Source organism: Dermacentor variabilis, chromosome 8, assembly GCF_050947875.1.
Source record: "Dermacentor variabilis isolate Ectoservices chromosome 8, ASM5094787v1, whole genome shotgun sequence".
NCBI lineage: Eukaryota > Metazoa > Arthropoda > Arachnida > Ixodida > Ixodidae > Dermacentor > Dermacentor variabilis.
This window is the reverse complement of record NC_134575.1, coordinates 93,108,303-93,252,481: the sequence shown is the minus strand read 5'-3', so window position 1 is coordinate 93,252,481 and position 144,179 is coordinate 93,108,303. Positions and strand designations below refer to the sequence as shown.

At 46.2% G+C, this 144,179-nt stretch overlaps 3 protein-coding genes across 3 annotated transcripts; 2 read left to right on the top strand and 1 right to left on the bottom strand.

The window, feature by feature from the left end:
• The first annotated feature begins 43,888 nt into the window (after window positions 1–43,888).
• Window positions 43,889–64,601, top strand: LOC142591184 (uncharacterized). Its single transcript, XM_075703552.1, has 10 exons — window positions 43,889–44,004; window positions 47,032–47,078; window positions 49,814–49,852; window positions 51,949–51,984; window positions 53,121–53,214; window positions 56,192–56,346; window positions 57,223–57,270; window positions 58,178–58,213; window positions 61,664–61,796; window positions 64,411–64,601. The coding sequence occupies exons 1-10, from the start codon at window positions 43,941–43,943 to the stop codon at window positions 64,416–64,418; spliced, it is 660 nt and encodes a 219-aa protein (XP_075559667.1). The 5' UTR covers window positions 43,889–43,940; the 3' UTR covers window positions 64,419–64,601.
• Window positions 64,602–87,863: 23,262 nt separating this feature from the next.
• LOC142591485 (uncharacterized) lies at window positions 87,864–90,091 on the bottom strand. Its single transcript, XM_075703814.1, has 2 exons — window positions 89,365–90,091; window positions 87,864–87,880 (listed from the first exon to the last, which is right to left on the bottom strand). Exons 1-2 carry the CDS (start codon window positions 90,089–90,091, stop codon window positions 87,864–87,866), a joined length of 744 nt encoding a protein of 247 aa, XP_075559929.1.
• A 17,952-nt stretch (window positions 90,092–108,043) lies between these two features.
• Window positions 108,044–135,245, top strand: LOC142591183 (uncharacterized). Its single transcript, XM_075703551.1, has 10 exons — window positions 108,044–108,547; window positions 108,648–108,694; window positions 115,438–115,476; window positions 117,548–117,583; window positions 118,974–119,067; window positions 122,447–122,601; window positions 123,464–123,511; window positions 124,513–124,548; window positions 128,228–128,360; window positions 135,084–135,245. The coding sequence occupies exons 5-10, from the start codon at window positions 119,004–119,006 to the stop codon at window positions 135,086–135,088; spliced, it is 441 nt and encodes a 146-aa protein (XP_075559666.1). The 5' UTR covers window positions 108,044–108,547; window positions 108,648–108,694; window positions 115,438–115,476; window positions 117,548–117,583; window positions 118,974–119,003; the 3' UTR covers window positions 135,089–135,245.
• Window positions 135,246–144,179: the final 8,934 nt, after the last annotated feature.

The following is a 144,179-nucleotide window of genomic DNA, read 5'->3' as shown; positions in this document are numbered from 1 at the left end:
GAACTCAAATAGGCTTTATACAAACATCAATCCTTGCAACCAGCCAACCTCATAACTGTCTTCACTCACTCTGTCAGTGCTATAACATGCGCCTGCTCTGAATCGTCATGCGACTTCAGTAGGAATGTCTCAAGCGAAAATACGTGTATCTTCGTAGCGATGTATTATTGCATGAGAAAGCTCAATGCTGCAACTCGAAATAAAGACCACTGTCGTGTTCAGGGCAATTCCTCTTTTCAGCTGGAGCGCGGACACAAATATATTGGTAGAAAGTGTGCCACTGGCTGTCTTACAGAAGATGACAGCACAAGAAGACGATTTGTATGAAAAAATAGGAACTTCAGTCTGTACTTGCCTTAGCGGCCAACTGCAACGAAATTTTCGGCCTCGTAAAATGCCCAGTTTCTGACAATTTAGACATTCAGTTGCCTCTGGGCAAAATCCTTACACGAAACCCAGGTAAATCCATCACAAGGAACTTGTGATGTTATTGATAACTTCTGAAAGTTAATAAGTATTACGTTATTAAGTTATTCACAAGTTATTAATAACTTGTGAACTCGTGAAAGTTATTAGTACGGAAGCTGGAAACAATGCCGCCATATCGCCCGGCGAAAGTGACGTGCAGCGAAGAATGGGGAGAGCCCCACCGTCTGTGCTCTCCGCTTTCCTTGCCTGTATTCCGTTCGCGTGCATCAGCGAACAGGTCCCGCACGTCTGCTGGCCACAGAGTTAAGTGTACTTTGTTAGCAGCATTGTGTACCGTGATAAGGTTGTCGTGCACCCACGATGTTCTTTTAATGCAAACTCTTCTCCGAGTCCAGCCGGTTTTCTCTGTCTGTTTGGCTACGTTCAACAGCAGGGCCTCGATGCGTTCTGTCTCCACTCATAGAAGAGCGCATTGGGGTGGCCAAACTAAAGGTGTAGTATAGTCCGGCTTAACGCGCACGCGATCCACGTGGGGCGCAGTTACGCTAAATAGGCTAAAATTGGATGCTTAACAGTCTAGTGTGGCTGGCGCGGGAATAGAACGTGTCCTATCACATGCCGAAGCCGCTGGAACAGGATGTATCGCGCGCTAGCTCGCTGACCAGCAGCATGCTGTTCGGTTCACTGAACTGAGCTTGTTGCTATGGCCCTTCAGCAAAAAAGATCTCGCTGGCCGCGCACTTGTCCGCTAGCGCTGCAGCACCAACTGATTGCTGCGCTGTTGCGGATCACGTTAAAATCGCAGAGTAAAATTTTCGCTAGCCGAGTGTCCCCAGCATAACGTATCCGACTTCATCGGCCTCTGGCTGGCACGCTGGGAGCGCCGGACTCATCGACCGATCAGACGACTGCCGCCGTCTGTAGTAAAGGATAACTACCTGAAGCTTGGCATGGTCGGGGCAGAGGGGCTCGGTGCCAAGTGTGCGTAAAGTCGCGGCCAAACAGGCCGTACCGCAGCCGGGGGTAGCACACTCTGGAGTTTAACGAATGGTCACAGAGGGCGAAAAGATCGAGCGCGTGGCGCTTCTAAGAAAGCAAGCGTAGTACAGACATTTGAAGGCTGCCTGCGTGAGCACAATATTTCCCGCTAGAGGCGCCGCAATAAGCGCAATTTTTAACTACAATCTTTCTCCCAAACTTACATTTTTATTGCATAACAAAGAGTGCAAAATTATATTTCCTTTGTTTTTAGCTTTGTTTAGCTTAGGTTTTTTTTTTTTGCCATTGCAAACACAAATAGTGTTTAGCATCATCGGTCTTCCACGTGACTTCTGGCCTGGATTTATAATTTTTACCTGTATGCTTGCGTTCACTGCAGGCACGGATTCATTGGTGCCTACACTTGAGGTGGCTGCTTATATTGTGCTAAAACCTGTTTATTGCGTTTCAATACCTGGCGTTATTTCACTTGGGGTGAAGAGGCGTGTTGCAAGTGGAGATGTAAGCCCAAAAGCTAGGTTTCAGTCGTGAGCCATGTGGAACAGGTCTGCATCGAAACTGGAGCCGGACTTTCCTGCGACAGACAACGGCAATCACGGTGAGTCGTTAACATGGCTGCTTCAATCATTATGTAATATTCATCTCGTAAACTTATAAGCGGAGACAAGTTAACGAACCAAATCCTGTGTTACATATGGGCAGGGAGGACCCTCCGTTGCTTTTTCCTAATTATGAGGCCGTCGTTATAAACGCACAATCACGAAAGAAAGAGAAAGGGATATCGGAACGCGCGTTCCACTTTTCATCCTATTGTAGCCGTAGCCATAGGCGACCGAGTAGTCATAGGCGATCCAGTCCTCCGGGAACTTCTTTCGTCCGCAAAACCAAATGACTTTTTGGTAAATCGAAGTGAAACTACAGAATTTAATGTATTACAGAGTTGCACGCATGATAATTAATCCAGATTTTGTACACGTTGGTTCCAAATGTTCTTGCTTTTCAGTTTGGTTGACCTTAGGGAATTAATTTTTACAGTAGGGAAGCGGCTCACCACGTTCGAGCAGAAAAAGAATCCATCAGTTCTAATAGGTTTATATCTTTCACGCATTTACTTGTGGAACCAACAGTGTGATCTCTTCTAGTGTACAAATTAGAGCACAAATGTTCCCATTTGTGATCTTAATAATACTTAAGCTGTTGACATGTGGTATACGTAAGCAGACATCTATTTTATGGACGGTAGCAATATTTATTTGAAACGCTGCTTAAGCACCCTAGCACAAACAGTGTACATTCGCATGTGTTCTGTAGTTACAAACCATTACAACATATATGTCACACCTTCTGGCATTTCATAATGCAAAATTGTTCTCTTTCAATTTTTGATGCATTTAAACTTTCTGTTCCAGACACCCTGTAATGAATAAGGCACCAGTATAAAGCAACACACTCCACGCACTAAAAAGAAACTACTGTGTGCTACGACAAGGTCCTTGTTTTTCCCTAAAGGTCATTTTAAAATATGTTACATCTAAATTTAGTTGATTATAAAACTCTGGAAGCTTCACATTCTTACTGATGTTTTCACTAACAGTTGCCCGTAAAACCTCGAAACAATATATGCGATTATCAGCTACAAATACAGCTCTAGTAAAGCTAATTAATTCTTTGTCTGCTTTGTGCCTCCTACTTCGCGTGTAGATTTTTTCCGCTCGCAAGATCCTTTCTCCGCGATATTGCTCTACTCAGCAATAGTCTACTCAGCCCATACCAATGGACATTAAAGTTCCGTCTCTCTCACTCTCGCAAGTTTTGTTGACAAACTTCAGCCATGAGTATCAGCACGCCCCTCAAGGTACAGCTGTGGCATTGCTGAATGACATTGCTGACTTGTTCGACATCGGCACGCTACAAGTGACTTCACCGGATGCAACAACTCACGCCAGCCTGAATACCCGCGTCCACATTAATGCTGACTTAGCAGATGTACAGAAGGATCAGCTGCTGGGCCTACTGACAGAATTCTCCGGCTGTTTTTCCATGGAAACGAAAGTCCAGCGCACTTCCGTTACGCAACACCGGATCGTTACAGAGGAGTCGGCGCGGCCTGTTCGTCAGCATCCGAATGGCGTGTCACCTATGGAGCGGGAGGCGATTAAGCGTCCAGTTCAAGAAATGCTAAATGATGACGTCATCCAGCCGTCGACAAGTCCATGGGCATCGCCTGTCGTACTAGTAAAAAAGAAAGACAACACACTCTGCTTCTGCGTTGACTACAGACGGCTTAACCGAGTCACCAAACGCGAAGTTTATTCCCTTCCACGGATCGATGACGCTTTGGACCATCTGCGTCATGCTCAGTTCTTTACTTCCTTAGACCTAAAATCAGGCTACTGGCCAATCGAAGTGGACGAGCGTGACCGTCAAAAGACCGCCTTCGTGACTCCCGATGGGCTGTACGAATTTAATGTGCTGCCTTTCGGTCCCTGTTCCGCTCCTGCTACGTTCGAAAGAATGATGAACACTGTACTCGTTGGACTAAAGTGGCAGACGTGTCTAGTGTACCTAGACGACGTTGTTGTGTTTCCCAGCACATTCGATGAACATCTCGCCCGGCTACGAAGTGTCCTTACCGTAATACGCAAGGCAAACCTCACCATCAAGCCTGAAAAATGTTACTTTGGCTTCCAGGAACTCAAGTTTCTAGGCCACGTGGTCAGCTCCCAAGGAGTACGACCAGACCCAGAAAAACTCGCTGCCGTTGCCGAGTTTCCTCGTCCTAAAGACAAAAAGGCTGTTCAGCGGTTCCTGGGCCTCTGCGCTTACTACCGTCGTTTCGTTAAGGGCTTCTCAAGGATTGCTGGACCGCTCACGACATTGACGCGACAAGATGTGCCCTTTGCGTGGACGGAAGACCAAGAGCAGGCCTTCACCAAATTGCGTAAACGCCTTCAATCCGCTCCAGTGCTGGCGCATTTTGATGACACCGCGGCAACTGAAATACATACCGACGCCAGCAACGTAGGACCCGGGGTCATTCTGGTCCAATGGCAAGATGGCGCAGTACGTGTAATTGCGTACGCTAGTCGTAGTCTGACAAAAGCAGAAGCTAATTATTCAACGACCGAAAAAGAATGCTTAGTAGTCGTGTGGGCCATCAGCAAGTTCCAACCCTACTTATACGGCCGGCCATTTCGAGCGATCAGCGATCACCACTCGCTCTGCTGGCTTGCCAATCTACGAGACCCGTCAGGTCGCCTCGCTCGTTGGAGCCTCCGCCTCCAGGAATACGACATAACTGTTGTCTACAGATCCGGCCATAAGCATAGCGACGCTGACTGCTTCTCACGTTCTCCTATTCCCTTGACATCCTCCGACTTGGAGCTAGATTTGCCGTTTCTGGGTGTCGTCGACGTGGTGCGTATGGCTGACTATCAACGTGCAGACTCTGACCTACTTCCAGTCATCAGATATCTCCAGGTAGTTGACGTTGTTTTCCCACGCCCACTTTCACGAGGATTGACGTTGTACTGCCTGCGAAACGATGTCCTGTACAAGAAAAATTTCCAAAACAGCGAAGAAACGTTGCTTCTCGTCGTTCTGACGGCACTGCGCGAGGAATTTTTAAAGGCGTGTCACGACGATCCCTGTGCCGGCCACTTAGGCTTCGCGAGGACATTAGCGCGCATACGGCAAAAATACTATTGGCCACACCTATTTTCGTCGGTTCAGTGCTATGTGCGAATGTGCCGTGACTGTCAGAGGCGTAAAGTTCTACCCGTCAAGCCTGCCGGCCTCCTTCAGCCTTTGGATCCGCCTCCGGCGCCGTTCCAGCAAGTGAAAATGGACCTTATTGGGCCGTTCCCCACGTCATCCTTGCAAAATAAGTGTATAATCGCGGCAAATGACTATTTAACTCGCTATGCGGAGACTAAAGCTGTGCCGCGGGGAAGTGCTGCTGAAGTCACCAGCTTCTTCGTCCACAACATGGTGCTTCTCCACGGTGCACCCGCTGTACTCATTACTGACCGCGGTGCAGCGTTTACAGCGGAGTTATTGCAACAAGTCGTCACACTGACGCACACCGACCACCAAAAGACCACAGCCTATCATCCCCAAACTCACGGCTAAACAGAACGCCTAAACAGAACATTAGCAGACATACCGAGTTTATACCATTCGAGCTTGTTTACGGACGTCGCATTACAACCCCCTTAGACGCCATGCTCCCGGTAGACCACGGAACCACAAGGAATAACACCACTGAAGATTTCGTTGAGAAAGCCGAGGAAGCTCGCCAGCTTGCTCGGAATCACATTCGCACCCAGCAGAATACCGACGCCTACCGTTACAACCGGACCCGACGGAATGTCCAGTACTTACTAGGCGACCGCGCCTGGTGTGGACACCTATGCGACACCGTGGGCTCTCAGAGAAAGCTCCGATCCTGGTTCGAACCAACGCCGTCCAGGTGCTGAAGTCGTCCACGTAGTACGGATGAAGCCGTACAACGCACGCGAAGGATAAGCGACCCTCACAAACCGCTTCAGCATTGTGTACATTCCTGTATGTTCTTTTTTTTCTTTTCATGTTGGCACTCTTGCCCATAGTGCGCGCCCGCTGCCCTTGAAGTGACCGGGCCGGTCGCTTTTGAGAGGGGAGCAAGACGCGAAATGAGTTTGCATGTGATGACACGGCACCCTTAGGCGAGAACGACGAAGTTCGTGGTTGCGCGCGCTCTACGAGGACCAGCCATCGCTAAAGGCAGACGTTTTTTGCCAATTTTTTGCCAAGTTTCTGTCTCTACGGGAGACAGAAACTTCTACATTATAGTTGTGATGCAACCTGGATGAAGTGTAGGTGGGTGGAGAAAAGGTAACTTTTTTAAAGAACAGGGCTGTAACGGTAAACCTTAAGGAAGACGCAAAGATGGGAACAGTTACGACATACTGAAAGATCTGCAAGGTTTCAACTATCTTCATCGACGTGACGCTGGCGTGATGGGAATAACCGGAAAAAAGTGAAACGATCGGCTCTTTTATTGAGGTCCCTCAGGACCTCAATAAAAGTTCATTGTCTCTCTGTTTCTCTGTCTCTCTATACTCAGATACGTTTGAAATGGAGTAATTAGTAAAATCAGTGGCAACATGATTCCTTGGCAGTCGGCAGCTCAGTTACTTTGTCTAAGTTGTGCGTCTCCTTGAATCCTCAGCAAAGAATTTCTTGATTTTACCTGCAACATTTCAAGTTGTGGGATATTGGGGCAATAGTGCAATTAACTTTTGTTCCCTTTAGTAGCGTGCAATGATGATATTTTTGTAGAATGGTATGTGCCGTAAGCACAACAAACACAATTTCCGCTTACCTTGAAAGAAGAGCCCAGGGCAAATGCTTCCGGCGCTCCTCTGAAAACAACCCTTTCGCAACCGGAGTATGAGTGCTGCACGTGTGTCATTAGAAATCGTCGAGGACGTGCAACTATAGCGTCTGATTTACGGCCTACGCGAGCGTCATGCAGTCTCGGCTGATTTATATATTTTGCTGGGGGGAAGTGCTCATGCTTACCGTCAGAACGAAGCCGTGTTCAGTCAGAACAGTATTCTGCATGCCTCAGAAAACGGTTCTAGAAACAAGCTATACTATTTTCGATAATGCTTTTGCCTGGTAGTTCTGCGTACCACTCTGCCGCGCGTTTCTCGGCGAGCCTTTATCCTAAAATTTAAGACAATAAACTGTATGTTAAGGCGTAGTTGCAAATACGAGTTAGCATTATAAAGATAACAATTATTGGTGAAATAGACTGAAACTTTTGCCGTAGCTTTCACCAAAAGTATATCGTCCCTCTGCAGAGACAAATGAAGCACATCTCAAAATTTGTAGTAGAATATATGTACCGAGTCTATTCACTGACTCTCGTAATTATTCATTTATTTATTTTAAATACTCTCAAGGCCACATGGCATTACAGAGAGGAGTGGGAGAAAAAAAAGTACATATGCAATTGGTTTACGAAAAGCACTATAAACAGCAGATTTGAATTTGCCAGAGTCTGAGATGAGAGCTTTGGTGACAGGAAGGTAGTTCCAGTCGGAGCTTGTCCTAGGGATGAGAGAATTGCTAAACACATTCGTACCGGAGTCAGAAACTTCTACATTATACTTGTGATCCAACCTAGATGAAGTGTAGGTGGGTGGAGAAAAGATAACTTTTTTTAAAAAAACAGGGCTATAATGGTAAACCCTGTGGAAGACGCAAAGACGGGAACACTTACGACGCACTGAAAGATCTGCCAGGTTTAAACTATCTTCACCGACGTGACGCTGGCATGACTGGAATAACCGGAAAAAAGTGAAACGAGCGGCTCTATTATGGATAAATTCGAGTGTGTTAATAAGGTTGAGCTGACAGGGGTCCCAAACAGCAGAGGCGCATTCCAGTTTCGGTCTAACAAGTGTTCTATAAAGACACAGGTTTTAAGAGTAGCTGGTGCAGAGTGAAAAGTGCGACGCAGATAACCAAGCATGCGGTTAGCGTTCTTAGAAATGTGGTCTACGTGGACTCGTCATAATAGATTGTTAAGGATTTGAACTCCGAGGTACTTGTAGCATGTGACGTGTTGACAAGGGATAACCAATAAGAATATAGTTTCGCGCAAGCATTGCTTTAGAAAAGCGAGTCACATGCATGACTTTACATTTTTTCCGTATTTAATTTCATGCACCATTCAGAACACCTCTGTGACACATCATTAAGATAGTGTTACCTATGAGTACTGATACCTACGAGTACAAGACACGAAATATCACTGCCCGAGAGCGTCATTTTCACTTCCGTATTTAACAGCGCAAGCATGTGTGATGCAGAAGCGGGATGCATAGTTCCATAAAGGTAGCCCTTCTTACAACCTGTGTGCTCAGAATCTGGAGGAGGGATGTTTCACTTGCAAGAATATCAGCACCCGCTATGACAAGTGCACATGCGGCTACACTTGTATAAAATGGGAAATGAACATCTGTAGGCAGCACTGTCGTGAGCATACAATTTGCAAGATATGTACTCACGAGATCCAGTACGTATGACAGATTAGCTACCATCGGAATTACGGGCAGTGCATGATTTTCCGTAACCTTTGTTTTTCTGGATTTCGGAGAATCCTGTGGCATTATTTGTTATGCTTCATCTAGCTACATTTCCAAGCAATCGTAGTTTTGCGAACGGATCATTTCAATACTTCTCCGTACACGCGTCACTACCACCAGTTGTTGTATTTTCATTACGCTGTATTTTCTTGGAAACGCATCGTCTTTCCACCAAAATTAAGTGACAGTAATTTCACATCAAAAGGACGAAGTTCGGAAGAGAGCTTGTACTGTCAAATATTCCATGAATTTATTCATAATAAATATAATGCGGAGGCGGTTAACATGATCAAACCATACCTGGACACCGGCGGGCTCCACTGTGCCCCGGACAAATCTGAGCTGCTAGGGCTCGGGGCAGGCACCTGGGCAGACCCCCCAAGCCACGACGCACCATACCTACAAGCCCTTTTACAGGGAGTCCTAATACCGAAGGTAGAATATCTCCGAGTCCTTGGACTTATACACCAGAACACAGAAAAAAAATTGAGTGCCGCCATATTCTAAGCGCGGCGGCGGTACCTGCTGCTCCAACGGCTCCGAGCTGCCAAGCGAGGGGACCGCAGGTAGACGCAGTGCTTGCGCTGCTTGCGCTTTGACATTTCTTTAATGTTCTCACGAAGGACGGGATGGTGAATTTTAGCTAATTTTTATGTGAACTTCAGCTTCTCGGCAAGGTGCTGCTGCAAATCCGAATGGCTGTGGCAAGCGCAATGTCCGCAGAGGGAGCTGATCGTTCGGGACGTCCGTGTTACCTTTGCAAGCGGAAACATTGGTTCTGCTGGCTATTCCACTTTGATTTGTGCAAAGTGGAATGTTGTGCAACTTGTGAAAAGATGGCTGATGCGGATACCGGCATTCAAGCCTCTACCGCTTTCCTTTCTGAAAAGTATGATTCTATGCTCTCCACTGTGACTACTTATCAAACCGAAGTGTCTCAGCTACGGGCTCAAGTGGAGTCACTTTCCGGTACAGTCGCCCATCAGGCTGAAATTATAGACCAAACAACGATGCAATTAAATGAACTTGATCAGTATGGCAGACGTTGCAATTTTGAAATCCATGGCCTCCCTTTGAAACCTGGTGAAAACTTGAAGTCCTTCATGTGCGACTTAGCTGGACAACTGCGCCTAAGTAACTTCCAGGAAGATGAAAGTTGCAGGATACACCGTTTACCGACCGGGAACAAATTTAGCTCTAGCCCTCCTATCCTTGTGCAAGTACAGAACGCTTCAGTGAAAGAAAAGTGGTTTTGTGCTCGGAAGTGTCTCTCGGATCTTGCTCAGCTGGATAAGTTTCCTCCTCTGTTCTTCAACGAAAACTTGACGCGGTTGAACCGGAAGCTCTTCCGGTTGGCCCGCTCCAGAGGAAAGGAAAATGGATATAAGTTCGTGTGGACGACAAACGCAAATGTTCTGGCGAGAAAATTATAGGGAGCACCTCTCATTCGAGTTGAAAAAGTCTCGCATTTGGATAGGATTGCCTAGACATGGCTGGCATAGAGAGTATGAAATGCACTGACTTTGCGGATGTAAATAGTTTTTTCTGATGCCTGCACCAGCAGTTTCAAAGTTGCGCATTTGAACAATCGCAGCCTTCCGAAACATTGGAATCAGTTTTATGCCATCATTTCATCATCTCGCCTAACGTTTCATGCTTTTTTACTTACTGAAATTAATATTCCTTCCGAGCGCATTCCACAGTATTCATTGCCGGGTTTCCGAGCCTTCTCGTACACGCGTCCAAGCAGAAAAGGAGGAGGCATCGCAGTTTCTATAAGTAACAGATAGGCAGCTTCACAGTTAACTTTTTCCTTTTCCCAAACTGAAGTGATATCGCTGCGCTTGAGCACACCTGTTTTTTCGGTGATTATGTTATCGGTGTACCGACCTCCTAGTTTTAATGCGCGACTTTTCTTAACTGAACTCGATTCCACATTGTCAACCTTATCGCTCGAAGAGCACGTGTGTATCATAGGTGATATCAATATTGACCTTTTGCGCCCTACTGTAGGCTTGGTCGCAGATTACCTCGATAGCCTTTCCAAATGAGCCTTGGAATGCGTCATTTATCAAACGACTCGTGAGGAATTTTTGGCTGGTAAGCTCGCTGTGTCCTGCATTGATCACGTTATCGTTCGCGCTCAAAATCTAGCCATAAAATCCGCTATTGTAGAAATTAAACTTGCTAACCATTATTTCTTTTGCGCCTCAACGAGCTATCCAGATACTGCGACAGCACCCACAGATTCCAAAAAACTAATTTCAGTGCTTGATCCGAAAATATTTGATAATCTGGTGGATCAAAATGACTGGAAATCTTTTTTAGCAGTAGAGTCTCCTGCTGCCATATATGATAAACTCGTAGAAGTGTTCAAACACTTAAAAGAAAGTGCTACCCGAACAGTACATATCAAACAACGTAACGTGGATAACAAGTGGATGTCGTCTGACATACTCGCTGCAATAAAAGAAGAAGACTTACTGTGGGCCCAATGCAAGCGTGCCCCGAATTGTGCAGACCTACGGGCCCAACTTAAGGAGCTCAGAAATAAAGTTACTGCCGTGATCCGCTCCGCAAAGCGAATACATTTTCGAGACAAATTTAAAGCCGCTAGTTACAGTAGTAAGAAAACATGGTCGCTAATTAACAGCTTTAGAGGCACTAATACGCGAGCTGATATAATGAATTATTTTCCTTCCAGTTTATCCAGCGCCAGACAGGATATTTCTGACGAGTTCAATAATCACTTCTCTCGTGTAATGAAAAACGCAAACTTACAGGTAGATTTGTGCACTTTGCATCACAGCATTAGTGAATCGGCATATCTACCTTCAATTTCTCAGGAAGAGCTAAGATCGATTATATGCAATTTAAAATGTAATAAATCTCCTGGAATTGACGGCTTTTCCATTAATGAGTTGCGCAGAACATATGAATACATCCAAGAAGTTTTGCTAGCACTACTTAATCGCATAATTTCAAGTGGTAAAATTCCTGTAAAACTGAAAACAGCAAAAATTATACCTCTTTATAAAGGGGGTGCGCGTAATAAATTTGAAAATTATCGCCCTATATCAATTCTGCCTTCTATCGCTCAAATACTTGAAAAAGACTTACTGTTAACAATGACAAGCTTTCTGGACGTCCACAGCATTTTGTCGCCTAGTCAGTATGCTTTCCAACCCGGCGAAAGCACACGACACTTCTGGAAGATTTATCCGATCAGTTGAATATAGGTTTCGATAATAATAAAGTTGCTTGTGCGCTCCTTCTTGATTGTAGCAAGGCTTTTGACAGTGTTCATCATGGTCTGCTGTTAAATAAGCTTTTCTTGTTAGGATTTCGGGGTGCTTTCTGGTCGTTGTTAGCAAATTCCCTTCGGGGTAGGCGTCAGGTCGTCTCAGTTGGGCAAGTTCATAGTGCATTCTCCATTATTAATGCTGGAGTTCCGCAGAGATCTATACTCAGCCCGTTATTATTTAATATTTTTGTAAATGACCTCTCTAGCGTGATACCCTTTTCTTTTTATCAATACGCCGATTATACGATGATGGTAACTTCTGCTCACAGCTACTATGATGCGATTGCTTCTTTACAGTCTGCTGCCACAAAAGCTATGGATTGGTTTCGAAACAACCTAATTACTGTAAACGTGTCTAAGACGCAATTAATCAGCTTCCCTAATCCTTTAAGGAAAGTAGCCCTTGACTATCCTCTTGTTTTGCATTCTTCAGATTGTTGAGCTTGTTCTTGTAGACCATTACAGTACTCATCTGTTGTAAAATATCTTGGTTTATATCTTGAGAGCTACCTTTCTTGGAACAGCCACCTTGCTTACGTTTGTAAAAAAACTTCGCGCCGTATCCTGTCTACTCTACAATATAAGATACTACATGCCCTTATCAGCAAGGAAAACTATAACACATGCTTTAGGCTACAGTCCACTCCGGTATAGAATAACAATTTACGGGCACTGTGCTGTCCGCTGGCACAATAGAATATATGCGATACTGCATTCCCTCTAAAAAACATATCTTATGATCTGAGCCTGAATGCTGGCACAGACCGTTTCAAAGTACTTTCGATGGCGAATTTCAAAGATCTTTTAAAGCAAACCGTTGTTTTAAAACACTTCTGGTCCAGTCAATTCCTAGTTCCGTACACAGCTTCCCGATGCTTAAGGCCCAGGGACCCCTTTTGGAGGCCACGTTGTTCCACAAGGTACTGCACTAGAGCTCGGGCCCATTATGTGCCCACCTGCTTCAATAAATTACCGCACAGCACCTTCTGTGCAAAAACGAAATATAAGTTAAAGAGACTGCTAAGGCGTATCGGTTCGCGAAGGCGTACTTGTTCCGTTTATTTACCGTTATTACTGGTGTTCGTGCATGTGATGGTGCAGTTCCTTTGCACCATGACAGTCAGTCTGGTATAAGGGTGTGCATTATCTCATGGTAATTTTTGTTCACACGCATTGCTGTACTTATGTGTTTCATTATGCTCAATGAAATTTCTTTTCGTAGACCCTGTATAAATTCTAATAAGCTTTTTTGGTGTTCTATACTTGAGTTCGCTGCTAATAACTGGTCTATTAATGTACCGTGTATGGTTTTGCTGCCTGCCAGGCGCTGCCGCTCAAGCCTTCAAAGGCTTTGGCAGGTCTGTATGAATGTACTGATTTGATTATTGGCAATAAAGGTACTATTATTATTATTATTATTATTATTATTATTATTATTATTATTATTATTATTATTATTATTATTATTATTATTATTATTATTATTATTTGCACGTCTGACAGTACACGTCATGAACTAGTAGAAGCCTTGCAGTACGCGATATACTTTACCTCCGCGTTATAGTGCCTGGAAAGATCTCGCGGCCCACACCTTGAAAACAGGCGGCATGCCCTAGGTTAAAGTGAGCGTAGCGCACGTGTGCGGATGCACAGATGTGTCCGTTTTTTGTTTCGGGACAGCGGAAGAATGAATTAACATTAGTTCAACTGTGTCGGATGTACTGTGCAATGCATATGCATATTTGTTCAACAAACATCGCCGCTCTTTCCCTCTGGCCAGCACTTACGATAAGCAACACAAACCAGCTTTCACACGTAAAGGTTTCGAATAGTTGCTGAAAGTATTGAGAAATTTTGTGGCCACTAACTCCAGTGCACGGAATTAAACCTGTTACGCATGAGTTCGATTGTCATCAGCGTCAGAACTTTGTAGCGGTGCAAACATTTTCGTGGCATTTAGTTGTGAATTTGGTGCGGAGTTCTATGGTGGGAGCCACTGTATGAAGCCCACCTCAGGCCTTTCTGTAATCGAGGCCCATAGACAGACCCACACACATAGAGAAACAAGCACAGACATACACATACAGCGAACAGGCACGGCTGAATGCGCCACAGCGGCACAGCTCTCGACGTACATCGTGTTCGTCGCAAACGGTGCTGTGCAATCTGCTTCGTTTCGCTGGTTATTTGCACATCCATATATGACGCAGTGACGCCCCGATGTTCGGTACTCGGATGTTGCGGGCACAGACATATTTACAGATTGAACACCCCGTAACAGACACACGCTACATGCACGCGAACGCATTTTGGCAGCTCACGGAAGACGGCGGCCGGTCGCTGTGTCCCGGAGCATGCGCTCAGCCCATCCGGTTAGAGACTATCGTGTTCTGGTCTAAACACAAGGACTATTTCGGCTCCACGAGACTCGCCAGGTTACAGAAAACCATGACACAGCTTACGAATCTCATACAACGGGCAGACAATCGCCGCGGTGACCTCGAAGAGCACGACTCCTTGAGAATGGTACAAGCCCTGCTTTACAACCACAATACATACGGAACTCCTTACCTCAACTTCAAGATAGCGGAAAAACACAAGCTAAACCTCCTAATACGAAAAGCCACGAAACTGGCCCTAGCACTGCCATCAACCGCCTCCACTGACCGATTGCTTCGCATGGGAGTTCGCAATTCCAGTCAACAACTCGCGGAAGCACACCTCATCAACCAGATTGAGAGAGTAAAGCTCACAACCTCAGCCGGGGATGTTCTCCGACGCAGAGGCTATGCAACCAACCTAGAACTAGATGGCGGATGTAAGGGCAAGATCTCGTCGAAGCTGCGAGAATGTCTACAAGTTCACCGGATCCCTCGGAACATAAATCCTGAACACCGCCGAGGCAGATGGCTCGGCAAGGCAAACACCGTCAGGCACAAGTACCCTAAAGACCCGCACGCGCGCTGCGTTGGCGCAGCCAAGTATCCGGGCCAAAACGCCTTCGCCGTCAGCGTTACAGTTTACAAGGGAAGAACTGTGGTTCTGGGGACTCTCAGAGAGCGGCACGCAAGTACATGAAGGGCGGGCAGGTTATCCATCGAAGTGGTCAACATACTGAAGCACGGCGACGCTAGTCCCCCTTGCACCTGCATCATGTTTGTTCCCGGACACGAGGGACTCGAGGAGAATAAAGCGGCACACACCACGGCCTACGCAAGCGTCAACCGGGCCTTCACACAGAAGATTCTAGACACGTCCCATCCACCCGCATCAACGGAGGAAACAGAAACCACAGCGCTGACTTACCAAGCACCATTGCAGCACCATCGGCTTGGACGCAGGGTATACCGTCCACCACATCCAAATCTAACAAGAAACGGAGGCACCGACTACAGGCCACATCAAAGCAATACTTTCACCCATGGTACCGTATTGCATCATTTTCTATAGACGCTATACAGCTACATCTGTCCACATTACAACGTGCCAGGCATCCTGCCACACCTTCTTCTGCAATACAAAAATACCGGAGCGAGCACCGCAGTGAAATCAAGCAGCAGCAAACGAAGACGCAAACCTCCTCACTGAAACGTGGGAGGCTGCGATCTCCAAGCCGGGCCTGGTCGACGAGCGCGAATTCGTCGCTCGGGCCCAGAGGGCGATTCAAGCCAGAGGGTTCCTGGAATAAGGGACCCTCCCTCCTAGAAGGACAAGTTACTGATTGAAATGAAACTTTATTCATTCATTCATTAAGAGTGCAAGTGTGCGTCAGACATTAACAGGTCACAAAGTTGCGCACAGGTAACGCTTCCGACAGCTTGCGCGCGCGGAATGGAAACATCTTCGGAGCGACATATGTCGCCTGCAAGTATACCAGCTCTAGAAAGAAGTACAGATACGGCCACACTATCCACTGTGGTGCACCAGCCACTCTTTACGTGCGCCAGTGACATCCGACAGTGGCTGCTCGCTTTGAGATTTGTCCATGCTGGCATCATTCGCAGGCTGCCTGAACCTCTATCTTTTTAGGTTTCGTGTAGGCAATAGCACATGAGTTCCGCAATTGTTTCGTTTACCGACAATTCGCAGATTTTAGGAGTTGCCTATGTTCCTTCCGAAACAGAAGCTCATTTTTAGCTCCCAAACATATGAAAAACCGTAAAGCGTCCAAATGCCTTTTAAACTATGACAAAATGGTATATGCCCGTCAACAATGCCATGTATCATTACTAATCATTGTATATAGGCAATGAAAAGTTCTCCTTATCGACCCTGCATTGCACTGAGTGCTATTTATCCACGCACTATGGAGCCGTATCCATAACAGCTGCAGCTGCAGCGAGTATCATTTCAACGTCTGTGTATTCTGGGAGCATTAGGTGCATGCACAGCGCGCTCGTTTCGCGTGTGCAGGACGCATCCGGGAGAAAGTAGAACACAATAAAGTAAGGTACTTGCTGGGCTTGGCTTACCAAATAAGACATCACATCATTATTTTTGTCATCCTTTCCGTGCCCGTGAATACATGGCCTCGTATATACTTGCCTATCATTGTGTGGATTTGCAGAGAGCCGTACATGCTTGCATGGCGCCGTAGGTAACTGCAGGTGTCAAGCGCAGAGTAGATATTTTTCATTGTTCTCCCACGACTGATGTGAATAACAAGGTACTTGTCAAATGAATAAAAGCAGCGCGGGATAGAAACAAGCCCTTCATCTCTCAGATTGTCAAGAAGCTAACACTGTTCATGCGCTTATTAACAAGAAAAGGGACTAAAATTCAGCATGCATGTTAACTCGACTAAAACAGTCCAATATGTTTTGTAACACTGGTACAAAATATGGTATCTACATCATGTTGATCACGCTGTTACTTGTTGAATGAAGGTGCACTACTTAATTTGATAATAGGATAAATTTTAAGCATATCAAAAATCAAACAGATCAAATAGCACGGACGAGAATAACCAGTAGTGGTGCATCAGAAAGCTTTATTTTTCATCATCATATTAAATTTTATGTGGATGAGAAAATTAGATGCAGGCTGCACTTGATTTTCGTGAAGTGGATCATCACGAGAAGCGTGTCGTCCTTTTAAATAATTATCCTTCGGAGCGATGAACTCTCTTTTTAGCCACCTGCAGCTATATCCTAATAACCTCAAACTGTGGGGAAGCTAATAAACTTTACGCTTCCATTGTTAACTCCCCAGTACGGTCTAGAACTTTCCAGCCATGTCATGTTAACCGCGTGAAAGACACATAATGCTATTGTGACAATGAACGAATACGAAAGAGATGAATTTTATCGAGGCAAAATTAGAGAGGTCGAAGGCCGAATAAAATTATTTAGATCAAAGGAAACAAAGAAGCTTTATACCATTCTTATTCCTCATCACTTGGCTGAAATTTACTTTTGTAGGAAACAAATCTTTCGTTATTTCAGTGTAAGAAGGAACTTCTTAAGAGCCTATGTTGACCTATGAGAAAAACATGACAAAGAGTATTTCGGCGCTGCGAAGTTCAACAACATATCGCATGTTATGCGAAGTTAGGTCTTCGAAATCTTGTCGAGAAAACCGCATTGTAAAGTCACACAGTTACAGTCAATAAAACATTCATCAGAAGTTTCAGGTATTCGTCAGAGCCCTTGTATGAAACGAAAAAATCTATCTTTTTAAACAGCACCTGCGTTGGCAAGTTTTCCTTATTTTTTATGTGTAAAATAAATCTCTCGTTGAGAGACAAACATGTATTTGACAAGCCCTAGCAGGTGCACTGTGTTCTCGCTGTCAGAAATGAACCTAAATATAAAATGCGTGCCAAGCTGCAGATGTAGTGAATTGTTTCAAGCGTACATATAACGCGACATAGGATAAACGGGTACATGAAAAATCAGCCCAGCTATCGCTCATGAGTCAGCCTGGTTCTGACAAGAATTCTGGAGACAGTATTCAACCTGATAACGACGTCATGAAAGGGAAGCGTCAGGATAAAGTGCATCGTAAAGTTTACTCAGGAACGAAACAATGCCCATCAAGGCGTCAACACTGATGAGTAGAGTATGAGCGTGAACGATGTAGAGAAAATTTTCTCTTCTCTTTCACACTACCGCTGTTGAGTTTTCTACGAATGAAGTAATTTCAGTGATGTATGAGTAGCTCTCTTTACCTGCAATAAGCAGGTCCCCCCCGTCGCACCATATAATAACTAAACTGTGATATCTACTCAGAATTTGATCCCCAGTGCATCAGTTGCACAACTCCCGCCCTAAGACATTTGCCATGTCTAGATTACTATGGAACTGGGTATATATCAAAACTAAAGTTTGAAATTTTATTCAATACGCGACCGCGATTTCTCTCTACATAGCGCCATTTGATTTCCATTTATTGCTCCTTGCGGGTGTTGAACGTACACCGTTATGGTGAAATACACACTTTACTGCAGGTTCTTGAAGTCCAAGCCATATTGGACAAATAAGATGGAGTTTTTTTTTATTGACCGCATGCAACAAAGAGGCTATAAACCATTCAAATGTCCTCAATATTTTCTCTTGCAATGAATAAATGGTTTTTACTCTAATTTTTAAATGATAGGCAGCTGCTACCATAGCAAAGCAGACTATCATTCGTTCAGTTCTCGTTTACACGAATCTCACGTATCTTGCTACGCCACCGTTACTGTAAAGGATGCCGGTAGTGATACTCTTTGGCGTATTGGACGGGACGAGTGATTCCAAGACACGGTTTCTTTAAAGCCGGTAAGCGAGCTCCTAACCCTGGCGATGAAGGGACATGAAAATGCGTAATAAATATTTTGTGTAATAAGAGCAGGATCTTGTTGTCGGCCGCTTTGTCATTATTGCCTTCATTCCTCGAAGAAAGAAATACTAAATAATGGTTTCGTGCCACCGGCAGGGCACGTGCCCACGCGCTATTCAGGTAGTATGAGCGATCAATTCCCAATACCAATTTGTTTTACAGAAGCATGCTCGCAGCAAGGCGTTGTAAAGAAGAAGTCATTTTGATCAAGGAGATGCCGACCAAGCGTGAGAGTGCGTTGATTTGCTGACGTTTTGGTCGTCTAATGGGTGCGAAGCACATAATTTCCTTCTAGACTGCGAGGAGGCCTACTAACTATTGACATACTGCCAGGAAACATATGACAAGCGCATAACTTCTACAAAACACAACAGAAATACTTGCATAAAATTTTCAATTTAAAGACGTACTGCTGCAAAGCAGAGTGTGAACGCGGGTATGCAACGACCTATCTAAACTAGCACTTGTTCGCATTAGATACTTCATGGATGTGGTTTTCGCGAGACATACAGGTATTAGACGTACACTTAGTCTGCCTGCCACTGCAAATTTACGCGTGAAGTAGCACAGATATATAGAAATAATTACTAAATCTTACCACAGAGTTAGCCACAATGCCTTCCAAAGGGCCACCATCAGAAATACGCAAACCTAGAAACATCCTCCAAAATAGTACAATATATATATATATATATATATATATATATATATATATATATATATATATATATATTGTCACGACCTTTGTCATGAACCACGGCTGCCGCGCAGACAACCAGAGAGTAGAAAGAGGAGAACGTCGTTAGCTAAGCTGCCGCGTTACCGCTCTCCAAGCCACGCCTATCAACCAGATTCATCTGGTTCTGCATTAAACACCTCGTGTGTAACTTTTGGTGGAGCTGTGCGGGGTAACTCCCACGACCTACAACGGAGCCATCAGCACAAGAACTACGCCGAAGCCGTCGCTTCGCCGGACTTTTGCCGTCGCGCTCGATGATGGCCACAGAGCAAAATACCCTCACCAGCAGTACCTTGGCAAGCTCAGTCCCTATCCAGCCCTACCGAGAGCCACGCACGTTCTCGGCGAAATCAGAGGAAGATGTGGATGAGAGGCTAACCCGAAAGAATAAGCCTATACAATAACTGGAACACTGCCAGTAAGCCCAGGGACGTTGTTTTCTTCTTGGCTGGCACGGCGTTGGTATGGCATGACAACCACGCGGACATGCTAACTACATGGACACACTTCGTTGATGAGATCAAGAAGTGTTTCGGTGACTCGGCCGCAAAGAGGAAACGTGCGGAATTCAGATTAGCTCAGAGAGCTCAGGTACCTGGTGAGACTTGCACTACCTATATTGAAGAAATATTGAAGCTGTGCCGAACCGTCAACCCTCAAATTACAGAGGAAGGTAAAGTGGGGCACGTCATAAAACGAATAGCGGAAGACGTGTGCAACTTTCTCATTGGTAAAGAGAACTTGAACAGTGTATCTGAACTGATACGGGACTGCCGAGGCGCTGTTCGAGGCGCTGAAGACTCGCCGAATTACACCAAAGTTTGGACGGCTGGCCAATATAATCACTGTAGCAAGTGTTGACACGAGTCCTCTGCTCCCAGACCTTTCGTCCGCCATCCGCCAGATAGTCCTCGAGGAGCTCCAGCGACATGACGAACAGGCACGTTATGCGGCGCCACGTTGCAGCTCCTCCGTTTTCCGAGACACTCTTTGGGAACCCCCTTCGGTTACTTGGAACCACTCGGTGAACGTCGCGGATCTTAACGGCTCCAGAGACGAACCGCATTACATTATGACTGAACCACCAGGCAATGATTCGCCCCCTCAACGTTTTGATCCAAGCCCACGCAACTTTCGTCCGCGAAGACTCGCCGCTACCTACGACTTTCAAGGGGAAGAGCCTCGTTACCCTCAACCGATGTCTTCGGCAGAATACTTCAATCCGCATTCTGAAGTTCGCCCTTTGCCAGTGTGTTACTGCTGCGGCATGCCTGGCCATATACCTAGGTACTGCAGCCGACGCCGAGCATCGAACTACGGATCGTCAGCGCCGACTATGCGGTCTAGCGGTCGTACACTGCGCACTCAGTGGCCAGGAAACTCCACTTCAGGAAGCCACTTCCGAGAGGACCGATGCACCGCCCAGGAGACCTACTTTGGAGATGAAAGAACCCGCACCCGCTATCGCTCCCCTGCCTCTGACCGTACTCTGACGCCACCACGAACCTTCCGAGCCTCACGATCACCATACCCTCGGCCGCGATTCACGTCACCATCGCGTCGGCGCCGTCTCGTGTCGCCCCGGCCGGGAAACTAGACAGCGCGGCCGATGGAGGTGAGGTCGCTGGAAAATCTGTGCTGCCGACTAAACTGCCGCCAACTATTTTCGTGCTGAAGAATAAGGTTAATGTACTGATTGATGGGGTCTCTACAATGGCTTTAGTTGACACGGGAGCAACTGTCTCGGTCATGTGTGTGGGGTTTAAGGGCCTTCTGGGACGCAAGGTTATGTTTCGTTGGGACCAGTGCACAAGTTTCCACGGAGTCAGCGATGAATCATTATACCCTGTTGGCGTGCTTAACGTGGATGTGTGTTAGGCTGGTAAAGTTTTTAATGCAGAGTTTACTGTTCTTCCTCGCTCCTCGCATGACGCGATTCTGGGGATTGACTTTTTGCAATTGTGTGGTGCCGATGTTGACTGCCGGACGGGAGAACTCAGTGTCGACACCAGTGTTTCACCTGTGCTCTTTGAAGGTGCAGCTTGCTCAGAGAGTGCGTTGTGCGTGTCTCATGATACAGTTGTGGCCGCCTTATCCGCAATGCTTGTTGCCGTTGCCTGTTCATCTCCGACTCCTATCTCGTTCGATGCTGCAGTGGAAGCTGTATATCGGAACTGCCTCAAGAAAAACGTGTTAGTTCCGCACTGCGTGGTCTCAGTGACCAATGGATGGGCGGGGCTGTGGGCGCTAAACTGTTCCACTGAAGCGGCAGTGCTACCTCAAGGCCTAAAGATTGCCACTTTTCAGGAAGACTCGCCCGTATCGGTGGCAGTACTTACAGAGCTACCCGATCAAGGAGCAACCAGTGTCTTGAGCCCCGGGAGCTCGAACATACTTTCCATGATTGATAAATCGCTCAGTGATCCCGAGCGTCGACTGTTGGTCGACCTGCTTACGAAACATACCTCGGTATCCGACTTTGCGCAGCGCGATGGCCCGCCATCAATTCCTGCGTCCGGAAGTCGTCACCGCATCAACACAGGAGCCGCCCAGCCAATCCGACAAAAACTCTATCGTGTGTCCCCATTAGAACGCAAGATAATCAGCGATCAGGTCCAAGAAATGCTATGCAAAGGCGTCATTCGAGAATCATCTATTCCTTGGGCAGCCCCCGTTATATTGGTGAAGAAGAAAGACGGTACGTGGCGGTTCTGTGTTGATTATCGTCGCCTAAACGCGGTTACCAAGACAGATGTATATGCGCTCCCACAAATTTACGACGCCATCGACTGTCTCTTTGCGGCATTTTACTTTTCCTCAATTGATTCACGGTCCGATTACTGGTAAATTCCTATACACAAGGACGACAGAGAAAAGACAACATTTGTAACACTCGACGGACTATTTGAGTTTAACGTGATGCCTTTCGGGTTGTGCAACGCGCTCGCAACGTTCGAAAGGTTCATGGACCCAATATTACGCGGCTTAAAATGGGAAGCTTGCATGTGCTACTTAGACGACGTTGTCATCTTCGCGCGAACGTTTAGTGAGCACTACAAACGTTTGGACTTCGTCTTGAACTGCTTGAAGAAAGCAGGTCTTGTGCTGAATTCAAAAAAATGCCGTTTCGGAGAACGACAAACTGTTGTGCTAGGACACCTTGTCGCCAAAGAAGGCATCCGACCCGATCCGAAAAAGACTGCGGCTGTAGAAGCATTTAAGGTACCCAACTCTGTCAAGCAGTTAAGACGTTTCCTGGGCTTGTGCTCCTATTTTCACCGATTGATTCCCCGGTTCACTGACATAGCTCATCCCCTTACACGCCTTCTCCAAAAAGGCGTCCCCTTTGAGTGGACTGCAGATTGGGACTCATCGTTTCTCCAGCTCAAGTTCCCGTTGACGTCCCAACCAATGCTTCGCCACTTTGATCCTTCATTACCAACTGAGATTCACACCGATGCCAGTGGCTTAGGCATCGGTGCTGTGCTAGTTCAGCGTGTCGGCGACAGTGAGCACGTGATCTCGTACGCTAGGCGGTCTTTGAGCCGCTCCGAGCGCAACTACACAGTCACCGAACAAGAGTGTCTGGCGGTCATCTTCGCAGTGCAGCAGTTTCGTTCGTATCTCTACGGGCACCCCTTCACTGTGATAACAGATCATCATTTGCTATGCTGGCTTTTGAATCTGCGGGATCCCTCAGGACAACTAGCGTGCTGGGCCCTCCGTCTATAGGAATACGATTTCGTTATTTGCTACAAAAGTGGCCAGCGACATGCTGACGCTGATTGTCTTTCTCGGATGCCACTTCAAACAACTGAATGTGATGTGGACAACTTTGATGAATATATCGCTTTTGTGTCCCCGGAACTTCCGGATATGGGTGCCGTCATATCCGAGCATCACAAGGACGAGAGCTTACAACTACTCTTCGCGACAGCACAGGAGTCACCTGCAGGCAGTCGCTTTCGCCTACATGATGGTGGCGCGCTGTATAAGAAGATCTACTCGACCACCGGTGCACGCTACCTTTTAGTTGTCCCCAAGAACCTTCGCCACCAAGTATTATACGCCATGCACAACGACCCAACTTCCGGTCATCTTGGTTTCACACGTACGCTCTACCGGGCTCAAGAACGTTTTTACTGGCCTAAGATGAGGAAGGATATCGAACAGTACGTCACCAGCTGCTCCCAATGCCAGCGCTACAAGCGTCCGTCGCAAGCGCCACACGGCCTGCTTCAACCAGTTCTCCTTTCTAGCGTCCCCTTTGAGCAAGTTGGTAGAGATGGTCTGGGCGCTTTTCCGCGATCCTCCAAGGGCAATTGTTGGGTTATAGTTCGCGTCGATCATCTTACCCGCTATCGTGAGACCGCCGCATTGCCATCGGCCACAGCTACAGAAGTTTCTGTCATCTTACTGGCTCACGTTGTACTCCAACATGGACCTCCTCGCATAGTAATCAGCGATTGTGGGCTACAGTTTACCGCGGACGTGGTTGAAGAAACCCTTCCTCTGTGTTCATGTAGCTTCCGCCATTGTACGCCCTACCATCCACAAACTAATGGTCTGGTCGAGTGCACAAACAGAACGCTTGCCAACATGCTGTCCATGTACGTCGATTCAGCAGACAAGAACTGGGACAGTATCTTGCCTTTCATTAACTATGCCTTCAATACCGCGAGACATGAGGCCACTGGTTACTCACTGTTTTTCCTTCCTTATGCTCGTCCGCCACGCTACATCCTCGACACCATATTTCCCTACTTCGCTGATGACTACGAATGAGTTGATGAGATGCTCTGTCGAGCAGAGGAAGCGCGACGCCTCGCTAGGCTACGCACCCTGGCATCGCAGGACCGGTCAAAGATACGCTATGACGGGCGTCACCGCCACGTTTACTTCGATCCTGGTGACGTTGTCTGGCTCTGGACGCCGTTGCGGAAGCGTGGCTTGTGCCAGAAGTTACTAGCCCACTACGTCGGCCCCTACGTTATTCTGAAGCGGCTCAGTGAAGTGGACTATCGTATTGCGCGTCTCACGAGCAGTGGACGACGCTCGGCCAAGACTGAAGACACACGTCGCGCGTCTGAGGCGTTACAACTCACGAGATGCCTGATTCGCCTGGCGGGCTTCGTTTGCCAGCGGTGAAATGTCACGAAATTTGTCATAAACCACGGTTGCCGCGCAGGCAACCAGAGGGAAGAAAGAGAAGAACGACGTTAGCCAAGCTGCCGCGGGACCGCTCTCGAAACCGCGCCTATCAACCAGACTCACCTGGTCCAGCATTAAACACCTCGTGTGTAACAATATATATATAGTTCAATCTTCGCATTGTACACTTGTGGTCCCCGGTAGTTTTGAAAATACGGCAGCGTGTCGGCTGAGGCGTGTGTAAACTATTGAAAGCTTATGTAATAACTTTTTATCAAACAGGCACGATCATGCTTTGAATGAGCAGAAACGTTGAAAAAGCTATCTCATCCGAGTACCGTTCTCAGGCGTTCTTTATTATGCATCCATCGCGATGACGGAGTGGCTATGGCATTCTGCCATTGAGCGCGTGGTCGTAGGTTCGATTGTCAGCCACGGCGGCTGCACAACTATGGAGTGATATGAAAAAGCGCTCGCGTATTTATATTTATGTGCAACTTAGAGAAACCCACGTGGTCAAAGTTAATCTGGAGCCCTCCACTGCAGTGCCGCTCACAGCCAATTTTAGGCATTATTATTATGCAACTATTGCATTTGGAAACGAAAATCACTATGGTTCTGAAGCAGGCATTATTTTTAGGCCATATATGATGACGATAATAATAAAAGCATGTGCATGCGTTTTCCCATGGCGCAATGAACAGTGAAACTATGGCTTCCGTAAGCGGAGACAATCACGGGTAAAGTGTTGGTAGTTCGCATGAAAGGTTATCACATTTTTTTCTAGCACATGGACTTCGTGCGGAACGTCGACCTGTACACAGAAGCAAATCTGCCGCAATATGTCGCAAGCACCGACATTTGTTTGTCCATGACATAGTTGTTAAGGACAGCATGGCGTTACAACGTCATAATGCTAGCTATGAAAGCATAATACAAGTGCTCTTTTATCTATATTATTCTGTGTTCATCAGTTTTTTCTTAATGTAGAAGTTATTATTATTTCAGAAAATCCCTTTTATTGTCTGTAGCGCAGAGTCGACAAGGACTCAAGATTGTGAAACGACTAGTCAAACAAATTGTGTAAGGAAACTACATTTCAAAAATACCTTCTCTAAAAGCTTTCTGCATGTTATCAACAATTCTGTTGACTATCACATAAAATACTCTTTTGATTTCTGCGTATTATGTGCTGCTTAGAAAATATAAACCACAGAACGTCAAACTGTGAGGAGCGTAGGGGTGGAGCCCTTGCAGTAACGAAGGCTGCAGACAGATTTCAATAATAATAATATTTGGGGTTTTACGTGCCAAAACCACTTTCTGATTATGAGGCACGCCGTAGTGGAGGACTCCGGAAATTTCGACCACCTGGGGTTCTTTAACGTGCACCTAAATCTAAGCACACGGGTGTGTTCGCATTTCGCCCCCATCGAAATGCGGCCGCCGTGGCCGGGATTCGATCCCGCGACCTCGTGCTCAGCAGCCCAACACCATAGCCACTGAGCAACCACGGCGGGTACAGATTTCAAGGACATAGTGGGTAGCTGTATGCAAAAAAAAAAAGAGCTATGAAGAAGTGGACAACACATGGCAATTTTAGTGGAATTCTTCTTTCTCTTCAAGGGGCTCGCACATTTCTAGAGTTTCGCCAAAATGTTTAATAAGTGGCGCATCAAACACAAAGTCCGTGAAATTTGAAGGCAAAACTGCACAGCTAGTTTTCAAGTCCTTGCGAATATATTCTGTCATTCGTTTATTCCAAGCAATAGCCGCGATTACTCATGACATTGCATTGTTTGCGTATTCTATACACGCAGAAGATTACTTCATTAATTTGGTAGCTGCCAATACACATATGAACTTAATGTGTACCATGTTAAAGTACTACACAGTAGTTTAAATAGAGAAAGCTTACCAGAATGAGGTAGTGTCAGGACACTACCAGAAGACTTTCGTGTACCAGAATAATATTTTAAGAAAAAAAGTCCGTGAGTAACTGAATTCATAAACAGACACGCAATACATTCAGCACGCAAACCTGCAGTAGTTCGGGTCAGAACTATGGCATTCTCGTGAAGGCGTTGCCTTATTCTTTGCATTTCTAGGAACACAATGCTCAAGAGTTAAATTCACGGCACAGAGGGGCTCGGCTGGAGCGCGCTCAATATCCAAAAAACAGTTCGTCGCGTAGCAAGATTTTGTTGGTTTATCTCGCCACGTGCGGCATAACGTATGTGATGCTAGATAGCCAGTCGCCTGCAAAGTGCTTCACATAATGCCGATTCCAAGAGTGTGTGGCATCAAAATAGCCATCTTTTGTCGTTATCATTGATATCAGTTATCATTGATAGTCTAGTGCAGCGTTCTCAGCAAGTGCTGAAACTAAAATCTGGCGGTTTGCTTATTAAAAAGAAAGACCGCGGAGGTACTTAATATCACTACATTTGATTTTGTTTTCTTTTGTATTTGCTACACGCTCGTCAGTCAGCATCACTTGGCGCTACAGTAAGTTTATGGACTAGAAGGCGCTTGATGAGCTGCTGATAAAAACGAACAACTTTCCCTGCTTTGAGCAGCGGAGCATCAGTGCAGATGTCGTTTCACACCACAACCAACTAATAAAAATTACCCCGCGCATTTTATTAAATGTGCGGTACATATACATAAATGCTTTAGAATGGTCGCAATAACAGCGTCTGATCGGAGGCCACACATGGGGCGTAAGAAAATTCAAGATTTATTGACACATTAGCCTTATGAAGCAATAAAAAGCATTCCTGCATAGAGAGGCGTCGATTAGGCCACAAATTCTCTAAAGACGACAAATCCTTGCAGCACTCCTATTGAAAAGAGATTCAATGACTACTGCATTTGGAAGCTTCAGCCTCCTTGTCGCCCTCACCAGTTGCGACTTTACACAGATGGCAACGCAGAACAGCTTCTGCGGCCATACTAACCGAAAGTACATTATAGTTGTTATTGTCGAGACTGCAGCTCATATGCTTTACCACACCATTGTCTCCTTCAGGAGATATCTTGTTTAGTTACTTCATCCAGTTTGAATGAACGTCTGCCGATCTTGAAGAATAAAAACCGCGAGGAGAGCGAACTTGGGCTAGTAGGCATCTGGGGGCCGTTGGTTTGCCGAGCAGACATAGGCCACTGGGTATGTGAGCGAACAGACAGTTTAGGCACTGCGTATGTCATATTTGTACCTGTTTATTCTTGGGCAATCGACTAGGAAAGCTAGCCAATTGATTGGTCGGCGCGCCCCGAAGGCGAGCATCCCATCAGCGACAGACACCGCCGCGTTGAGTGGGGTGTTGCGTTTCGCCTGCGACACGTGGTTTTGCCGGCGCGACTGCGGCGGGGCGGCAGACATTTTGGCCCGATCGTCGTCGCCGCAACACTCATCGCCAGGTGTTTCCAGGCGCGTCTGCGGCGATGCGACCGCCTAGGGATCCTCCTCGCATTCCAGTCATTGTGCCCGAAACAGGCGATGCCAAAGCAGGGATCTCATTCCAGTTATTGGGCCCGAAACAGGCGATGCCAAAGCAGGGATCTCGTTCCAGTCATTGTGCCCGAAACAGGCGATGCCAAAGCAGGGATCTCATTCCAGTTATTGGGCCCGAAACAGGCGATGCCAAAGCAGGGATCTCGTTCCAGTCATTGTGTCCGACCGGCAGCGCCACGACAGGGTGCTACGAGATCGTGCGCAGCGCCACGACCAGGTGCTACGAGATCGTGCGCAGCGCCACGACCAGGTGCTACGAGATCGTGCGCAGCGCCACGACCGGGTGCTACGAGATCGTGCGCCGCGCCACGACAGGGTGCTACGAGATCGTGCGCAGCGCTACGACAGTGTGCGTCACCATTGGCCCATTGTACATTCACGTGCTCGTCTTTTGAGGGGTTCCTTCTTGCCCTCAACTGCGAGAGTATAAAAACAGCTGCCCCCGGACGCCAAAAGGAGGGCTCCGATTTCTTCTGTTGAGTGAAGTGCTCTCCCGTCTCTCTACTTCGGTCAACCTGACCACCAACTCTTTGCGATGTTAAAATAAACAAGTTGTTTCGTTGTTACCAGTCGACTCATGCTTTGCCGGGACCTTCGGATGCTTCCAGTTGTACCCCAGGCCGCCAGGCCAACGCTACCCTTGGGGCTTGCGACCCAGGTACAACCACGGGCGTCAGCGCCGAGTTCCCAACAGATCGTACCAGCAGTCAGATCCAAACATCTGGTGGCAGCGGTGGGATCGCCTACGACTTCAAACAACGGTCTGCCAGCGGCGAGATCGCGACAACGGAGGCCAGCAGCAAAGAGATGCAGTTGACAGTATGCTGAGCAGCTCAACGACGATCCGGGAGCAGTGCAACGAGCCCTGTGTGACGACTGGTTGCCTGCAGCGGAACGACTGCGCGGAATTCCTGCCTGCGAGGTTTGGTGAGTGCGGGACTTTCTTCTTCTGAGCTTTGCCAGGCTTTTGTTAGTGTCAGAAACAGAGCTGGTAATTGTGGTTGTCGTTGCTGCCGGGTTAGTTTGCGGCAAGACAATAGTAAGCAGTAGAGAAAGCAGCATTCAGAGCAGCCATGGATTTGAAGTCGTTGCGCAAACCGAAATTGTTGGAGCTTGCAAGAGAGTTGGGTCTGGATGTCTCAGACAAACTAAGAAAACCTGAACTGCTAAAGGCTATTCTTGAGTTAGAGGCTGAGGATGACGAGCTGTCGGAATGCCTTGAGACTATTGAGGAGAGGTCAAAAAGACAGGAGCGCGAACTTAAAGAGCAAAAAGAGAAACAAGAGCGCGAACTTAAAGAGCAAAAAGAGAAATATGAGCGCGAACTTAAAGAGCAAAAAGAGAAACAGGAGCGCGAACTTAAAGAACAGAAAGAGCGAGAGCAACAAGAGCGTGACCGTCAACACGCTTTGGAAATGAAGCGTCTTGAGGTAGAAATGGAACGCGCTCGTAATGGAAGTCAGGCACACGGTGCAGGAGAACGCGTATTGTTCAAAATGACTGACCTGATGCGGCCGTTTAAGCTTGGAGAGGACATTGGTTTGTTCCTGGTTAACTTTGAGCGAACGTGCGAGAAGCAGGGGTTCTCTCGGGAAACGTGGCCACAGCGCTTGCTCACTTTGTTACCCGGCGAGGCGGCCGACGTAGTCGCTCGCTTGGATAGAGAGGAGGCAGAGGATTTCGACAAAGTAAAATCGAGTCTGCTAAAAAAGTACCGGCTGTCTGCGGAGGCGTTCCGTCGGAAGTTTCGGGAAAATGAGAAAGGCAGAAGTGAGTCATATACAGAGTTTGCGTATAGGCTTATGTCGAACATGCAGGAGTGGCTCAAAGAAGAGAAAGCGTTTGGTGACCACGATAAAGTTCTGCAGTGCTTCGGGCTAGAACAGTTTTATAATCGGTTACCGGAGAACGTGCGATACTGGGTCTTGGATAGGCCAGACGTGAGTACGGTGGCTAGAGCCGCTGAGCTAGCCGAGGAGTTTGTGACGCGTCGAGCTCGCGGAGCTAAGGACGGTCAAAAGGGTGAATTTGGCTCCAAGTCTGAGAGGCCAAGGTTCACGCCCATGAGATTTAAGGGGGACACGCGTAGTGAGGATGCGAGTGAAAGCAATCCGACCAAACGTAAAGAGACGGCAGCCGAAGCCGAACGCAGAAAGCGGTTCGAGATGAGGCGAGCGGGCGTTTGTTATACGTGCCAGAAGCCGGGTCACTTTTCGGCGCAGTGTCCGGAAACGACACCAAAAGTTGTGTTTTTTTCAATAGGCAGCACTGACGAGAACATGAAGCTTCTCGAGCCTTACATGCGAGACCTCCTCGTGAACGGGAAAGAGTGCCGAGTGCTTCGCGATTCCGCAGCTACGATGGATGTAGTTCACCCGTCTTACGTAGAACCCCATATGTTCACGGGCGAGTGCGCATGGATCAAGCAAGCCGTGGAAGCTCATAGCGTGTGTCTGCCAGTAGCAAAGGTGCTTATTGAAGGACCTTTCGGAGCGCTTGAGACAGAGGCGGCAGTGTCATCTATGCTGCCACCCCAGTACCCGTACCTATTTTCAAACAGGTCCGATCACCTCCTGCGCGAGAAGGGGCTTTTGTTTGGTGAAGCTAGTGTTCAGGCCTTAACCAGATCGAAGGTTCGGGAGCTCGCTGCAAAGGCGGTAGTTGCGGGGCCGACGTTATCAAACAACGAAAAAGGGTCAGAGGCGCAGCAAGCTGATATTCAGAGCACGCCCGAACTGAATAGACTTGAGTCTGTAACGTTAAAGGCGCCAGATACTGGAGAGGAAATGCCCGACACGGGAAAGTTAGAAGAGCTATCTACTGATTTGCTCATCGCGCCTACGTCAGACGGACTTGATAGGTTGCTAAAAGTCAGCCGGTCGGCTTTGATAGCCGAGCAAAAAAAGGATGGCAGCCTGGAAAACGTGCGCTGCAATGTCAAAGAAGGTATCGCCAGGAAAACTGCTCGTTTTGTGGAAAGGGGTGGAGTCCTGTACCGGAAGTATCTAGACCGCAGAGGAGTGGAGTTCGATCAGCTGGTCGTGCCTCAATGCTATCGTCAGGATCTGTTGCGCTTGTCACATGGGGGTTCGTGGTCCGGACACCTAGGAGTTAAGAAAACTAAGGACCGTCTCTTGCAAGAGTACTATTGGCCAGGGTGTTTTCGGGACGCAGACCATTTCGTGAGGACATGTGACACTTGTCAGCGGGTGGGCAAACCAGGGGACAAATCAAGGGCGCCGTTGAAATTGGTACCTATCATAACGGAGCCTTTTAGACGGCTCGTTATTGATACAGTGGGACCTCTGCCGGTAACAGCCACGGGGTACAGACACATTTTGACTGTGATCTGCCCAGCGACAAAGTTCCCTGAAGCAGTGCCGCTTAAAGAACTCAGCTCAGTTGAGATAGTTAATGCACTACTGTCCATATTTGCGCGAGTTGGTTTTCCTGCAGAAATTCAATCAGATCAGGGCACAGTGTTTACTAGCGCTTTGACGACAACTTTTCTCGAAAGGTGTGGGGTCAAGCTGTTACACAGCTCAGTGTACCACCCACAGTCGAATTCCGTTGAGAAGCTCCACTCCGTCATGAAGCGCGTGTTGAGAGCGTTGTGTTTTGAACATCGAACTGACTGGGAGCTGTGTCTGCCTGGGGTGATGTTTGCTTTAAGGACCGCGCCGCATGCGGCTACGGGGTTTTCGCCAGCTGAACTGGTGTACGGTCGCTCGCTTCGATCTCCGCTTCGCATGCTTCGAGAATCATGGGAAGGTAGGGGCGACGACCCAGTCGTGGTGGAGTACGTACTTAAGCTCCTCGAACGCTTAAGAAGGGCACAGGAGTTGTCAGGTGAAGCAATGACAAAGGCCCAGCAGAGGGCCAAGGTTTATTATGATCGGACAGCCAGGGCCCGTCGTTTTGAGGTTGGCGATGAGGTCATGATATTGCGCACATCGCTAAACAACAAACTAGACGTGCAGTGGGAGGGCCCAGCACGAATTGTTCAGAAACTGTCGGACGTTAACTACGTGGTAAGTCTGCCAGGAAAGCGGAAAGCACAGCAAGTTTACCACTGTAATCTGCTCAAACCTTATAGACAAAGGGAAGCAGTGGTGTGCATGATGGTAAACGTTCCTGAAGAGCTTCCGGTCGAGCTTCCGGGACTAGGCTCAGTGACGAACAGGGAAGACACCGGTCAAGTCATTAGTGACCTTATCAGTAAAGCACCGCTGTCGCCCGAGCAGAAAACCGAACTACACCAGCTATTACAAGAGTTTCAAGGTCTGTTCTCTGAGAGGCCTGGTAGGACTTCTGTACTTACTCATGATATAGAACTTACCTCCACAGAGCCAGTACGATCCAAGGCGTATCGGGTGTCACCCCGCCAGAGCGATATTATGGAGGCTCAGGTAAAGAAAATGCTACAGCTCGGTGTTATTGAGGCAGGTGAGAGTGATTATACCTCCCCTTTGATTTTAGTTGAGGTACCGGGCAAGGAACCTCGTCCTTGCGTCGACTACCGCAGGCTTAATTCCATCACTAAGGATCAAATTTATCCGATCCCTAACATCGAGGAGCGCCTTGAGAAAGTTAGTAGCGCTCAGTTTATTTCCACCCTAGATCTTGTCAGGGGTTATTGGCAGGTTCCACTTACAGAAGAGGCTAGTAGGTATGCGGCGTTCATTTCACCAATGGGAACATTCCGTCCTAAAGTGTTGAGTTTTGGTTTGAAGAACGCGCCATACTGTTTTTCAAGCCTCATGGATAAAGTGTTGCGGGGACAGCAAGAATTCGCTTTACCGTATCTAGACGACGTAGCGATATTCTCCGCATCCTGGTCTGAGCATATGACACACTTGCGGGCAGTGCTAACCCGCCTGCGCGAAGCGGGCTTGACAGTCAAGGCTCCTAAGTGCCAGTTAGCACAGGCCGAGGTTGTCTACCTCGGTCACATGATTGGTCAGGGTCGTCGCCGCCCCTCTGAAATAAAAGTGGCCGCTGTGCGAGACTTTCCGCAACCGCGCACAAAGACCGATATTCGGTCGTTCTTGGGTGTCGCCGGCTACTATCAGAGGTACATCCCTAGGTACTCTGATATCGCGGCTCCCCTGACGGATGCTCTAAGAAAAACAGAGCCTCAAACAGTCGTCTGGGACGAGACCAAGGAAAGAGCTTTTAGCGCCCTAAAGAGTGCCCTAACAAGCCAGCCTGTGCTACGATCGCCAGACTATACAAAAGGGTTCATTGTTCAGTGCGATGCTAGTGAGCGAGGCATGGGCGTTGTACTGTGCCAACGGGAAAATGGAGAAGTAGAACACCCCGTCCTGTATGCTAGTCGTAAGCTGACCAGTCGTGAGCAGGCGTATAGCGCCACCGAGAAAGAGTGTGCGTGTCTCGTGTGGGCCGTTCAGAAATTGTCATGCTATCTAGCCGGCTCGAGGTTTATCATTGAGACGGATCACTGCCCTCTCCAATGGCTGCAGACCATCTCTCCCAAAAATGGCCGCCTCCTGCGCTGGAGCCTCGCTTTACAACAATATTCCTTTGAGGTGCGTTACAAAAAGGGGAGTCTCAACGGTAACGCCGATGGCTTAAGTCGAAGCCCCTAACGTAGGAATCAGCCTCAAAATTGTTTGTTACTGATGTTTTTCTTCCTGAGGCAGGATTTTTTTTAACATATTGCTTTTGTTTAGTGTTTCAAAGTGATGATATGCTTTCTAGTGCAATTTTTCAATTTGTGGACGCGTTCTGAGTGATGCTAGACTACTGTAAGGAACTAGGCAGTGGTCTAAAAAGGGGAAAGAGCCTGGCAGGGCTTAGTGAGGGTTGTGCCGTGCTTGCTGACTGAGCGGTTGAGTTTTCAGCGTAGTTCTAACGCTTGCCGGGAACGAGAACAAAAATGTGAACTCTCCCGAAGTCACTTTGCAGTGTCCCGTGCGAACCTGAACGAGAGAACGAGGCCTTCTCTGTGCGCTGCGCTCAAGAAACGTCAAGGGACGCCCGACTTCGGTTATGAGCATCATCGAGCGACATCCCTCCGGACAGCGGATGCAGTCCCCTGTCCATCGGGATCTCCTTCCCCCGGCGGGGCGGTCTGTTGCGTTTCGCCTGCGACACGTGGTTTTGCCGGCGCGACTGCGGCGGGGCGGCAGACATTTTGGCCCGATCGTCGTCGCCGCAACACTCATCGCCAGGTGTTTCCAGGCGCGTCTGCGGCGATGCGACCGCCTAGGGATCCTCCTCGCATTCCAGTCATTGTGCCCGAAACAGGCGATGCCAAAGCAGGGATCTCATTCCAGTTATTGGGCCCGAAACAGGCGATGCCAAAGCAGGGATCTCGTTCCAGTCATTGTGCCCGAAACAGGCGATGCCAAAGCAGGGATCTCATTCCAGTTATTGGGCCCGAAACAGGCGATGCCAAAGCAGGGATCTCGTTCCAGTCATTGTGTCCGACCGGCAGCGCCACGACAGGGTGCTACGAGATCGTGCGCAGCGCCACGACCAGGTGCTACGAGATCGTGCGCAGCGCCAGGACCAGGTGCTACGAGATCGTGCGCAGCGCCACGACCGGGTGCTACGAGATCGTGCGCCGCGCCACGACAGGGTGCTACGAGATCGTGCGCAGCGCTACGACAGTGTGCGTCACCATTGGCCCATTGTACATTCACGTGCTCGTCTTTTGAGGGGTTCCTTCTTGCCCTCAACTGCGAGAGTATAAAAACAGCTGCCCCCGGACGCCAAAAGGAGGGCTCCGATTTCTTCTGTTGAGTGAAGTGCTCTCCCGTCTCTCTACTTCGGTCAACCTGACCACCAACTCTTTGCGATGTTAAAATAAACAAGTTGTTTCGTTGTTACCAGTCGACTCATGCTTTGCCGGGACCTTCGGATGCTTCCAGTTGTACCCCAGGCCGCCAGGCCAACGCTACCCTTGGGGCTTGCGACCCAGGTACAACCACGGGCGTCAGCGCCGAGTTCCCAACAGATCGTACCAGCAGTCAGATCCAAACAGGGGCAACGAAGTTGCAACCAGCATATTAGATATAGTTGGGGTTAGTACGTGGTTTCAACTTCGGTGCAGCGATTTCTGGATTTAATGTTTTGTCGTATCGTTTGGCATTGTGGTTGGTAGCGAGCTTCTTACTTTGTGTACCTGCCGATGTAACCATAGGGTTTTGTGATGCCGGGATGGCATGAAGATATGCATCAGGTTACTAGAAGAAGGTGTCGCTTACTTTGAGCACCATCTTGGAAGGGCTTCGTCATATTTTTTTTCATTATGAGCAGCACTTAATTTTAGCTAATGGTCATCAACTAACTATCCATTATCCAGGGTGCTTTATAGAAATGTGCGCATGCGCAACACGTGGCAGTGTTCAGTTAGCTTCTGATAAGCGACTATGCTGTTAATAACTAGGGGTACAAGTTGTAATAGGCGAATTTAGGCCGGTTAGTGGGGAAGCCGTTTATTTTTTGGATATTCTGAAACATGCATTAGGTTGAAGGTAACCATCCCGTAACATCACTGCAACACACATTGCCAGTTCGCTAAGCTCTGGCCTGCTGTAAGAGAAACGCGCTTTACACGAAAGTATTACGCAAAAAGTGAATACAGTTTATAGCCCAATTTCGGACGAATAGATGAGATGCCTGTATAATTCGCGGATATATTATAATTGGGTATGTACTCAGTTGTGGCTGCCTTTAATTCTGCAACTGATACCGCAATGGAGAACTATATAGTAAATTTTTTCTTGTAGTTTTATCCCCAATTTATTTGTAATCGATGGCCGCTCGTCATGAAACAGTGGACAACGTAAGATTTCTTGATGACAACCATGTATTACAAATATAGGGTATAGCGTAAAAAAAACCAAGCCTAATTAAAGAGCGCAGTTTTACATTTCTGCTTTAGCGCAACCCTGTTATGTTTCCATGATGCAGCTAACTTCCGTGTATAAAACATGCCGGACTGATCGGCAGTATGGAGCTCCTTTGTGCAGCTCTCTCCCATAGGAGGAAGCCTACGTTCATGATGAACATACTTTCCCACCTGTCGCAGCAACGTTTCCGCAGGACGCTCTACTTCGGCCCCAATTAGCAACGGCACGTGTATAGCCGGAAATAGCCAGATTTTCTGACACGTTCCAGGGAATCGCATACCTGGCGTCCCTGAGTAGCATCGAACATGACTGCTGTGTCGTAACGATTTATGTATTTTTTAACTAAACAGCAGATTTTACTAGTTCTCGCATAACATGCTTCGGAGCAATACACTTTGAGTTCGGTAACAGTCGCATCATGGAATGTATAAAGTAATATTTGTCATCAGCGTCTGCGAAGTTTTCAGAAACTTACTTGCGACATTTAGCGTCTGGAAACTCCACAAACGCCAATGAGGAACGCCGTGCTGCAGTTGTGTTTTTATTCCCAATGACTATGGTGTGAGCTCATACAGTTATGCAGTGATATCTTCAGAGTCTATTGCATAAATGCTAGAGAGCAATATAGCAAGTTGGTCGAGTTGGATGGGATTCATCGTATTTTTGCTTACAGCGCAAAAGCAAACAAGGACTTTGCTTTTGCACTGTTTTACCTAAATCACGACGAGTCCAGTGCAGAGCTGAGACGCCAAGATTCATTGCTTTGTGCATTGCTATATACCGTCCAAACAATAAGTTGGCAACGGTGGTTGCTCGCAGGCCCCTAGGCAGTAATAATATGAAGCCTTAACGAACTAACGCTAACGAACTAACAAATCGGAGACACGGACTCGTCCACCTAAATATATATATATATATATATATATATATATATATATATATATATATATATATATATATATATATACCATCGTGTGGGCCCAAACAACCCCGCGGAAATGTATACAGTAAAAGGACGGAACCATACCGAATGCTTTTATTAAGTGAGGCCGCAAATAGCACTAGCCAAGAAGAACGTTTGCGCTGATGATCATTACATACAGATGAAAACGATGAGGTGCTCTAAAACTGCTCACACTCTTCGCCGCCTCACTGGAGAAGCCATCCTGGCCGCAAGTCAATGTACCAGTGAGCGACGAGTAAGTTGCTTGAGGCAGGACCCGTGAACAATCTCAGTGTAGCGAAGACAATGGTCGTGAACGAAATGGGCCGGAGCAATGCGCTAAATTACAGCAGACGGCTATTCCACGACGACGTACGGGCCGACGCAGTGATGCAGAAATTTCTTACAGAGGCCACGGGTTCCGATGGGGGTCTATGGAAGAACTGCGTTGCCTCAAGGGAACTATACCACACGTCGTTTACCTTCACCGCGAAGTTTTCTATTTCCCAGGGCGCCGTACGTGTTGGCGCGGTGGTGACACGATGGCAGTAATTGACTTGTGACACGAACTCTTCCCTAAGAGACGCCTGCCTAAATACGGCCGCAGAAAGGAAGTTAAGGTCGAACAACCAAGTAGGATTTCGCCCATGGTCGAGAAAGAACGAATTAATGAATTATGGGTTCTTATGAGCCCATATCATGATTTTATTATGAGGCACACCGTAGTGGGGAACTCTGGATCAATTTTGACCACCAAGCGATATTCAACGTGGCCCTAATGCACGGGACACCGGCGTTTTTGCATTTTGCCCCCGTCCAAATGCGGCCGCCGTGACCTCGTCCTTAGTAGGACAATACCATAGGCGCTAAGCCACCGCGGCGGGTGACGAGAAAGAATGGTCTCTATGTAGTTATTCGTTGAACGGCTGAGCTGTAGGCAAACATGAAAAGAGAGAGAAATGGTCTCCCAGTTAGTGTGATCTGGGCGTATATACATAAAAATCATGCCGGATAAAGTTCGTTGAAAGTGTTTGGCAAGACCATCGGCCTGAGGGTGGTACATAGACTTTGTTTTGTGTATGGTGCTGGATGCGCGAGGCACTTCATCAAGAATGCGGGAATGAAACGCCTTGACACGATCGCTCAACAGCACACGAGCCACGTGCTGTAAAACGGTAGAAAATAAAAGGGCGGTGATTTCAGAGGCAGCGTTGGATTGGACAGAAGAAGGCCCGACGTAGCGTGTCATATGGTTGATAGCATTGAAAAGGCAGCTGTTGCCAGTGGGTATTTTGCTGAGTGGACCATACAAGTCGATGACGACGAATTCAGACGTAGTGGAAGGGCACGCAAGACGCTGTAGTGGCCCCTCGGCAGTGGTGATTGCACGGTTGCGGTGCTGGCAGGGCTCACAATAAGAGACGTATTTAGCGACGCTGGTAGAAACCGCAAGCCAGAAACAGCGCAACTTGATACCGTAGTAAGTTTGCGAAAGTACAAGTCAGATTCAGATTGATTGGTTCCAGAAAAGTTGTTACAACATACAAATACACAGACGAGCGTCCCAAAGTGAAAGAACTGGAGTGAGACCCTCGGTTAATAATAAAACATTAATAGCAATAGCAATCAAATCGTTATGAAATGCGCCTGAGAAGGTGAGATGAAGTCAACGTGGAAAATGAAAAAAATTGAGAGCCATTTTAGCATACGCTGAAGAGGATAAAGTGAAAAGCCTGCCTGCTCAAGAGACATTCGTTATGTTACTTGAAATTATCATTGTGTTGTCACTTATTATTACTCGCGTGATTACGTGCTTTAATAACGCTACGGTAATTAACGGTGCCTTAGAATCTTCGCCCTAATCCACGTCAAAGGTCACGGGAACGACTCCCACCAAAATGTCTTGGGTTCGACTCTCAACATTCCCAATGTCAATTTCAGTCCAGTTGGTAGTTACGGCTGGTTTGATCATATTTCCAAGTTGATTCAACCTAATTACCCCAGCTTAATTAACTATGCCTTACTTAACTTTGTCTTAACCAACACCACAGGTTGCGCTGGTGTTTCCTTCTTCGCCTCGGATTCACGCATTCTTATAAAGAAATTGATGGCCTAATTCACTCTAATTAACACCAAAGACCGTGAATCTGAATCTCAACAAAGGAACAGGGTGCGACTTTCACCAAATGTCTTTGGCCTTCATAAATTTCGCCTTAATCAGCACCACAGGTAGTATGTTTAGTGCGTTAATTTTAGGGCTTTAAATTTTGGTGCCATAACGCCGGACCGCGCAATGCCGCACGTCGGATTTTTCGTGCCATTCGTAAAAGGCTTTCGCCCAAATAACGAACGCCCTATGATTACCAGATTGGTGATCAGTGTACCGGTATAATTAGGGGTCGATTGTGAAGCCTGAATCAAGGAAGTTGGTGTCACAATCGACTGCTTTGTGGACGTTGAGTCACTGAGCTACTCGATAAAAGTGACTGACTTGAGCATACGCCAAAGAGGATGAAGGCGAAAGCATATGCGCTCTCGAGACATTCATAACATTATTTGACATTTTCATTCTAATGCGTTGTTATTTCCTATTTTTTCTCCCGAAAGCTTGTGGGTTCGACTCGAGACTTTCACGACCTCAGTTAGAATCCAACATGCAGACATGGATGGTTCGCCCATATCTCCTTGTGAGGTCGTGGGTTCGTGAGCCTTATTCAGCTTCCCCTTAATTAACTACAAAGGTCCTCGGTTGGACTCTCGACCTTCACGATGTCAACTGGACTCCAACTTGGAGATATCGCCGGTTCACCTATATCTCCAAGTGGTTTCCACTCCCACCAAAGGTCAAGCATTTTACTCCCACCAAAGTCATGGGCTCGACTGCTTTAATCAACTCTACATTAATTAATTGTGCTTTAATTAACTTCGCCTGCAGTAACACCAACAACAGTGGGATCGACTCTCGACCTGCATGATGTCCCTTGGAATGCAACTTCGAGAAATAGCCAGCTGTCCCATATCTCCAAGTCGGTTCTACTCCCACCAAGCATCGTGGGTACCGTGTCCTTGATTATCTGTACTTTCAATATATTGGCCTTATTAGCACCAAATGCCATAGGTTCAGCCAGTAATGGTGGCACCATCAATTTTGGTGGCCTTCAATTTTGGTCCTGCCAAAGCTCGAGGGTTCGACTCCCACCGAAGGTCGGGCGTTCGAGTGCACTAATTAGCTTTGGCCTTAATTAACACCACGACTCGTGAGTTCGAGTGCCTTTACTAAAACCAAAGGTCAGGTGTTCGACTCCCACCGATGGTCGTGGGTTGGACCATCAATTGTGGTACCATCAATTTTGGTGACATTGAATTTTGGCGCCACTAAAGGTCGGAGGTTCCACTCTCACTTAATGTCGTGGCTTTGAGTATATCAATTAATTTTGCCCTAATTAAAACCAAAGTTCGTGGGTTCGACTAACAATGGTTGCACGATCAAGGTTGCTGCCATTGAATTTTGATGCCACCAAAAGTTGTGAGTTCGAGTGCCTTAATGAATTGTACCCTAACTTCGTCATAGTTAAAAACCAATGACAGTGGGTTCGACTCCCACAAAAGTTCGCGGGTTCGAGTGATTCTTTCTTAATTAAATTCATCCTAATTGACACCAAAGGCCCTGCCTTCGACCCCCAATGGTGGCTCCATCAATTCTGGTGTATTTGAATTTTGGTCCCTTCCCTGATCGAGGGTTCCACACCCACCAAATTTCAAGGGTCTTATTGAAATTCGCCCTAATTAACACCGCATGTAGTGTGTTCGACTCCCAACTCCCACTAAATATCGAGGATTCGACTCCCTATGAATTTTGGTGCCACAGTGCTGAAGGTCAGATTTTCCGTCCCATAAGCTTTGAGTGGCAATATGTGTTCTTGCGTTCATGCCTTAATAATATCTGCCTCATTCCAATTAGCACTGCCCTTAGCTCTCCTAATTGTCAGCCAGCGAAATGCTGTTTTGAGACTCATTATCATTACCAATGAGTTTTCGGCTGGGAATACCGTTTAGGCACTTGAACAAGGGATCTCTAAACATGGCAGAGTTGCACTTGTGGCAGATTTCTTTGAACCGATCGAAGCCCAACCCCTTGAGAGCCAGAGAGAAATGAACTTGGCTCATTTATTACGAAATAACATGAATTGCTATGCATTCATCGTTTGGGAAGCACTGCTCTGTGGGTATGTACTTGTGTGTGTGTAAGCTGCTTTATTCTGTAAATTGTTTCTCTTTCATTCACCGACAAATGAAGTTTTATCTCTTGTATTGCTGCTTACAGCTTGTTTCTTGCACAAAATTCGCCCATGACATTGCTCAAAATGAGCTATCCAATATAGTAGAACCGTAGCTGTTTGTAGGTTATCAAAGTGTATTGTGTATAAATTGTGTTCTAAATATATTTACGGCTTACTCATTATACGCTGTACATGCCCAGCGTATCGTATGCGCTATGCTTACTTTGATGCTGCAAAATATTCTTTTATGCGTGGCATACTTAACACAAATACAAAATCGGTACCTGTTGGTAGTTCAACAAATTAATAACTAAATTATAATTGATATAGAAAATAACTTAAAGAAAGTTTAGTAGATCTGTTGCTTGTGCAAACGTTCTGTCTAACATCAGAAATAAAATAAACAATCTGTTTCCGTTTTCTTTGATGTGAAACTGGTGTTTCGGCATTTAAAAGTTCTATCCAATTCATTCCGCGAACACTTTGTTCTGACAGCTTGTGCAATCCATAAACACCAATAGAACAAAACAGCTGAATAACACTTGAATTTAGAACTCTGTGTATTACAGTCTCTAATACTGGGGTGACGAAGCTCTGAAGAAGTTGCTTTAATAGAACTTCTGCTTCTCTCATTTAGCATTTGCGGCTAAATGTGCCTGCATCTGAGAGTATCATCTGGAGCATCTTGACGTAATACACTAGTAAAACGCAGTACTTAACTTATTCAATTAAACAATGTTTTCTCCACAACTCGAGCGTGTACATCAACAGAGCATCAATAGAGACAGTACACCAATGAAGAAACAACAATGACAGGACAAGGTGCTTCATGTCCTGTCATTGCTTTTTCTTCGTTAGTGTGCTGTCTCTTTTGGCGCTCCATCTTTTGAAAGCTATGAACGGACTAGCCCCACAACGTATTCTAGTGCAGTAAATTTTTTCACGAAGTAGCATAATTTTCTCTGTTGTTACAAGCGAGAAGAGTAGCTTGCGTTTTTGGTAGAGGAAAAGTACGTGAGAGTACTTAGAGAGGTGTACCACGAAGGCGACAGACGCAGTGCGCATGGCACTCAAGAGTTTACCTGAAAAACTAGATTTATAATCTGACTTAACTAAGCAAGACGAGTTTTGACGTTGGTGACACAGAGAGTGCAAGACATACATACATTAAGATAATAAAAGAATGGACACGGGCCAAGCGCATGTCCCTGTTTCCTTCATTTCTTTCGTGCTGTGCCTAGTTTCTTGCGCTCATAATGTCTGTCAAGTATGCATCAGCTAGGCCCTCAGCAATTCCTGTGAAATTCTACGTGGGTCGATTTTCTTGCAGCTATTACCCAGCCCGTTGGTATAAGTTCCACTTCTATAATTTCCCGAGCTACATGACTTGCAAATTTTGATGCAGCAACTGTTTTGCGAAGCCTTCGGTGACATCCGCCTGTCGTGCAATTTGCAACAAAAGCGCCTTTTGTTTTTGGCACGTTGTTGCTATCGTTCCTATAGCTTTCAATTTTCTATATTTAAAACCTCTTCATCTAGCTGTCTCACTTGACTAATTGTGCTTGACTCGCATGCCCCACGCAGTAAAACTTTTTGGTGTTTTTTTTTTCTTCCATAGCAACTATTCTTGCATGTTCCTATATGAAGGGCACTGAGCAACATACATCATGAGATCTATGAGATAGCTTCGCATGCGTTTTTCGCATGTACATCCTTCAAACTAAAGACAAGATCTCCATGCGAAAATGGCCGCTCTTTATAATAATATTTCCGTTTTGGTGGCGCCAACAAAAATGCGAGAAGGCAACGTAGCCAGCTCATGTGTTCCTTCTCGGTGTGCTAAGTAACCCACTTTCATTGCTTATAATACTCTTTACTTGCGTGTGACGATAACATCGGGCCCACTTAGTTCTATCCTCGTGACACAAGTGCAAACGAATGAAAACTTATTAATAACCGTCCACTGTGCCAACTTCATGGTTGCTTTGGCCGTACACCGCTTCACTCAGGGACACGTTCGCAGCACAATTGCTTCTTATTGTTTTTCTACCAAAGGCTCGGCTACAAATGAGAAGCACGCACCGGCTGTTCATACAAGATGAATGACGAGAGGAGACTCACATTATTTTTAAATTGTCGACCTCACCCTTCCGGTGCGTTTAGGCACTTTGGAAGTTATTGAAAACAAAGGCACAACGAGGTCAGTTTATGTCTTTTCGACATTTTGCTGCTGCCAAGATATGCCACGTGTGACATTCGAACAAGGCTGTGCAAAATGTGGAATTTGTTTTCTTTTTCTTTCTTGCGGAAGTACCAACAGGATCCGCACATCCGGGTCAGAAGAAGCTCCCCGCTGATAAAAAAAGGGGTTAGCGTAAAAGAACAAAAAAAAAACTAAACAAAATACAAGCGCACTTACTTGCGCATGTCGCAAATGACGATAATGAAGGCCGCCACCTTGTTCGACCATGTGCGACAGTGTTCCGGGAAAGTGAAATAGGCGAGCAATAATTTTTCATACAACGTCGAGTACAACTTCAGATGCGCTATGTTTATGCCGACACGGATATGGTGTCTTGTTTTTGGTTTTTTTTAACGCCCTCGTTCGGTTTTAAGACACGTGCAATGCACTTTACCTATATATGCCGTCGGACGACACAGGGTATCCCCAGAAGATAACGGTAGCCTAACGCAGCACCTATACAACGTCCGAGTTGAATCATCCATACCTGCAGACATGGCACCAGTCCTTCTTGTCCTGGCGCTCTTTGTCCCAGTGGCCTTCGCATCCACTACGACTGGTGAGACACTTTGCAGTTGTAACGTGTTTCCTTTCAAGTTAATGCTTGTCATGACACTTTACACACGTGTGCCGCATAGTCCATTCCTTTAGAGAACACCTAGTCAGTTTTGAGGCGCGTGTAATTTGAAATTATCAACTTCATTTGAAAGAAAAACATTGAGACGGGGTATGTATACATATATTGGCGAAGAATATGTTGTGCTGGCCCTCATGTGGAAACCGCGCCTTAATCAGTCCTGGGATATTAATTTGATGTTTCCTTTACGAATTAAATGCATTTTACAAAATATTGTAAATGCGGAAGTTATGCGTTCCAAAACCGCGATCTTATTATCAGCGAAGTCGGAGTGCGGGATGTCGAATTATTTTGGCTACCGGGGGTTCATTAACAAGCAGCTAAATCTAATTGCACGATCGTGTCTGCATTTCCACCTCGTAGAAGTGCAGCCGCCGACGCCAGGACGCAACCCACCACCTCAAGCTTAGTAGCGCAGCGACATATCCTATGGGTTACCGCAGAACGAAACACTGAATTACTCTAAGAAACAATCATCGTGCATAGTCACGCTAGCATGGCACTAACAGTAAAGGTTTCCGAGCAGGTTACCTCCAACCCAAGAACGCCTGAAAATTTCCGCATTATTTATAGTCAGCTGCCTACTGCTTGAAACATAGTGGTCAGAATCTGGGCTGCCTTTCCTACGGCCCTTTATGCTTCTTCACTCTAAGCATTTTTGTTCAGACCGCAGTGTACACTTTTTCAGATCATTTCAGTAGAACCACCGCAGCCCGGCACAATTTTCGACTGCAAACAGCGAGTGGCGGTTAGGATGGCAACTAAAGTTGCTCAGGCCGAAATAACTCACCTACAAAACGCAGGAAGACCGTATACATAAAGTTTAGTTGCTGCAATGAAAGGTCATACATTGTATCTACCTTTCTTCCGAGTTTCTTGTAGTTGGGCATATCATTTATTCCCGCTCCTCAGATGTTTCGAAATTACGACAGCGTTAGACACCTTTTCAAGTAGCTGACATCCGCTCAGGTGATATAGGCACTTTCTATATTGCGATCACAAAGACCACGCTCCTGACCCAGAAATGCATATACTTTTAACATTCGCGATGTTTTTTCGGTGAATGTCTTTTTCTTTTGTGTACTCCCCATTTGTGTGTTCCTTGGTATCGCTCATAATAAAGTGGCAGGTTGCGGGCTCACTCACAATCCCCTGCGCACACACCGCCACTTACACTTGAGGTGATCGCAGCATGGAAAAATCATTTGTCCCAATAATCCTTCAGTTGTTTTCAATCGAAGCTTTCCTGCGAACATGTCAGCCAATAGACGTAGTGGCGACGTGGCCGCCATCAGTGGATGTCTCTGCTCGGAAAAGCTATCGCTACTGGCGGAACGTGACGCCGAGCTCGGCTCCCTATTACATTAACAGACGGTGTTACCTTGTATCCTTGTATACAGCATGGACGTGCGAGCACGCACGCACAGCGTGAGCGCCACGAGCTATGAAAGAGGGAGCACGCGCCACGAGAAAAGGGACAACACGCGCAGCACTGGGAACCGATTGCACCTCTCCCACTCCTGACTTAACTCTACCCTCCCTTCTTCCTCTCCCCGTTCGTATTGTGGTTAAGCGCGTGCTAGAAAAAAAATATTGGAGGACGCTTAAGCTTCGCCTTTAAGAGTGGAACGCGATTGCGTTCGAAGATCCCTGACTGCTCCTCACGCTTCCCGGCAGCTGCAGCGTATGTAACCGTGATGTCTACTGGGAAAGGCTCGCGGCAAACGCTATGTAGGAAGGCGGGCTTTCTTGTCGAAACGCGTGATCTTGCAGGGGCCGCGATGTGGCGGAGGCGATCGCCATCTGAAAGTCTTTTCAAGGAAGCGGGCGCCCCGTTCAGTGAACTCTGACATATTTATGCGTCGCCATGCACAAATGGAGAAAGCAGTCACCGGTCTGTGCATTGTAGAAGCGCTGGAAAAGGGGTTTCGTTGAGTTTTTCGCGTAACAGAATTATGTTTTTCTCGCACATTGAAATTGCAATCCGAGAGCTATCGTTTCTGTAGGCTGTGTGTAAGTGGTAGTTTACGATTTTTCCACGTATTTCAGCTTGAGAAAATCATTTTCAGTAAATCTTTGCGTCACATAAACGGCCCGGGTATGTGTGATTCAAAAATCTTGCCTTTGCGGCGTCTCCCGCCACACGCGGGACGCCAGATTTTCTGCGACATGAGCTCTTTAACGTTATCGCGTTGAAAGGGGAGAGGTCGCAGGCGGAAGAGCGGGTAAAGCGAGCGCCAGGAGGTAGGTGCAGGAATGCAAGTAAACGTGCGTCAGCTCTAGCCCAGCCGTGGCTGCTCATGGTGCGGGCGATTTGCGGTGGCTTCGTGCTCACTAAAAAAGCTGCTTCCCATGCCCTCGCATCAGTGGAGGCGCGGGCGTTCGCCGCCGTGTCGGGTTTGTGCTCGTGACAGACGCACCATGTACTTCTAGCTTACAGCGTTTCTCTTTGTATGCGAAAAGTGCTTTCATTCGTTGTCGTCGATGCGTTATATGTAGAGAGACTAGAAATCTGTCGATGATGATGTCTCACCAGAAGTCGTCACTCGAGGATATTATCCCTAAATACAATATACCTTGCTATCGTGACTGACAAGCGTCACCGGGCGCTTCGGTTGCCAAAAGAACTCTGCGCGTTCTTTACTGTGGGGCACCGTTTTGCCTGGCACTCTCATAAAAGCTTCGTTCATCGATTTCCACAGTCCGTGGGATGCGCCAGTTATTTTGTCACTACCACTCTATATCGAAGCAATGCTCGTATTGAGTAGTTCGGGCACTGCTTAAAATGTCTGGAGAAGACTGAGGCGTTTCGTCAAGCTTCCCAACCGACTTTTTACGAATGCGAAAATTGTAACTGCACTCTCGTGGGGGTTTATCTAAGCTACTTTTGGTGGTTACGATTGGCTTTTCAATTTCACAGTTCTTACGCTTTTGTTTTGACGTTCCTAGGAGGATGCCTCAATGTAACCCTACCAGGCATCCTGAACCTTGGAACGGTATGTTATGTTTTTTATCTACCTAAGCATTGTTTAAAAAGTGAATGTCAATTCTACTGCCTGCCTTCTAGTTGCATCTTCCAGTCGCGCATAAACAGATGCGCTTTCTCAATTGCTGAAAAAAAATTTGCCGAAAATTACGATGCTTCCTAATGCGAAGTTTGAGCTCAGTTATATAAGTTTATAAATTTCACCAAATATTGGCTGGCGCGTACAACCTCTCTCGTGCGGCACGTCGCAAACGGAGCGAAGTTTGGGGCGACTGTCTCGCTAATCTGGAAACCTCGACAGGCAGCGCGTGGGCGCAGTTCACAGCAGCCGCCGTAGAAAGACCTCCCAGAGGATGCGCGCTACTCTGGCGCCATCTCGCACACATCATCGCCGCACTACGCTTTTCCTTTCACGCTTTCGTCATACTCTCTAAAAATGGCTGCCCATTTAACTCTGGCTGAGCAGGTACTGTTATGCGCTGGCACCGTTAAACCTACCTTTGCATAGTTTGCCTTGGCTTATCACATATTTGCATGGTTTGCTTGGTTCACGGTTGAGACCTCATAGCTTGAACATTGGGGTCTGCAAAGCGTTGTCACTGTTCGGGAGTTTCGTTAGCCCGCGTGTTTCTCGTGGCCTCGGCCTCTGCGCCGAGACGGCGTTTCCCTCGGTGCAGGAGTTTCATATGCACGTTCACGTGTTCTCAACATGTCAGTTTCTAACTTTTATCGTTTAGCTACAATGTCGGTATCAGTCGATGCACGCTCACGCTGTCGTTTCAGCTCTAGTTGCGCGTTCTGTCGAGCCTAGGGCTACGCGCCGAAGAAGGAAGTTAGAAAAGAAAGAAAACTCAGTGCCCGTTCACTCTGTGAAGAAGGATGACCAGCGAAGCTGTGTATGTGGGCCCCATGACGCCTGCTTCATCTCCGCCGTGGGTCGGCCCGGCATTGAACTATCTTCGGGATCGGCCCACGTATGGGGAGTGCTTAACGCTTGCTTCACCTCCTTCGCGGGTCTTTCCGCCATTGCACTATCTCGGGTATCGGCTCACGTATGGGGAGTTTCTTGCTTACCACGCCAACGACATCAAAATTTCCTTGGACGGTAGAAGTATGCTGCGATGATGTTGGCTCTGCCGTAATCGGGAGTAGATGTAAGCATGAAACGGCCGCTGGCAATGCAGATTGATCGGAGATGATACTAGTCACAATCTTACAATAGGTATAGCGCATGTTCGCAACGGCACACACAACCACATAACGCCTCACCACGCCATACTGTGCACTGGCCATTTTGATGTAGTGGTTTCCTGATAGAGGCAGAACTTCATTACAGGTATCGTCTCTGCAAAACGGGAGCTTGTGGTGCTCCGGACGCGCCGAGGAACTCCCGGATCGCTGGCGTTGAAAAGAGTACTCAGGTCCAAAAGTTGACAATCAAGTATATAGTACCGTGTATCTGCCTTTTGAAAGTCGCTACTGGAAATGACAAATAAAACTTCAGCGCACTAGAAGTTACAGCTTGAGTGATATTGTGAGCAAACTTTAGAAAGAACTCAAGAGTAATTGCTTTTGTAACTTCTTTGCTATATAACCAGCGTATGTAATGCGGTCTTCACTAGTTACGCGGATGATTTCGTTTTGTTCTCGCAACTTGCCCGGATCTTGACAAGCATTGTTGTGAAACTCGCTACACCATCAAGCCGAGAGGGCATAAATCTCTTAGCGCACTCCATCGCTGTCGAGGTTTACGACACCGTTATACTGGTGGCCTCGATCCTCGTCTTCGACTTGCTGTAGACCGACTTGCTGTAAACCACGTGCCTCCGCTCGAACTGGATTATTCGTTCCGTTGTTGAGGTGCACATCTTTTGGAAGAGTTGTTCCACGCTCATGTATCTGAGAAAACAAGAAACTAGTACAGTGGCGTCCAAGTGAAGACCAATCTGGAGCATTACGCGTGCAAAACATTCTTTCCCTTGCATGACTTGAGTTGCACAGCGAGGCGAAGGGGTATATTGCATAGGAGCTGCTTGGAGTAGTCATTGCCTCGGGGCTACTGAGGCTGTCTTTTTTCTCTTTACAAACAGAAATTCGCGCAACCACATTTTAACGACCAGAAATTGAAGGCCCGATCATTTTATACGTTCTCAGTGAACAAAAGCCATGAATAATGTTTATTAGTCATTGAAATCGCTACTAGTGACGTCCCAATCGATCGGTTTGTTTAGACGATTCTTCTGAGAAACAATGCTAATTGTCCTGCTTTGTTTACTTATTGAAGCCAATCTTAGCCATGGTTGCCGCATTCCACACATCGCTACTAAAGCGGGCTCACGTAAGTCCCTTACAGAGGCTCACTAGATTTTTTTCTTTTTGATATTGCTAGCTGCATTCTTATTTATGTCGGTCTACGAGCTCCTAACCAGACTGTGCGAACAAGGGAAGCCTCAGGCTTGTGTCAAAGCTTCTACAAGGGGACCCGTCTTCTTCGTTTGGGCAGCCCCCCTTGTGTAGACGTCGCTTTCAGCCGGAGGCTTCGTTTGTTAGCCCATTATTGATTACTTCAAGCACCCATATTCCCATAAATCCTTTCGCTCACTAACAAATTACAAATACAATGCCAACTCACTTAGAACACACCATGCTGACTTCTAATTCGTCTGCTGTACTTGCCACCCTTGTATATATTATCCATTATTTTTGCGGTGCTTACCTTCAATGATTGCTTTACTCTAAATGCAGTGCTTTGGAACATCGCTAAACCTGTGTTCGACATCTGCGGTAAGTTCTACTTTTAATTCTCTTTGAAAACACTGACTTTGTTTGGAATCATTTCTTTGAACACCACTGCAGCTGCTTAATTTCTCGGCGCCTAATAACTGTAACACATCGAAGTGAACATCCTAGTAAAGCTAGGGCACAAGCGCCCATCGTAATAATTGTGCGTATCCAGCCGGTTTTTGTAAATAACTAATTTTAGGTCCCCTACCTGAGAGCCAAGGTAATGGTTAATGCTAACTCGATTGGAGCCTTGAGCGCGTTTATAGAAGCGGAAATTGTTCGTGTGAACTACGGGGTAATTGAGAGTGCACGAAATTTAAAGAAACGCCCACGTCTTCTAATATTGACGCAGCGACGGCTCGCCTAGCCACATATTTCTTATTTGCGGACATATTCCATAAAAAACAAACATGAATAAATCCAGCAGCCAAGATTCACACACGGAATAATTTTACCGCGAATATAAATGTTGTGATTCAAGCAACGATATCATTGCCGATGAAGCCGGTGTTAGCATGTGTCGTAGCTAATTAACAAAGGGACTCCTACGAGCAAGGGTCAGTGCCCCCAGCTAAACGAAACGTGACAGCCGTCGCGCACACGGCTGCAAACGAATGACGTAGGTCATTGCGAAGGTGCCGTATGTCGTAACTGGGAAAGATGAATAACCTCCCATGTGTACGTTCAACGCTTCCCTTAAGGCATACGGAATGGCAGGTGAATAATCAAAGCTGCTGCACTTAACTTTAGCGCGAAATACAGCCAACGGTCAGCATGGCGTCGCAGCGACTGCGTTAGAGGGGAAGTAGGTGTGCTTACGTCGCATCGCGTGTTGCGAACATATTATTTATACCTTACGGGTGGAAAGGTATACGTCCACGCAGTGCTTGAATACCGGCACAGCGCATAGGCGGGCTTGTTGGATTTTAGTGAGGGAGCGCTACAGAAACAGTGCACTACACTCGAACGCGGGGTAGCAGGCGACCGGCTACTGGAACCTCCCCCTGTCTACGCTAAAGGAATGGCAGCCGGAAGATGGCGTGACCTGGCTGCAGAAAACAGTTGTGGGCTTTACGCATGTTATCTGAAGACCGTACTTTAGCTATCTATCTCTGGAGAAGCGAGTAGACATGAAGTCGAAGCCTAGATATCCGAAATAAAAAAAGTATCCATCAAGGATGTAAGCGACTTAAACTATCAGCCAAAGCTAACACCAATAACCGGTACGCATAGTGATGAACGGTTTCATGCGGGAGGCTGCATGTAGTGCAACCAATATGTATATATATATATATATATATATATATATATATATATATGTGTGTGTGTGTGTGTGTGTGTGTGTGTGTGTGTGTGTGTGTGTGTGTGTGTGTGTGTGTGTGTGTGTGTGTGTGTGTGTGTCACCAGCAACCTGATGTCTACTACAGCAACGCTCATGCAAGCAGTACATTGGCCAAAGAATGAAGCGGACTTCCAAGCTGCTCAAGTCAATCAATAGTGGCATGTTACACTAAAGAGAAAATGATCTCCCAAGAAATACACACGGTTTCAAGCCCAAACGCATGAGTGATGCACAGACTTCTCCAAAAAAACCGGCCTACTGTTGTCAGTTACGCAATCTCATTCACTAAGCTTATTGGTAAGTTTTATGCCAAGCAGCCAAATTCACCCTTCGCTACGCCCTTTGTATACTCATAAAATGAATGTGCACTTGATCCTTCTGCTACAGAAATTTCCGGGTAATCTTGGATTGTGATGTCAACGTTCAATGGGTATTCATTGTTCACAGCAAAAATCTTAGTGCAAAGGACCACGTGCAGCCGCATAGAAAACGCGCAGCTTCCACATGTTCAGACAGATGCGTGGAACGTTGTAAGTTGTAGAGCCGAAGGGTTTCAGAAACTGAAATCGGGGAAGTGAGATTTATAGAAGGCTTCATCGAACCTCCCCTTTGACATCCATAATTTAGGGACTACTAAGAAGTCGTGAGATCATTTTACATGCGTTTTCATCGCGAATATTTTTTTTCTCGAATTCCTCTGACAGCGTCAGCGTTAACAGCTTCCCTCCCTCTTTCTCTTTTCGGGACGACACAGAATGGAATCGCGACGGCTCTGACGAAGCTGCTGACGGTAAGGCAACACGTTGTAACTTTGGTAGTGAAATGCATTTGTAAAAAACTGGCAGTACTCTATCAGTTGTGTTCTGCCCGCTGCTCACAAATACACGTCGTAGTGGCTTAGGGGCTGCCGTGCCACGATGCTAAGCATGACGTCATGGCATGAAATGCCAGCCATAGCGGACGCATTTCTTGATGGGGGCAAAAACGCCCGCCTACCATCCATTGGGTGCACGATACAGAAGCCCAGGTGGTCGAAATTGTTCGGAAATGGCACAAGGTTATGTGCCTGATAACCGAATGGTGATTTTGCCTCATAAAGCCTGAGGATATAATTTTAATATAACTGTAAAGAAATCAGCGCACTAAAATTTCTTTATGGCATTAGCAAAAAGATCTTGTGTATGAGGTTTCAAAATTAAATCACAAGTATTCGAATAATGTAACAGTTACCTTGTCAAGCTTAGGACCAGACAACGACATGCTCCCTCTTGTAGCCCTAAACGGGGATTAACTATATCTTTTTTTTTTTAAGAAACATCTGGGTCAGATAGAAACTGCTTCCCACAATCACAACCTGCTGCATGATTTTAGTCACGACATTGTGCTTTGAGCGACTCTGCACTCCCTGTTCTTTATTGGTTTTTGCTCCCGTGCTTCCGTGAACAAATTAAACGCACCCGATGTAATTCAAAATGCAGCAAAAGCAAGCACAATCGAAAACGTTTGCTTTACGTAAGCAACCTAAGCACAGGATGGAACCGTTGCTGGGCATTCGCCATATTGAAGTCAATTTACAAACGAAGTTCTTTTTTACAAAGTCACGAATGCGCCAAAACGAGGCAACACTGGGGCCTTGTAAGTGTCATTTACCACCGATATTACTCAGATTTATGTGACTCATCGCGCCGAACGGCCACACTAAGCAATATCGGCTGCGCAGATTTGCGCGAGTCAATAATCAAAATCAGTAAGAACACGAAATGACAGCCATATTTCGGAAATACGAGCATTATACAGCAAAATTAGATAAAATTCATCATAATAGTGCTACTACTATTGCAACCGACGACGCTTCGACCTTTTCGCAATGCCAGAGAATATAATAGTCATTCTTGGTTCTTCTCGAACCTCCATCCTTCGATGCAGTGCCTGTTCACACCGTTGGCTTCGACCAGTGGCTCTGGTGCCGTCACCGCGTTTTTGAACGTCATTACGCTGTTCCTGAGAACCATAGGCTTGGGTAAGCCATTCCAAAACGTCAAAAATTTTGCAGCTAATTGCAATGAGCCGCTCTTAGATGGTTGTTGTCAGCACGCTTCCGTCTACCCTGAATAATTATTCACAAAATGTTGAGCCAAATTGTTGTGATTCGAGAAGCTACACACAAAACTACCCGTTTTGTTTCTTATTTGGTAAACTGCAGCGCAGTGGTAGAACAAGAAACGCAACGTACCCATATTCCACTATATAACATACCAACGTACCAACGTACGATATTTGAAAGGCATTGGCGCAGCGTACTTATCTAGCAACAAAAAAAAAGAAGAAAACATACTAGATTGTGATGACGATGTCGTCACGCATTACGTATCTGTGTGCATACCCGAAAATCTCCTCCACGAGATATTCCGTGTCACTCAATCACCGCACCTTATCACATTTATTTTTTTGGAACCATATTTTTCATCTGAAGGAGCTGTATATTTTCCAAAGTATCGTGTACAAAATAAAGAGCCTTCAGGGCTAAGGAAAAGGCTGCAGCTTTTCGTGATGTCCTAAGTAAAATACCCTTGCAGGTATTATCAATATACCAGGTGCTTCTTATTTGGCGCGGATTACTTTATTTTCAAGGAAACTGTCATATCTAAGATCCTGACGTTCTTGAAGATAGGTCACGTGGAAAGCCGGACACTACCGGGGACAAAATTTATGACTAATTTAGCTAGAAACCTCAATATTGCTAATTAGTTGTTTGTTACTAACGTCTAGGCACATGCTCCAACTGCGAACTTGAAGTAATGGGATAAAGAAGTATTCTCTGTATAGCGGAAATCCTAAGACTTACAGCGCTTTTGAGAGAAATGACCTTAAAATGTGTTACGAATACATTGACATGCGGTTTCGCAAAGGCTTGTCTCCAACAGTTTGCGACGGTGTAACTTGAGAGTCGAGACACTTTAAGCAGATTTTGGGGAGAAATATCTTATTGCTTCCACTGAACAGGCGTGGCTTCGCCCCTCCGGTTGAATTTTACGAATACAACACGCACCTAAAGCGACCAATTATTACGTTACTTAGCTCATTTTTTGTAAATAGATGAATGATCGCTACATCTAGTGAGATAGACAATAGGTTTTATTTAATACAAACGGTCGCCCTCCACTATGACTGGTTAGCGCTGCCTTGTTACTATGAAGCGGGACAACGCAATAAAGTGTCATAAAGACGCCTAAAAATGATAAGCAATTGGGAGGGGTACGGTGCACATGTGAAAATTTATCGCACTATGCAGATGGTCACTCGGTTTACTATTGATGACTAGCCGTAGGAGCGTCGTAAAGGTTTGGACCATTGGCGATACCAAAATGTGGTCTTTATGTGGCAACACCTGTTGTAGCAATAGATGATTCCACGAGTAGAAGGCTAACGTAGGCTAGGGCTCACGGGGAATTTCAACAATTCCTTCAAAAGTAAATGTGATGGTCCCACAAGCGTCGAAAAACCTGATACTGATGAATAGCCTATTCATGTCATGTATGTACACTGGCACACGCCAGGACAACCCTCAAAACTGGAATCATTTGTAAAGGCGACGATGCTTAAAAATGGATCCGTGCGTCCTTAATATGCTTCTCATTGGACGTATGCTCCAATGCTCAATTATATGCCCCAAGCACATGCTCATAAGCGTGAGAAGAGTAGAAGCATAGGCTCTTCGAATTTTGTTCGTCGCTCAATTTGTGTTCACGTAATCGATTGCATCGAGGAAATTCATTGAGAGGCTGGTTATTTTCTAGGAACACTGCGCACAAATAATTCCGTTGATGTATGAAAATAAATTTTGAGAGCACAGGCGCAGAGTACACAACTCTCCTCAAAATTCCTTTTTTAATGTCATTCGTTGCTAGTTTTTATTCAGCAGTGATGGAAGTACAAAACATTAACGCAAATATAAATTTTCAATAGACCCAAATAAATAGCGTACAAAGGCATCGTCATTAGTGAAAATAAGGCATAGGCGCTATGACACCTCGCTGCCGTTAGGCAGCAAGCAGTGCTTGAAGACGCAAAAAAAAGGAAAAACCATGCTACGTTGTACTTAGTGGTGTTAACTGGCTTCCGAGGTGCAGACAAGACCAGCAAGAGCAAGATACCAGAAGAGCGCGTGTGGTGCATCCATTCCTTAGCTATTCCTACCTTGTTGCGCTGTATCGTACCTCTGAAGCCGTACGAAAGTAACGAACGAGCCCAAGGCAGTATTTGCCTTTTCTGCTGAATTACGCAGTTGCAATGGGACGTGAATAGCAAAAGTGCTTTCAGGCGATGCCAAACTTTTCAACCTGATCAGCAGCGAGGATGAAAACAGTCACGCAATTACAGCGCGCCCGTTCGCGTACACACTTTTGCTAATCGGGTTTTAATTAACGCTTATATTGTGAAAGAATTCTGCATACCAAGGCTTACCCATAGGAGACGTGCTTCACAAACGTGCTATCACAGGTAATCCGATCGATAAGATAAGTTTATAATTGATTGCCATTGCCTTCGCGAATAACGCAGTTTATAGACCAGCAAAAAAACGAGAAAGCGATTAGCGTTTGTGGTGTTGATTCCAAATTCTCCTCGAAGCAGACCTGCTTAAACGTATATACATATATATATATATATATACATACATATATATATATATATATATATATATATATATATATATATATATATATATATAAAGATATATATATATATATATATATATATATATATATATATATATATATATATATATATATATATATATATATTAGTATTCACGTATTTTCGCAAGGGAAGTAGTGCAGACGCCGACGGGCTGAAAGACCGCGTCCTAGAACGCGGATAGCATTGTAACAGTCATCGAAGAATCCTCTTTGCTTAAAAGCAGTTCTTGCAAGCCTTCTTTTTTTCTAATCTTTGAGGCAAGCTGTTCACGGTGTATAAAGTGAGACATCTACCCGCAGGTTCCGTCCTGAGTACCGTACAAGGAGCCCTGACCCCGCTCTGCGCGTTGGGCGGCACGACCGTGATTCCGGGATGCACTACGCTGCTGTCCGCAAACCAAACATGCTCGGCGCCCATCTCGATCACGCTTCCCGATACATTTAATGCCTCCAGGGTATGCAGCCCATTTTGTTTAAAATTCTGTTGAAAACCTGTAATTTTGTTTTCAAGTCCTCACAGGCTCTGGGGAAGAGTACTGCAGGAAGAGGGTTAGAAAAAATAAATTGAAAGGGAAATAAAACAACTTCTTGCATAAAATTAAGCGATATCAACTATTACGTTACAGAAAAGTAAGCGGTAAGTGTCGCAAGTTGCTTATACATTGATAGGCTGTGGTATTGTGATAATCTGAGATGCTTCTTTTGTTTAGTTTTGTTTCCAAATTTTATTAATTTACTGGCGCAAGGATACCTAACACTTCACAGCGAGGCCAGTGCTTCTGATCATTTATCGCAATGATATTTTTAGAGGCACAGTATATTTTATAAAGAATTGTGCTTCGCTTCGTGCCGTTTAGTTCAGTGGCGATTCTGCAGCCATACGTCACTCAGGCCACAATAGACCTTGCGCTGAAGTGCCCCGTTAACGCTTAGCTTAACAATTTCTGCAGAAAAATAAGAGTTTGCTTGCTGCCCTCAAACATTTCAAAATTCACTCCTACTGGCTGGTTAATTAATCGTTTCGTTTCATTTGCGCATGTTGCAACATGTAAATGGAAACGGGCGCCGGTTTAATACGTTTCGGTGATGGCCTTAAGTTATACCAAGCCTAGGTTGATTTCCTTATATGTCTGTGTAAGTCCGGATCAGTGTCGTGTGGTCTAGACTTACTGTGTATGTTATACAAATACAGTAACACTGGTGCACACAAGTTTTAACGTAAGTGCATGTTAAACTGTATTTACAGTGTGTAAGCTTGGGTGAATCCCGTGTATATTTTCCGACGTGGCTTTACCCTACCAACTGTGTATTTCCTTGGTGTTTCCTTGCAGTGCTTAAATCAGACCCTTCTGCTCTGCCAGAATGGGACACCGGCTACAGTAAGTATGCCTGGCTATTGGTTCGCATGCTTTATCTTTGTTTACAAGCACTGATCGCCTTCCCGCCAGAATGTCTGTTAATCCGCGATTGAGGTTAAAATATGTGCTGCGCATAACACACGTCGTATGAACACCGAAAGCGAAGTTACCTCTTTGAATTGACAACGAATGAGACAAACAACTGAAGGGTCGAAGAAGCAATGAGAATAAAATATGCCGCGCGCAAAACTATCGCAAAAGTTTGCATCATTTTGTTGAGTATGAGATAGCGCGCTCGCACTTTTCTCGGCCGATATAATAAACTTTCCCTTTGCCTGTTTGAGGTTCAGCATAAAAAAATAAATGCCTCAATTGACGTACATCGTCACAAAAATTTCCTACAACCAGTAATCAGTTGTGTTTCAGACGCAAGCTTGCGTCGACGGAGCGAGGCGTTGTTCCTTAGCAGCTCAAAGCCGCATAAGGTCACGGGAGTTTCCAGTATGGCAGTCTGGGTCGGAGTCACTGTTGACGCTCAAAGCGGCAGTCACAATTGTCAGACTAGTGTCGTACTCGCACATAAAATGCAAAGTATTTCTGTTTTCTCTCGCTGCATACCTTTACGAACTCACTATGAGCCTACTCGTGAGCGTATACAATGTGGAATCAGTGATTTCGCCTTTTTCTGATTTCAGTATTTCTTCCTAAGTGTTAGCTAAATGGCTGTATGACGCGCAAAGTTACAGCAGCGCTATTGCATGCAGTAGGACATTCCTAGTCTACAGCCGCCTTTCGAAAATTTTGCAGGAAATATTAAGTGATAAAGCATTTAGGCTGGTAGAAATTTGACAGAGGTAATGTATCAAAGAGAAAAATTTTGTTTTTTACCGCCTACGACCGCTTACTCGAGGTTTTCCTTCTTTTCCAGGATCAATTGGTGCTCAATGTCATCAACACTGTAACCGTAAGTTTCCCCAACACAATGTTGTCATGACGATTAGCAGAAATATGTTTCGTGAGTACTGAACTATTAGTGCTCACTTTCTGCTGCGCCTGCATCCTGGCATTTCTTTTACATATTCAGTCACTCACTTATTTGATACAAACTTACATCACCCAAGTAAGCAGTGTATGGGAGTAGAAACAAGAAATTTGCCATGTTATATATAACTTCAATACCAAGCTCAAGCATACATTTTGCAAGTATCGAAAAAGTAACCATACTGCAAGGATCAAACGAAACAGGATACTTGCGTTCAAACTATTCCACTCGCGAATCATAACCCAGAACAGATGAGTATAGAATTAAGCAACTACGACAATGTAATTCACAGAACTTGCTGCTGTAATTACTTCAGTGAAATGTATACTACGGGGCAATCATGGAGGAACATATGTCGGCACCTGTTTCATCGTTAGCAGACAAAGTGAAATATTCGAATCCCATGAATGTTCTTGTGGCTGAAGGCATATTCATGTTATTTCTTCTTTTAGCTTTGTGACATCAGCACGACTCTTGTAATTGCTATAGACAAAGCAAGCAAACCAGTTTTGGATGCATACTTTGCGTAAATATAATACTAATCATTGAGGATTTCAAATTGAACAGGTATTAAAGGTAATATTTGTTATTACACAGCTTTATTCATGCCAGTAAAGAATGACAGCGTTCCGAATGTATTGAAACACTGGACACCGAAATAGTTTCAGAATATCGACGCATCGACACCGACGCTTCTTCACTGTAACATAATACTAGGAGGGCAAATTCTTTTTGAAAAAAATAACGTCACTCTTGAAAGCGACAACTGCAGAAGTTTTATTTCCTCTTGAACATTTTGGAGGGAAAAATTTATCAAAAATTATTTAGGATGTACAGAGTGACTCGCAAATGTTCGAGCTGCACCTCTCATGCATAGCTCTGAAATTTTGCAACCAGTGGTTATTTGATGCACAGATAAATCTAAGTGCCACAATGCTCTTACATTTTCCGGCTTCGAAATACTGCCGATATATAGCTGATAACCTCATCGCAAATTTTTGTCTGCTCTATAGCGATATATATATATATATATATATATATGACTTTCATGGATTATGAAGAGGCACTTGATTCAGTAGAGCTATAAGTAGTCGTGAGGGCGTTGCATAATCAAGGACTAAAGCAGGCATGCGGAAGTATCCTGCAAAATATCGATATGGATAGAGTTACCTTTGTTCTGTGTTTGTGTAAAAAAACTCCCTATCAAGAAAGGGGAATACTATTCACTGCATGTTTAGAAGAAGTATTCAAGCTTTAGTCTGGGAGGGCTTAGGAGGGAGGATCAACAGCGAATATCTCGATAACCTTCGGTTTGCAGATGACGTTGTCGTGTTCAGCTGCACTGGAGATGGACTGCAACAAATTATTGAGGACCTTAACAGAGCACATATAACAAAAGGGTTAAAGAATACTGTGCAGAAGAAAAAAGTACTGTTGAATAGCCTGGCAAGGTAACAAGAATTAATGATCGCCAGTCAGCCTCTACAGTTTGTGCAGAAGCTCGTTTATCTAGGTCATTTACTTACCGGGGACCCTGATCATCAGAAGCAGATTTACAGAAGAAAGATGGGTTGGAGTGCATACAACGGCCATTACCAAATTATGAATGGAAGCTTACCACTGTCGTTTAAAAGAAGTGTACAATCAATGCATTCTACCAGTGTTAACGTAAGTGGGCAGAAACTTGTAGGTTAGCAGAGAAGCTTGAGAACACCTTAAAGATCGCTCAGAGTGCGATGGAACGAGAAATGATTGGTGTAACGTGCCGAGACAAGAGTAGAGCATTGTGAATAAGAGAGCAAGAGGGAATATGCGATGTATTTATTAACATTATGAGAAAAATAAAGGCTGGGCTGGCCATGTCATTCGTAGGGCACATAACCGATGGACTATTACAGTAGCGGAATTGGCTCCAAAAACGTAGTCGAGGACGGCTGAAAATTAGGTGGGATCACGAAATTAGAAAATTTGCAGGCGAAAGTTGGAATCCTTAAGCGTAAGACAAAATTACGATCGCTGGGCGAGGCCTTCGTCCTGCAGTGGACATAAAATGTAAGCTGATGATGATGACATCGAAAAAGAAAGGGTACCGCTTCAATAAACTTGTTAGTCATATACTAATTACAGCTCAATTGGAAGTACGCTCGATTGCTTGGAACTTAGTAGCTGAATAAACAAATTTTTAACAATAAGTTTCACAATTCCACCGTCGCTGTAAAAGATTCGGGTAGTGGATGTTGTTATCGGTCTCATAGGCAATTATTCTACAATGCACGAGTGTTTTCAATGAGAAACATGCTTAGTTCTCGAAATATAATGGAAAGAAGAAGGTGAGCGTGAAAACAATTCCGCGATAGGAGAGCGCCAGAGCAGGCGCAAACCATAAAGTCCCTATAAAGAACATTGAAAGGACAATTCCATTGTCCTAAGTCTTGACTTGAACCAAAGTATAACGGCAGATCTGAGTCGACTACTGTCATCAGGTCACCGGCAGGGTCACAGTGCATTGACTCTGAATGTGTTGGAGTCGGTTCATTTAATTTAAGATGAAGCATGTGCGACGGCGGAAAGCAGTACCTTTAAAGTAGACTGCATAGTTTGATTAGCTGCATAACGTATGCCCTTAAGCAATGATACGTCACAAGATTTATGTCTCATCCTTGATTACGCCTCATGCGGCACACCTACGCAATCGCAGAATAATTCGTGCTACCAGTATGGCATGATTCCCTATACGTATTCAGCAAATCAAAACCGTGAGAGCAAATTATTGTCCGATTTCCCGTCACCAGCGATATGAGCCTCAGGCGATTTCTGGTTGTGCAACAATGCCACGGAGAACGTGATGTGGTATAATAGACCGTACAAAAATATGTGTTTAATTGACTCCGTGATCGTTGCTACTAAATGTTCAACCGTAGTGTCACCCTAGATTAGTATTATATGAGAATATCTGCGCTTAAGCGATTGGAGTGACTAGCGACGCAAATCTGGGTTCGAGTATTTTTTTTTATTTATTTTTTTACTGTTAAATATTTTACAGCAAGAGGAAGCGAGTTTTCCTGCATGCACCATAACAATAGGTATTGTCCCTGAAATATTGTAACAAAGAATATTAATCAGCACTTTTGGGTTGTTGTCTCTCGTATTCTGAAGTTCCTGTAGTTTTTTTTTTTTTTTATTCAGCGCATATGTTTGCAGACTGGTACATACGCAACATACAAATGCTCTGGGGCCCAAGCAATCACTTCGCTGAAGTTAATCAATTGTGTTCATTGTGATTAAATGGTCTCAATGAAAATGTACTTTGTGCCACACACTCATCTATTACGTTACAATACTTCATTGTACTTTAATATCTCAAAACCACAGTGCCTCTTCACCTCGTTACTAACAACCAATCCTGGCACAAACATTACCGGACTTGCCTGCCTCGTCGCCGGATTTCTACAAGCTGTTCCTGGCCTGAACTTACTTGCAGCTTTCCTGCGATTTTCATCCGGCTGTAAGTGCTTGTTTTTATGGACACGTTGATATTCATGTCTGAAACACGCAGGTTCACCAAGTCAGCACCCAATTCTTCCGCCATGCGCTGGCGTGCTGATAAAACCACTGAAGCTGCACAAATGAAGCGAAAAAAATTAGTGGGCTACGGAAAAGAGGATTTCGGTGTCGGTGTCAACAGCGTATTGCTTCTTGCAGCCGTGTCATGTTGTGGCACCGAGAGATGACTTGGCGAGATCATTACATTATTTTGGGGGGCAATTTTTTGTGTAGCTGCAAGCTAGCCCCTGAAACAGTCTCCGAGGTTCCCACACTGGGAACGATGTTTCCCTTTGTTGGCGCTACATAATTTTTTTCTATGTGGAGCACATGTCTATTACCTAGTGCGCCATCCTATTTAACTATATGTCATTGTATTGTTTGCTGTATAGAGCGTAGATAATCGTGCGTTCTGAAGGCTACACCTACTTTCTATAGTACCATCACTAAAAATTAGGTACGAGACAAAAGTTCATTCTTATATACATATGTACGCCTAGCACCTCAGGCTAGCCACGTTATTCTGGTAGATGTTCAGGTGCACATATTCAGGAAAAGCTTGTATTGTCTCACTCGTGTTGGCGTCGCTGATGCCGTACGAAAAAGCCCTAGCCGCATGGAAATAGAAATTGCTTGTCGAGCTACGGGTTCGGACCACCGACATCAGGCTTGCGAGACCCCCACGCTAATTGGTTCAGACTCTCTCAATTTATCGTAGCTGACCTTTAAAGCGGGGTTTTATATGGGTGAAGAAGTAGACGCAGCGCAAGGCACTAGTCTATCACAGGCGTGCCCTTCCTCCAGAAGTGGGTCAGGGTGTGATCGCGTGATCGCTCGCTTCGTGTCCGCCGTTTGCCGCCAGTTCAGGACTGGCAGTCAGATGAGGAGGCCGCATTTGGCTCGTTCTGCCGAAGAGCAGGCTGCGTTGAAGGAACGGCGTCGGGAGCCGGCCGCGCGTCGTGCGTTCGGCCGAGGAACAGGAGGCGTTTGATCAACGCGGCCGGCAACTCGCTCTTGATAGGCCTCGTCGATGACGCACCAGCTTCGCCGTCAGGGAGCGCTTCGCGTCAGGGAGGGCGTTACAACCACGAAAAGCCGCCGATATCGAGCTACGCTTGCACCCCTCTTCACAGTAGTAGAAGAGCGGTCAATTTTTGTATTAATTTCTTTACGTTATAATTACATTCAAGGACTCGCCGGCCGCACTATATGTTTGCCATATATACATCATATTTAGGCAGTGTGTGGAAATGAACACAAAAACGAAACGCAAAAGAAAGCACATAATATTTTGGACCGAAACGCAAACGTAACGGAAACGTTATTTATTTTTTCGTTTAAGAGTGAAACTAATATTTTATTGGTTTTCAATTCAAGGGTAAATTCGGCGATACGAAACAACCAACGTTAGGTAACGGCAGCATTATATCCTATAACAGGCGTCGGCGTAAGCGCGCATCTCAGACAGGGATAGTGCGTACGATAGCCGGTCAAGCGCTACGCTAATGCACGCCTGCCGCTCGGTGCATAAGCACATTGGCATCGTAGCAAAACCCTGGGCTTGCGCGTTGAAGAGATTATCGCTTTGTTTTCGACGGGCACAGTACTTTGTTATCAAAGTTTTATGGTTCGTTTATGTTCGAATTCATTTTATCGGAGCAGCGGTCTCGCCTTTCCGTGAGAGCACTCGATGACGTACTGGCTCTGAGATCATGCTTAGAACCTTGACTGAAACAATGAGCTTGATTTCAGAGTACACGATTCACTTATTTAGAAAAATACATACAATATTTTTTTATTGTTGCATTGCGTTGAAAAATTTTTGCATGCGAACCAAGCAGTTATGAACCATTATGGGTCTTTTTTTTCGGAGGCTTTTTGAGTGGAACGAAACGAAAACCTGAACGAAAAACAATTCGTTCCAACACGCCGCTTTCAGGTACCGGTCACTGGGCGGGGCTGGCGGTCACTTGACATTAATTTCACTTTTAGATTACTGCTTGCCGTGCCAAAAATTGCAACTGACATTTTACGTAGGAGCGGTATTATGAGAACAGAAACATATTCACAATGTGATTCTTTTTAAGTGCTGTCAGTGGTTTACGTCTTTTTGGTGTCATATGGCTAGATAATACTGACGCAGATATTCGAGGAAAACGCGCAGAAACAAGATATGTGGACGAAACCAAGGTAATAGTCATCGCTTCATATGCAAATGAACAAAGTATGCCAGGGAAATGATTCCAAGCAAAAGGTAGCTTGCGTTATGTAACGCGGGCGCCTACCACTAAGATACCCGGAAATAGCGTGAGAAGAAGAGAAAACGAGCATAACAAGAATCTGTAACAATATAAAAACGCAGCTCATCGAACAGCAATAACCGTACTGAACACGAGGGAAGTGAGATTAACCGAATGGTTAATGGGGAATGGTAAGAAACACAACTCAAATTACCGTTACTCCAGCAGCTTAAATAAACATGAAGTATTTAGTTAATCTGATAATATATTTTCATTCGGGAGCATGTGCTGAGCTATTATGTATTATGTATTGAAAAACGCTATTCTTAATTTCAGGTTCATAAACGAATGTTGCACAGCACCACAACCACGATTCGTTTGCAACGAGGAGAACGGCGGAGATAGAAGAATTTTATGGAAACTCTTTCCTAGGTGTCACTGGCGCCATCATGGGAAATATTTCTACTTAGTACGAAACCCGAATACAGAGCATTGGTTACTGGCGAAATATACCTGTGACAAAAACACGTGTCTTCACTTGTTTCTTTCTGTTCTCTCTTTATTTTTCATTCAGAGTGGAATCGTGCTCCAACCTTTCACGATGGTTTGGTTGCTTCAGGATACATAAAGATTGTCTCGGTATTATTAGAAATCTTAGCGGAAGAACCATTACTTTGGAGAAGTGATGTAAGGTGCTTTACGAGCATAACGGAAGTAGAGCGGTAGAGATATAACAAAACGTCGTAGTGTTGCTATGATAACGTGACAATCGTAGTCAACGAAGTGCTCAAGATTTGTCGACTCTGATATGTCCAAAACTTTCTCATCCGAACGAGGTGGCTGAAATGGCATCAAAAGGTCAGAAGAAACGGTTACTAAAACTGAAATCATGACATAATTTCAAATATAGCATGCCTGAAATTGAAGCGCTAGGAGTCCTGACTGGCTTAAGTAAAGTCACAGGGCCTTAGTGACCCGAATCGAGGTTCTACTTCGGTTCCAAAACATCAAAAAACAATTTGGCTAGCTGTACACGTTTGTAGAGTAATGTAGTTGCCTTATTCGCGCCATGGCACAACGCTGGCAATGACACAGACCGTGCTCACTGTCCTGAGAGAACAGCATATCAGGGCAAATCAACCAGTTGACTCACCTGAACTTGGTCCTTAGCTTGCTTTCCGAATCTCCTGGGAACCCTGTAGGTGAAACTACGCTTTATGCAGGCAGGCGTATCGATATTATGGGTCTATCGAATGAGAGAGTTGCGTGCGCAGCTTAGCGTGCCAGACAAAAAAATCTAGCGTCCGCGCGGGGAAATGGGAGCGGTGTAGTCGCACAATGAAGGCTCTTTGACAAAACAGTCTGACATGATGTTGTCTGCGGCACTGTGTTCTGTCAACCCATACCAAAAAGTAACCATAAGAAATTCGAGTGACAGTTCGACACCATCACATGGCGAAGGCCATTAGGTGCAAACAACGTGTGCGCAAATAATTTTAGAATCCACTAAATCACAGCTGGGCAGTGAACTCATTATTAGTATCACGTTAGTGAGTGAAGAAACTTCATTGCAGATCAGGCGAGCACGCGAACTTGTCGCGCACCCGGCTAGTCCCATTTCGGGAGCGGCAGGTCTAGCCCATTGGCCCGGACAGCGAGGCACGCCGGACAGCGAAGATTTGCTTGTCTAGAGCGGGGCTACGCAGAAGCGAGTCCCATTTCTCTTAGATAAACTTGGGGTATGTCGATCCGTACTCCCAGAGCCTGTGTGCTAGAGTGGAGGTCTGCCCGCAGGACCAGCAGGCGTCGTCGTGATATACGTCGGGGTAAGCCTCGTGTAGAACGGACAGACAGAGGTATGTGCTGGACTGTAGAAGTCTAAACAGTACGGCTTGCGCCCTATTAAACTTGGAGTCAGGAGGTGGAAAGACCCTTGCAGACATGTAGAAGAATTTAATAACCCCGTTGTGAGTAGCGGGAGCGTCCCTGTGACCGCAGGGAGGAAGGGAGTCGGCGCTCCTTACAGAAAAAGCGCGGTCGGTGAGGTCACACGCATCCTCGTGAGCAGACTCAGTGAGGTTCGAGGTAGCACCCACGGCTGACCCTACATGGGCGAGAAACCCGTGAATAAAATGAGGTGTGAGAGCATATTGGCTCTAGCCTCTAAGAAGACGTGCATCTTGCTTGGGCACGCCACCCTTCTGAAAAGCCCTAACTGCCGTTTCGGAAACGCTATAGATCTCGGACCCACGACCACCTAGCAGGGCGAGGGCGATGACGGCTTGATCGCTGACCCCGGGCTGTTAAGTGCGAATCAAGGCGCTATCGGAAATCTTGCCGCTGGAGTCGACCACAACGACGGCAAAGGTCTTCCCATCGCTGTACTCCGCGGCGTGGAAGAAGCTTGCTGTAATGTATTGTTCCTTGATGTATTTGAGGATCGCTACTGCTCTGGCCTTGCGTCTGCCCTCGTTCTGGACGGGATGGACGTTTCGGGGCGCAGGAGCCACTTATAACTACTCTTGAATGCGCGTAGGGATCGGGGTACTGACCATCTGGAATCTTGCAGGGTGGTAGCCGAACTCTTTGAGGACCCGTTTAACTGCCGCTGTGGTGTTCAGGCGAGAGAGTTGCGCGCGTTCTTGGACTTCGTCAATCTCCTCGGAGGTGTTATGTACCCTCAACTTGAGGAGATCCTCGGTATGGCTCCTGATGGGTAGCACGAGAGCCTTCTTGACTGCTTTGCGGATGAGAGTTGTTTCGTTCACGCCGTTGAATTCGACAAACGTGCCCAAGACCCTAATAACGTCGAGCCTGGGTATCATCCCCCCTTCAAAAGTTCAAAGACTGATGCTGCTTTCGGAGACTCGCTTCCAATCGTTGAGTCTTCTTCCCTTCTATTTTCTGTAAAGCAGAAGCTCCGCCTTGGCGGCGGAGCATCGAAGTTCGGTGGGGCAGAGATACTCCTCGATTACGTCGATCGCCTCCTGCATGGCTTCTTCGACTCAGCCGTCGCAGCAACCGCCGCACCAGATGGTGATGTCGTAGGCGTAGATGGTGTGCTTGACGCCCTCGATGCGTTCGAAACTCTCGGAAAGACCAAGACTACAGATGTTAAACAATGTGGGGGTGATGACGGCACCCTGAGGAATGCCCCACCCTCAGAGGGGCACATCTTCGGAGCGGAAGTCTCCATTGCGAAGCTTGGCCTTGCTGTCCGTTAGAAAAGAACTGATGTAGCTGTGGAATATGAAACCGAGAGCCAGATCTTTAATTGTCTTGACAATAAGGGTGTGGAGCACGTTGCCGGAACCCTTCCCGAGGTCCAGACCGAGCAGAGCCTTGACGTCTCTGGAATGGCCATCCGAAATCTGATGTTTGGTTGGTTTCATGGCATGCTGCGTCGAGAGTCCGGCGCGGAAGCTGATCATGCTGTACGTGTAAACCTCGTTGTCTTCGAGGGTTACCCGTTGGGCCTGCTGAGGATCATGCGCTCCATGACCTTGCCGACGCAGGAGGTTAGAGAAATTGGTCTGAGGTTCTCGACGTTCAGGGCCATACCGGGCTTGGGCATTAGCACCTTGCAGGCCGTCTTCCATTCTGCAGAAACAACGCCGCTCTTCCAGAACTCGTTGATATTGTCGCTCAGAAAGACGGTCGACACGTCGTCGAGGTTTCTCAACATTCCGTTGGCGACACCATCCGGACCCGGCGCAGTCTTTCGGTTGAGTATGAAGATGGCCCATCTGATCTCGGCAACGGAAAAGCCCTCGTCCAGCTCGGGGCCAGGAGGGCCTGGTTGTGCTGGAGTTGGGTCGCCGGATCCCCATCGCGATGCATGGGCAGGTACTTCTGTATGAGTTTTAAGACGAGTTCATCGAGCCTATGAAACCTGGTGGCTTCGTGAAGGGCCCGGGTCCACTTATGCCTCTGATTTGACTTGGAGCCGCTTTCGGCGAGAAGGTGCTTCAGCATACCCCAGGATTCACCCTCGCGCATGTGTCCGTCGATGGATTCGCAGAGCTCGTCCCACTCCTATCGCCCGGCCTACCCCCACTTGGCTATCTTATAACGCTGGCTGTTGGGCGCTTGACTTAGGTGCAATGTGCTATATATGTAGGCGGGGACATCATGTGTGAAGGAATATGTATAATGACTTTGCCGGGCCAAACGCTGAGTCGGCTAGCTATGTGAAAATTTTCTCTCCACAACAGCTGCTATGGAACAATTCCTTTGAAAAAACTCTTTGCTCTTATAAATGGTAGATTCGTAGGTTCATTGGGTAGAAGCCTCATCCATGGACTCATTTCGTTTTACTTGTTTCACAGTGACATTAAATAAAAATAAAGAAAAAACATTGTTCCTAGCTAACTCAAGTAACGGGCTCCAATCAATTCACAATATTAGATTGCGGTTTTCATTTAAATAGGGTTGAACAACGCGTAATAGCAATGACACTATGAGCCACGCTGTTGCACAAGGTTTCCAAATAATTTTCACTACTCGAAGTTTTTAAACTGCGTCTAAATCTGAATACACGAGCTTTCACCTTTTTTTTTTCATGTCGTCATTGGTATGCGGCCACCATGGCCTAAAATTGAAGCTCCAACGTCCTTCTGGACAGCAGGTTGTGTCTCCGCGTCTGGTCTGTGATATTATGCTTCCTCGATTTCGGAACTTAACGTAGATATTAATCAGAAGCAACTATAACCAGCAGAAAATAAAAGGGGGCAATTTATCAGTGGGAACTTCCAATGAAACATCAGTGTGTCTACAATGAACACCACTTTAAGATAAATTTCAGCGGCCTCTATCAGCAAGACCACCCATCTCTGTTTCCTAACACCTTTGACCATGACTGCCAGCGCATATGACCTGCAGTAGCGTGCAGAAGCATCTACGTGCACTGCAGCACAGCCACGCCCTGAACTTTGGAAAAGTGGGCTTAATATTAATAGGATTTGCAAAAGTTCCTGGAATAGATAAATGTTTGGGCACCAGGTTGTCACAGTGCGTCTATCCTGTACTGCAATTATTTAGTGCTACGACAGGTGTCACGTCAGGGTCCAACTTCCGGCTCTTCGGCGAAGCACTACCGCTGGCAATGAGGAGAGAGGTCTGAGGAGCGTAACTTCTGCGCGGAACAGAAAAATGTTGAGAGCAAGATATAGGTAAGTGTTTACCGCCGTAGTCTGCAACCTTTGCTACAAGAAAGTTGCAGTTTCGCTCAAAAGGCCAAGCATCGATTGTGATAGCAAATTAGAGGATAGCTATGCCAAATAAGGATAGTAGAGGTAGTACGTATAAACTTGTAAGCACAGGCATATTGTACTCGCAGAAAACATTTTGTTGCTATGAAGGGAAAACTACGGGCAAGTGGCTGCTGCTTATGTGTTACCACGGCAAGTATTCCGGCAGCGTTTGACAGTACTTTTGGTGGCACGGAACAGTCGCTGAATTGACGCACGTGCGATGGCTTCGTGTCTTGCCAGACGTGGAAGGAGAAAAGCTGCAAAATAAATAAACCTTTACACTCATTGGTGCGTTTTCATTTCACTGTTGCGAATAAGGAATTTATGTTTGTCTTCCCCAGCTCAAAATAACGTGTATTAAAAGGAGGGATTCTTTTTAGAAGCACTCTCAGTTGATGAGAGCAGCATTCCGGGTAAGTTGGTAGTCCATTGCTTAAATGATATTGCGCGACAAATAAAAAACGACACGGACGTGAGAGAAGACGCCACACCAAGCACTTGCTGTATCGTCTTCTCTCACGTCCGTGTCGTTCTTTTTGTTTTTGTCGCGCAATATCATTTAAACTCTCAGTTGACTAGGCGAGCACAGCGCTCCTCTTACCCAGGAGCGCGCGAGTGACGTGGTAAGGCGGCGACCCAGCAGGCGAGAGCGCATGCGCCAAGCCAGCGATAGCGGTGGCGCTCGGCGCGTCGAGTCACGTAATACGTTGCCAAGGCTACGGCTCACCCACAGAACACCTATATAAACGGCTCACCGGCGAACAAATGAAGGTAAAATCGCTGACGTCTTGGTGATTGCGCTTCCTCGACAAAACAGGCGGCACAGCGTTAGGCTTGAGGCGCTGCCTTTTCAATGACACCCCGAGGTTTTGCGATCGCTGGCAATGGGCGGGAAGAAGTGAGGCACGTATGTCTGATGCCATATTCAGTTTTGCCGGAGCCTTGAGAGGACGCCAGTAGGTGCGGCGATTTGCGAAAAAAATCATGAAATAATTATTTTTCACTCATTTCTTCTCTGAAAGAGTGTTGTTTTGGTCACTCTCGGTGCGATAGCTGTGATTAGAGCTGGAAATTCCGGCGACAGACTTTGTACTCTGTATCCTTTTAAAACAAAGCGCAGCATGGGCTCTGTACCCATGCCAGATGGCTATCAGGATAGAGCGACCCGACCGGGCGTGCGCGGCCGCCTGGGCCGCCCGGGATAGAAGGCCTCCCGTTCCTACCGTTCCCCCGAAACCTTAAGCGCGACGGAAGGCGGCGTGCTTCCTCCTCGCTTTCCGCCGATGCGCGCGCAGATATCGCCGCCCTCGCTGGCTATCCTCGAACGCTTTCACTCGCACATGCAGCATACGGCGCGCTAGCTCTATATCTCAGAGAGATTGGCGGTGGGCCGGTGTCTTCATGTTTTGAGTCCTGGCCGCTTCACAAGGTCGGCGCCCCTATTCCAGGGCACCGCTGAGTCTTGCTGCCTCGCAGGTGTGCTACACAATTGCCCGTTGGGCCGCGAGCTAGCTGCTGGTGAGCAGACCCTCCCATTGTTCCGCACTTGGGTTATTTACTTGATGGAATGCGAAATTACGCTTGCATTCCCACGTGATGTGGTATAACGTGGGGGTTGTTCCGCACCACGGACATGTATCCCTGTACTGGGTAGGGAACATATTGTTTAATGTGTGCAGGTTGAAGAACGTACCTGCTTGCAGTCTTCGCCAGCTTACTGCCTCATTTTGTGTGAGCGATGTGTGGGGTGGGGGGTATTTAAGTCTCCTTCCTCTGTAGTGGTTAAGTATTTCTGCATACGTCGGCTCCACCGTTAAGCGGGCCTCTAGGGTTTCCGACTGCCCTGCTCGGTGCGTGAGTTCGCGAACTAGGCGGCCCACCCTTGAGTTGCCCTCTATCCCGGTGTGTGCCGGTATCCAGAAGATCCTATGTTTTATCTTTTTGTTAGGAGGCTCTGTTTTGAAGAGGATTCTCAGTGCTTCCTTACTAACTCTGCCTTGTGTGTAGTTCCTTCATGTTGCTTTTGAGTCCGTTAGAATTATCAGAGATTTGTTCCTGCGGTAACCTTCAGCCGCCGCTAGAGCTAAGGCGACTTCCTCCCCCTCCTTTACCGTGCAGTTTCTCAGGGTCGCGCAGGTAATTGGTTCTCCCGTGTGATTTAGCACTGCTGCCGCGTCTCTAAACATTCTAGTGTTGCCGTCCCATGGGTATACGGCCGCGTCTGTGTATACTGTGTTTTCTAGTGAGGCTAGGTTTCGTTCCACGAAATCTGCTCGTGCCTGCCTTCCGGCGGCGTGGAGATTCGGGTCCATGTTTCTCGGTAGGGGGCTAACCTCCAGTGTCTGGCGAACGCTGTCTGGGATGCTAGCAGCCCGATCCTCTATTCCGTCTGTGTTATGCCCTATTCTTTTTAGGAGCTTGCGGCCGCTGGCAGTCTGCTGGAGTCTGGCGATCTGTGCAACGAGCTGCGCTTCCGCGAGTTCTTCGAAGGTGTTACTTAGGCTCATCTGTAACAGTTGATCGTTGGGCGTGTTTCTAGGCAGATGCAGCGCCGTCTTATACGCTTTCCTTAGTAGCGTTTCCGTTTGTTCTTTTTCGTGCTTGGTCATGTTGTGGTACGGGAGCGAGTACGTGACTCTGCTGACCACTAGGCTTCTGACCAGCTTGATTGTGTCTTCTTCTCTCATTCCGCTTCTTCTTTGAGACACCCTCGTTATCATTCGGCTTACTTGTTCTGTCGATTTTTTTAGTAAGCTGATTGTGTGGCTGCATGTCTTGCTTCCTTGAATCCACATGCCTAAGACGCGTATGATGCTCCTTTCAGGTATGTTTTGTCCCTCTAGTTTTACTATTCTTCCTTGGTGGGGTTTCTTCCCACTCTCAGGATTTCTGATTTTTCGGTGGAGCACGCCAGGCCCCTTTCTCAGACGTATTCTTCCACGCACTCTGCCGCTTCCTGCAATTTTTCTTGCTTCTGTCCCAGAGAGCCTCGATTGACCCAGACCGTGATGTCGTCAGCATATATTGCATGCTGGATGCCATCAATCTTGCTGAGTCTTCGAGCCACTCCGATCATTGCGATGTTGAAGAGTATTGGTGAGATCAAGGAGCCCTGCGGCGTGCCTTTGCGTGGGGTGGTAAAGACGTCACTTCGCAGATCCCCCAACCCCACCGTTGCCGTGCGCTTGGTCAGAAAGGCCCTCACGTAGTCGTGGATTCTCTTGCCGCAGTTGACGTTGTTCAGTCCTTCCATGATGGCTTCGTGGCTAACGTTGTTGAAGGCCCCTTTGATATCTAGGACCATGATAACGTTTTCGCCTGCTCTGGGTGACGTGTTTATGATTTCTTCTTTTATCTCTAGCAGGACGTCCTGTATCAACAGGTTCGCCCGGAAGCCAAACATGCTGTGCGGGTATAGCTCCTTGTCCTCCAGGTGGTGTTGGATTCTTCTGGTGACTATCCTTTCGTAGAGTTTACCGAGGCACGAGGTGAGGGAGATGGGCCTCAGGTTTTCAATCTGAAGCTTTTTGCCGGGTTTAGGTATCATCACCACGAGAGCGTGCTTCCATTCCTTCGGTATCGTGCCCTCTGCCCACAGTGTGTTGAGGTAGGCTGTGAGCTGATCTATCGCCTCGTCGCTGAGGTTGCGTATTAGGGAGTTTCTGATCTTGTCGGCGCCCGCGGCTGTGTTTTTGGTTGTCGCTGTAATTGCCGCGTAAACTTCCTCTCTTGTAATCGTCTGTCCATGTGGGGGTTCTCTGTCCCCAGATACTCCCCGTCGTAGCCTTTGGGATTGTCTTTGCCGTAACATTTTGCACGCACTGCCTCCAATAGTTCCTCGTCGGAGCCTTCGTGCTGGTGGACCAGTTTCTGGATTGCTTTGCCGCTTTCTGTTTTCGCTTTGGTTGGGTTCATGAGGTCTTTTAGTATGCGCCACGTCTTGGCTGTGCTGAGCGTGCCGTTCAGTGAGCTGCAGAACTGCTGCCACCCTTGCCTGGCCAGCTGTGTTGCGTACTCTTCTGCCTTCTTTGTGATCTCTGCTATCTTCTTGAGTTTCCTGTTTAGCTTTTGTCTTTTCCAGCGTTTTGTGAGGCCGCGTCTTGCCTCCCATAGCCCGAGTAGCCGCCGGTCCACCTCCGGTGTTTGTTCTGTTCTATTTCCTGTGTGTAGAGTTCTTGTATCTGTTTTAGTTGTTGGCTCCATTCCTCTATCGAGGTGATTTCCCTTTTTAGTTGTTGGCTGTGCTTACGGAAGGCGTCCCAATCTGTGATATTGGCTGTGCCGATTTTTCTTTTTACGTTCTCCGCTTCGATTGTGGTTTTCAGTACATAATGATCGCTGCCTAGGTTCTGTAGCAGGTTCTCCCACTCGGCCTGCTTTGCTCCTTTAACAAATGTTAGATCTGGGCAGGTGTCTGGGCTAACGCTATTACCCTGGCGCGTTGGCTGATTTTCGTCCGTTATGAGGACGCAGCCTGTGTTTTCTGCCGCAATGCATATTTGCTGCCCCTTCTTTTCGATTTTCTGGTATCCCCAGCTCGGGCTTTTAGCATTGAAATCCCCCGCAATTATTAGGGTGTTTGACTTGGCTAGCACGTTTGCTTCTGCAAAGAGTTTGCCGAAGTCGCCGTCTTTCTGCCTGGGGGGACTGTATAGATTGACTATAAATGTGCTTTTAGCTTTGTGCTTCTTTTTGGGTATTATCTCGGTTATTATATGCTCGATTTTCGTGTTCTCAAGTCCTTTGTGAGCTATGGTGACTATCTTGTTGCTAATGAGGGTTGCGGTGCGTCCGCTCTCCTGGCACGTGTATCCTTTTAGGGTGGGTGTTGTATTAGTTTCTTGTAACATAATAATGTCTGGTGGTTTGTGTCCAGCGTTTATGTACTGCTGTAGGAGTCCCTGCTTTCGCCGATATCCCCTACAGTTCCATTGCCATATTTTTAGTTTGTTTTGTCCTGCAATGATGTATTATTGTTGTTGCTACTTTGACTTTCTGGTCCGAATCTTCTCTCGTTAAAGAGCCTGTCTCTGGCGTCATTAGTGGTTCTCTGTGTGTTTTGGTTTTTTACGTAACTACGGAAGTTTTGGTCTTGCAAGGCTATTTTCTGTTGCATTTGTAACATTTGATTCGGCATTGTATGCATGAAGCTTTTTAGTTCGTTTCTAAGACTCTGTTCTTCTGATTGTTGTGTGGTCTACTCTACTGGTGGGCTCGGCGTTCGCCCCGGTGAGTTCCCGCCTTGCCTCTGCAACTGCATTTCCCTTATTAGGTCGTCTATTCTCTTTTTTAGCTGCCGCGTTTCTTCTCGGCAGAGCTCAAGTTCTTTTTTGAGCGCTCTATTTTCCTCAGCTAGTTTCTTTTCGTTTTTTGTTTGGTTGTTTTGACCCGAGTGCCGAAACAATGATTTGGGAGGGCCTGCTCCCCAGCTCACCTGGACTCCGCCTTTCTTCTGTTGTTGCTGCCTCTGCTGCCCCGGGCCGCCGTTCTGCTTCCCCAGGGGTGGGAAGGACTCGTCCCTGGTTCCGCCACGGCTTCGACTCCGTCCTCGGCTCCGGCCCCTGCTTCGGCTCCGCGACTGGTCCTCGTAGCCGGCCCCGTTGTGGCTCTGGGATCGGCCCCTGTCGCCCTCCGAGCTGAACCATCTCGGGCGTCGCCATCGGCTCCGGCTCCGGCTCTGCCGCTGGCCTTTCTGAGGGGGTCGCCCTCGCAGCTCTCCGGCCGTCTTGAGTCGCAGCTTGCAATCTTTCGTGCCGGTTGCGTGATTGCCGTCGCAAACCAGGCACCTGAGTGTGCATTGGTGTCCTTCTGTCGGATTCTGCGTCCCGTATAGTTTGCAGGCCTTGGTCTCCGGGTGCGGACAAACGTCCGATCGATGTCTTTGCTTGCAGCAAATGTAGCAAATCTGCCGTGTCGGACGGTATGGGTAGCACCACATCTCTCCTCCGTAGTATAGGACTTCCCTTGGGGTTATGGGGCCGCGAAGGTGATGACGGCGGATTTTGATTTTCCCAGCATGCGGGCGCTGTGGATTGTGACTCCTTGAGTCCGCACCCGTAGGTTGGCCTTGAGTTCCTCCGGCGATGTTCCGGGGTCTACGCCGTGGATTACCCCTCGTTGGGTGTCCTCGGGCACTGCCACGTAAGCGTTTACTTCATGGGTGCGTTCCCCGAACATGAGAGGGGTGATGAGTCTCACGTATTGGGCCGCTTCCTCGTTATCTGTGCTTACAATAATGATGTTCGAGCCGTTGCGAAGTCTCATAATCAAGTCTTCACCTTTACATTTCGAGTTGGTTGCCGCCACTACGGCCCGGGCGACTTGGTGGGTTTGCAGCGATCTCACAATGAGTCCTTTCGGTCTCAAAATTATCTTAACGTCGCCTTTCGGGAGCGGAGGCAGCCTCAGTCTGGGCCGCCGCATCGTCTCCTTCTCGCACTGCTTTGACGCAGCTGGCGTGCCAGCTTTTATCGGTGCGTTGGCCAGGTTTCTTCCGCCGAGGTCAGCCTGAGCGGCCGGCGGAGAATTTCCGGGGTTGTTCCGTTCGTTTTCGCTCTGGCGTTTCCTCTGGCATTTACTCATGGCTAATTCCCAGTTTTGGTTTTCTTCGCGTTGTGGTCCGTGTTGTGGGTCTTGCATGGCGGCCTCCTCGTTGCCCCTGCCCGCTAAAAGCTCGTGTTCGGCGGTGTCGAGGTAATCTTCCTCCATTTCTTGAGCGTCTAATAAGTCCCTGGGTTGTCCATCCATTGTCCGTCTAGAATCGGGTCGGTTGTCGGGGCAGTGGTCCGTTCCAGGCTGCATCGTCCCCACGAGCGCCCGTAGTCGTGCTAGGCACAACGAGGCTTAGCGCTCACCCGACCACCTGGCAAATTCAAAGTCCGGTAAAAAAACAAGAAATGGTCCTACCGTCTTGAATTTGGTGTCCTAGTGGTCCGCTTCTGGTCCTCTTTAGGCTCCAACCAAAATTTTGGAGGTCCAGTGGGTCGAAAAGGTCCGGGTTGGTCAAAACTTGGCGGAGCCCATGCGACGCACGTCCGCACTGCACCGTCGTCGTCGTCTTCCTCCGATCGCAGCTTAATCTCGCGCACGCAAGAGAGGAATGAGCGCGCCGTAACTGCGTCACGGTCAAGGCTTTGGAGGGAGGGCAGGCAAAGGGGGAGGCATTTGCGACAGGGCAGAGTCTGCCGCTTTCTCCGTTTTCACGGCATAGTTCGCGTTTATCCGAGCCGCAGCACGAAGGTGAATTCGCTCGCTTCTGCTGCCGCGCTTACTCATTTCAGCGTTTCGACAACGACTTTCCGCGTTCATCGAGTGAGATGTGCTCGTGTTTGCTTCTGCGCACGTGTGGCTATGCGTGTTAATTTATTCGGTATGTCTTTGTTTACAAGCTTATACGCCAGATAAGAATACTATCCTTACTTGGTAAAGCTGTCCACTCATTTGCTATCGCAGTCGATGCTTCGCCTTTCGGGCGAATGTGGGACATTTCAATTGCGAAGCATTTCTTGAACATTTTCCACTTTGAATTTATCTATCTATCTATCTATCTATCTATCTATCTATCTATCTATCTATCTATCTATCTATCTATCTATCTATCTATCTATCTATCTATCTCAAAGGTGTATCATGAACATAAGTGATTGATCATGACATGAAAATCATGGTTCTTTGTGAACAGCTTGAAGTGGTTGCCTTCAAGGTAGCTTCTCAAGTATCGCAAGGCTAACACCACCGCCAGTGCTTCCAAAAGGACAAGTCACTATTTCAAGTAAAGGTTTATTCATTCATTCATTCATTAACAGTGGAAGTATGTGTGACACGCTAACAGGCCACAAAGTTGGGTACAGGCGACGCTTCCGACAACTTGCGCGTTTGGAATGGAAACATCCTGGGGGTGGCATATGTCGCCTGCAAGAATGCAAGCGCCAGAAAGAAGTACAGATACGGCCACACTTGTCTAGCGTGGTGCACCAGCCACTGTTTACCTGCGCCAGTGGCGTCAAGCCGTGGCTGCTGGCTTCGAGAATGTCCGCGCTGGCATCATTTGCTGGCTGGCTGGCAAATTGTAGGGGCACTAGCACCTGAGTTACGCCGGGTAATTGTTGTTGTCACAAAAGTTCCAAAACTGTTGTCCCAAAAGTCCGCCTGCTGATACGTGGATGACTGTCTTATAAAGACGCCGGGTAGTATGCTCTGCCGCTCGCATGCGCAATAGCTTCCTGCATACAACATTGTCGACTTATGCCTGCACGTGTACTGATGTGTTTAGGTTTCGTGGTCGTAGTTGTATATGCAAGGCTACCTAGGCACGTTGTTCATTCTATCACGGACACGCACAGACGACCGGAAATCTGTCTTCATTATCCACGCGGGTAACGTTTCGCAGGTAAGAGTAGAGGCATCATAATAAGGGAGCCAAGTTCCACAGATACACTCGAGGTACTACTCGTGCCACACGGGCGTCATAACACCTCAAATTTGATAAATTTCATTCATGAATTTATTATTGTTACTCAGTGGGCAAATATTTGTAAGATGGATAGAAGTGGAAGCAAGGGCGAAAGCAGAGTGGTACCTTCAACCTATAGGGGTGCGCAAAATCAGCAAGTTGTTAGGAAGTAGGGAGTAAAAATAAACATTAAAGGTAAGAAGGAGGGAAATGGGAAGGGAAGAAATAAGATGGAAAATCAGAAAGACTAGAGTAAACGACAAAGAATATAGTACAGTAGCAGGAACACACACAATAGTAATTTTCCCACTGATTACAGAAGAATAAAAAAAAGTGGTCTCGTCACATGTAGATATGAAACAATGTGCTACAAACGGCCAAGCAAACAAGTTTCTCGGCGGGTTTTAACCTCTCAAAGCATTTCAAGAACTCAAACGACGCATGCAGTCGCCGCCGGTACTTGCACTCTTCGACGAGGACGCCGATACTGAAATCCACACTGACGCCAGTAGCCAAGGCCTCGGTGCCGTCCCAGTGCAGAGGAAAGACGGACTTGAACGGGTTATATCTTATGCTAGCCGGTCGCTGTCAAAAGCGGAAGGCAATTACTCTACGACTGAAAAGGAATACCTCGCCATCATTTGGGCGACAGCAAAATTCCGCTCTTACCTTTATGGCAGGCCATTCAAAGTCGTCAGCGACCATCAAGCGTTGTGTTGGCTAGCTAGCTTGAAGGACCCTTCAGGACGGCTGGCGCGGTGGAGCCTCAGACAGCAAAAATATGACGTCACCGTAATATACAAGTCCGGAAGAAAACACTCTGACGCCGACTGCTTATCACGCTCCCCCATCGATCCCCCGCCGCAAGACGACGAGGACGACGACGCCTTCCTTGGAATAATAAGCATGGAAGACTTCACTAAACAGCAGCGAGCAGACCCGGAGCTAAAAGGCCTCGTCGAGTATTTGGAAGGGAACACCGACGTTGTCCCTAGGGCATTTAAGCGCGGGTTGTCTTCGTTCACGTTACAAAACAACCTGCTTCTGAAGAAGAACTTCTCACCACTCCACGCCAGCTACCTTCTTCTTGTACCGTCAGCGCTGCGTCCAGAAGTACTGCACGCCTTACACGACGATCCCACCGCTGGGCACCTCGGATTCTCCCGGACGCTGTCGAGGATACAGGAAAGGTATTACTGGCCGCGTCTGACCGCCGACGTCGCCCGTTACGTCAAGACATGCCGAGACTGTCAACGACGCAAGACACCACCGACAAGGCCACGTCTCCTCCTCGTCTCCTCCACGCCTCCTCGTCGACCATTCCAGCAGATTGGGATGGATTTGTTGGGGCCGTTTCCGACGTCAACATCCGGGAATAAGTGGATCGTCGTGGCGACGGACTATCTCACCCGCTTCGCTGAAACTAAAGCTCTACCAAAAGGCAGCGCAGCCGAAGTGGCGAAATTTTTTGTCGAGAACATCCTGCTGCGACATGGTGCCCCACAAGTCCTCATCACCGACAGAGGAACGGCTTTTATAGCAGAGCTCACCAAAGCCATTTTGCAATATAGCCAGATAAGCCACAGGAGGACAACTGCCTACCATCCGCAAACGAATGGTCTCACGGAGCGCCTGAACAAGACCCTCGCCGACATGCTAGCGATGTACGTCGACGTTGAACACAAGACGTGGGACGCGGTCCTGCCGTATGTAACATTCGCCGACAACACGGCGGAGCAAGAAACAACACAGATCACGCCGTTCAAGTTGGTTTACGGCAGGAACCCGTCGACGACGCTCGACGCCATGCTGGCGCACGTCACTGACGAGGAGAATCTTGACGTCGCGACCTTTCTCCAGCGCGCCGAAGAAGCCCGACAGCTCGCTCGCCTACGGATCAAGAACCAACAGAGGACCGACAGCCGACACTACAACCTCCGACGACGCTTCGTCGAGTACCAGCCCGGCGACCGTGTTTGGGTTTGGACCCCTATACGCCGACGAGGACTGAGCGAGAAGCTTTCACGTCGCTATTTCGGACCGTACAAGATCATCCGACGTATTGGCGCGCTCGACTATGAGGTCGTCCCAGACGGCATTTCGCTGTCACAGCGGCGCCGCTCACGACCTGAAATTGTCCACGTTGTGCGACTCAAGCCGTACTACCAGCGTTGATGAACTTTGGGACTTCGCGTAACTGACCTTCGGACTTTGTTTCTTTTCGTTGTTTTGTAACTTATGTTTAATAAGTGTCCTTTTGTGTTTCGCTCTCTTATATTTGCAGCATCGGGTCGATGCTTTTTTTCTAAGAGGGGGTTATTGACACGGGCACTTATATTTATCGGGCGACCACGTTTCGCCGCCTAACAAATCTTATCGCACAGCGCGGGACGCGCCTGCATTTATCCGAAGTTTCTGGAAAGTTATCGATGCTTCTATCCGCTGTCTGTTGTCGCCGAACCTTGAGCTATCTGATTTCATCGCGTGACGCGAATGGTGTAGAACTTTGTGGAAAGCACACTGTATACAAGCCGACGCGCTGGACCCGCTGATCAGATTTTCGACGATCGCCGACTGTGTTCGCCGCTCTCGTTGTGCTTTAAGTGTAGCCTGTTTTGCGGGCACAGGCTCGGCCAATAAAAACCTAGTTTTGCCTTTCACAGTATTGCTACTGTGTTCTTTGACGTCACCACCACGTGACAATATCATTTACGAAAAACCACATATTGAAGCGATCTTGAGTTAATATTACGATAAGGAGCTCTTTATCGGCCACTTTTGCGCCCGTGTTTAGGCACCAGGTGTACACAATGCATTCCGCCGCCAACGCAATGTGGCCACCATGGTCGAGAATCAAACTCGTGGCCCTTTGATGAGCAGAAGAACTTCACAGTGTCTGAGCAAACGCGGACGGTATTTGATTTATTATGTGCAAGAACTCTGAAGATAATGTTTCAGAGGCTCTTCGATGCGCTTCAAAATGCGCCATCGGTGAATTCGCCACCCGTTCCGGGCGATGGACTAAAAACCACACGACCTAAATTAGATGTCTGTCACTGGTGATCGGATCGCAATGCTGACGAGAACCGCATCAATACATGCAGGCAATATCCGTGAACGTAAACATCATCGTCCTCCTCCTGTAGCTAATGTAGCTAAAGTATTTCGTTATTACGCACCTGCAATTCAAATCAAGGGGAGAACTTCTATGATGATGATGATGACGAATACAGAGTTGTTCTGAGCAAGCAAACCTTGGCTCGAACGGGCGGTTTCATTCCAGAAAGCCATGGGGCCTGCCTGACCTCCGAGCTTTGTCCACCAGCGCTAGCTGGTCCTCAGCTTGGTGCCGGCTAGTGACCGTTTATTTTTTTACTAATGATTTGCGGCAGAACGTTCATCACGGCTCTATATAAGGCTTGATATTACTTTTTTACGTAGACTACCTTACTGAATTATTGAAAGTGTTGTGAAACGTTATCCACCCTGTGTATGCATTAAAATACAAAAATGACTTATCATATCTACTTCATATCACGCTGAGATTTAAACGACGATCATGAGCAGGTTGTGCTAAGAGAGACAGAGAGGCAGAACTATTTATCGCTATGAAAGGTGCAGGGGTCGTCCTGAGGTAAATTCCTCTAGCCAGCTACTCTTCGCTGCGGGAAGAGCGAAAGCAGGAAGACCACGATAAGTGCGGATCACGACAGAAACAAGATAAAATTTATTGGGTCCCTTTAGCAGGGCAGCGCACCGACTCCGCAATTTTCACTCACTAACAACGCACATACTTTGGGAGTGGCCGATGTTCCTTACGAAAGAGAAGCTGCTTTTTCAGCCCCTAAACATATATCAAAAACCGTAAAGTGGCCAAATGCCTTTCAAACCATGACAAAATGGGTTTATGCCCGTCAACAATGCCATAGAATATTACTAGTGATTCTATGTAGGCAATGAAAAGTTCTGCTTATCCACCAAGAATTGTAATGAGTGCTGTTGATCCACGTACTATGGAGCCGTATCCATGACAGCTGCAGCGAGTATCACTTCAGCGTCAATGTACTTTGGCAACGTTAGGTGCATGCACCGTGCAGTCATTTAGCGTGTGTCGCGTAGATCCGACAGAAAGTGGAACACAAGCAAGTAAGGTACTTGTTGGACTTGCCTTCCCAAACGGGACATCGCATCATCAATCCTACCATTATTTCCGTGCCAGTGAATGCGTGGCCTTGTATATATTTGCATATCATTGCGTGGATTTGTAGAGAACAGTACATACTTTAACGTCGTAGCTAACTGCAGGTGTATCATTCGCAGGTAAATACTGCAGGTAATCACCATTCGCAGCGATACATCTTCTTTTAGCCACCTGCAACTACACCTTAATAATTTCAAACTGGGGAAGCTAAAAAAAATTATGTTTCCGTTGTTAGTGGGGCCCTGAACCACCCCTTGGGCTTGGTGAAGTAACATAGCGCGCGGGTAGTATACGCAGTTCTGAACATCTCAGCCAAGTTCTGCTATCGTACGCGGTCCGTGGAGCTGGCAAGCGGAGCGCGAAGTCACCTTTTTCTCAAACGCTCTCGTTTCAAAGACCCCATGATCCTTGCTCTCTTCTGTGCGATTTATTTCGTCATAAATCACACTGCAATGCGCGGCTGCTATTGGTCGCTGCGCTCGGTTACACCGCGGCCGCCGCGAGGTGCCGCGAAGAGTCCAGTGGCTAAGCGCACTGCGCCTTCCTGAGGACAGCCGCGTTTGGCTTACGTTTATCGCGGCATAGGAACCAAATCGGAAATCTGAACTGCGCGCCACGGTGACGTCTCCGCCGTAGCCTTCGAAGTGCAAGGCATTGAAGAAGGAAGGGGAGCACAGCTGATGCCGTGTTTTATTGCCAATAACTCCGCTTCTGCTGAACGCATTGAAGCACTTCTTGCGGCAAAGTGGTTCTGAAATAGGCTATCTTCACTCCAAATGTCTTTCTCCACTTCAATAAATTGTTTCAGGGCCCCTTTAGCGCCCCAGTACGTTCCGTACCTTTCCAGCCATGTCGTGTTCACAGTGTGAAAGACACATAATGGTATTTTGACAATCAGCGAATACGAGCGAGATGAATTTTATCGGGGCAAAGGTGGAGATGTCCGCGGCCGAATACAATGAATTGGATCACAGGAAACAAGGCAACTTTATACCATTCGTATGCCTACTCACTTGGCGAAAATCTACTTCTGTGGGAAACGAATATTTTGTTATTTTGGTGCAAGAAACCATTTTCTGAGAGCCTATGTTGACGTATCAGAAAAACATGATAAAGAGTACTTCATCACAGCAAGCTGCAACAACGTGTCGCTGGGAATGGGCCGTCTTGAATATCTCGTCGAGGAAACCTCAGTGTAAACTCACACAGTTACTGTAAAAAAAAATATATCGATCGACAGTTTCAGCCATTCTACAAAGTACCCTTGTGTGAAACTAAAATAGGATGAACCGGTGTGAGCTGTTTGATTTACATTTATTGCTCCTTACCGGTGTTGAACGTGCACCGTCATTGTGAAATAGAAATTTTACTGCAGTCTCTTGAACTGTAACCCATAACGGGCACATAAGATTGAATTTTTTTATATTGACCCCATACACTAATCAGGCCATAAGCTATTCAGATGTGTTCAATCTTTTCTCTTGCAGTGATTAATTTGTTTTTCTCTTTAATTTTGAAATGATAGGCCGATGCTACGATAGCAAAGCAGACACTCATACGTTCAGTTCTCCTTTACACGAATCTCACGTATCTTGCTACGCCACCGTTACTGTAAAGGATGCCGGTAGTGATAGTCTTTGGCGTATTGGCCGGGAACACTGATTCCAAGCCCATGGTTTCTTTAAACCCGGTAAGCCAGCTCTTAACCCTGGCGATAAAGGGACATAGAAATGCGTAATAAATATTTTCTGTAATACGACCAGGATTTTGTTCTCGAGAGTTTTGTCATAGTTGCCTTCATTTCTCTAAGCAAGGAATACTAAATAATGGCATGGTGGAATCGGCCGGGCAGGCGCGCATGCGCCATTCTGGTGGTATCAGTGGTCAATTCCCAATATCAATTTGAATTAGATCTACTGAAGCATGCTCGCAGCAATGCATTGTTAAGAAGTCATTTTGACCAAGGATAAACCGATAAAGCGTGAGAGTGAGTTGATTTGCTCACATTTCGGGCGACTAAGGAATGCGAACTACACAATGTCTCTTAAACTGCGAAGAAACCTACTAACTATTGTCATACTACCAGAAAACTCATGAAAGGCGCATCAACTTTACAAAAGAAAACAGGAAAAACTTGCAATAAAGGTTTAAGTTTAAAGACGTACTGCCGCAAAGCAGTCAGAGTGCGAACATGTGTATGCAACGACCTATTTAAACTAGTACGTGTTCGCCTTAAATTCTTCACAGATGTGGTTTGCGGGAGACATACAGGTATTAGACGGGCATTTAGTCTGCCTGCGACTGCGAATTTACGCGTGAAGCGGCAAGAATATATGGAAGTAATTGCTCAAATTTACCATCAAGCAACCCACAACGCCTGTTTCGTTCCAAACGGCCAAGATCACAAATACGTAAAGATAGAAACAAACATCCTCCAAAATAGCACATATTTCAATCTTCGTATTGTATGTGCATTTGTGGTCCCCGGCAGTTTTCAATATGCAGCAGCGTGTCGACTGAGGTGTTTGTAAACTATTGAAAATTATGTAATAACTTTTAATTAAACATGCACGATCATGCATTGAATTACCAGGAAATTTGAAAAAGCTATTACATTCTAGTGCCGCTCTCAGGCGTGCTTTATTGCGCCCCCATCACGGTGACGGTGTGGCTATGGCATTCTGCCGTTGTGTGCGAATTTGATTTCCAACCACGGCGGCTACTGTGGGGGCGATATGAAAATCGCTCGCGTATGTATATTTATGTGCAAGTTAGAGAATACGACGTCGTCAAATTTAATCCGGAGTCCTCGACTGCAGTCTCTGATTGCCCAATTTAGGCATGTTAATTATGCACCTGTAGTGGGGATGAAGCAACGCACGCAGTAGTGGGACACTGTGTGGTCCGCAGGTGCGAGTGCTGATCGCGAGCTATTGACGCCGGCTGAGACTGTCTGCGCTGTGCCCGTCGTGCGGTCATTCCGCATGCCGTCCATCCTTAATGAACCCCCTTTCAAAGTGGTGGACGTGCGGCGAATTTAAACCTCGAACTCCGAAGTCGGACGCTGCCAGCTGCCCCGACAATGCCTGAAGAAACCACCCAGCAGGCCATCACGCAATCACCGCAGGTTTTCGTAACCGGCGCGCTGCGCCAGCGCGACCCTCCCTTCTTCAGTGGAACCGATGACCACGATGTGGAAGATTGGTTGGCGACATTCGAAAAAGGCCACGATAACTGGGAGGACCGGTCGAATCTGCAGAATGTTTCGTTCTATCTCAAAGACGTCGCAAGCCTGCGGTACCGCAAGCACGAGTCTAACTTTGCTACAGGGGCGTTTAAGAAACGCTTCGCAGGCGTGTTCGACCTTCCCACCGTGCGCCAACTCCGCGCCGAACAGCGCCTCTGCGGAGTTGCGCAGCAGCAAAGCGAAAATTCTATTAGCTGCATAGAAGACGTGATCGACTTATATAAGCACCTGAATCCTTGCATGATCAAGCAAGAGAAGCTTAAACATATCATGACAGGCATTAAGACGATGCATTTCAAATGTTGCTGGCCAAGCAACATTTGAAAGGCACCGTCTTAATGCACCCATGGTGCACTACAGGTGCACCCATGCACCGCCGTTGAGTTTACGACCTTGTGCCAGAGCTTTGACGACCTACGTAAACAACGCGCCTGAGTTCGGCGGCGGACAACACCAGACGATTCCCTCGCCGCCTTGATATAGGTGGTGGCCACAATGTGTTTACTGCCCCAAATCAAAGAATACGTGTGTGGTGACACTGCATGCGAGCGTGTCGCGTATGCGTGTCGGAAGGAACAGTCGACGAGCCGCGCTCCAGGTGACGAAAGGGAAAAAGTCCCCCGTTTATTGTGCTGGCCGATAATATACATTCTGGGGACGTCACGTGTCACAAGTAGCCTGGCACTCGCAGTGGTTGTCCAGCTATCTGTCGTGACGTTACACGCCGCACACAGCCAGGCGATAACAGCACATCCCTCTTTTTCAAGGACAGGAACATTCGCACATACATGGTAGAGAATATGTTATACCAGAGAAAAAAACAGAACAGCAAACCACTCAAAGTCACGTCGTATGGATTTCTTCACCACACAAGAACATTCGAAAATACAAGACAGAGAACATATATTGTACTAGAAAAACACTGAACACTAAACACCAAAGCACTACTCATCAAAGCCCAGTCGAATGGGTTTCTTCACCAGACTACCAAACAGTGTTACAGTGGGAGTGGGGTCACCAGTGGCCACCGCGCGAGTTGGAGGCCCCGCTGAATCTGTTGCAGTCGCGCCATCTGGGCTATGAGCCAATTGTGCCGCGCTCGGCTGCTCCGCGGTTTCTGGAAATTCGTAAGTTTCCATGTGCGCCCTTTCTTTTGGGAGACGGTTAAGCATTCTCCTGTTTCGGCGGAGGCAAACGCCGTTGTCTGTTCGCACTACATATGACCGCGGTTTCGGTGCTCGTGCGAGGACTGTGGCCTTGGATTGCATGTCTGTCACCCAGACCAAGTCACCTGCTTTTAGCTCGGGAAGCCGTCTGGCCCGATGGCGTCGGTTGTAGTAGCGGCATTGCCGCCGTCTCACCGTCTGGTCTCTGGCCACGACTTTCGGGCTGCTTTTTCCCGGATTTCGATGACATGGTGGCATTGGGACTCTTGTCCTCAGTCGCCTACCCATAAGTATTTCCGCAGAACTGACCCCAAGAATGCCGGGCGTCGCCCTGTAAGCCAACAATGCCAGATAAGGGTCTTTAGACTTTAGAAGGAGGTGCTTAACCGTCTGAACCATTCGCTCTACTTCCCCGTTGCCCTGCGGGTGCCTCGGACTCACGGTGACATGGCGAAACCCGTATGACATAGCGAACTGTTCAAACTCAGTTGCCACGAACTGAGGACCGTTGTCGGTCACCACGCACTCAGGGATTCCATGCCTAGAAAAAATACTTTTCAGTCTATCAATGACCGTGCCCGACTTTGTGGAAGGCAGAATGGCTACCTCAGGGTAACGTGAAAGATAATCCACGGCGACAAGATATGCCTGGCCGTTGATTACGCACAGATCTACTCCCACTCTCTCCCAAGGAAACGATGGTGTTGCGGTTGCTATCATGGGCTCGGCTAGTTGCTGGGCATGTCGTGCGCAAATAGTGCACCGATTCACGAACTGTGCCAGATCGGTGCTCAATCCTGGCCACCAGACAGAACCTTTAGCAATATTACGACAACTCACGATACCCTGGTGCCCATCATGTAGTCTACACAGCACTTCCGTTCTTAGAGACTGTGGGATTACAAGCCTTGTTCCTTTCAACAAGAGACCATCAATTATGCTAAGGCATGCTCTATCTTGCCAGTAAGGCATGAGGAAAGAAGGAACATTCGGTTTCCTTGGCCAATTGGTTTTACACAGTCTGCGCAGGTGTTTGCAAACGGGATCATTAATTTGACATTCTCTCACTCTGGATAAAAAATTGTCCCCCGTTTCCAAGCCAAGCAAACACGCCTTAGAGTACGCTGTGATATCTGACACACTCAAGCCTTTTTCAGAATCGCTGCCTGCTACAAGGGATCGCGAGAGGGTGTCGGCCGTGACTAGCGATTTGCCGGGAACGTACTGGACCGTGAAAAGATAGCGCATAAGGCGTAGCCGGAAGCGTTGAATTCGAGGGGGCATATCATCAATGGCCATCTGGCCCAGTAAAGACACTAAAGGCTTGTGATCAGTTTCAAAGGTAACGTTTAGGCCACGGATGTACTCGTCAAATCTTTCGGCTGCCCACGTGAGCGCTAGCGCTTCTTTTTCTATCTGGGAGTATCGCCGTTCTGTGTTCGTGAGAGAACGAGACGCGAAAGCTATTGGTCTACGGTGACAGTTTTTCTGCGTTTGAAAAAGAACAGCTCCCAGTCCGAAAGAGGATGCGTCCGCTGAAAGGATGGTAGGAAGCGTTGCATCGTACATTTGCATACACTGCGCAGAACAAATGAGCTCCTTTAGCTCGTTCAGCGCTTTTGCTTGGTCACACCCCCAGACCCATTCGCTATCTTTGTGCAAAAGAGCACGCATCGGAGCGGTAGTTTGCGCCAGGTGAGGCAAAAAGCGACCTAGGTGATTGGCCATGCCGAGCAAGCTTCTCAGTTCGGTGACATTTTTCGGTGCGTTTAGATTCTTAATAGCGCTGACCTTCGCTGGATCAGGCTCAATTCCGTTCTCATTCAGAATATGGCCCAGAAATCTCAGTTTATTAACGCCAAACAGGCACTTTTCTTTGTTCAGAGTCACGTTTGCGCTAGCTAGGCGTGACATAACATCAGCTAAACGTTCGTCATGCTGGGCTTTCGTATTACCTAACACTAAAATGTCATCCATGACGTTGACAACGCCTGGCAGGCCACATAGGATTTCCGACATCCTTTTCTGGAAATACTCCGGAGCGGACGTGATTCCGAACGGTAGTCGAGTAAAACAGTACCTCCCGAATGGAGTCAAGAACGTAGTTAGTTCTTCAGAGTCCCTACTTAGTCGGACTTGATGGAACCCTGAGAAGGCGTCAAGCTTCGAAAACCATTTCGCACCCGCCAGAGAGCCTAATGCTTGTTCGACCGTAGGTAGCGTGAAGCGTTCACGAACGACGCACTTATTTAACTTTGTGAGGTCGACGCACACTCTCAGTTCCCCCGACTGTTTAGTTACCAGGACTATTCCTGCGCACCAATCCGTGGGGCCGTCTACCTTTCTAATTATTCCCATGCGCACGAGTCTCTCGATTTCCTGCTTTAGCCTTTCCATGAGCGGAATCTGCACTCGCCGCGGAGCGGTTATGGCATGTGGAATTGCGCCCGGTTGTAGCCTGATTGTGTATTCTCCTGGAATAGTGCCTAGACTACGACTCATGCGCGGAAAAAGTGTCTCATACCGTTGCTTGTCTGCAGTTAGCGAGTCGGCAAATTTAACGATACCTAAAGCCTCTAAGGCTGGCAGCCCGAGAAGTACGTCGCGAAGAGTGCTAACGACATAGCACGTTTGTCGGACAGTCCTCTGTTTCCACGCAATCTCTGCGACAAATTTGCCTAGAACATTGAGCTTGTTCCCGCCAGCCCCCTGTAGCACCTCGTCTGCGTTATCCAGGTGGGTGGGCAATCCTGGAAATGTAGAAGGTAGAACCGACACTTCTGCACCCGAATCAACTTTAGCAAAGATAGGCACAGAGTTTATCAGAACCTGCACATAGCGCGCTTTCCCGGCCGCGTCAATCGCGCCAATGAAAGTTTCCCCGGTACCATGTTCGACAGCCGAGACGCGTACCTTTCTTTGCGCTGACCCAACTTTCTTAAGGCAGGCTTTCGCAAAATGTCCTTTGTTACCACAGTAGTGGCACTTGGAAGCTTTGGCTGGGCACGTCGACCTCGGGTGCGCGTCGCCGACGCAGTAGGGGCACCGTCCCTCTTTATGCTGCGGGCGTTTCTGGTGGCCTACGGCGTCCACAATGGCACCTTGGTCCTGAAGTTCTGGCGGGCTCCCGATGTGGGCACCCTCCGGTCGAAGGCTCTGCTGCTGCTGACGCACGGTTTCCTTGAGGCGAGCCTTGGCCAGCGCCGTAGCCAATGTCAGCTGCGGATCCATCTGCAAGGCCTCGGATAGTTGCATGTCCCGGAGCCCGACGACAAACCTGTCCCGGATGAGTCTCTTCTTCATATCCCCAAAGTCGCAGCGGTCTGCCAGCACGTGAAGTGCGGTTGCGAACTGATCCACCGACTCTTCTGGTCGTTGCTGGCGTCTGTGAAAGCAGGCACTTTCATAAACAATGTTCCGCTCTTTGACGAAATGACTGTTGAACCTCTGCTTGACGACATCGTAACTTTTTGCTTCATCGTCGGTCAGCTCAAATGTAGCAAAGACTTCGCGGGCTTGGCGTCCCATTGTGTAAAGTAGCGTGCGCACCTGGGCATCTCCCGAACGTTCGTTGAGAGCTGTGGCGAAGCGGTAGTCATCGAAGTGGTCGATCCACGCCGGCCACTCTGACGTTTTGTCAAAGTCCAGCGGTGGTGGCTGCTGGAGCCCGGGGATTACCGTTGCGGGCTTGTTTGCCATTTTCTGGAAATGCCACCGTCCACAGCCTCAGCGAGATAGTTGACCACCGCCCACTTCTGACACCATGTGGTGACACGGCATGCGAGCGTGTCGCGTATGCGTGTCGGAAGGAACAGTCGACGAGCCGCGCTCCAGGTGACGAAAGGGAAAAAGTCCCCCGTTTATTGTGCTGGCCGATAATATACATTCTGGGGACGTCACGTGTCACAAGTAGCCTGGCACTCGCAGTGGTTGTCCAGCTATCTGTCGTGACGTTACACGCCGCACACAGGCAGGCGATAACAGCACAACGTGCTTGAGGAAGCGGCACGGCAGCTCTCGCATTTCTCGTATGCGCCTACTCCAGAAGTGCATACGCACAATCCAGCGCCATCTATCACAAAATATATTCTGGAGCAGGTCTTCGAGGTGCTACCGCCCGTCTCTCAGCCGACACCTGTTGCCGCACCACTCACGTATGCGGCTGCCGCTGCACAGCCACTGCGTCGACTGCCAGTGTTGGCCCCTCAACCTCTCACAGCCACCGGCCCCATTTCCTGGTGTACAGCAGCACATCGTAAATCCGTGGCGCACTGTAGACAACCGACCAATATGCTACGCTTGTGGAATTCCAGGTCACGTTGCACGCTTCTGTCGTCGGCGCTTCGCGGCGGCCCGGGGTGCACGACAATACCGCGACTATCCTTCCCGCCCCCAATACTACACGCCACAGAACGCGCCACCTAGGGCGCTGTAATGTAAAACTATTCCAAACTCTTCTATTCCATTTTTGCCATCAGCGCTCCGCGATTGGTCAAAAGGTTTTTTGGTCTAACCCCACTTAACCTGTCTGTCACGCTACGTCACGAAAACCACAATATCTCCCCATCTGATATGATGTGTACACACTGATTATGCATGATTTGACCGAAAAAAAAAGTTATTTCTGATTCGACGTTTTTTCGTCATTAGGCACCGGCTATTGGCTAAAAGTTTTCGGGCTGCACCCACTTCACCTGCCTGTCACGCGACGTCACAAAACCGCGAAAACTCAGCGCGTCAAAGTGACCTGTACCTATTAAAAATGCATTAATATGCCGAACAAAACTGAGTTTTGTTCTGAATAGCCGCAGGCTGCCCCGTTCCGAAAGGAATAAAAGATGGCTGCAGCCGATCGCTCAGGCGCTGGCTACTCGCACCTACCGGAGAGCATGGGTTTATTCGCGTGTGATAAAACTTCTTTCGTGGCCGCGTAACGTTTTCGAGCACTTTCGGCAAGTTTACGACCTCATTCGGCCAACTCTTCTTTGCTGAGAATTCATTTTAGCATTATTCCTAAGCTTTCGTTGCATGCCGCCGCGATTTTCGAGCAGCCACCGCAAGCTAAGTAAGGAAAGCGGACCAATCGCACGCGCCGGCACCGCCCTCTTAATCCGGTTATCGATTTTCAGTGCACTGGCTACGTTTTTCCCTCTCACCTTACGCCATAATGAGACGCAGGTCCATTTCTATTAATTTATCGTTTCTTTATTTCATTTAGTAAACACAAGTAAATTCCCCTATGTTGTCCTTGTCAGTGTTTGTTGCCGTCTTATGATTGGTCCAGCTTCGTTAGTCGTTGATGATGTTATCGTGCCTCTTGATTCCTCCGAGACGATTCCAAACCTGAGCTCAACGCGTTGATACCGTATCTTGCATCCACTGATGTATTCTCGGACGTATGTTTCCCATCAATGGACAGCAACCTTGCTCCGGATCAACGTGCGCAGCTTCTTACTCTTCTGAACTTGTTCAGAACTTCGCTTCACTTCCGCAAACGATCTTTAAATCGAACGAGCACCGTTGTTCGCAGAATTGACACCAGAACCAGCACCCCTTTGCGACACTGTCCTTAACGTGTATCACCAGCGGAGCGTCGTATAATTACGGAGCAAGATAACGACATGCTCGAGCGTAGAGTCATCAAGCCTTCTTGTTGTCCTTGGTGATCTCCCGTTGTGCTGGTCAAGAAAACATACGGTTCATTAGGTTCTGTGTGGATTACCGGCGTATCAACAACATTACTAGGAAAGACGTTTACGCTCTTCCCCAAACAGACGACACCCTCGATTGTCTACAAGGCACCGAATTCATCTCTTCCCTCGACCTGCGTTCGGGTTATTGGCAAGTCCCGATGGCGGGGTGTGATCGTCCAAAGACGGCGTTCGTCACCCTTTATTGTCTATACGAATTCACAGTCATGCCAATTGTACTTTGCAATGCGCCTGCGAGATTCGAGCGAGAGATGCACAGCATCTTACGGAGTCTAAAATGACAGGCATGTCTGTGTTATCTAGATGATGTTGTCGTGTTCGTCCGCGATTTCGCTACGCATCTCGCCCGCCTGCGCACGATTTTCCAGTGCCTTACCAACGCAAGCCTTCAACTCAACCTGAAGAAGTGTCACTTCAGGGCTCGTCAACTCACCATACTAGGTCATATAGTCTCAAAACAGCGAATTCTTCTCGGCTCTGAGAAACTTCGCACCGTCGCGGAGTTTCCTAAGCCGATCACCGTAAAAGAAGTGCGCAGCTTTGTGAGCTTATGCTCGTGTTTTCATCGCTTTGTCCAGAAGCTTGCCTCCCTCATAACACCGCTTATGAAGCTACTTGCTGGCCCTGGCGAGCTTTCAAATCGGACTCAAGCCTGCGGCGAGGCCTTGACTATATTACGGCATCTGCTTACCTGACCACCCATTCTGCGCCATTACGACCCGACTGCACCAACCGAAGTACACACGGATTCCAGCGGCGTCGGTCTTGTTGCAGTATTTGAGCAACGCAAACCAGGGTTTTCTGACTACATTGTCGCTTATGCTAGCCGTGCCTTCACCAAGGCGAAATCCAACTACTCGGTAACTGAAAAAGAGTGTCTCGCGATTGTGTGGGCAATAATCAACTTTCGTCCCTACTTATACGGTCACACTTTCGACGTGGTGACTGACTATTACGTACTGTGTTGGTTGACATGCCTGAAGGATCCTTCTGGTCGCCTTGGACGTTGGGCTCTTCGCCTGCAAGAATTTGAGATTCGCGTTGGTGTACTGATCGGGGCGAAAACACTCTGACGCGGATGCGCTCTCCCGATCTCCCATGACATCGACTGCGGAACCGCATTCAACTGGTGCCTTTGCCTTGGCTTCACTTACCGCTACAGACATGCGTTCTGAACAGCGTAAAAACCCCTGGATCATCTTCCTCCTGAATATTCTTTCCGTTCCGCCAACTTCTGCACACACACGTGCACTTCGCCACCAAGCCACGCATTTTGCGATAACAGACAAACTATTATATCGTCGTAACTATCAACACGATAGCCGTAATTGGCTGCTCGTCTTCCCTAGCCACATGCGGTTTGACGTCTGCGCATACTTTCATGCTGACCCTCAACATGCTCACGCTGGTACGCTGAAAACGTATTAGTGGCTCCGACAACGTCATTACTGGCGTGGCATGTACACATATGTCCGCAAATACGTTCGGTCTTGCTAATTGTGTCAACGACGGAAACTCCCACCTCCTACACTTTAGCGCGTCCTGCACGCCCCTTCGACCATGTCGGAATCGATCTTTATGGCCAACTTCCGTGTTCTGTCGCTGGTAATAGATGAGGCATCGTCGCCGTCTACTGCCTAACGTGGCATGCAGAAAGGGCTGCGCTTCCATTGGCTGGTGCTCGTGACGTTGCGAACTTCTTACACGTCATTTCGTCCCCCGCCATGGCGCACCACATGAACTACTCAGCGACAGAGGGCGTGTCTTTTTATCCGATGTACTTCAGGAACTCCTTCGTTCAGGCCGTACAGTTCACCGCACATCTACAGCCTACCACCCGCAGACCAGCGGACTAACGGAGCGCTTTCAGCGCACGCTGGGAGACATGCTGCCCATGTACATTACTTCGGTTCACGCTAACTTGGATGTCGTTCTTGACTTCGTCACTTACGCGTATAATGTCGCGACACTGTCGACAACCGGATTTTCCCCATTATTTCTTTTATATGGCCGCGAACACTAGACACCATTTTGTCGTATCGTCCGGGCGCCTCCGAATTCAGCGAATCTTTTGAAATGGCTCAATATGGTGAAGAGTATCGGCAGCTGGCCCGCTCCTTTGCTGCGGACAACCAAGCCCTCCAAAAATACCTCCATGACCGCAATCTGACTGAACAAGCTGTCGCCGTTAACTCCCTCGTCTAGCTCCGCGCACCGTTTAATTTCCCTGGCCTGACTCCTAAGTTTCCTTCCAAGTACCGAGGTCTGTATCGCGTTATCGAGTGCCTCTCTACCGTCACCTATGTTATTGAGCTGATCAAGCCATCTTCCTACAAGCGTCGTCTTGGCCGCCAATTGGTCCATGTTAGCCGCCTCAAGCCATATCATGACCCCCTTATTCTCACTTCGCCTTCAGTCGCCATGGTGGTTTCCCTTCACCGCTGGTATACTGTAGTGGGGATGAAGCAACGCACGCAGCATTGCGACACTGTATGGGCGGCAGGTGCGAGCGCAGATCCCGAGCTGTTGACGCCGACTGAGACTGTCCTTGCTGTGCCCGTCGTGCAGTCTTTCCGCCTGCTGTCTAACCTTATAAACCCCTTTCAAACCTGTTTGGAAAAAAAGTCATTATGGTTGCGAAACAAGAAAAACTTTTCGACTATTTATGATGACGATAATAACAATAAAAGCGTCTGCATGCGTTTTCCCATGGCGCAATGAACAGTGAAACAATGATTGCCGCCTGCGGAGACAATCACGGATACAGTGTTCGTAGTTCGCATCAAGGGTTATCACATTTTTTTTCTAGCACAAATATTTCGTGCGGGAGATTTTCCTGTGCAGCGAAGCAAATCTGCCGCCATGTGCCGCAAGCACCGACTGATGTGCTTCCTTGACACAATTCTTAAGAACAGAATGGCATTACAACGTCATAATGCTAGCTAGGCAAGCAAAATAGAATTACTGTTTCAACTATGTTATCCTCTGTTCATCAGTTCGTCCATAATGTAGAAGGTATTATTATTTCAAAAGATCCATTCTATGGACTGTAGTGCAGAACCGACAAGGACTCAAGACTGTACAAGGACTAGCCGCCCAAATTGTGTGCGCAAACTGCATTTCAGGGATACCGGCTCAGAAAACGATTTTGCCTGTTAGCAAGAATTATTATGGTGACTAAAACATAAAATAATGTTTTAATTTGCTGCGTATTATGTGTTCCTTAGGACATATTAACCACAGACGATCAAACGGTGATGAGCGCAGTGGTGGAGCACTTGAACTAACGAAGGCGCAGATAGAACTCAAGCACGTAGTGCGTAGGGGTATGTAAAAAAGCTGTGAACAATAGAGAACACATGGAAATTTTAGTGGAATACTTCTTTCTATTCTAGTGAGTTCGCATTGCTCCTAGAGTTTCGCCAAAATGTTTATTAAGGGACGCAATAAACGCTAAGTCTACAAAATATGAAAGCAAAGCTGCACAGCTAATCTTCAAATCCTACCCAATATCTTCTGTAATTCGTTTATTCCAAACAATAGCTGCATTACACATGACGTAGCAATGTTTGCTTATTCTATACATGTACAAGATTACGTAATTAATTTGGTAGCTGTCAACACACATATCAACCTAATCAGTACCATGTTAATGTGCAACAGAGTATTCTAACTAGAGAAAGCTTACCAAAATCAGGTGGTGTCAGGACAGTACCAGAAGAATTTCGTGTACCAGAATAATATTTTAACCATGAGAAGTCCGTGAGTAACGCAATTCATAAACAGATGCGCAATATAAGCAACGCTCGGGTCAGAAATATGGCATTCTCTTGAAGTTGCTGCCATATTCTTTGCGTTTCAAAGAACACAATGCTGAAGGGTTAAATTCATGGCGCTGAGTGCGTTCGCTTGAACTCGCTCGCAATATCCAAAAAACTGTTGGTTGCCTGGCTAAATTGTATTGGTTTATCTCTCCAAGTTCTGCATAACGTATATGATACTATATATCCCGTCGCTTGCACAGTGCTTCACGTAACGCCAATTTTCATAAGAATAAGCATCTTTTCTTGTCATGGCAAGTTATCATCGATAGTCGAGTGCAGCGCGCTCAGCAAGTGGTGAAACTAAAATCTAGGGGATCTCGTTATTTAAAAGAAAGACTGCGTAGGTGCTTAATATCAGTACTTTTAATTTTGTTTTCTTTTGTAGTTGCTGCATGCTCGTCAGTCACCTTCGCAGGGCGCTACACTATGTTTATGCACTAGAAGGCGCTTGATGGGCTCCCGATAAAAACAAACAACTTTCCCTGCATTGAATAGCAAAGCGTCAAAGCATCAGTGCAGCAGTGCTTTTGCACCACCATGCACCTACTAAGGAAAATTACCCCGCGCATTTTATTAGATGTAGGTTCACTAAACCGAACGCTTTAGAATGGTCGCAATGACAGCGTCTGAAGGGACGCCAGACACGGGGCGAAAGTAAGTCAAGATCTATTAACAAATTAGCCTTTCGACACAACAGAACGCATTTCTGCGTAGAGAGCCGTCGATTAGGTCAAAAATTATCTAAAGACAAGAAGGCTTTGTTGCACTTGTATTGAAAGTAGCTTCAATGACTACTGCATTTGGAAGCTTCAGCTGCCTTATCCCCGTCACCAGATGCGACTTTACAGAGATGGCAACGAAGAACAGCATCTCGGCTATAATAACCGAAAGTATATTATACTTGCTTATGTTGAGACTGCAACCCATACGCTCGCCCCACCTTTGCTTCCTTCAGGAGATATCTTGTTTAGGTACTTCACCCAGTTTCAATGAACTGCAATCGCAATACCGCAATTGTGGACTATATAACACATTCTTTTCTTGTAGTTTTTTCACCAATATATTTGTAATCGATTTCCGCTTGTCATGAAACAGAGCGGACTACATGAAATTTCTTTCTGACCGCCATACATTGCCGATATATGGTATAGCGTAAAAAATCAAATCTAACTGAACAGTGTTTAGCGCAACCCTGTTATGGCTGTATGACATAGCTAACTTCCGTATATAAAATATGCCGGTCTGATCGGCAGGATGGAGCTGTATTGCGCAACTCTCTCCCATGTGAGGATGCCTACGCTCATGATGAACATCGTTTCCCACGTGTCGCAGCAACGTTTCCGCAGGATGCTCTACTTAGGCCCCAATTAGCTACAGGACGCGTGTATCCGGAAATAGCAACATTTTCTGACACGTTTCAGCGAAGCGCATACCTGGAGTCCCTAAGCAGCTCAAATATGAGTGCTGTACCGAAACAAATCATTTGTTTTCTAATTAAACAACAAATTTTATTGTTTCTCGCATAACGTGCTTCGGCACAATAAATTTTCAGTTCAGTAACAGTCATGTCCAGGGATGTATAAAGTAATATTCATCGTCAGCGTTTCCAAAGTTTCCTGAAATTTGCTTTCGAAAATTAGCGTCTAGAAACTGCACAAATGGCAATGAGGAATGCCGTCCTGCAGTTGTGTGTTCTTATTCAGAATGACTATGGAGTGAGCTCATGTAGGTATGCAGTGATATCTTTAGAGTCCACTGCATAAACGCTAGAGCACTAAAGCAACGTGGTCGAGTTGGTTGGGATTCATCGTACTTTTGCTTACAGCACAAAAACAATCAAGGATTTTGCTTTTCCACTGTTACCACGAGTACGACGAGTCTACTACAGAGCTAAGGTGCCAAGAGTCATTGCTTTAAGCATTACTATTTACAGTCCAAGTAATAACTTGACAGTGGCATTTGCTCTCAGGCGGTTAGGGCGTAATAGTATGAAGCCTTTTCTCCACACCCACACTTGCGAACTAACAACAAATGGGAGACACGGCCCAGTTCACCTAAACATATAAATACCATCGTTTCGGCCCAGGCGACCCCGCACAAATATATATAATAAAAGGATGGAACCAGATCGAATGCTTTTCTTAAGCGAGGTCGCAAATAGCACTAGCCAAGAAGAACATTTGCGCTGATGATCATTATATGCAGATGAAAATGATTAGGTGTGCTAAAATGGTCACACTCTTCGCCGCTTCTCTGGAGAGGCCATCCTGGTCGCAAGTCAATGTACCAGTGATCGACGAGTAAATTGCTTGAGGCGGGACACGTGGACAATCCCAGTGTTGCGAAAACAGTAGTCGTGAACGAAATGGGCCTGAACAATGCGCTAATTGCAGGAGGCATTTATTCTACGATGGCGTAGGGACCGATGTAGCGATGCAGAAACTTCTTACAGAGGTCACGGGTTTGGAAGAACTGCGTCGCCTCAAAGGAACGATACCACACGTCGTTTATCGTCAGAGCGAAGTTTTTTATTTGCCAGGGCAGCATCCGTGTTGGCGCGGTGGTGACAGGAGGGCGTAATTGACTTGTGACACGAACTCTTCCTGAAGAGACGCCCTCCTAAATGTGGAAGTAGAAAAGAAGGTAATGTCGAACACTGCAGTAGGATTCGGCCCATGCACGAGAAGGAACGAATGAATGAATTCATGGTTTTTCTGCGCCAAAATCATGATTTGATCATGAGGCATGCCGTAGGGGGGGTCTCTGGATTAATGTTTATTACCAAGCGATGTTTAACGTGCCCCTAATGCGCGGGACACCGGCGCTTTTGAATTTTGCCGCCATCGAATTGCGGCCGCAGTGACCTTGTACTTAGTAGGACAATACCATAGCCTTTAAGCCTCCTCGGTGGGTGACGAGAAAGAATGGTCTATATGTAGTTGTGCGTTGAACGGCGGAGCTGTAGGCGAACGTGACAAAAGGGAAAAATAGTCTGCCAGTTATGTACATCGCATATACATCGCAATTCTGTTCGATAAAGTTCGATGAAAGTGTTCAGTGAGAGCATTGGCCTGAGGGTGGTAAGCAGACGTTGTTTTGTGTATGGTATGGGTTGCGGGAAGCAGTTTATGAAGAATGCGGGAAGGAAACGCGTTGCCATTTTCGCACAATAACACAAGAGCCGTGTGCTGCTCGATGGAACCTAAGAGCTCGGCGATTTTAAAGGCAGCGTTGGCTTGGGCAGACGCAGTAGTGGCGTAACGTGTCACGTGGTTGATAGCAGTGACAATGCAGCTGTCGCCAGTGACCATTTTGGCGAATGGACCAAAAAGTCGATTGCGATGAATTCAGACGGAGTGGAATGGCACGGAATACGCATTTGTCGCCCCTCGGGGGTGGTGATTGGACGGTTACGGTGCTGACAGGGCTCACAATAAGAGACATATTTAGCGAGGCTGATAGCAACGGGAGGCCAGAAATAGCGCGACTTGCCACGGTAGTAAGCTTAGTGAAAGTACAAGTCGTATTCACATTTATTCTTTGCAGAAAAGTAGTTACAACATACAAATATACTGACGAGGGTCCCAAAGTGAGAGAACTGTAGTGGGATTCTCTATTAATAATACAACATTGATACCGATAGCAGTTACGTCGTTATGAAATGCCCCTAAGAAGGTGAGACGAAGGGAACGTGGAAAATAAAAATTGAAAACCATTTTAGCATGCGCTGAAGAGAATAAAGTTGAAAGCCTGCCCGCTCACGAGGTATTTGTTATGTTACTTGACATTTTGATTCTATTGCGTTGGTACTTCCTAATACTTGTTTTCTCCCCGAAAAAGGATGTGGGATTGGGTGTTTTCGTGAATTCTACATTAATTAACGGTGTCTTAAAAACATCGCCCTAAATAAAATCAAAGGTCGCGGGTTCGACTCCCACTAAAATGCCGTGGGTTCGACTTTCGACCTTCTCAATGTCAACAGGAGTCAAATTTGGAGATTTGCCTCGTTTGCTCATATTTCCAAGTGGTTTCGACTCCCACCAAAGGTCGTGTGTTCAAGTGCCTTAATTCACTATATCTTAATTATTTTGTCAAAATTATCTTTGTCTTAACCAACACCACATGTTCCGCTGTTGTTTCCTTCTTCGCCTCTGCTTCACACTTTCATATAAATAATTTTATGGCCTAATCCGCCCTAATTAACACCAAGCCCGTAGGTCCAAATACCGTCAAAGGTCGAGGATTCAACTCCCACCAAAGGTCGTCGGTCTTAATAAATTTTGTCTTAATCAGCACCATATATAGTGCGTTCCGTGCTTTAACTTTAGTGCCTTGAATTTTGGTGCCATAGCGCCGGATGGTGCAACGCTGGCCATTGGACTTTTCGTGGCGTTTGTAAAAGGTTTGCGCCCTAATAACAAACACTCAACTGTTACCCCAGTGGTGGTCAGTGTAATGGTATAAGGCACGATTGCGAAGCCTGAATCGAGCAAGTTGGTGTCACGAGCGACTGCTTGGGGGACGTTGAGCCACTGAGCTTCTCGATAAAAGTAAGTCACTACAGCATACGATAAAGAGGATGAAGGTGAAAGCGTACGCGCTCACGAGACATTTAATACATTACTTGAAATTTTCATTCCGGTGGGTTGTTACTTCCGATTGTTTGTTTCCCACGGAAGGTTGTGGGTTCAACTCGCGACCTTCACGACGTCAGTAAGAACTCAACTTGCAGGTATGGACGGTTCGATCATATCTCCTTGTGGGGTAGTGAGTTCGTGTGCCTTAATCAACTTGCCCCTAATTAACACCAAAGGTCCTGGGTTCGACTCTCGGCCTTCACGATATGAATTGAAATCGAACTTGGAGATAACGCCGCTTGACCCATATCTCCAAGTGGGTTCGACTCCAACCAAAGGTCGAGCATTTGACTACCTCCAAAAGTCGTGGGCTCGAGTGCTTTATTTCACTTCGCCTGCATTAACACCAAGTGTCATGAGTTCGACTCTTGGCCTGCGTGATGTCACTTTGGACCCCAACTTAGAGAAATAGCCAGTTTTCTCATATCTCCAATGGCTTCGACTCCCAAAAAACGTCGTGAGTACGATAGCCTCAATTAACGATACCTTAATTTATTGGCGTAATGAACACCAAATGCCATTGGTTCGACCAGCAATGGTGGAACCATCAATTTTGGTGGCATTGAATTTCGGTCCTTCCAAAGTTCGAGTGTCCGACTCCCACTAAAACCCAAGAGTTCAAGTGGCTTAATTAAAACCAAAGGTCGTGGGTTTGACCACCAATTTTGAAACAATCAATTTGGGTGCCATTGAATTTTGGCCCCACCAAAGACCGAGGCCTCGACACCCAACAAAGGTGGTGGGTTCGAGTGTCGGAATGAAAACCAAAGGTAGTGGGTGAGGCTCCCACCGATGGTCGTGGGCTCAACCATCAATGGTGGCACCATTAATTTTGGTGCCATTGAAATTTTGCCCCCCCGAAGGTCGGAGGTTCGACACTCACTAAAGGTCGTGGGTTCGAATGCGTTAATTAATTTTGCCCTAATTAGAACCAATTTCGTGGGTTCGACTAACAATGGTGGCACTATCAACGTTGGAGCAATAGAATTTTGATCCCACCAATGGTTGTGAGTTCGAGTGACTTAATGTACTCTATCTTAATTCCGTCTCAGTTGAGACCAATAGCCCTTGGTTCGACTCCGACAAAAGTTCGTGGGTTCGAGTGTCTCAATTAATTATTGCTTAATTAACTTTGTCCTAATTAACACGAGATGTCCTTGCTTCGGCCACCAATTGTGGGTCCGTCAATTTTCGTGCCATTGAATTTTGGTCCCACTAAAAGTTGTGAGTTCGAGTGCCTTAATGAACTCTATCTTAACTTCGTCATAGTTAAAACCAATGCCGGTGGGTTCGACTCCCACAAAAGTTCGTGGGCTCAAGGGTCCTTTTCTTAACTTCGTCCTAATTGACACCAAAGGTCCCGGCTTCGACCACTAATGGTGGCTCCATCAATTTTGGTGCCATTAAATTTTGTTCCCACCACTGATCGAGTGTTCGACCGCCTGTGAATTTTTGGTGTCATAACGCCGGACATCAGATTTTTCTTCTCATGAGCTTTAAGTGGCAATAAGAGTCCTTGCATTCATGCAATGTTAAATCAGTTCTGCCTCATTCCCATTAGGACTGCCCTTAGCTCTCCTAATTGCTAGCCAGCAAAGTACCGTTTTGAGACTGTCATCATTCCCAATGTGTTGTTGTCAGAAAATACAGTTTAGGCGCTTGAACAAGGGATCTCTTAACATCACAGCATTGCGCTTGTTACAGATTACCTATAACCGACCGAAGCCAAACCCATTGAGAGCCAGAGAGAAGTAAACTTGGTCCATTTATAACGAAATGAGATCAATTGCAATACATTTATCGTTTCGGAATATCTGCTGTGTGTGTACTTCTGCTTGTGGCTGCGTAAGTCGTTTGAATCTGCAAATTGTTTCTCTTCCATTCATAGACAAATGAAGTTTTTGTTGTTGTTTTGCTGCTTACAGCTTCTCTTTTTCATGAGAGCCACCCATGACAATGCTCAAAATGAGCTATTCAGTATAGCAGAACCGTCGCTGTTCGTACGTTATCATTGTTCATTGTGTACACATTATGTTATAAGTATCTTAACGGCTTACTAATGGTACCCTGTACATGCCCAGGGTGTCCTATATGGTACGCTGACTTCTCTGTTGCAAAACGATCCTTTTTATGTGTGGCATACTTAATGAAACTAAAACGTGCTCGTTTTGGAAGCTATTGATAGTTCAACCTATTAACTATTAAATTTTAAATGATACAGTAATTCAGTTAACCTAAAAGAACATTTCGTAGGTTGGTTCCTTGTGCAAACGTGCTCTATAGCACCAAAAATGGAAGTGAACGATCTGTTTCAGTTTTCTTTGGCGAGAAACTGCCGTTTCGGCATTTAAAGGTTCAATCAAATCCATTCGACGAACACTTTGTTCTGAAAGCATGTGCAATTCATAAACACCAATAAAACAAAGCAGCTGAATAGCCCTTGATTATAAAACTCTTTGTATTGGAGTGTCTGCAAAATTGGGGCGACCACGCTCTCATGAAGGGGCTTTAACAGGACGTCCGCTTTGGTCATTTGGAACGTTCGCCTAACTGTGCATGCATCTGAGAGCATCATCTGGTATTTTTTGATGCAATAAAGTAGTGAAACGCAGTACTTAACCAATTAAATTAAACAACGTTTTCTCATCAACTCGAGAGTGTACGTCATCTTCCAATAAGTTCCCAAAAGATGTAGCGCCAACACAGACCGCACACCAATAAAGAAACAACAATGACAGGATAAGGCGCTTCCTGTCCTGTCATTGTTGTTTCTTCGATAGTGTGTTGTCTCTATGGCGCTTCATCTTTTGAAAGCTATGAACCAATTAGCCCCACAACGTTTTTTACTCCAATAGGTTATTTCACGAAGTAACGTAATTTTCTCTGTTGTTACAAGCGAGAAGAGTAGCTTGCGCTTTATGGTAGAAGAGAGAGAGAGAAAACTAGTTAGTCCATTAAGGGTTTAGCGTTCGGTCTTCGTCTTCATCACTGCAGACGCTTGACCTTCTTAGCAGGGTTGGGCCCCAAGTCCAGGGCTTCACTAAGCCACGCTGCTTGGCCTGCGTGCTGCACCATTGCCCTTTGGGCGGTGAGCTCGCAGCTGGTGAGCCGGCTCTCCCACTGCTCCGCACTCAGGGTTTTGTGTTGGTGGAATGTGTAGTTACGTTTACACTCCCAGGTTATACGGTAAAGCGGGAAGGGTTGCCCCGCACCACGGGCAAGTGTTCCTAAATTGTGTAGGATACATCTTGCTTAGTATACGTAAGTTAGAGAAGGTTCCCGTTTGCAGCCTCCGCCAACTAGCTGCTTCTTGCTGTGTTAAGGCTTTGTGTGGCGGAGAGTATCTAATTCTCTTGCCTCTGTGGTAGTTCAGTAACTCTGAATAGCCGATCTCCACGATGAAGTGCTGTCCCAGGGCCGTGTGACCACTCGACTCGGTACGTGATCTCTTGAGCCAAGCTGTCTGCCCTTTCATTTCCTTCTATCCCCGTGTGTGCCGGTAATACAGATTTGTTTGTGGGTTGCGGTGCGTCTGAGGTGTTCTGCCTTGTGGAGGATAGCTAAGGCAGCCCTGCAGATTCTACCCTTTGTGTAGTTCCTGCATGTATCTTTTGAATCCGTTAAAATGAGTATTGATTTATCTTTTCGATAGCTCTCAGCCGCTGCCAGCGCAACAGCGACTTCCTCCGCTTCCACTATCCTGTCGCTACGTGTAGTTGCGCAGGTGATTAGCTTGCCTGCGTTGTCAAGAACTACCGAAGCTGCCTTAATGTAATTTGTGTGTCTATTCCATGGATACAGTGTTGGATCTGCGAAGACCGTGTTTTCTAGCTTGGCTAAATGCCTTTCCACATAATGTGCACGCGCCGGCCTTCTTTTGGATCCATGTTTTTCGGAATGGGGTTGACCTGAAAGTACTTAGAAAGGAGGACAATGAATTTCCAGATGCATCGCGCATGCACTCAAGAGTTCACCTGAAAACTAGATTTATAATCTGACTTAACAAAGGAAGACGATTTTTGACGTGGGTGACACAGAGAGCGCAAGAAAACGCACACATTACGGAAGAAAAAGAATGGCCATGAGTCACGCGCATGCACCCGTTTGCTTCCATTTTTTTGTGCTGTGTCTGGTTTCTTGGGCTCACTATTTATGACAAATATGCATCAGCTAGGCCCTCAGCAATTGTTGTAAAATTCTGCGTCGGTCTATTTTCTTGCAGCTATTGCCCAGTCCGTTGCTATAAGTTCCAATTCTAAAATTTGAAGAAGCAACGGTTTTGCGAAGCCATGGGTGAGATCCGCATGTCGTGTAATTTCTAACAAAAGCACCTTTTGTTCATTGCATGTTGTTGCTATCGTTCGTATAGCTTTCAGTCTTGCATATTGGAGCCTGTTCCCTCAGTTATCCCACTTAGCTACATGTGTTTGACTTGCATGCACCACGCAGTAAAAATTTTTCTTGTTTTTTTCTTCCATAGCAACCATTCTTATAGGCATGTTTATGTTATGAAGGGCACTGAGAAACATACGTGTTGAGACCTATAAGATAGATTCGCAGGGGTCTCTCGCATATACACCATTGAAACTAAAGACAATATCTTCATGGGAAGATTGCCGATCTTTATAGTAATAACTCAGTTTTGGTGACACCAACAAAAATGCGAGAAGGCAAGGTAGCCAGCTCATGTGTTCCTTCTCGATGTGCTCAGTGACCTACTTTCTTTGCTTATCATATAGTTAACTTGCGTGCGATGATAACATCTCGACCACTTAGTTCTGTCCTGGTGACACAGACGCAAACGAATGAAAACTTAATCATAGCCGTCCGCTGTGCCAACCTCATTGTTGCTTTGCCCGTACAGCGCTTAATTCACGGCCTCATTCGCAGCACAATTACTTCTAATTGCTTTTCGGCCACAGGCATGGCTACAAATGCCCAGCGGTTCTTCATACAAAATGAATGCCGTAAGGAGACACATTATTGTTAAATTGTAGATCTAGCTCTTCCGGTGCTTTAGAGACACTTACTAACTTATTGAAAACAAAGGGACAACGAGGTCAGTTTATAGATTTTCGACTTTTTGCTTCTGCCAAGATACGCCACACGTGCGATACTCCAACAAGCCTGTGTAAAAAGTTCGTTTTTTTTTTCTTTTTCTTTCTTTCGGAAATGCCAATAGGATCCGCACATCCGGGTCAGGAGAAGCTCCCCACTGATACAGAGGCATTAGCATAAAAAAGCAAGAAAAATAAAACCAAAGTACAAGCCTACTTGCTTGTGCGTGTCAGAAACGATGCTAAGGCCGCTACGTCGTTCGACCACGTGTGACGGTGTTCCGGGACTGGGAAATCGGCAAGCAATAATTTTTCATACAATGTCGAATACAGCGTGAGATGTGCTTCACTTATGCTCAAACGGATATTGTGTCTTGTTTTTTTGGTTTTTCTAACGCCCTCGTTCGGTTTTAAGACACGTGCAATGCACTTTGCCTATATATTCCGTCGGACGCCTCAGGTTAGCCTCACAAGATACGGTAGCCTCCCGCAGCACAGATACAAAGCCCGACTTGAGCCACCTATACCCGCAAACATGGCACCTGTCCTTTTTGTCCTGGCACTCCTTGTGCCAGCAGCCTTTGCATCCACTACGAATGGTGAGACACTTTGCTGTTGTGACATGTTTCCTTTTGAGTGAATGCTTATCGCTTGACACAGATGTGCAGCTAGATCACTCCTTGAGAGAGCACCTAGTCAGTATTCAAGCCCGCGTAATTTGAACTTCATTGGAAAGAAAAACTTTATGAGACGCGGTATATATACCTATATAGGCGAAGAATGTGTTGTGGTGGCCCTCATGTGGAAACTGCGCTTTATGCAGTCCTGGAATATTTATTTGATGTTCCCTTTCAGGAAAATGCATTTCAAAAGTAGTTATAAGCGCTGACGTTGTGCGTACCACAATCGCGATATAGTTATCAGCCATACCGTAGTGCAGGATGTTGAATTATTTTGACCAGCGGGGGTTCTTTAACAAGCACATAAATCTAATTATACCAGCATGTCTGCATTTGCCCCTCGTAGAAATTCAGCTGCTGACGTCGGGATGCAACTCACTACCTCAAGCACAGTAGCACAATGGCATACCCAATGGGTTACCGCAAAACGAAACACTGGAGCAATTACTCTGAAAAACAAACCTCGTGCACAGTCACGCTAGCATGGCGCTACGAGTAAAATTTTCCGAGGAGGTTACCCAAGAGCGCTTGAAAATTTTCGCATTTTTTATAGTCTGCTGCCTACTGCCTGAAATATAGTAGTCAGATGCTGGGCTGCCTTTCCTACGACCTTTTATGCCTCTTCACCGTAAGCATTTTTGTTCAGACCGCAGTGCACAATATCGCAGATCATTTTCGTATAATCACCGCTGTTTGGCACAATTTTAGACTGGAAACAGAGAATGGCGGTCTCGACGGGAGCCAAAGTTGCTCAGGCCGAAATAACTCACCTACAACACGTAACACCGTATACATAAAGTTGCCGAAATGAAAAGACATACATCGTATTTACCTTTCTTTCGAGTTTGCTATTCACGCTCTGCAGGTGTTAGGAAAGCCACGACAGCGTAAGGCGCCTCTTCACATAGCTGACATCCGCTCAAGTTATTTATGGCATTGTCTATATTGTGATCAGCCAGACCATTCATCTGCTTTATTAATGCGTATGCTCTTAAACATGCATGATCTTTTCTGAAGAATATAGCTTTTTGTGTACTCCCAGTTGCACATTCCTTAGTATCGCTCATAATAAAGCAGTAGGTTGTGGGCTCAATAATAATTCCCTGTACACAGACGAGCTCTGCGTGATGAAGGGATTGGAGCAAGGGAAAGCTTTGTGGCACTCATTGAACAGTGTCTTTCAATCAAGGCTTTCTTTGCGAACTGCTGGCCAATTGATGTAGCGTCATCGTGGCCACTGTCAGCGGATGTCTCTGCTAGTAAAAGCTGTCGCTGTTGCTGAACGCGCACGTGACGCAAATCTCGGCTCCCTGCCACGTCAACAGACGGTGTTGCCCTCCTCACATCATTGACACAAAAGAACTTGCGCAGTGCTAGCGCCACAAGCTACCTAAAGAGGAAGCATCTGCCGCGATAAGCAGGAGAACACGCGCACACTGGGATCCGGTTACACCGCTCCTCCCACTCCTAGCCTCTCCTCCCTCTCTTGCTCTCCCCCTTCGTAACGTGATCAAGCGCTTGCTAGCAAAAAAAAAAAAAAAAGAAGGGAGGGCGCACTTGGGAGAGGGGAAAGCAAGCGCAGGGTGACGTGATCAAGCGCACGCTAGCAGGGAGTGGGAGTGAACGCAAGTGAGCGTGCGCCTACTCTAGCCCGGCCGTGGCTGCGCATTGCGCGGGCGGCTTCCGGTGGCATCGCGCTGCTCTCCATAAACGTTGGTTCCCGTGCCCTCGCATCCGTGGTGGCCCGGACATTCGCCATCGCATTTTACCGCAGTCACCGCGTCGCGTTCTCGCTCGCGACAGACGCAGCGTGTTTCCAGCTTACAGCGCTTCTGTTGCTTTGCCAGAAAAGCTTCCGTTCATTAATGTCGACGCATCATATGTAGAGACGCGCGAATTTTTGCTGTTATGATGCCTCAGCAGAAGTGATCACTTGAGGATTAATCCCTAAATATAACTAAATTGTGCTCTTTGTACGCTATCGTGGCTGATAGTCGTTGCCGAGTGCTTTCGGTGTCAGAAAACGCTGCGCGTTTCTTATCATGGTGCGCCGTTTCGCCTGGCCCGTACATAAAAGCTACACTCATCTACTTCCATAATACGTAGCATCTGCCAGTTATTTGCCACTACCATTTTGTCTCGAAGCAATGTACGTGTTGTGTAGTACGCGCATTGCATAAAATGTTTTGAGTAGACTCAGTCATTTTGTCAAGATTCCCAACCGACTTGTTGCGACTGCGAAAACTGTAAGTGCATTCTCATAGGGGTTCATCTGCGCTTTAGTTTCGGTGTTTAGGACTGAATTTCCTATTTCAATATTCTCACACCTTTATTTTGCATTTCTAGGTGGATGTGTCAATATAACTCTACCAGGCATCCTGAACCTTGGAACGGTATGTTGAGTTATGTTTTGCATGTACCTAAGCGTCGGTTAAAAAGTGCGTGCTTTCCAATCGCACCTTCTAGTCGCGCATAAACAGATGCGCATTCTCAATTTCCCAATAAGAATTCACCGACGATTACGATAGTCCTTTAATTAAATTAACTCTATTATGGGGTTTAAACTGCCAAAACCACTTTTGAATATGAGGCACGCCGTAGTGGAGGACTCCGGAAAATTCGACCACCTGGGGGTACCTTAACGTGCACCTAAATTGACGATAGTCCTTAATGTGAAATTTGTGCGAAGCTTCCGGACTGGCCGCCATTGGACTATGAACCTGGCAACTTTTAACGCTAGAACGTTATCTAGTGACGCGAGTCTAGCAGTGCTATTGGAGGAATAAGAGGGCAGTAAATGGGATATAATAGGGTTCAGTGAAGTTAGGAGGCCAAAAGAAGCTTACACAGTGCTAAAAAGCGGGCACGTCCTGTGCTACCGGGGCTTAGCGGAGAGACGAGAGCTAGGAGTCGGATTCCTGATTAATAAGAATATAGCTGGTAACGTACAGGAATTCTATAGCATTAACGAGAGGGTGGCAGGTCTTGTTGTGAAACTTAATAAGAGGTACAAAATGAAGGTTGCACAGATCTACGCCCGTACATCCAGTCATGGCGACCAGGAAGTCGAAAGCTTCTATGAAGACGTGGAATCGGCGATGGGTAGAGTGAAAACAAAATACACTATACTGATGGGCGACTTCAATGCCAAAGTAGGCAAGAAGCAGGCTGGAGACAAAGCAGCGGGGAAGTATGGCACAAGCACTAGGAATAGCAGGAGAGAGTTATTAGTAGAGTTTGCGGAATAGAATAATATGCGGATAATGAATACCTTCTTGCGCAAGCGAGAAAGCCGAAAGTGGACGTGGAGGAGCCCGAACGGCGAGACTAGAAATGAAATAGACTTCATACTCTGCGCTAACCCTGGCATCATACAAGATGTGGACCTGCTAACCAAGGTGCGCTGCAGTGACCATAGGATGGTAAGAACTCGAGTTACCCTAGACCTGAGGAGGGAATGGAAGAAACTGGTACATAAGAAGCCGGTCAATGAGTTAGCGGTAAGAGGGAAAATAGGGGAATTCCATATCAAGCTACAGAACAGGTATTCGGCTTTAACTCAGGAAGAGGATCTTAGTGTTAAAGTAATGAAAGAAAGTCTTGTGGGCATCATTAAGGAGTGTGCAATAGAATTCGGTGGTAACTCCGTTAGACAGGATACCAGTAAGCTATCGCAGGAAACGAAAGATCTGATCAAGAAGCGCCAATGTATGAAAGCCTCTAACCCTACAGCTAGAATTGAACTGGCCAACTTTCGAACTTAATCAACAAGCGTAAGACAGCTGGCATAAGGAAGTATAATATGGATAGAATTGAACATGCTCTCAGGAACGGAGGAAGCCTCAAAGCAGTGAAGAACAAATTAGGAATTGGCAAGAATCAGATGTATGCGTTAAGAGACAAAGCCGGCAATATCATTAGTAATATGGATGAGACAGTTCAAGTGGCTGAGGAGTTCTATAGAGATCTATACAGTACCAGTGGCACCCACGACGATAATGGAAGAGAGAATATTCTAGAGGAATTCGATATCCCACAGGTAACGCCGGAAGAAGTAAAGAAAGCCTTGGGAGCTATGCAAAGGGGGAAGGCAGCTGGGGAGAATCAGGTAACAGCAGATTTGTTGAAGGATGGTGGGCAGATTGTTCTAGAGAAACTGGCCACCCTGTATACACAATGCCTCATGACCTCGAGCGTACCGGAATCTTGGAAGAATGCTAACATAATCCTAATGCATAAGAAAGGGGACGCCAAAGACTTGAAAAATTATAGACCGATCAGCTTACTGTCTGTTGCCTACAAAGTATTTACTAAGGTAATTGCAAATAGAATCAGGAACACCTTAGACTTCTGTCAACCAAAGGACCAGGCAGGATTCCGTAAAGGCTACTCAACAATAGACCATATTCACACTATCAATCAAGTGATAGAGAAATGTGCAGAATATAAGCAACCGTTACATATAGCTTTCATTGATTACGAGAAAGCGTTTGATTCAGTTGAAACCTCAGCAGTCATGGAGGCATTACGGAATCAGGGTGTAGACGAGCCGCATGTAAAAATACTGAAAGATACCTATAGTGGCTCCACAGCAACCGCATTGCTCCATAAAGAAAGCAACAATATCCCAATAAAGAAAGGCGTCAGGCAGGGAGATACGATCTCTCCAATGCTATTCACAGCGTTTTTACAGGAGGTATTCAGAGACCTGGATTGGGAAGAATTGGGGATAAAAGTTAATGAAGAATACCTTAGTAACTTGCGATTCGCTGATAATAGTGCCTTGCTTAGTAACTCAGGCGACAAATTGCAATGCGTGCTCACTGACCTGGAGAGGCAAACCTGAAGAGTGGGTCTAAAGATAAATCTGTAGAAAACTAAAGTAATGCTTAACAGTCTCGGGAGAGAACAGCAATTTACAATAGGCAGCGAGGCACTGGAAGTCGTAAGGGAATACATCTACTTAGGGCAGATAGTGACGGCAGATCCGAATCATCAGATGGAAATAATCAGAATAATAAGAATGGGCTGGAGAGCGTGTGGCAGGCAATCTCAGATCATGAACAGCAGGTTGCCATTATCCCTCGAGAGAAAAGTGTATAATAGCTGTGTCTTACCAGTCATCACCTACGGGACAGAAACCTGGAGGCTTACGAAAAGGGTTCTACTTAAATTGAGGACGACGCAACGAGCTATGGAAAGAAGAATGATGGGTGTAACGTTAAGGGACAAGAAAAGAGCAGATGGGGTGAGGGAACAAACGCGAGTTAATGACATCTTAGTTGAAATCAAGAAAAAGAAATGGGCATGGGCAGGACATGTAATGAGGAGGGAAGATAACCGATGGTCATTAAGGGTTACGGACTGGATTCCAAGGGAAGGGAAGCGTTGCAAGGGGCGGCAGAAAGTTAGGTGGGCGGATGAGATTAAGAAGTTTGCACGGATGACATGGCCACAATTAGTACATGACCGGGGTTGTTGGTGAAGTATAGGAGAGGCCTTTGCCCTGCAGTGGGCGTAACCAGGCTGATGATGATAATGATGATATACGTTTATCCATTTCGCCATAATATGGCTGGCGCGGACACTGTGTCTCTTACGGCACGTTGCAAGGGGAGCGAAGTGTAGAGCGACTGCCTTGCTAATCTGGAGATCGGCATAGCAGTCCGTGTGTGACACGTGAGCGCGATTCACAGCAGCCATCACAGACAGACGGCCCAGACTAGGCGCCCTATTCTGTCACCATCTTGTAACCATCATCCCCGAACAACACTTTTCTTTTCACACTTTCACCATACGATCTTCCTCCGCTTTCCGCCTCATAGTTCCGCTTCACCCTCCTTCTCCGTTTTCCTTCTCGCATCTTTCGTACCCCGCTGCGCTCCGCGTTCACTCTTTTATCCTTCGCTGTGCTCGTTGACCCAGTTACACTGACGCCGATGCTCGCTGCATGAACGGCGGCCTAAGAGCTGCGCTTAAAAAAATGGCTGATGATTTAGCTCTGACTAAACATGAACTGTTTTGCGCTAGCACCATCAACCCTAGCTTCGAGTGCTTTGTGTTGGCTTATCATGGTTGGCTTGGTTCACAGTTGAGAGCTCATAGCTTGAACGTGGGCGTATGCACGGGGTGGTCGCTTTTTATGAGTTTCGTTAGCTCGCGCGTTTCTCGTAGCCTCAGCATCAGCGTCGAGACAGCGTTTCCCTCTGTGCAGGAGTTTCATTGCGTGTTCACACTTTCTCAATGTGTCTTCTTCCAACTTCACTCGTTTAGCCACAATGTCTGCATCAGTCACGATCGGTCATGTTTCCCTTTCAGATGTAGTTGTGCGTTCTGTCGAGCCCGGTGCTCCGCGTCGACCAAGAAGGTTTTAAAAAATTTCAATTTGTTTTTAAATCTCCTTGGCGTCGACCAACCCACATGGAGCCGCTGCCTTATCCATGGCGGATCTCCGAAAAACTGCGAGAGGGCTTGTTTTTCACGCACTGCTGTGCCATCTGTGAGGCGAAGAGAACGGTGCATCCCGCGCCGTCCGTAACTTCGGCCAAGCACGATTTCCTATTGACTACAGCTGATTTGGCGTGCATTCTCTAATTGGCTGAGCCGTGCGAGGCGCAAATGTCTCGTTCGATGCAGGTGGTTGACCCGTTATGTACCGACTCCTTGCCTCTGCTCCACCGCTCAGCGCTGCTGTTGGATCCTTAGTCACGCAGCGCGAGGACAAGCAAACCTTTGGTTTTTGCCGGATTGGAAGCCCTAGCCCTAGCGCACTAAAATATGAAGCTCAGCTTAGAGATTCAGCGTATTGAACCGCTCTGTCGAAGTCACCCTCGTTTCGACTCTTGTGAGAATGTTCCTGAGAAGTGCATCGTTTGATCCCACGTGGTAACCATTGAGAGCTAGCCACTCATTATTTATCTCTACATTAGACGATGACACTCTTCAGAAGCGAGTTCACCACTGATTCACCAATGAGACAAGCATGCGTCTATGAGAGAAGAATGAGGGTATATAATCTGCAACTTGTCGCAGAATATCTGTAGAACCTTATTGTTCAGTTAACAAGTGCTAAGCAAATATGAATTTCAGCGTCAAATTCTCTAAGAAAGTCACGTTTACCTTTCAAGCATTCGTTTTCTAGTTGTCCCAAATGCAAAACTTATGCCCGTATCAGACTAACTTGACCCAATGGCTAACGCCCAGCTGTCCATATGGCAGACGAGTTATCTTTTATTTATGTAACCTCGGCCTATAAAAGAAGCTATTCTGTAAACGCTGTAGGAAGCGCATAAATATGTAGTGGATTGCTTGCCACGGCGAACTCTTGCGAAATAGCACGCCAGTGCTGTCCAATGCTAAAAAAACTAACATCTATGTCCTACGGAGGATTCAAGGCGAAGCCCTTGGAACATTTCTGGGGCTACCTCTAAGTGCTTCAACCGTAGCAACAATTGCCACCGCGACACACCATCCAATAATGACCTATATAGCTGTACCATCTATATAGGTCATAGCTAACCAGCACTCTTTGTCATTGAGAGACTCGCCCGCAACAAGAACGCCATCCCCTCTGCGATGCTTGAAAAGGCCTCCTGTGTATCTTGCTGTTCCAGGAATAGTGAAGAAAGCTACTAGACTGACCGCCGCGGCTCTCAAGCAGATCGCATTGAAACTTTTTCACTGTCCGTGCGCTAACCGAATCCGTGTTTTCTCGGACGGTTCCGTCTGAGAAAATTCGACGGTCGCCATTGTTATACCATCTCAATCGGTCGTCATCAAGTTTAAGGCTTCACACGTAACGGCACATAGAGGTTCCCAACTGGCCGCTCTTCACGCTGCTGTCGAATACATTGAAAAAGAACCTCCTGACAAATGGGCAATAATTCTGCCATTCGAAAGCAGCCCTGAAGAGCTTGCGAGGTTTACGACGTGGCAATTATGAACAGCTGGTGTCTCAACTCGACGAAACTTGCCATTACGCGTGTGAGCGAGGACATATCATCTTTTAGTGGCTGCCGGGACATTGTGACATCGTTGCTAATTCCCTCGCCAATGACTCTTCCCGACGTCACTGACCGACACTCCTTGTACCTTTATCGAGAGTAGACGCTGCAAGAAAGCTTCGCAGTCTCGCTCATACCATCACGTCAAGTTACTAGCATACACCCCAGAACTCTATGTGTCGTTTACACAGCCTCCACCAATCACTGAAACTTAAATTACCAGCAAACCTTTCACGACGTAAGGCTATACTGCTGTGTCGGCTGTGGGTAGGAGTAGCATTCACTGACCCCTACAGCTATCGTATTGTAATAACGGACTCCCCAAAGCGCGCTAAGTGCAAGCGTGAAGAGACCATCAGTCATTCTGTGCCACTGTTCTCGCTTTGATAACCAACTTCAAGCTCTCCAGTGTGCCTTGAATAGACAGGACGACAGGCCATTTACAAAAGCAAAGATCTTGGGTGCCTGGCCTCACTGTTCATTAGCCCTCAAAGTAGTTCAAGCGCTTCTTCACTATGCGAAGGCAACAGACTTGAGTGACAGACTATAGACATCCTGCACCTAACTTAGTACATGTGAAGGTGCGCTATAGAGTCAAGTTCTCTCTCTCTGTCTTTCACTCCGCAGTACCCTCCCCACGTGTGGGGTAGCAAACTGGACGCTTTCTGGTGCCTCCCAGTCTTTCCCTCTCTCTCTCTGTCGCTCTCTCGCTACAGCAGCGTGCTCACTTAAGCCCCTTACAGAGACACCAGATTACATTCCTTTTATTATTGCCAGTGGCGTTGTTATTTATGTTTATCGACGAACACCTAACCAGACTGGGCAAACAAAGGAAGCCTCAGGCTTATGTCAGCGTTTCTATAAGGGGACCCGTCTTTTTCGGTTGGACAGGCCACAATGTGTAAACGTCACTTTCAGCCGGGGGCTTATTTTATTAGCCCATTATTGTTTACTTTCAGTACCCATATTCCCATAAATTCTTTCGCTTAATAACAAATTACGAATACATTGCGAACTCACGTAGAACACACCATGCTCACTTCTAATTCGTCTGCTGTACTTGCCACCCTTTTATATATTATCCATTATTTTTGCGGTGCTTCGCTCCAATGATTGCTTTACTCTCAATGCAGTGCTTTGGAACATCGCTTAACCTGTGTTCGACATCTGCGGTAAGTTTTACTTTTCACTCTCCTTGAAAAAAAAATGACTTTGCTCGGGCACGTTTCTTTGTACACCACTGCAGCTGCTTAATTTCTCGGCGCCAAATAACCTTAACACATCGCAGTAAATGTCCTAGTTAAAGCCAGGCCGCAACGCCGACCGTAATAATAGTGCGTCTGGAAGCGGTTTTTGTGCATAACTCATTTTAGGGTTCCTCCCCGAGAGTCGAGTTACTGGTTAATGCTCAACTCAAATGGAGCCTTCAATACGTTTCATACAGCCAGAAATTGTTCACATGAACTAGACGCTAGTTCAGGACGCGCTAATTTTCAAGAAACGCCCACATCTACCAATGTCGACCCGCCTGTGGCGCGCCGAGCCACATTTGTTTTTATTTGCGAACACATTCCATAAAAACAAAAGTGAATAAATCAAGCAGACAAGATTCACACACGGAAAGCTTTTACCTGCGAATATAAATATTATGCTTCAAGCATCAACATTATTACCGATAAAGACGGTATTAGCACCTGCCCTAGGTAATTCCAAAGACGCTTCGGCGAGCAACTGCCAATGCCCGCAGCTACACGAAACGTGACTGCCGTCGCCTACACGGCTGTAAACGAGTGACGCAGCTCATTGCGAAAGTGCCGTATGTCATGAATGGGAAAAACGAATAACCTGCCAAGTGTGCGCGCTACGCTTTCTTTTAGGTACACGAGATGGCAGGGGAATAATCAAAGCTGCTGCGCTTAACATTAGTGCGAAATGCAGGCAATGGTAAGCACGGCGTCGCAGCGACTGAGTTAAGAGGGGAAGTAGGTGTGCTTACGTCGCATGGAGTGTTGCGAACCTAACATTTGTACCTTACGGCCGGAAAGGTATACGTACACACCGTGCTTGCACACCGGAACACAGCGTAGGTAAGCATGTTGAATTTCAGTGAGGGAACGCCATCGAAGCAGTGCAGAACGCTCAAAGACGCGAGGAAGCAGGCGACCGGATACTTGAACCTCCCCGTGCCTACGCGAAAGCAATGGCTGCCGGAAGCAGACGTAACCTGGCTGCGGAAAACAGTTGTGGGCTTTATGCAACTATAGACAGGACTTCTAGCGATCTATCTCTTCAACAGCGAGTAGACATGAAGTTCAAGCCTAGATGTCCGAATAAACGAAATCCATCAAGTATATAAGTGACCGAAACTATGAACCGAACCTAGCACCACTACCCGGTATACATAGTAATCAATGATTTCCTGCGGGAGGCTGCCTTTCGTGCACTCAAAAAGAAAAAAATACCACCGGCAACCTGATGTCTACTGCTGTAACGCTCAAACAGACGTTTCCACGCTCTGTAACGCTCACTACTCACTCACGCTCAGGCTCACTACTCACGCTCACTACTTTTCACAACTCTGTAACGCTCAAACAGACGTTGTCCAAAGGATGATGCGGACTTCCACGCTGCTCAGGTCAACCAACTGTGGCATCTTACACTAAGCATAAAACAATCCCCCCAACAAATACCCACGATTTCATACCTAACCGCCTGAATAAAGCACCGCCTTCTTGAATAAAACTTACCTAACGTTGTCAATGACGAAATCCTTTTCACTAAGCTTATCCGTAAGCTTTATACCAAGCAGCAAGATTTGCCCTTCGCCACCCCTTTTTATACTGATATAATGGATGCACACTTTGTCCTTATGGTACGTAAATTTGCAGGTGATTTTGGATTGCGATGTAAATTTTCAATAGATATTCATTATTTAGAGCAAAAATCACAGTCTAAAGAACGACGCGCTACCGCATAAGAAACGCACAGTTTCCACGAGTCCAGAAGATGCTTCCAACGTTGTAGGTTTCAGAGCCGAAGTGATTCAGCTGTGAAAATCGGAGAGGTGAGATATATAGAAGCGTTCATCAAACCTCGCCTTTGACATCTATAATTTAGGGAAATTTAGGAAGTCGTGAGGTCATTCCTAAATGCATTTCATCGAGAATATTTTTTTTCTCGAATTGTTTTGACCGCGTCAGCGTTAACAGCTTCTTCACTCTTTCTCTTTTCGCGACGATGCAGAATGGAGTCGGGACGGCTCTGACGAAGCTGCTGACGGTAAGGCAACATGTTGTAACCTTGACAGTGAAACGCTTTTGCAAAAGAATGGCAGTGCTCTATCAGTTGTGGTTTGCTCGCTGCTCACAAATACACGCCGCAGTGGCTTATTAGTTGCGGCGTGGGGCTGCTAAGCACGATATCACGGCATAAAATCCCAGGCGCAGCGGACGCATTTCGATGGGGGCAAAAATGCCCATCTACCGTGCATTGGGTGCACTCTAAAGAACCCCAGTTAGTCGAAATTGTTCCGGCGTGCCGCAGTATGACGTTACGACAATCAAACGGTGGCATAGCCATAAAAAACTTGTGAATATAATTTTTATTTAATTGCAAACAAATCAGGGCACTAAATTTGTTGATGGCATTAGCAACGACATCTTCTGTATGGGGTTCCAAAATTAAATAATAAGTATTCCAATAATGGAACAGTTACCTTGTCAAGCTAAGCAACAGACAATCGCAAGCTCCCTTTTCTAGTCCTAAACATGTAGGACTTCGTTTATATTTTTTGAAGAAACATTTGCACCCGATAGAAACAGCTTCCCACGATCACTACCTGCTGCATAATTTTAGTCACGACGTTGTGCTGTGAGAGACTCTGCATTCCCTGTTCTTTATTGCATTTTGCTCTATATATGAGTGCTTCCATAAAAAATTAAACGTGCACGATGCAATTCAAAATACAGCAAAGGCAAGCACAATCGAAAGAGCGTGCATGATGTAAGCTACGTAATAATGGGATGGAACGGTTGCTGAACATTCGCCAAATGGAAGTCAGTTTATAAACGAATCTGCGAAGTTCCTCTTTAGAATGTCACAAATGTCCCAATACGAAGAAACACTGAAGCGTCGTAAGTGTCCTTTACTACCGATATTATTCAGATTTCAGTCAGTCTTCGCACCGAATGGCCACACTCGGTGATATCGGCTGCGTAGATTTGCGGAAGTCAATCATCAAAATCAGTAGGAACACAAAATTAAAGCCATATTTCTGAAAAACCACCATTATCTAGCAAGGGCAGATAATATTTACCATAATAGTCGTTTTGTTATGGGGTTTTACGTGCCAAAACCACTTTCTGATTGTGAGGCACGCCGTAGTGGAGGACTCCGGAAATTTCGTCCACCTGGGGTTCTTTCACGTGCCCCTAAATCTAAGTACACGGGTGTTTTCGCATTTTCGCCCCCATCTAAATGCGGCCGCAGTGGCCGGGATTCAATCCCGCGACCTCGAGCTCAGCAGCCCATCACCATAGCCACTGAGCAACCACGGCGGGTCATAATAGTCGTAATATTGTTGCAACTGACGACGCTTCGACTTTGTCACAATGTCCGCGAAAAATATAGTAATCCTTGGTTCTTCCGGAATCGTCATCCTTCGATGCAGTGCCTGTTCACATCGTTGACTTCTACCAGCATGTCAGGAGCCGTCACTGCATTTTTCGACGTCATTACGTTGGTCCTGAGAACCATAGGCTTGGGTAAGCCATTTCAGAATGTGATACTTTTGCAACTTACTACAATGAGCAGCACTGAGTCGTTGTTGTCATCGTACTTCGGCTTACGCGGACATTTTACTGCCTAAATGTGTTGCCAAATAGGTATTATTCGATAAGCAACACACAAAGCCACGCGTTGATAATGTTTCTTGCTTGATAAGCTGCTGCGCAGTGGTAGAACACAAAACACTACGTACCACGTTCGACATTTTGTCAACATGTTACCTTAAAGAAACCCTTTAGCACAGCGTACTGATTTACCAAGAAAAACACACCTCATTGTGATGACTATGTCATCACACAGTATGTGTCTACCTACATAATCAAAGAGCTCCTCAATTAGAGAACTGCGCGTTTTGTTTTGACTTCTGTGTCCCTCAATTACCGAACCGTTTTTTAACAGATATTCTTCACATCAAAGCGCTGTGAGTTCATCGTGTACAAAACAAAGTATTCATGGCTAAGGCAAAGACCGCAGCTTCCGTGATATGTTCTGAATAAAAGACGCCTACAGGTATTATCAATGTACCAGGTGCTTCTTTCTTGATGCGGGCCACTTTCTATGCAATGGAACTGTCATATGTGGACTACTGCCGCTCTGGAACATAGTCCTGCATGGCTAGCCGCACACTACCAGCATGAAAAATGTTTTCAAATTGAAATTTTGTTGTTAGTTACTAACGTTTCGACAGATGTTCCAATTGCGAAATTGAAGGAATGCGATTGAGAAGTAATGTCTGCTTAGCGGAAATATTAAGGCTTACACTGATTTTGAGGAAAGTGATCTTAAGATGTGTTACGAAATATACTGACATTTCACAATGCGGTGTGCCAAAAGCTTGTCTCAAACAGTTCGCGACGATGTAACCGGAGAGCCGAGACATTTTTAAGCAGATTTTGGAGACAGATATCTCAAATCGCCCGCTGAAGAGACTTGACTTCCCTGAGAATTCAAAGTGAGAATTATAAGGTTACCTAGCTCACATTAGGTAAAACAAGACACCTCCCAAGCATTTCGTACGGATAGTTAACCAGCGAAGTTGGAACGTGTGGCCACGATGTTTAACAAAGGGTTAAACCCGAAGGTTCATATAATGACGGCTTGGTAGGCTGCCGGATCCTAGGTACGCAGTTGCTGCTTGCGCTAGGCTTGTGCCCGGGATGCAGCATCGGCACGGCGTAGACAGGCTCGTTCCCAGTTTTGCTCAGGGCGTTGCTGATCGAAAGCTGCCTTATCCTCAGGAGTAATATGGCGCGTGGCCTACCCATTTCGTAGCCGGAGAGAAACTGCTGCGCACGCGCTCGGCGTCGATGGATAGCAACAACATCATTACTGGCGCAGCCAATAGCGCCCCTATCTTTTTCTTTTTTTTCCTGGCATGCGCATGGCGTTGGGAAAGAGGAGTTTTCGGCATACAGGCGACAGGCGGATGAATGGACGGACGGATGGAACCAGTCGGCTAGCCGTATATAGCTTCGTTGTTATAGTGGAAAGATCGCTAAATCTTGTAAGCTAGAAAATACGTTTTACTTAAAACAAACGGTCTAAGACCTCCCCTGCGGTTGGTTGGCGCTGCCTTGTTACAATGAAATGACACAATGTAATTATGTGTTGCAAAGGCGCGCAAAAAAGAAAAGGAGAAGCAAATGGGAAGGATGCGGTACACATGTGAACATTCATCGGACTATGAAGGCGGTCCCTCAGTTTACTTTTCACGAGTAACCGTAGGAACGTCGTAAAAGCTTTGAGCATTGGGGATATCCAAATGTGGCCGCGAAGTGTCAACAGCTGATGCTGCGATAGGCCATTCCGCCGGTGCTAGATTAGCTTAGGCTAGGCATTGCCCCTCGATGGAAGTATACTCACGGATAATTTTTAACTTTTTCGATAGTAGACCTGATGGTCCCACAAGCATCAAAAAAGCTGAAACGGATGAATAGCTTATTGAGAAGATTGATCCACACGGGCATACGCAAAGAGAAGCCTCAAAACTGGAATTATTCATAAAGGTTATGATGTCTAAAAGGGACCTATGCGTCCTTAATATAGTTCTCATCGGACGTAATTATATGTCTAAAATGCATACTCATATGCGTGAAAAGAGTAGAAGCATAGCCGTTTCGAATTTTGTTCGTGGCGCATTGTGTGGCCCTGTAATGCCTTCCATCGAGCAAATTCATTCAGTGGCTGGTTGTGTTCTTGGCGCACTGCGCACAAATAATTGTGTGGCTGTGTGAAAATTATTTTTGAGAGCACGGACGCGGAGTACACAACTCTCTGCAACATCCCTTTTTCGAATATCATCCATTGCTATGACGGAAGTGCAAAAAAAGAAAAACAAGAAAAATTTAATTTTCTGCAGACCGAAATAAACAGCGCCAGAACACATCGTCGTTAGTGAAAGCAACGCATAGCCACCAGCGGCACCGCGCTGCCCTGAGGCAGCAGCTTGAAGCCGCAATAAAATAAAAAAAATTAAAAATAAAAGGTTGGGCTTTGTGGTGTTAATTGGCTTCTGAGGTGCAAACCAGCGTAGCAAGAGCAAGACATCCGCAGAGTTTGTTTTGTGCATCTATTGCAAACTGCCCCTGTCTTGTGGCGCTTTATCTCTTGTTGCGCTGTAAGTCGTACGAAAGTAACGAACAAGTGCACGGCATTATTTGCTTTTTCTGCTGAATTCCATAGATGCAATGTGACGTGAATAGCAAATGTGCTTAGAAGCAACGCCAAACTTCTCAACCTGATAAGCAGCGAGTAGAGGGCCACTCACGCAATAACGACGCGTCCGTTCGCGTACATAATTTTGCTGATCGGGTTTAAATTAATGCACCTATTCTGAAAGAATCCTGAATATTAAGACCCACACATGGAAAATATGCTTCACAAACGTGCTTCCTATCAAACTTGCGTTCTGAGATCTTTCGTTCAAGAGAATCAGTTTAAAATTGATTCTTAATAATTATGGGATAAGGCAGGCTATCGACCGCCAAACAAGGTCAGAAAGCAATTAGCCTTCGTGGTGTGTGCCCCATCCCTCGAAGTGGAGATGCGTATGTATTTATATATATATATATATATATATATATATATATATATATATATATATATATATATATATATATATATATATATATATATATATATATATATATATATAATATAGTATTCACATATGTTAGCAAGAACGGAAAGTAATTCAGACGCGGACTAGCTGAAAGGAACGCGTCTTAGAATGCGGATAGTCTTGTAACAGTCATTGAATAATCCTCTATGGTTAAAAGCAGTTCGTGTGAGTAGTCTTTTTTATTAATCTTTGAAGCAACCTGTTCAGCGTGTACAAAGTAAGACATCTACCCGCAGGTTCCTTCCTAAGTTCCGTACAAGGAGCCCTGACGCCGCTCTGCACGTTGGGCGGCACGACCAGCATTCCGGGATGCACTACGCTGCTGACTGCAAACCAAACATGCTCGGCGCCAATCTCCATCACGCTTCCCGATACATTTAATGTCACCAGGGTATGGAGGGCATTTTCTTTGAAATTTAGTTCCAAAGCTATCGTTTTGTTTTCAAATCCTCACAGGCTATGACGAGGAGTACTGCGTAAACAGGGTTAGAAAAGAAACATTGAAAGTAGGAGAAAACTACTTGTTGCATAAAGTTCAGCGGTATGAAGTATTATGTTACAGAGGTATTAAGAGAGGTAAATGTCACAAGTTACTTAGCATTGTTAAGCTGCGGTAGAGTGATAATCTGAGATGCTTATTTTGTTTAGTTTTGTTGCAAACTTTTTTTATCATTTACTCGCGCGAGGATACCTGACACTTCAACAGCAGGGCAGTGCTGCTCAACATTTATCGGAAGAGTATCTTTAGAGGCACAGTAGGAAGGAGAGGGAAATTTGTACGAAACTGTTCCTCGCTTTGCGCCGCTTGGTTGAGTGGCGAGAGTACAGTCCTTCCTCACTCACGCCGCGACGGACCTTTAGCTTAACTATTTCTGTAGAAAAATAGCAGTTTACTTGCTGTCATAAAGCGTTTCGAACTTCCCTCCTACTGTCTAGTTAATTGATCGTTTCGTTTTAATTGTGCATACTGCAACAGCTGCAAATGGAAATGGGGCCGTTGTAATAAGTTAACTGTCGGTGATGGCCATAAGATATACACCCTGGGTTGATTTCCTTATATGTCTGCGTGAGTCCGGATAAGTGTCATGTAGGCTCGACTTACTGTGCCTGCTATGTATATACACTTACACAGGTGTTGAAGAATATTAACATAAGTGAATATTAAAGTGTATATACAGTGTGTTGGTTGGGGTGAATTCCTTGTATATTTTCCCACGTGTGTTTACCCTACTAAACTGTGTATTTCGTTACAGTGCTTAAATCAGACGCTTCTGCTCTGCCAGAACGGGACATCGGCTACGGTAATTATACCTATTTTTTGGTTCACTTTATTTGTCTATGTTTACACACCTGATCGTCTCAACTTCAGAATGTCTGTTTATCCGTGACTGAGCTTACGATATATGCTGGGTATAACATACGTGGTCTGAACACCGAGAGCGAGCTTACCTGCTTGAATTTGAATACTGCACTTGAATACTTGAATACTGCCTTGTACTATATCTTGTCTATTAATAATAAAACCTCATTAATTCATTCATTCAATTGACAACACAGCAGACAGAGAACTGAAGGGTCGTAGAAGCAACGAGAAAAAGATAAGCCGCGCACCAAATTAGAGCAAAAAATTCCATCAATTTGTTCAGAATGACACACCGTGCAGACACTTTCGTCGGCGGACAGCTTTAACTTTCCTTTTGCGTGTTCGAGGTGCAACATAGAAAAGAAATTCCTCAATTGACATACACCTTCAAAGAAATTTTCTGCAACCAGTCATCAGTTGTGTTGCCGACGCAAGCTAGTGTCGATGGAACTGCGCGACGTTCTTTAGCAGCTCAAAGCCGCACAAGGTCACGCGAGTGCCAAGTATGGTAAACTATGTCGGAATCGCTGATGACGCTCAAAGCGGAAGCCTGAATTGTCAGACTAGTGTCGCAGTCGCATATAAATACTACAAAGCACTACAAATACGCACGAAGTACTTCGGGTTCCTCTGGCTACATACTTTTACAAACTCGCTATGAGCCAACTAGTGAACGCATACAATGTGGAATCAATGATTCCGCCCTTTTCTGATTTCAATATTTCTTCCTAAGTGTTGCCTAAACCAAGTTAGAATAGCACTATCGCGTGCAGCAGGACGTTCCTAGTCTATACCGGTTTTTCGAAAAATTTGGAAGAAATATTCAATGATAAATTATTCAGGCAGACGGAAGTGTGAGATATGATGTATGAAAGAAAAAGACTACATTCTTTTTTTGCTGCCTACCACCGTTTACTTGATGTTTTCCTTCTTTTCCAGGATAAATTGGTGATAAATGTCATCAACACCGTAACAGTAAGTTTCCCAACACAATGTTGTCATGACGCTTAGCAGAAATATTTTTTGTGAGTACCGAGCTATTAGTGCTCACTTTTTGATTCGCCTGCATACGTGGCATTCTTTTTATCTCTTCCGTCACACCCTTATTTAGTACGAACGTGCATCACCCAAGTGAGCAGTGTAGGGGGTAGAGACAAGAAATTTCTCAAGTTATATATAACTTGAATATCCACTAAAGCATACATTTTGCAAGGAGCAAAGAAGTAACCGTAGTGCAAGGATCAAACAAAGCAGTATACTGGCGTTCGAACTATTCCACTTGCTAATCGTAAACCAGAACAAATGAGTGTAGAATTGCGCAACTACGACAACGTATTTCACAGAACTTGCTCCCGTATTTACTTCAGTGAAACGTATATGGGGGGCGGGGGGACAATCATGGAGGCACATATATCGACACCTGTTTCATCATTAGCAGACAAAGTAAAATATTTGAATCACACGGATTTTCTTGTGGCTCAACACGTTATAATGTCATTTTATCCTTAATTTTTGTGACAACAGTACGACTCTTATAATTGCTACTGACAAATCAAGGAACCCAGCTTTGGATGCATGCTTCCATATAAATTAATCCTAAGCCGTGACGATTTCAAATTGAACAGGTATAAAAAGTAATATTTCTTATTTCACAGCTTCTTTCATAGCAATACCCGCCGTCGTTGTTTTGTGGCTACGGTGTTGGGCTGCTAAGCACGAGGTCACGGGATCGAATCCCGTCCACGGCGGCCGCGTTTCGAATGGGGCGAAATGTGAAAACAGCCGTCAACTCAAACTTAGGTGCACTGTTAAAGAACCCTAGGTGGTCCAAATTTCCGCAGCCCCCACTACGGCGTGCCTCATAAAATACCAGTAAAGAAGGACAGCGTTCCGATTATTTCCAAACAGTGATAACCGCAATAGTTTAAGAGCATCAAAGCATCGACCCCGGTGCTTCTTGACTCTAAGATAATACTAATTTTGCAAATTCTTTTTGAAAAAGTTATCTTCGCTCTTGAAAGGCAGAACTGCGGAAGCTTTATTTCCTACGTGAAGATTTCTTGGAAGGAAAACGAATTATTAAAAACAAATTAATTCAGGGTATACAGAAGCACTTACAAATGTTCGAGCTGCACGCCTTATGCTTGGCTCTGCAATACTGCAACCAGTGGTTCCTTGGCGCGCAGAGAAATCTAAGTGCCACAAACCTCCTGCCTGTTCCGCTTCGAAATGCTGCCGGTTCTCGTCGAAACCTCGACGAGAACTATATATATATATATATATATATATATATATATATATATATATATATATATATATATATATATATATATATATATATTACTGTCATAGATAATGAAAATGCACTTATACGGATACAGTTACCTTTGTTCTCCACAAGACAATGAGAAAGTTCTCTATCACGAAAGGGGTCGGGCAAAGAGACACAATCTCTACAACACTATTCACTGCATGCTTAGAAGTACTCAAGCTTTTGGTCTGGGAAGGCTTATTAGGGAGGATCAGCAGCGAATATCTCGATAACATTCGGTTTGCAGGTGACGTTGTCGTGTTCAGCTACTCTGAAGATGAACTGCAACAAATTATTGTGAACCTTAACAGAGAAAATGTAGGAGTAGGGTTAAATATTACTATGCAGAAGACAAAGGTACTGTTCAATAGCCTGGCAAGGGAACAAGAAATAATGATCGCATGTCAGCCTGTAGAGTCCGTGCAGGAGCACGTTCATCTAGGTCATGCACTTACAGGGGACCCTGATCATGGGAAGCAGATTTACAGAAGAATAAAAATGCGTTGGAGTTCATAAGGCGGCCATTACCAAATCATGATTAGAAGCTTACCACTGCTGTTGAAAAGAAGTGTACAATCAATGCATTCTACCAGTGTTAACGTAATCGGGTAGAAACTTGTAGGTTAACAGAGAAGCTCGACAACAACTTAACAAACCGCTCAGAGAGTGCGATGGAACGCGAATTGTTTGGTGTAACGTGCAGAGACAAGAGTAGAGTGCTGTGGTTAAGAGAGGAAGGGAGAATCTGCGATATGTTCATTAACATTATGAGAAAAATAGAAACTGGGCTGGCCATGTAATTCGCAGGGAAAATAGCCGATGGACTATTAGAGTTGCAGAATGGGCACCCACGAACGCAGTCGAGGATGGCTGAAAATTAGGTGAGATACCGAAATTAGGAAATTTGGAGCCGGAAAATCGCTGAGAGAGGTCTTCGTCCTGCAGTGGACTTAAAAAATAATTTGATGATGATAGCGAAGGAGAAAGGGTACCGTTTCAATCGATTAACTTTATTGGTCATCATCAGCCTGGCTACGCCCACTGCAGGGCAAAGGCCTCTACCATGCTTCTCGAAGTACCACTGACAGTGATATCTTAATTACAGTGCAATTGGAAGTAGGCTTGACTGTTTCCAACTTAGTAGCTGAATAAAGAGATTTTTTAACAAATTTCACAATTGCACCGTCGCCGCAAAAGATTCGGTTAGTGGAAGTTGTTATCGGTCTCATAGGCGAGAATGCTATAAACCATGTGTGTTTTCCGTGACGAACTTGCTTAGCTCTCGAAATATAATGGGAGGAAGGTGAGAATAAAAACGATTCGGTGATAGGACTACTGTACCAGAGCAGGCGCACACCTAAGTCCCTGTAAAGTTCATTGAAAGGACGATTCCATTGTCCTCAGCCTTGACTTGAACCAAAGTAGAACGGCAAATCTGAGTCGACTACTGTAAACAGGGCACCGGCAGGGTCACAGCGCATGGACTCTGAATGTGTTAAAGTCAGTTCATTTAATTTGAAATGAAGCATATGCTACGGCGCGAAGCCCTACCTTCAACGTAAACTTCATTGTTTGATTAGCTGCATAGCTTATGCCCTAAAGCAATGAGTCCGTCATAAGAATTATGTCTCATGCTTGATTACGTCTCTATGCGGCAAACCTAGGCAATCTCACAATAATTTATGCTACCAATATGACGCCATTCCCTTTATGTAATCAACAAATCGAAACCACGAGAGAACATTATTGTTCGATTTGACTTAAGCAGCGATATGAGCCTCACGTGCTTTCTGGCGGTCCAACAATGGCCCGGAGAACGTGATGTGGCATAATAACCCTTACAGAGATGTCTGTTTAATTGACTTCGTGATCGTTGCTACTAAATTTTCAATCATAGTGCCCTCCTAGATTACTATTATATCAGACTATCTGCTCTTAAGCTACTGGAGTGACTAGCGACACAAATCTGTGTCGCACAAAATTTTGTTATTTCATTTAACTGGTAAACATTTTACAGCAAATGGAAACGAGCTTTACCGCATTCAGCATCAGATAGGTATTATGGTCTAAATATTGTAACAAAGATAATTTATCAGCATTTGTTGGCTCTTGTCTCTCGTATTGTGAAGTTTCCGTAGTTTATTTTTATTATTCAGCGCTTATGTTCGTACACTAGTAGAGACGCAACATACAAATTCCCTGGTGCCCACGCGATCAATTCGATAAAACTAGTCAATTGTGTCCATAGTGATTAATTGGTATCAATGAAAATGTACTTTGCACCACACACTCATCTATTACTGTACAATAACTTTTTGTACCTTAACAATTCACAACCCACAGTGCCTCTTCACTTCGTTGCTAACAACCAATCCTGGCACAAGCATTCACGGACTTGTCTGCCTCGTCGCCGGACTTCTACAAGCTGTTCCTGGCCTGAACTTTCTTGCAGTTTTCCTGCGGTTGACATTCGGCTGTAAGTGCTGGATTTGATGGTCAAATTGACATTCATGTCTGAAACACGCAGGTTCCCTAAGTTGGCATCCACTTCTTCGGCCATGCGCCGGCATGCTGCTGAAACCACTGAAGATGCACAAATGAAGGGAAAAAAATTGTGGCTATGGAAAAGAGGATGTCCTTGTCGTCAACAGCGTATTGCTTTTTGCAGCGGCGTCATGTTGTGACTCCGAGAGATGCCTCGACGAGATCATTACATTATTTTTGGGGTCAATCCTTTGCGTACCCGCAAGCCGCCCCCTGAAACAGTCTCCAAGGTTCCCACACTGGGAACGACGTTTCTATTGTAGGCCCTACATAACATTTTCCCATGTGGAATGCATGTTTAATGCCTAGTGCGCCCTACTATTTAACTGTTTCCATTGCATAGTTTGCTGTATGGAGCGCAGACAATCGGACGTTTCGAAGGGTACACCTACTTACTATAGCACCGTCACTAAAAAATCAGATACGAGGCAAAAGCTCATGCTTAACTACAGATGTATGCCTAGAACCTCAGGCTAGCCACGTTGTTGCCTTCGCGCCTCCGGTATTGTTTATCTGTCTGGTGTACCACGACGAAAACCAACATCCATAGTTTACTAACCTTGCAGAAACGCATGATTCGGGTAATGGCGAATGCGCCCTATAGATGCCACTCCGCACCGCTTTTCAAGAAGAATTGTAGTTTAACTACATAAAACCTTATTAACAAAAAACACTCATTGCAATATTTAAAGAGGTAAAACTCAATGAAAGCGCCTTTTTAAAGCATACCTCGCGAATGAACGTAAATACAACACAAATCAATTCACTTACAACAAAGGCAAGATCCGTACAAATTACGGCATGCAAAAGCAGGCATTCATAGTTGCAGATTTTCTGAATCATCACCCTGGCTTACTCACTATAATAAATCAATCACCGTCCCCAAACACTTAAAAAGAAAATGAACATTTATTTGCTGTCGCTTCAGGTATGACCTTTCATTCTTTAGTACAGAAATCCCATTCAATATTTCTGTTACGTATTTCATGCACTTTTCATTTTTTGTGTATGTATCCACTTTGTGTAGCATGCTTGCCCTGTATGCTTGAGTGTTTTGTGCACTAGGAACGGGTCGGGGAAGGGGACTGACAATTAGTCAGGCATTCGTGCCTTTTTGTCAGCCTTTTTGGCAGAGATTTGTATTTTTTTCTGTCAAAATAAACATTCGTTCATTTTACTGGTAGATATTCAAATGCTGATATCGAGGCAAAGCTAGTATTGCCTCACTCATGTTGGCGTCGGTGATGCCGTAGAACAAACAAGCCGCCTGAAAATATAAATTGCTTGTGGAGCTGTGGATTCGAACCACCGACCTCCGGTATGCGAGACCACCACGCTGACCGATTCAGCCACTGTCAGTTCTTTTCATTATTGCATGGAACTGCAAATAGTTTCAATTCAAAATTGTTACATTACATTTGAAGATAAGTGAGAAACAAATGCACACATGGTACGAAATCCAATGAAAGTTCAAAATTCAGGCAAATAAACACAAGCGTCCGGACGCGAAATCCATTCCGGTACGGGATGAAAGGTAGCAACCACACTACGCACTTGAGCAGCGTCTCCTCGAAAGATAGGCTTTGTCGAGCGAGGTGGCTCGGCATGCCTGTAGATTTTGCGACTTCTCCATAACGAATGCGGTCCTAATGACATGAACAAATTATATGGTGCATCACTGGCTATCTTTTTGATAGGAAGGACCGGATACCATAAGATGTGAGAGGAAGGTGTTTTCTGATAGTTCTCTGTAAAATGCCCCGAAAATGAACTTCGTCACGACAAAGTATAAAGCAATGTTCTTTAATTTTGGGGTAATTACAAAGTCTACAATTTGTATTTCAGGGTACATATAGTTCTTTTTCCTGAAGCCACGTTTTAACTGGCAGGGTGTAGGCGTGCTGCTTAAAGAAAAATGTTTTCGCTGCTAGCGTAGTGCACATCCTGCGGACATGGCAAAGAACATCTTGACAAAATAGAGGCAGATACGGCTTTCGGTACATAGGTTCACGGAAAAGGTTATGTATAAGTGCTACATTTAAGGACTTACGATCAACGGTAAAGAAATATGCTAGATTGAATGTGGCTTTTAAGAATGAAATAGTGTCGACAAGTTCTTTGGGAAGTCCCACAACGGCAGTTCTTGAGCAAAGTTTCTCATTACAAAAAGAAAAGGGAGGTTTGAAGCAACACGCGTTCGATTAACTGCGAGAAGGAATGGATTACAGGTGTTTTGAAGGTGAAATAATCGCAATGACCAATTCTCGTGCAAACAAGTGTACAAGACTCAGGCCTCCCTTCTCAAGCGGAAGAAAAAGGTTGTGCCTTCTCATGGATTTCCATGATGAACGCCAAATAAAACATGCAAATATTCTATGAAATGCCTGGGCATGTATAAGTCAGCAGTGCAAGACCTGCAGAACGTAAAGAAGCTTAGTAGCAAGAAATATATTGCATGTCTTAGCTGTAGCAAAAAGGGAGAAGGCACCTCCTGGCTACGATGTCACCTTTCGACGGATAGTGCTTATCGTGGGCAACGAATGAGGTCCCCTATTAGGAGAGTTCTCGAGAGGCGCACCAAGATATCACAACGGAGACTGATTCCAATGAATAATGGTGAATACAGAGAGAGTGAGCGCCCACATGCCTAAGCAAAAGCCCCTACTTTTGTCATAATTTACACTAGCTCCTGCAGCCTCACAGAAACGAAGGGTAGCGTTTATTGATTTAATAATGCTTAGCTTATCGACCCAAAAGAAGGCAATTTCATCTCCATAAGCTAACACTTTAATTTCCTCATCTGCATACCCCTGTCCTTCAATGCTCGAGTCACAAAACTCGCTTAAGCAAAGCGGTTCCAAGTATATAGCGAAGAGTAAATGCGACAGCGGACAACCCTGACGAATGGATGAGCGTATCTTTGTTATATCTGAGAGGGTACGGTTGACAATTAACTTTGTAGCGCAATGCTAAAACAAAGTGTTTTACCATTGTATAATACATCCCCTAACTGAAGAAGTCGCAGAAGTTGGATTGTGCCGAACCTTATCAAAGACTTTGGCGAGTTCCATCTGGAGAGGAGCTACTTGATCCATCCTACCTTCTATGCACTCAAGGACTGAACGTCCGATATAAACATTTGTCTGTATAAAGCGTCCTGGAATTCCGCACGTTTGATGGTCACCTACTGCTTTAGTAATGGCTGTCTGTAACCTATTTGCCAGTACTTTGACAAATATTTTGTAATCGACGTTACGTAACGATATCGGCCTATATCCGTTTACTCTCTCTATTACTTCATTATCAGTGCTTTTCAGTATAACGGTTGTGTGGCCCTGTTAGAAAGACGGAGGAAACTCACCATTTTTATAGGGTTCCTTGACAAGCTTCTCAAGAAAATGACAGAAATGTTCTTGAAATTTTATATAAAATTCAGCATTAAGGCCATCAGGGCCAGGCGTCTTGTTTTTGTGCAGAGTTTCGACGACAAACTTAATTTGTTCTCGAGTTATTGGCCTATCAACGCTAAATCGGTAATGTTCTTGTAAGGGCGGCATAAGGAAAATAACTGATCAGCTTTTTGCTTCGCAACCATTCTGAGGCCTAACTGCAGTGAAAAGATTTTTGTAAGAAGCTTCAAGTAGTGTTATTATTTGCGACCTCTCCGTGTATATAGAGCCACCAGACTCAATTTGTAATATTTGCTTGGAAAGCGCATATCGCTTTTCATCACCGAGAGCCCTTTTTGTGGGATTCTCATCTGTTGTTGTGCTCATACTCATCATGTTGTTGTGCATACTCATCAAGCGAGTTGTGCGTGAAGGCACCGTTCTTTGTACATTTCCCTCTCATATTTCTGCATTTGTGCATGAACTGTATTTATCTCATCGCCATACAACCCTGGTTCCTATCTTTCGAAAGCGTGCAGCTTGTTAAGTAGATCATGAAGGTGATGCTTTTCAGCTTTTTTCTTTCAGACAGACCACATGAAATGGCAAGCGCCTCACTTTTTTCTCTATCTTTGAACATTTACCTTTGAGCAAACAACGGAAGCTCTTGGCATTGTGTTATCTCTAGGAATAATTGTTTCACTTTGTTTACAAAACATTAATTCCTCTCGTAAAAGTTGTGTATTAAGTTTCCACAGTTCCCAGTTTGTAAAAAACTTGCGAAACTTACGGGGACCCTATGAAACAGCCACTAAACAGTGGTTTGTGAGAAATACAGGCTTCACAGCGTAGTTGTGAGTGTGAGATTAGAGATTTGTCGAAATGCACGCACGATCAAGTCGAGCATGAGAGACGCCTTGAAAGTGTGCAAACCGCACCCAAGGTGCGTAGGTTCATACGTCTTTTAGATTATGATCTTCCGTTAACTGGTGTAGGAAAGTAGCGCATGCATCATAGCGATTCGTTACGTATGAGTGATCTCTAGAATGGCAAACAAAGTTGAAGTCCCCCAACACTACCAAATCTCTGTCAGTATCTAGGAGTGGAGCAAGAGAGAGCAAGAAAGCCTTCCGGTCACTCACTTTTGTTGGAGCATAAACGCAACTAAACCGCTAATTACGGGAAAGAAAAGAGAGATTAGGTCACAGGATACAAGCCGGCCTCCTCCATCGACACGTAGCGACAATCAAGAGTGATTTACCTGCTTTCTAACTAACAAAAGGCATGCAGCGGAGGCACAACATCCTGTCAGCACTGTCAGTTCATCATACACGCCCTTTAAAGCGGGGTTTTATATGCATGAAGAAGTAGACGCAGCGCAAGGCACGAGCCAATCACAGGCGTATCTTCCTACCAGAGGGTAGCCAACCGGGCTCAGTCCTGGTTAACCTCCCTATCTTTCCTTTATGATTTGCTCTCTCTCTCTCTCTCCTACCAGAAGAGGGTAAGGGTGAAATCGGGTGTTCGCTCGCCTCGCGTCCGTCGTTTTCCGCCAGTTCAGGCCTGGCATCCAGATGGGGAGGCCGTGTTAGGTTCGTTCTGCCGAATAGTAGGCTTCGTTGAAGGGAGCTCGGCCGCCCATCGTGCGTTCGACCGAAGTACAGGTGGCGTTTGATGAACGCTGCAGGGAACTCGCCCAAGAAAGGGCTCGTCGTCGACGTACCAGTCTCGCCAAGAGGGAGTGTGAAGCCAGGGCGTTACGACAACGAAAAGTCGCGAATCTTGAGCTTCGCTTGCTCCCCTATCCACATTAGTAAAAGGGCTGTCAACGTTTTTATTGATTTGTTTACCGTATACTAACATTCAGGAACTCGCCTACCGTACTCTATGTTTGCCACAGCTACATTATATTTAGGCAGCGTGTTGGAATGAAACGCACACGAAAATGAAACGCGAAACAAAAAAAAGAAACGATATTTTGGACCGAAACGTAAACGTAACCGAAATACTACTTATTATTCTGTTTAGGAGTGATGCAAATATTTTTATTGGTTTTCTGTTCAACGGAAAATTCGGCATTGCGAAACCACCGACTTACGGCAACGTCAGCATTAGATCGTATCTCAGGCGTCGGTATAAGCGCGTATCTCAGACAGGGATAGTGCAAACGATAGCCGGTCGAGCGTAACGCTAACCTATGCCTGCCGCTCGGTCCTCAAGCAGACTGGCATCGCTGAAAAACCCTGGGCTTGGGCGCTGAATAGCATATCGTTTCGCTTACTACGGATACATCGCTGTGTTACCGAAGTTTTATCGTTCGTTTATGTTCGAGTTCGTTTTATCGGAGCAGCGGTCTCGCATTCCAGTAGGTGCACTCGATGACATGCTGACTCTGAGATCATGCTCAGTACCTTGACTGAAAACACTGAGGTTTATGTCAGAATACATAATTCACCTACTGAGAAAATAAATGCTATATTTTTATTGTTATATTGCTTTGAAAATTTTCGCATGCGAACCAAACAGTTATGAACCGTTATGTTTTTTTTCCCTCCGGAGCAGAAACCGAATGGAACTTTTTTGAGTGGAACTGAAGCAAACCCATAACAAGAAAGGATTCGTTCCAACACGCTGGTTTTAGGTGCCGATATCTTGGCGGGGCCGGTGGTCGCTCGACATCACTTTCACTTCTACATTACGGGTTGCTGTGCCAAAATTATTACTGACATTTTCCGTAGGAGCGGTATTATGAGAAGAGGAATTCGTTCACGATGTGATTCTTTTTAAGGGCTATCAGTGGTTTACGTCTTTTGGATGCCGTATGGCTAGATATTACAAACGCAGATATTCTAGGAAAACGCGCAGAATTAAGATATGTGGACGAAACCAAGGTAACAGTCATCGCTTCTCATGCAAACGAGCAAAGGATATGATTGGAATGTTTCAGGGCAAAAGTTAGATTGCGTTATTGAAAGTGGACGCCTACCACTAAGATACCCAGAAAAACTACGAGAAAAAGATAAAACGTGCCTAATAAGAATCTAATAACAAAAAATGCAGCGCATCGAACAGCAATCAGCGTACTGAACACGGCGGAAGTGAGATTAACCGAATGGCTAACAGTGAATTATAAAAAACGCAATTAAAATACGAGTAGCTTAAAAAAGCATGAAATATTTAGTCGTCTCACAATATCTTTTCATTTCAGAGCATGTGCGGAGGTATAAATGCTTATATATTGAAAAAGGCTATTTTTTTCATTTCAGGTTGAAGAGCGCCACAGCCACGATGAATTTTCAACGAGGAGAACGGCGGAGATAGAACTATTTTACGGTAACTGTTTTCTAGGTGTCGCGATCGACATCATGAGAAATAGTTATATTTGTACGAAACTCGAATACGGTGCATTGGTTACTTGCAAAATATACCTGTGACAAAACATGTGTCTTCGCTTGTTTCTTCCTGTTTCCTCTTTATTTTTCATTCAGAGCGGAATCGGTGCTCTAATTTTTCAGAATTGTTTGGTTACTTGAGGATACATGGGGAATATCTCCGCGTTATTAACAATGTTAGCGGAAAGACTATTACTTAGGGGAAGTAACTTATGGAGCTTTACGAGCATAACAGAAGTAGATCCGGAGAGATAAAAGAAATCGTCGTAGTGTTGCCATGATAACCTGAGAATCGTAGCCAAAGAAGTGTTCAAGATATGTCGACTCTGATATATGGAAAACTTTCTACTCCTAACGAGGGGACTGAAATGGCATCGAAAGATCACAAGAAACGGTTAACAGCGCATGTAAAGCCCCAGGGCCTTGGTGACCAGAATCGGGGTTCTACTTCGCTTCTAAGAAATTAAAAATGATTTTTATAGCTGTGCGCGTGTGTAAAATAACGTCTTGGCCTTATTTGCGCTACGGCATAGCGCTGGCAATGATACAGATTGTGCATACTGTCCTGAGATAGCAGTATATCCAGGCAAATAAACCAGTTGACTCATCTGAACTTAGTCTTTAGCTTGCTTTCCTAATCTCTTGGGTACCCTGTAGGTGAAATTATGCTCCGTGCAGACAGGCATATTGATATTAGGGTCTATCGAATGAGGTTGTTGCGTGCCCAGCTTAACCTGCGAGACAAAAAAATGTGACGTTCTCGCGGGTAAATGGCTGGAGCGGTGTGCAGCGCAATGAAGGCTCTTTGACGAAACAGTCTGACATAACGTTGTCTGCCACACAGTATTGTGGCAATTCATGACATATAGTAACCATTAAAAAATTCCAGTGACAATTCAAGATGGTCACGTGGCGAAGGCCATTACGTTCAACCAACGTGTGTTTGAATAATTTTAGGAATGCACGAAATCACGGCTGGGCAGTGAACTTATTGATGGTATCAGGTGATGTCTTTCTGAGTTTTTCGGAGTTTGTTCATTTTATCCTAGCATCATCTATTTCTGGTGCCGCTCGTGGCACATGACACTACAAGTGAAGAAGAGCAACCTCGTGTCTATCGCACTGCCTACCCACATTTTACTCTTATAACACTCGCTTCTGTGTAGTTGAGTTAGGAGCTATGTAGCATATATTTTGGCGTTGACATCATAGGTGATGGAATATGCATAAAGACTTTGCTGGGCCAAGCGCTGAGTTAGCTACCTGCGTGAAAATTTTCTCTCCACCACAGCTGCTATGGAACAATTCCTTTGAAAAACTCCTTGCTCTTACAAATTGTATAGGTTCATAGGTTCATTGGGCTAAAGCCTCATCCAGGAACTCATTTCGTTTTATGTGTTGTACAGTGACATTAACTAAAAATAAAGAAAACTTTGTTTCTAGCTAGCTGGAGTAACGGGCGCCAATCAATTCACAATATTAGATCATGGTTTTCATTTGAATGGGGTTGAACAAACCACAATAGCAATGACCCTCTGAGCCACGCTGTTGCACAGGATTTCCGATAAAATTTTCACAGCTCGAAGTTCTTTAAACTGCATCTAAATCTGAACACACAATGTTTCTTCTTTTTTTCATTTTTTTTTTGTGATGACGTGATTGGGATTCGGCCTCCGTGACCTGAAATGGAACCTCCAACCTCGTGCTCGACAGCAGATTGTGTTTCCCCGTCTGGTCTGTAATATTATGTTTCCTCAACTTCGGAACATAATGTAGATATTAGAACCAATATTATTCAGAGGCAAATAAAAGAGGTCCATTTATCTGTAAGAACTTCCTATGAAATACCAGTGTGTCTACCATGATCACTACTTCAAGATAATCTTCACCGGCCTCTAGCCGCAAGATCTCGCATCTCTATTTCCTGACACCTTCGGCCATGACAGCCCACACAATGACCCGCAGTAACGTGCAAAAGCAACTACGTGCACTGCAGCACAGTCGCTCCCTGAACTCTGAAAAAGTGGGTTTCATGTCACTAGGATTTGCAAAGGCTCCTAGAATAGCTGAAAGTTTGGGCAGCGGGTTGTCACAGTTCATCTACATTGTACTGCAATTATTTAGTGCTACGAAAGAAATCACATCAGGGTCCAACTACCGACTCTTCAGCAAAGTAGTACCGCTGGCTTTGAGCAGAAAGGTCAGAGGGGTGCAGGTTCTGCGTGCAACAGAAAAATGTTGAGAGCAAAAAATAGGCAGGTGTTCACCTCCGAAGTCAAAACAACAGCAAACTTTGCTCTAAAAAAGTCGCTGTTTCGCCCGATTCACCAAGAATCAATTGCGACAGCAAATTAGTGGAGAGCAATGCGAAATAAGGATAGTAAGCATAACCTATATAAACTTGTACACCCCCATAGGCATACTGTACTCGCGGGCAACTTTCTGTGGCTATGAAGGGAAAGCTACGGACAAGTGGCTGCTGCCCATGTGTTACCGCGCCAAGTAGTGCGGTAGCGTTTGACAGTGTTTTTGGTGGCTTGGAACAGTCGCTGAATCGACGCACGTGCGACGGCTGCACGTCTCCCCAGACGTGGCAGGGAAAAGCTGTAAAAAAATGAACCTTTACACTCAGTGGTGCGTTCTATCTCATTTCACTTTTCCTAATAAGCAGCTCATATTTTCTCTTCTCCAACCCAAATTACGGTGGATTAAAACGCAGGATTATTTTCAGAAGCGCTCTCACTTGTGAGAGCTCTGCATTCATAGCTTCCCTTGAGTAGCCACAAGTTTTCCAGTACAGCTAAATTAATAGCATGGTGCCACGCGCACACAGGCCAACATGAACACATCTTGTTCAATGACTGCGGCAACTCGTTGTCAACTCACTCGAGTCAGGAAACGCGGCAGCAGCAGCGAGCGAATTCACCTTCGTGCAGCTGTTCACATCAGCCACGTGACATCAGCTCAGCTAACCCTGGATATGCAAATCCAAAGCATGGTTTAGCCTGGTTATGTCTTGGTTTCACTTGGTTAACCTTTGATTTATCTGTAATTATTCTACTTAGGTATACAATCATAGTTGAGCCGAGGTATGATGGCTGTGCCTAGGTCGGTAGTTAGACATGGCTGTGATTATACTTGGGCAGACAGGCATCGTTCGACGCTGCAACGCCTGTTGTGCCACAGAGAAAGCACAAGTGCTAGGCATGCAAAGAGACGCCACGAAAATGTACAGCGTCGAAGCTCAAATGGACAGGGCGCACAGGGCGCACAGGGAGCGAACGCGGTCGTTACATTGACCTCGACGGTGCGACGCCTGTTGTATTCCGGACGCTCTCCAGTGAAGCAGCTCGCCGGGTGCTATCCGCGGGCTCATCAGACGCCGCTTGGCTACGACGGCTCAAAGCCTCCCGCGCATACTCAGAGAAGACGGCTCGGCCTCGCCCTCATCCATGGTCAAGCTCGAATTGACTAGGCGAGGGCGGCCCTCAGCCAGGCGCGCGCCGATTCACGCGCTCAGGCAGCGACCCAGCTGCGGAGACTGTGTGCGCCAAGCCGCCGGCGGCGGCGGAGCTCGGCGCGGCGAGGGAAGTGATGCGTTGTCAAGGTTACGACTGAGCTGCGGTCAAATGAAGGTCAAATTGCTGGCGACGGCGAAACTCGGTTCGACGCGGTTAGTAAATCTTGGGCTTTAAAAGGGAGCCTAGCATGGACTCTTCATCCATCCCAGATGGCTTTCAAGATGAAATGACCCGACCATGCCCGCGGGGCCGCCTGGGCCGCCCGGAAGAGAACGCCCCCCCCCCCCCCACCTCGCCACCTTTTCTACTTCCACCCGAAGCCTTAAGCACGATGAAAGGCGGCGCGCTTCCTCCTCGCTTTCGACCTTTGCATGGGCGAGATATCGGCGTCATCGCTGGCCTGGCAGATGCAGCATACACTGTAAACACAAATTGGCCCATACGGCCGTTTTAGCAGCTGATATGCCGTTTTTCCTCCCCAGCTTAAGATAGGTACTCCCACGAAAAGAAGTAAAATAAGCTAGAACTTTTATATTACCCCCGAGCTCATTTTAAGGGGCACTGCGGTTGTAAAATGGGGATGGATAGATGGATGGATGAATAACTTTCTTGAGGTCCATCGTTGCGTGCGATTAGTGCGCAGTAGGCTGCTCCCCCGTCAGGACAGAGAGGCCACGCCCCTGCGCCACGTCATGGGCCCGATGGACAGCCTAGAGCTGTGCTTCAAGGTCCGCGCTGCGTAGAGCTCGGTCCCACTCTACCTTGGTGGTCCTGGCACCGGGGTTTTCAGAAAATAACATTGGCGTGCGGTAGATTGGGAGTGTTGAAATATGCCTATATCTGGCACGAGCGAAATAGAGAAAAGAATAACTCAGCCTTGGAGCAACAATACTGTCAGCCCCAGCGACACTTTCAGTAAAATTATTTCTACAGTAAGATTCGAAATATCCCGCGCAATGTGTGTCCGCGCTGTTTTACTGCTCGGAGTAGCCGTGCCTTGGCGCTGCAGAGGACGCCAAAGCCGAAACAATTCGCGGAGGAGGACAGGACTTCGGAGCGCGCACGCGCGCGTTGATAGTGACCAAGCAGCCGCCATTACGAGCACCGGCGCATTCTTCTACCGTTGTTGATGCCTCTCACAGTTTTGAACCCCCAAGACTCCACCGTAAGTGACTTTGAACGACCATTGCACGTTCTACGTGTGTGTATGTGTTCTAATTGAGGAGGCGCGCTGGTTTGACTTATTGAAGGCCTCAGTGCAACATGGCGCGACAGCTGGCCGTTCAGAACCATTTTGCACGATCGAGTAAAATGGTTCGACTGGTCGAGCTTGTTCGAGCTTTGTCGTATTCGGGGCGACTTTAGTGCTTATGGTGAAGCGAGAGTACGTAAAAACCATGATTTTAGATGATGAGGGACTTTGCCGCGTCTTTAATTGGAAAGCTTTGAGCGTTCGACATGTTCCCCGAAGCAAGAGCCACTTACAGAAAAGTTACCTGCAGTGCGAGGTGAGCTAAGCTTCGCCTCCTAACCGCGGCCTAAAAATGTGGCGACTCGCCAAGGTTTACTGCGGTGCGCGTGTGTGCGTGTTTGTACGGCGATCACTTCAGGGAGAACCGGCGGCATTTCTTTGTGCGCGGGATCTGCTAGCTGCCGCATACGTGGCGCCCATCCCCCTAGCTCGTACGATTGTGTGCAGTTGGTCGCTTACGAAGCGCGCGCTGTACAGATTTGCCGGTACGCTCCGTGCTATCGTCTGTGTCTCTTCGCGCCCACGCCGCTGATTGTGCAAGCAGGGCGCAATTGCGGCGCATAGCTTGGAGCGCCTGCGCCCGTCGACTTTGGTTTGAGAGCGACAAATATCGGCGGCGCGTGTTCTTAAAAGCGTGCTGTGAGCTTCCAACGGCACTACCCGTCAACGCCGCGCTAGCTGCCGATGAGGGTAATTGAGATGGTTGTGTTAGGTCTTTAAGAAACTATATAGTTAGCATACTGCTTGGCGGCGACACGTGTTCTGCTTCGGTTCAGATTACTGGATATGCCGTCACTTGACCCTCAGCGGCCTGAGAAGTTTAGTACCAGTGGTACCGACACCTCGGCGGGCTGAAAAAGGTGCGGTGTTCGTGACGAGATATATCAATTTACGCGATAGCGTTGCCGGCGATAGGTCGTACGGGCGCGTCGCTCGGTGGCTGCGTTCTGTGCTGAGGCCGCGACTACGCGCCTCCCGTGCAACTACTATGCTATATATAATAGTCGGTGCTTGGACAGTACTGTTATTTGATAACCGCCTAAGTGCACTAGATGCCTCGATTTGTTTAATGTTTAATTACTTTGCTGCTACAACACTGGGTACAAGAATCAGTTTTGATTACTAGGGGCCGATTTCACCACGAATTGTTCCGCTTTTCAGCTCAGTATCACATCACACTTCTCAGCGTCATACTATATTGCACGATTATTATTAACAAAATATCTGCTACTGGTGAAAAAAAAGCTGACCGATCAACCCGTATCTGTAAGACAAGTGTTCTTGAAGTCCGCCATTGTCTATTATAAAGAGAAATACTACTTTGGTAATCAGTGTCAGTAACGCTCATAAATATGCATCCTTTTGTGTGAAATAATTTGTATTTGAAGCCGTTCGTTGTAGGGGATCAGTGAACATTTCATAGCTGAAGTGCATGAGTTGGGCAAAGGTTTTAGTTTGTAAACAGCAAAACCATTAAGATATAAAATTTTGGCAAGCTTTGTTTAACAATAAGCTGAACAACATACAAAACCCAATGTAGCAGTGAAAGTAATCCAATATAAACTTGCGACCAGCTTTTTCGCGTTCTATGGGATTATTCTAATATCTAATTTTTCTCCTTTGTTTAAGGACTGTGGCTGCCGCCGCTTCATTGCCAGCTGTGAGGATGAAGCAGCTTCATAGGCGGACATCAGACGCCTTCCAGCAGTTTCCCTTTTCAGCAATAGAGGACTTGGTATGCTCTTACCAACAATTAACTTTTTTTACTTTCTATGTTTCCCGAGCAATGGCTAGTTTAGCTGCTTCACTTGTAGTAAGAGGCTTCAATGTAGTAATTGGTGTGGCGCCTGTTCCATGGGACACTGTGTGCAGGTTGTGCCACGTAACTTTAGCAAACATTAAATATATGCAAATGCCAGCTATCTGGACAGAACCTAGACAATGTTGTTTGCTGTCGCTTGGAAATGCTTGTATTTTTTACATTCTGCCTAAAAACAAATTATTCTTAATTAATCAATTTCTCAAATATTATACTTAGATTATAAGCGTCCATTAGGAAATTGTAGAGGAACATGAAAAATTCCCAGTACAGCTTTCTTTGCCTCAATATGTGCTGCATAATGTATTTTTCACAGGATGAAAGAAGAACGAAAATAACCGCAAAGTACCTGGAACAGCCAGTCCTGTGGCAGTCTTATATTTGAGGGCTTGCCCTGTATAGGCATGCGTGTTCCAGTAAGAAAAGGATACTGAAGGAGCCCAACATGACGTATTTCAGGACAAGTGTATCAAGTAAATTACTATGTGACAATAAAATAAAAGACTGAAGCGACAAGACTGTGCACAGTAGAAGTATTATTATTATTATTATGCAGGTGTGTGCATCAGCATAACGGGGGGGGGACGAGAACCTTGTGCAAGCTTATAAAAATATTCATTAGGTTTCTTTCTGCCACATTATTGTAATTGTTCTGTATCACGTTATTATTGCAAAAACGTGCTCTCTAGTAATGCACAATTAAAAACACAGTTCAAGTACATCATTTGCTTGCACCTTCACATCCGTAGCAACATAGAGAGGCATGGTTAAAAATTTTTTTTGGTTCTCTGACCTTCTTTCTAGGTCCGTCTCATGTTTCCTGAGCTTCTTAAAAAAGCATCATAGACACCTTCCAGTGTTTACAGGCAGCTTGAGCATGTTGAGCCAGATTGTAGAAAAGCCGAAAAGTTAGCAGTGGTGTCCAATAAATGAAGTTTCTTGCATGATGCATTGTGCTTAGTACCAATTACACTAAGTTATCACTTAAACGAAATCTTTGTTTTCCACGTATGTGTTATTTAACTTGCATACAAATAACCGCACTTTTTAATAGAGTTGCTAATTCTCTAAGTTCGGTGTTGTGAAATGCATGTACGTTGGACAGCATAGTGTTTGGCCTTCAGCTGAAGGTAGTAGTGGCCCATTTGCATGCAAATAAAATAGCATTAAGACAAATGTCAGAAGACAAGTGATAAGACGATACAGCGATGTAGCAAAATTTACTCATAAGCTAATTGTTTGAGGCAATGTTTAGGAAAGTGAGCAAAATTGTAAGATTGTGCTTATGTGATAAACAGTAGCTATGTTTCAGCCGCATGGCCTTTTACCGCCATGTGCCATAACAGTTCGATATTTAACACTATAAAACTATTTGCCCTATTCATGTCCAACTGCCCTAAAATTCCACAATTTTCGTTGCTTGCACTATGAAGGTTTAGGCAGGGTCTTGAGTCACTGCCAGAATTAAATTTATAGCTTTAGCCGTCCTATATGTGATAACAAAAAGCATTTGGAACCAGGTGACTTATGTAGTATGCTAAATGTGCGTATCAGAAGAGTCACTTATATTTTCATTGTAAACGTGTATAAAGTGTATATGCACACATATCGAAGTCATAGACTGCGCAATCTTAATCGGAGGTGTTATTGCGTGAAGATAGGTTTTTCTGTAAGCATTTTCTAGAATTAGCAGTACATTAAGGCGTACTGAAGCTAAGATAAAAATATTGTTAAAGTAAAATGGGTAAAGCACATCCTTAAGGGTCTTAAGCACATTTGGATGACTTTACAGCATGTAGTAGAACACGAATGGGAACTGAGTAGCTTGATTTTTGTTCGTTATTACCACATGGCACCATCAAAGAATGAAGACAAAAGAAAAGAGGAAGGGGAGTGAAGTGGACCAAAAGGCAACTCGCTGCTGATGGGAGCTGCATTCACATCTGCGTGATGCATGCAATCTTTGATTGAGTTATAGCAGCAGCTCTCCTCCTGCTCACTTTGTTGCACATTTGTGTTTTGTGTGTACTAAGTCTGGCCCTGGAAATGTTAGGCAGTGCCACTCGTGGCCTTGCTGCTGGATTCAACACACCCTTATAACCAAAAGTGTATTGTATTATGTGAACCTAAGTTACGCCGATACCGAAATCCACACTGACGCCAATAGCCTAGGCCAGTGGCCTAGGCCTCGGTGCCGTCATAGTCCAGAGGAAAGACGGACTTGAAAGGGTGATATCTTATGCTAGCCGGTCGCTGTCAAAAGCGGAAGGCAATTATTCTACGACGGAAAAGGAATGCCTCGCCATCATTTCGGTTACAGCGAAATTCCGCCCTTACCTATATGGAAGGCCATTCAAAGTGGTCAGCGACCATTTAAA

Bases quoted from the DNA above. Each gene is read 5' to 3' on its own strand.
- LOC142591183 (XM_075703551.1), top strand. From the start codon at position 119,004: ATGTCAGGAGCCGTCACTGCATTTTTCGACGTCATTACGTTGGTCCTG. The intron at 119,068-122,446 runs GTAAGCCATTTC...ATCTACCCGCAG, and splicing joins CCTGAGAACCATAGGCTTGG to GTTCCTTCCTAAGTTCCGTA. The intron at 124,549-128,227 runs GTAAGTTTCCCA...CACAACCCACAG, and splicing joins ATGTCATCAACACCGTAACA to TGCCTCTTCACTTCGTTGCT.
- LOC142591485 (XM_075703814.1), bottom strand. From the start codon at position 90,091: ATGGCAAACAAGCCCGCAACGGTAATCCCCGGGCTCCAGCAGCCACCA.
- LOC142591184 (XM_075703552.1), top strand. From the start codon at position 43,941: ATGGCACCAGTCCTTCTTGTCCTGGCGCTCTTTGTCCCAGTGGCCTTC. The intron at 49,853-51,948 runs GTAAGTTCTACT...GGGACGACACAG, and splicing joins ACCTGTGTTCGACATCTGCG to AATGGAATCGCGACGGCTCT. The intron at 51,985-53,120 runs GTAAGGCAACAC...CCTTCGATGCAG, and splicing joins CTCTGACGAAGCTGCTGACG to TGCCTGTTCACACCGTTGGC.